We start from the raw sequence: 122,058 nt of genomic DNA, 5'->3' as shown, positions 1-122,058 counted from the left end.
GGCCCGGAGGCCCCTGGCTCTGCCCCGGCCAGCGCTGGTCACTGGCGCAGACGGGAGCCCGGCCCAAAGGCCCCTGGCTCTGCCCCGGCCGGCGCCGGTCACTGGCGCGGACGGAAGCCCGGCCCGGAGGCCCCTGGCTCTGACCTGGCTGGCGCCGATCACTGGCGCGGACGGGAGCCTGGCCCGGAGGCCCCTGGTGCTGACCCGGCCCGTTCCATGTCCCTGTTTCAGAGGCACAGTCTGACTCCGCCAGGAGCAAGATGCTGACGGGGGTCGGGGGCTTCGTGCTGGGGCTGATCTTCCTGGCACCCGGACTCCTCATCTACCTGAAGAATAAGAAAGGTGACTGGCTCCGGGCAGGGGCGGGGCACCAGGGTGTCTCTGGGGGGATGTGGGGCTGGGGGTGCTCAGGGGAATCTGGGGGCCGGAAGGGGCTGGGTTCCTAGTGAGGGGCTGGAGATCTGACCCCCAGGATCCGGCTCCCCCTGCCCAAGGCTCTGACCATGTTTCTCTTTGTTTTTCAGGGCGCCCCGTTCCCCAACCTGCAGGTAATTTCAATCCCCCTCCCCCATTAAACCCGCCTCCCCCCACACTGAGCACAGGCTGCGTGGGGCGCCCATGGGGCAGCTGCTTCTGCCCCTCGGCCCCTGACACCCGCCCGGCTCAGCCCCTGGGCAGCTGGGCAATGGGGCGCTGGCCCCGCGGAGGAGGAGTCTGCGGCTCCCTCGGTCCCCGTTCAGGCCGATCCCCGAGCTGCTCCCGGGGGCAGAGGGTCCTGGGTCCTGCCGAGCATCGCCCAGCCCTGCGGCTGCCGGGCAGAGTCACTGGGGGGCCCTGGGGCCTGGCAGAGAAAATCCCCCGTCCGTCCCGCTAGCCCCACGGCCAGGGGCTGATTTCTCTCCCCTTTCCCTGCAGGGCTCCTGAGTTAGATCCTGGGCGTCGGATCCCCCGGCCGGCAGGAGTTTCCCTCCGTCGCTCCCAGCACCTCACCCAGCCCAGAGAATGCAGAACCTGGGGCCGGTCCCGTCCTGTCCCCGTCTGCTCCCCGCGCTCTGCCCGGCTCCAGCCCCCGCTGCCCCCGCCTGGGGACCTGTCACAGCCCCTCAGTCCCAGCAGGGCCCTGGGGCGACCCTGTCACGCTGTCTGGAGTGGGTTACGAATGTGGGGACCAATCTCAGGGCACAGTTAGTACCCGGGGCACCAACCCCAAATTGGCTGAGTTCTGTACTGAGATTTCACCAAAGGATCGAGTGTGAACTCTGCAGGCCCTGTAACAACATAACCGCGGAGCCACAGAGAGTCGCCTTGGGCTCTCCGATCTGTCTGGGCACCCCAGCCAGCCTGCCCTTGTGATCGATCGATCGATCATCCCTTTCTCCACAAATCACAGCGATACTCGGGTCACTCCCTGTCCCAAAGGATCAGTTGCTTATCCCAGGGCAGTTGCACCTTCAATCTCACTCCCCAGACAATGCTTGTAGCCAATCCTGTAATAACCTCAGTAAAGATTCGTTACCTAAGACCAAGTACTGGCAGTTCTTGACAAGGTTACAGCAGGTCACACACAAACCAGGGAGTTACAGCCCTAGGTCACAGAAACTCCTGTCAGAAACGAGCGCTGTGTGTGCTGTGGGGCTGAGCCGGGCACAGCCAGGGGATCTGGTGCTTATCCCTGGTCATTCCTGCCCCTTCCCATCCAGGCAGCGTCCAGCGAGGGGTTTCTCCTGGACAGGGGTTTTCATGCCCTTCCTCCCACGTTTCAGCTGGTGGAACGAGCACTCCTGCACCTCTCCTCTTCATGGGTGTAGGCGGGGGGCCCATCAACAAAGTCCTGTGTCCTCTGAGGTCCCCCAAGGGCCCCCCTGGGGCGTGGGGCTTGTCTACACACCCAGCGCTGCTGCAGCATGTCTGGTGAAGACGCTTCGTGCCGATGGGCGGGAGATCTCCCCTTGGCCTGATAACCCATCTCTGCGCGGCAGGGGAGTGGGGGGGAGATGCTCTCCGCTGACAGCGCTGGGCACACGAGTGCTTGTGTCCGTGTCACTTATGTCACGCAGGGAGGTGGTTTATTCGCACGGGGCGTGCGTCAGGGGAGTCGAGCAGGGGACCCGCTCCCCCCTCCCCCAATCAGCGCAGGCACAGAACTGCCCCAGCCCCAGGCAGGAGATGACAGGTCCTCAAGCCCTGGAGCCGCGGGGGGGGATCCAGCTCCTCTGGCTGCCGGGGGAGGGGGCGGGAGCCAACTTCTCCAGGCACGGGGGGGGGGGGGGGGGGGGCACAGAAAGGACCCCTCCAAAAGCGGACACATTTGTATTCCTGTGCACACGCGTGCGACGCCCCGAGCGACGTCAATCACACTGACACACGCGCAGTGCAGACTGACCCTAGGGCGTCTGTCGCTGGGCCGGGTGGAGAGAACCCGGCCTGGGCACTCTGGTGTTTCACCCCTGGTGCCGCGTCTCTCCTGCCTGGGGTCACTGATTCAGAGCAAACCCCTCCCTGTCGCCGGACAGCCTGGGACACGCTGGTCTAGGTGAGACTGAGGCCGACAGCCATCGCCAGCATCTCACAGTCTGACCCCACTGGGATCCATCTAACCCCATTTTAACAGTGCGAACACACAGCCGAGCCAGGCTGGGCACAGGGCAGGGGCCGGATCTGATTCGGGGGAGGAGCCCACGGGGCAGCTCTGAGTGGGGGGTGATTCCGGGGGGAGGCTGCGGGCTTGTTCCCAGGCTGGATGGGCTCCTTGCCCAGGGGTGGGGCGAGTGGGGAGGGGCCCCCCCAAATCTCTTCCCCAGGGGAGAGGTAGCCGGAGAGATGCTCCTGTCCAGGGCTGCAGTGACCAGCCTGACACCCCCAGCCCCGGGGGCTCGGCAATGGAGCACAGGGCTGGGGAGCAGCTCAGGGGCAGCACACAGGGTGGGGGCAGTTATTACCCAGCATTCTAACCCCCCCGCCCCCAGGGAGTCACAGCCCCTCCCCCCCCGGGGCCCAGAGATTCACTCCCCAGCCACCCCGGAGCCCCGTCCCCAGCAAAGAGTCCCAGACCTGTCTCAGGGGGGTTGGCTCTGAGCTCCAGTGTTTGCCGGCAGTTACCAGGTGTGACGAGATGGGAATTTTCTGTGATGTTGTTATGAGGCCTGTGTGTGCCTCAGTTTCCCCCATATGCTGCAGTGTTACCCAGTGGGATGGGGAAGGACTGTCTGTCTGCTCTCAGGGCAGGCTAGGAGCCACAGGTGTGGGCATCACCCAGCTGCCGGGGCCGTAGCCCCCAGATCAGTGGAGCAGCTGAGCATGGCAGATCCAGTGGCCGGTACATTAACACACCGAGCGCCCAGCTCCCCAGAGGGAGACGGACTCCCCGCCTCTCCACAGGGGGGCTGAGCAGTGACCCCCAGCTGGAGAGCAAAGGGCTGGGAGGGGTGGGGGGGAGGAGCTGGCTGCTGGGAGGAGTCGAGGTTCCCACCTGGCGTCTGCCGGAGGAGGAGAGACAGACGGAGACTGAGCCCAGGGGGTCCCTGCAGCCGGGCTGGGCGCTGGGCTGACCATTGGCCAGGCTGTGACGCTCCGTCCTCTGGGCTCCCCTCAGGGATCCCCATGCTGGGGCCAGCTGGCGAATAAACCTGCCTGTTCTGACAGTGCCGTCTGAGTGTCCCTGCAAACGCTGGGCAGGGGCACTGATTCCCGAAGCGGCCAGGTCTCCCCCAGGGTAAGCCCCAGTGGGGCTCACAGAGTGGAGCTCACGGGGGAGCAGGGGGGCTGCAGGCCCAGACCTCCAGCCTAAGGAGGCGGTGAAGCCGTGGGGCTCCCCCTGGCGGCAGAGTGAGACCCCAGAGGTCTGGACCCCAGCCTGACAGGGCCTCCCAGAGCCTGATCCAAAGCTGGGCCGTAGCCCCAACCCTGTGTGCCTGGGACCAGTTCCCACCCGGCTCGTGCTCAGCAGAGACAGTGACTCTCAGGGGGAAAGCGTCACAGAGACACAGATAAAAACTAGTAACCAGGTGTGATCACGCCCTGAGCAGCAGGAATTGCCCGTCTCCCACACGGCCTGGGCTCTTCCCCGCCCGCCAGCCAGAATTGGGGCCCCCGGGACCAAAGCACCGTCTGTCACTGGATCCAAAGCAAGGCCCCAGCCTGTTAAACGCCGTTTCTCTAGCCCCAGTTCGTTTTGTGGCCCTCACCTCTCCTCTGGCCCAGCCCTGCCAGTCTGGGCGACCCGCCCCGGGCGGGGGGATGTCTCTGAGCCGGTCACAGTCCCAGGCACTGCGGTGATCACCCCCCGCTGCTGTTAGTGCCTGGGGAGCTGGGGTGACACCCCCCCCCCCCCCCGGAGCAGATCAATCCCTGCCCGCAGTGATCCATAAACCCTGCATGGACATAACCCAGCGTGGGCCCCACAGACACCGCCCGGGGCTGTGATATCACCTTCCTCATGAAGCAGTAATGGACCCAGGTGGCCCAACTGGCATCCTGGGGGAATCCGTGGCTCACGGCCTGGCCAGGCACCAGCTGGGAGAGCTGCATTCCCTGTCGCATGGATCATCCCACACCATTTGCTGGGGCTCCAGGCTCCATTAGTCCCCTGGCCTGAGCCCCTCTCACTGGCTGGGGGCCGGCGAGGGGTCAGTACAGACAGGGCTGTGGTTTGTGGAGGATCCAGCCCCAGGCCCGACGTTCATTGTCCATTGTCCCCTAGTTCGCTCCGGGAAGCAGTGTCTTGCTCAGATCTGCCCCCGGGGTGGAGGGTGTCTCTGCCCCATTCATGGCGTCGCAGCAGCGCAGCCTGTCAGAGGCGGCTGTGAAACCCACAACCGGTGTATCGCAGTTGCGGCTCCCCAGAGCGGGGTCAGTGCTCAGGGCTGCCCCCGTTCCCAGCCGGCCCGTGGGCCCCGTTAGACCAGACGCCCTTGTCTGGCTGCCCCGGCTCACACAGGCCGGTGTTGGGGTGGGCAGGTACCACAGCGAGGGACAATCTCTGGCAATCCCCTGCCAGCAGCTGACGGCCCGTACCTGCTCCCTTGGCTGGGATGGGCCAGGTCTCAGTCGCCTCCACCTTTGCAGGCTCTGGTTTCATGCATCCCCCTCCCCACTGCATGGCCGAGATCCCCTCCTCTGCCAGCCCCACCCTGCGCTGCTCCCCCTTCCCAGGCAGGGCTGGGGTCTGAATGTCACGCAGCCCCCGTCTGACACGGGTCACGGGCTCTGCCCAGGTCTGACTAACATACAAACACCCTCTAGCCACGCCAGGGGACACCCCCCAGCCCGCCCCACACCGGAGCTACCGGCCGCTGGAAGGGAGCCGGGGCCCCCCGCAGCCCAAACGGCAGGACCAGGAGCTGGAAGAGTCCCAGTGGGGGGGGGGGTAAATGCCGACTGGAGCCGGGTATCTGAGGCCAAGGCCTGTTAGTGAGTCTCTGCAACCCACCCAGGGTCTGATCGCCCCGAACTCCTCAGGTACCCACACAGCGGGGGCTGCCCATGGACGGTTGGATCCCCCCTCACTCCGGCCCGGCAGCGATTTCCTCCGCCGGGCTCCGGGCTGCCTCCCGGTGACCCTGAGGGGTGGGCTTGGTACTGGGGCCTGGTGGCAGCCAGCGAGGGGTGTCCCCCCTCCCTGGAAAACACCTGCTGATAACCCTGCCGCCCACGCTGATCCCTGCTCACTGGGCGGGGTTCAGTGACAAGGGAGGGCTGCGGAATCCGGGGAGGGGCCGGGGCTGGCTGGTGGGTGTTACGTTATGAGTGTGATATAATATCTCATTGAAACATGACAGGGCCAGAAAGAGTTAATTAACTCACAGACTGACTTGACCCATGGCCGAACTTTAGAGACTGGTTAGGAAGATATTTAAATGAATAGAGCTTTGAAATGCAAGTCTGCATTGTTAGAGATAGAAGGGGAGATGTTTGCTCAGGGCTTGTGATGTCAGCAAACAAGTCTTGTCTATTGCTAGAGCTTTGATTCAAAGATCAAAAAAGGAATATTAACATTTAGGAAGATACTTGAGGGAAATAGTATTATTGTCTCTATGTCTCTTTGAAGGTTGTGGTAACCTGTATCTGAACTGTTTAATGGATAAATTACCCTGTGCTAATTGCCAGGATGTTTGGAAGGAGAACAATAACCTATTGTTTTCTCAGGCTGAAAGGCTGCTGGAAATGTATAAGAACCCTGGGACATGATCCTACTTCATCTCAGATCGGCTTTGGGTTTCAAGAGGGGGAAACCTTAAGCCACAAGGATTGAGATCCCCAGTCATTGACTGGAGCCGCCCTGAATATGGACATTGGACTATAACCTATGGACTATTTCTAAAAGGACTTTTGGCAACTAAAAGCTCATCTCTACTATGTATCTGAACCTCAAGGATTGAATTCAAGTCTGTCTGTATATTGATCTTTTAACCAACTCTCTCTCTCTTTTCTTTTTTAATAAATTTTAGTTTAGTTAATAAGAATTGGCTATAGTGTGTAATTTGGGCAAGATCTAAGTTATAATTGAACCTGGGTATGTGGCTGATCCTTTGGGATTGGAAGAACCTTTTCTTTTATATGATGAGAGAAGATTTTCAGTAATCAACATCATATCTGACGTGTGTCTGGACGGAGGCCGGAGGCTGGGCACTTTAAGGGAACTGCGTTATTTGGACGTCTGAGTAACCAGTGAGGTACTATAGAAGCTGTTTTGGGCTGGTTGGCAAATCTAAGTATTGGAATAACCACCAGCTTTTGGGGTTTGTCTGCCCCGTTTTGTTTGCAGTTCACCCTAACTGAGTGACCTCAGCAGGCTCCTACGGGCAGCACGGTCACACTGGGACTCTGGGCAGAGTCCTGCTCTGCGGGGAGACACCCCCCAGGTGAGAGGCGCTCAGCTCCCTAGCCGGTGAGCACTAACGCCTAGAACACTAATAACCACGTACAGACACAGCTGTATTCACAGCGGCTGGAAAGAGAGGATGTGAAGGCAGCACCGGACACAGAGTATGGTGCCTCAGGCCAGGCAGCCGTGACGAGGCCCTGGCAAGCCGTTGGTCCAGGCCTGGTCTACACTACGAGTTTAGGTCGACTTTAGCAGCGTTACATCGAATTAAGCCTGGACACGTTCACACTGCTAAGTCCTTTATTTCGACTTTAAGGGACCTTTAAACCGGTTTCTTTACTCCACCTCCGACGAGGGGATTAGCGCTAAAATCGGCCTTAGCGGGTCGGAATTGGGGTAGTGTGGACGGAATTCGACCTTATTGGCCTCCGGGAGCTATCCCACAGTGCTTCATTGTGACCGCTCTGGACAGCACTCTCAACTCAGACGCACTGGCCAGGTAGACAGGAAAAGCCCCGCGAACTTTTGAATTTCATTTCCTGTTTGCCCAGCGTGGAGAGCACAGGTGGGTTGCAGAGCTCATCAGCACAGGTAACCGTGATGGAGTCCCAGGATCGCAAAAGAGCTCCAGCATGGACAGAACGGGAGGTACGGGATCTGCTCGCCATATGGGGAGATGAATCAGTGCTAGCTGAACTCCGTAGCAGTAAGCGAAATTGCAAAATATTAGAAAAGGTCTCAAAGGCCATGAAGGACAGAGGCCATAACAGGGACGCACAGCAGTGCCGCGTGAAAATTAAGGAGCTAAGGCAAGCCTACCACAAAGCCAGAGAGGCAAACGGAAGGTCCGGGGCAGAGCCGAAAACATGCCGCTACTACGCGGAGCTGCATGCCATGCTAGGGGGTGCAGCCACCACTACCCCAACCGTGTGCTATGACTCCATGAGTGGAGAAAGACACAGGGAAGATGGTTCGGAGAACGAGGGAGATGAGGATGGAGATAATGGAGAGAGCTCCCAGCAGCAAGGAAGCGGAGAAACCTGTTTCCCCAACAGCCAGGAACTGTTTGTCACCCTGGACCTGGAACCAGTAACCCCCGAACTTTCCCAAGGCATGCTCCCAGACCCTGAGGGCACAGAGGAGACCTCTGGTGAGTGTACCTTTGTAAATATTACACATTGTTTAAAATCAAGCGTGTTTAATGATTAATGATTAATTTGCCCTGGCAGTCGCGGCCAGTACAGCTAATGGAAAAGTCTGTTAACGTGTATGGGGATGGAGCGGAAATCCTCCAGGGACATCTCCAGAAAGCTCTCCTTCATGTACTCCCAAAGCCTTTGCAAAAGGTTTCTGGGGAGGGCTGCCTTATCCCGTCCGCCATGGTAGGACACTTTACCACGCCAAGCCAGTAGCACGTAGTCTGGAATCATTGCATAACAAAGCATGGCAGCGTATGGTCCCGGTGTTTGCTGGCATGCAGACAACATCCATTCCTTATCGCTCTTTGTTATCCTCAGGAGAGTGATATCATTCGCGGTCACGTGGTTGAAATGGGGTGATTTTATTAAGGGGACATTCAGAGGTGCCCCTTCCTGCTCTGCTGAACAGAAATGTTCCCCGCTGTTAGCCACGCGGTGGGGGGGGGGGAGGGGTGAGGTGATCATCCCAGAGACTTGGGTGTGTGTGTGTGGGGGGGGAGGGGTACTTGGGTTTGTGCTGCATGTTAACCCAGAAACCGCAGCCCCTCCTTTTACATTGCAAACCCATTTTAAATGGCCAACCCAATGGGTGCTTGGTATGGGAAATGAGGGCGCTACTGTTTGAAACCATTCCCACATGTTAAGATGGTTAAAAAAGCCAAAAGACTGTGGCTTACCATGGCTGCTGCCTGCAAGAAGAAATCTTTTGCCTGGCACTGCGTGAGTGATCTCTCACACCAAACCTGCAGGCCCTCAATATAAGAGGAAAAATGCGACCTTGTAACGAAAGCATATGTGCTGTGTAATGTGAACATCAAAATGTAACGTGAAAGAGTGTACCCATTGTTCTCTAAAATGTGTCTTTTTTAACCACCTCTCCCTTCTCCTCCACCAGCTGCAAATGTTTCTCCTTCACAGAGGCTAGCGAAGATTAGAAGGAGAAAACGGAAGACTAGGGATGATATGTTCTCGGAGCTCCAGATGTCCTCCCACGCTGACAGAGCACAGCAGAATGCGTGGAGGCAGTCAATGACTGATTACAGAAAAGCACAATATGAACGAGAGGAGAGGTGGCGGGATGAATCGCGGGATGAACAGAGCAAGTTGCGGACGGAAGATAATAGGTGGCGTCAGCTTGCAGACAGAAGGCAAGAGGCGATGCTCCGGCTGCTGGAGCATCAAACTGATATGCTCCAGCGTATGGTTGAGCTGCAGGAAAGTCAGCAGGAGCAGAGACCGCCGCTACAGACCCTGTGTAACCAACAGCCCTCCTCCCCAAGTCCCATTGCCTCCTCACCCAGACGCCCAAGAACATGGTGGGGGGGCATCCGGCCACCCAGTCACTCCACCCCCGATGATAGCACGAGCCTGCGAAGGCTGGCCTTCAATAAGTGCTAAAGTTTTAAAATGTAGTGTGTCCTTTTCCTTCCCTCCTCCCCCACCCATCCCGGGTACCCTGGCAATTATCCCCCTAGTTGTGTGATAAATTAATAAAGATTACATGAATGTGAAGTAACAATGACTTTATTGCCTCTGCAAGCGGTGCTCGAAGGGGGGAGGGGAGGGTGGGGTGGTTGTTTTACAGGGAAGTAGAGTGAACCGGGGGGGGGGGGGGAAGGTTTCATCAAGGAGAAACAAACAGAAGTTTCACACCGTATTCTGGCCAGTCACAAAACTGGTTTTCAAAGCTTCTCTGATGCGCACCGCGCCCTGCTGTGCTCTTCTAACCGCCCTGGTGTCTGGCTGCGCGTAATCAGCAGACAGGCGATTTGCCTCAACCTCCCACCCTGCCATAAATGTCTCCCCCTTACTCTCACAGATATTGTGGAGCGCACAGCAAGTAGCAATAACAATGGGGATATTCTTTTCGCTGAGGTCACAGAGAGTCAGTAAGCTGCGCCAGCGCGCTTTTAAACGGCCAAATGCACATTCCACCACCATTCGGCACTTGCTCAGCCTATAGTTGAACAGGTCCTGACTACTGTCCAGGCTGCCTGTGTACGGCTTCATGAGCTGTGGCATTAAAGGGTAGGCTGGGTCCCCAAGGATCACGATAGGCATTTCAACATCCCCAACGGTTATTTTCTGGTCCGGGAAGAAAGTCCCTTCCTCCAGTTTTCTAAACAGATCAGAGTGCCTGAAGACGCGAGCATCATGTACCTTTCCCGGCCATCCCACGTTGATGTTGGTGAAACGTCCCTTGTGATCCACCAAGGCTTGCAGCACCATTGAAAAGTATCCCTTGCAGTTTATGTACTCGGTGGCTTGGTGCTCCGGTGACAAGATAGGGATATGGGTTCCGTCTATCGCCCCACCACAGTTTGGGAATCCCATTGCAGCAAAGCCATCCACTATGGCTTGCACATTTCCCAGAGTCACTACCTTTGATATCACCAGGTCTCTCATTGCCCTGGCAACTTGCATCACAGCAGCCCCCACAGTAGATTTGCCCACTCCAAATTGATTCCCGACTGACCGGTAGCTGTCTGGCGTTGCAAGCTTCCACAGAGCTATCGCCACTTGCTTCTCAACTGTGAGGGCTGCTCTCATCCTGGTATTCTGGCGCTTCAGGGCAGGGGAAAGCAAGTCACAAAGTTCCATGAAAGTGCCCTTACGCATGCGAAAGTTTCGCAGCCACTGGGAATCGTCCCACACTTGCAAAACGATGCGGTCCCACCAGTCTGTGCTTGTTTCCTGGGCCCAGTATCGGCGTTCCACGGCATGAACCTGCCCCAGTAACACCATGATTTCCACATTGCTGGGGCCTGTGCCTTGTGAGAGGTCTATGTCCATGTCAATTTCCTCATAAATCTCGTCGCCGCGCTGAAATTCCCTCCTCGGCTGGTCCTGGTTTTGCTTTGGCCTGTCCCGGCTCTGCATATACTGCAGGACAATGCGCGTGGTGTTCATAGTGCTCAGAATTGCCGCGGTGATCTGAGCGGGCTCCATGATCCCAGTGCTATGGCGTCTGGTCTGAAAAAAGGCGCGAAAATTGTATCTGAGGGAGGGAGGGAGGTTCGAGTGACGACATGGCGTACAGGTACAGGGAATTCAAATCAACAAAGGTGGCTGTGCATCAGGGAGACACACAAACAACTGTCACACAGAATGGCCCCCCAAAGATTGAACTGAAAACCCTGGGTTTAGCAGGCCATTGATTTCACGGAGGGAGGGGGAAGCAAATGAATACAAATGTATTTTTTACATCTTTAGCTGGCGGACGACAGTGCAGCATGACTGATCGCCCTCGGCATCTTCTGGGTGCTTGGCAGCAAATACTGGGCGCTTGGCAGAAAATAGTGTACTAAGATTGATAGCCATCACCATCAAGGCGGTTCCATAGGACTGAGCATGTCTGCCCAGATGCCCCTGATCGATCCACAGTATGAAGATGATGGATATCAATCTTCATACAGCATCTACTGCCAAAAGGCAAGGGGCTGCTGCTGTGTAGCAATGCAGCCCCACGTCTGCCAGCCCCACGTCTGCCAGCACCCAGATCGCCATTGGCCTCTTCTGGGTGCTTAGCAGACAATACTGGGCAGCCCCACGTCTGCCAGCACCCAGATCGCCATCGGCCTCTTCTGGGTGCTTAGCAGACAATACTGGGCGCTTGGCAGAAAATGGCATACTAAGACTGATAGCCATCATCATCATCGTGAAGACAGCAGAATAGGGGAAGGGGGATTGGGGGACATACGGAGTTCCAGCCAGCTACTGCTGCAGTATGACGATGACAGATACCAGTCATAATAAGCCATATACGGCCAAAAGGCAGAAGGAAAAGGGCTGGTGCAATGCAGCCCTAAGGCTGCCAGCCCCACGGCTGCCAGCACCCAGATCGCCAATGAAGGCTACCAGTCATGCTGCACCGTCTACCGCCAAAAGGCAGTTAGCTGCTGCTGCTGTGTAGCAATGCAGTACCAGTCTGCCGGCACACAGATGACATATGGTGACGGTGAGCTGAGCTGAGCTGAGCGGGCTCCATGCTTGCCGTGGTATGCTGTCTGCACAGGTAACCCAGGTAAAAAGGCGCGAATCTATTGTCTGCCGTTGCTCTGACGGAGGGGGAGTGGCCTGACGACATCTACCCAGAACCCCCCGCGACACGGTTTTGCATCATTCCGGCATTGTGATCTCAACCCAGAATTCCAATGGGCGGCGGAGACTGCGGGAACTGTGGGATAGCTACCCATAGTGCAATGCGCCGGAAGTCGACGCTTGCCTCGGTACTGTGGACGCGGACCGCCGACTAGAGCACCTGGGAGCATTTTATGTGGGGACACACAGAATCGGCTGTATACAACCGATTTCTATAAAACCGGCTTCTATAAATTCGAACTACTCTCGTAGTGTAGACATACAGGGCCGCCCCGGAGATGCTCGGTTCAGAACACGAGGGGAGCGACTGCGCAGGCGCCGAGCAACGGACGCTGCTGGCTAGAACCCCTGGTCCCAGGCGCATGGAGCGTGGGCGACCCATGGGTGGGGACACAGGGACAGCATGCGAAGCAGAATGTCCAGATTTAGCATAAAGACTACAGCAAGCTGCCAATTAACATGGTTTAATGGTTACCAACTGTCGGAGAATAACAGAGTTCTCACTTTTTGTTTGGGTACAGCAAGTCAGATACTTTATTTTTTTGTATTTAATTTGTTGTGTTAATTTAATGGCAGCCCCCTTTGAACAATTTGGGTATGTAGAGGTGATTTGGAAACTGGATAAGGGTAATGAAAATTTAACAGTTCCTAGTGTAGTGTTAATTACAGTTTATTGATATTTTAATACATTTTTTTTTTGGTGTAGTACTATATTACATTTGTTGGCTGAACACCTTTATGTACTTCCGCGAGGCATTGATATTAATGGCATAAGAGGGGGTGTATTGCAATAAGGTACAGGTAACATTATTAGTCACTGGAATAATTTCTATGCAGGTAAAATTTCCAGTGGCAAAACAAACTCTTTGGGTATTCGTTTAATTGTTCACTAATTGGGTGACCAAATAACAATAAGGGCCTTTTTTATTTAACATAGTGCAAATTTTAGGAACAGCCATCATATCTATTTCACTACAGAACCCATTAATTGCAATTACAGATTTTTGGGGTTCACTTGTAGTGATATTATATATTTTTATTTTTATTGATGCATTTGTTTTTTATTTTTAAAAATAATTTGTTTTTTTTAAAATAATATTTAAAGAAATCACTAAAGTGTGAAGGCCTTGGCCATTGGTTTTATTAAATATATGGCATTGTCTGTATTTGGATGTGTTACAGGGGTAATAGTGTAATGGAGGAGATGGCAGGGACAATGGCAACAAGGTGCCTTTGGTATTTATTATTTAAAATTTAATTAGGGAGGGCAATACATGCTGAAGGACTTATTTAAAACACAGGGCGCAGCCTGTAAAATAAACCCTAAAATTTAATTAATACCATATTTTTAAGCATGGGTCCCACAAGTTTTTTTTTTGCCAGTGTATAATTTTTTGGTTTTTTACCAAGGTCAGTTTTTAATGTTTTTTGTAGTTAGGAATTCCTGGACTTTGGTGGTTTTAATGGAGCAAGTGTTTTTTGTTGTTGTTTTTTTTTGAAACAGTTATGGTTTAGCATCATACAGGGGAGAGGTTACTAGCACATTACCCTATAATGGTTTTGCATTTTTTAAAAAAATTCAAAGGCACAGTAAGTTTGTCAGTGGACAAGGGAGAGGTTACTAGCACTTTACCTTGTTTTGTTTGGGGTTTTTTTGCTGTCCAGAAGGCACAGCAGAGCTAGAAGGAGAAATAGGCTTATCAATCGGAGAGTCCTCCCGAGGTGGAGGGGTCTTTTTACAGTGAGAAGCATGGGTCCAGGCAGGTAGTCCTTGGCACTTCACAGCGGTGTTCGTGGTTAACAGGACTTGGAAAAGGCCTTTCCAGTGTGGAGACAAAGCAGTCTTTCGTTGATGGACTTTACGTAGACTCAGTCTCCTTGTTTCAATGAACGGCCGGGCTGCTAGGGTCTTTGGGTAGCACTTCTTTTATCTGTGAGAAAAGAAACCTAACACATTTCATTAATGCCTGGCAGTGTTTTGCAGATCTCATAGTTGCTTGGGCACATTCAGGCCCTCCTTTTCTTGGTTGTCAGCCAAGTCTTAGCTGTGAACAATGTCCTTGGATGGGGCCAGCGTCTTATCATTGGACTGAGCTTGCTAGCTATATTTTTTCCTCAGTTAACTCGTAGTCCTTTTTCCTTCTCCCCTTCTTGGCTTCTTTTAACCTACAAAGGAAACTTCCACTCTTCACTCATACACCTTTTCCCAACAATGAACACATACACATTGCCATTATACAGTACATTAGTCTTATTATTCAATGTATGCCATATACACCCTTCCAGTCAAATAACTTATATGCAGAGCTTTGGAGCAACAAACCAGGACAAGCACACCCACTTTTGAGGAGTCCACTCTGTACAACCTCTGGTGTCCAATAGCTTTCCTCCCTCCCCACCCTCTGGCTAGAAATCTGAGGTAGCCAGAAGGATCCCATGGGCAATCTGGGGAGTGGGTTAACCTTCCATGTCCTTGCTTCCAAAGACTGTTGGTATGCAAATGTTAACAACAATTTTTCTTCAATTAAAAAATCTGGCCAATGAAGTTTCTTTTTCTTACTTAAGCAAATGTATTAGACTTTAGTATATCACATTTTCCTGATTTATCCAAACACTTTGTATTCCAAGTTGAATAAAACAAGTATCTGCTTTTTGATTTAACCCTTCTATTTAATTTTGAACTAGACTGTCTTATGAAAATATTAAACACAACAATTCTGGCCACAAAACAAACACCACAAGACACCACAAGACAGGACAAAGAACACAAAAATAATTCCTATTGTACCAGTAAATGCATGGTACGTTGAATGCTGTTCAGCTGGCATCCGTTTTCTCTGATGATCTGAAAGACACAGAGAACAGAGGGAATTATGGCCTAATAGGATCCTATTACAGGAATTTCTACTAATACTGACCGCTACAGGGGACGGGACAGAAGGATCCCAATTCGACCTCAGAGCTTCATCGCACGCGATGGCTTCCACTCTGAGGAATTACGAATGAGAGGCTCAGTTCCGTCCACACACCTAACGCCCAAATGTATAAGACAGAAATTCATTTTACCAGAGACCCAAAACAGAACCAGACCAGAACCAGAACCAGATAGTGTCTCCTTATCCTTCCACTATGCCCTCAAAGTTTCCAACCTGTTTTCCAATCTCTCTATCTGTTGCCTGCCCACTTGGGCCCGATCCTGCTTTTCTCGCTGAACCGTCCCTATTATGGGCACGGCTTGTTTCACTACCAATTTAGCTAGGTGGATGGGCTTCTTAACTAGCCCCCACCCTTCCTGGTCTCTTCCCTTAAACATTTTTACTCACAAGGCTACCCGAGTCCTCCCTCGTGAGGCTTGCCACCTGGGCAAAACGCATGGCTTATTGGCGTTTAACTATTTAATTTTTTTTTGTGGCAAACACACTGCTGTTACAGCATATACTGAGCACAAATAATTAAATTCTGACAAGTCCCTGAAGGACCGGTACTTGCTTAGCCAGTGCTTCCTTTTCTGCCTGGAAGTTTTGTTTTAAGGCTTGCAACTTGCCCTGGGCATAGGGTTGAGCTGCTGCCTGGTTCATGATTTATGCTTTTAATTGCTTAATTTTAGTTATTAAGTACACAACTTTTTTTTTTAAAAAATTTTTATTGCCCAGTCCTGCTACGACTGGAGTAGATTCACGTGACACCCTTTCCGATCAACCGGGGTGGAGAGAGGAATGCTAAACCCCTCTCCGGTTCTTAGACTTACTGCGGCTGAGAGTAGGCACACTTTCATACTCACACACGTACGTCCAGACTGGCCACGTCTGTGTACAACGTTCAGAGAAGGCGCTGTGCAGTCTCCAACTTGCTTCCTCTTTTGGGAGGGCAGTTTTTTTACGCCTTGGGGTTTCCTGGGGCGTCTTTTCAGTGATTTCAGTTCAGGCCGGCTGCCTGTGGCTTTTTTAGCGTCCCCAAACCACGCCGGCTCCAGGGTCGCAAAGGCAGACTGCTGGATTTTACTGGACAGTTAAGCTTTGCAAATGTAATCTCAGCACTGTAACTTGTATTGCCTTTGGTTTGACTTTGTTTATATTTTTTTTACAGCCAGCTGGGTCCGAAAGCAGGTTTTTTTTGTACTTAGCCTGGTCTGCGTTGATTTTTGACCTTGAACGCAGATTAACTTTTTTTTTATTTTTGGACCAAGCTGAATTTCAAATTAACCCGTTTCTTTTTTTAATAGACAAATTGCTCCCATTGTGTGTCAGAGGCTTTTTGGTGATTAAAAGCTCCTCTGAGATGTATGATTTTATTTAGATTGAAGGTACCTTTTAGTGGGCATTGTTTAGATGAATTTTTTACGCGTGTAAATATTGCAATTGTCTAAATACCTGCAGGTTTTAGGACCATAATGTACGTACATGAAATAAGCTGGGGTACCCTTAGGGGGTGAGAGGGAAAACTTAGACTGTCCCCCACCCATTTTCCAATCACACACACAGGGAGGATGCTGTGATGATGCGGTTCTGGCGGGACCCAACTGAGAGTGCCAACTCAGGACAAATTGCTAAAACAGGGCAGTTACAGCCCAAGGCTGGGGGTTTTCCACCTCTAAGGCAAACCAAACCAGCCAGACTAAGAGGACTTCGGTCTCACCCCACTGGCTAACCGCAAGTCTCACAAGCAATCTCCTTAGACACTCCAGTTTCCCAGTATTACCACCAGTGCCACTCGTTATGGGGACAAATGGTTATGAAAACCAATATCCCAATATACACAAAAAGGGTTCTCTCGATCCCAAAGGACCAAGCCCCAGACCCAGGTCAATATACAAATCAGATCTTTCCCACAAATCACGCTGTTGCCAATCCTTTAGAATCTAAAATCTAAAGGTTTATTCATAAAAGGGAAAAAGATAGAGATGAGAGTTAGAATTGGTTAAATGGAATCAATTACATCCAGTAATGGCAAAGTTCTTGGTTCAGGCTTGCAGCAGCGATAGAATAAACTGCAGGTTCAAATCAAGTCTCTGGAACATCCCCAGCTGGGATGGGTCCTCAGTCCTTTGTTCAGAGCTTCAGCTTGTAGCAAAGTCCCTCCAGAGGTATGAAGCAGGATTGAAGACAAAATGGAGGAGAGGCATCAGCTTTATATAGTCTCTTCCAGGTGTAAGAACACCTCTTTGTCCTTACTGTGGAAAATTACAGCAAAATGGAGTCTGGAGTCACATGGGCCAGTTCCTGCACACTTTGCTGAGTTGCAAGGCGTATCTGCCTTCTCTCAATGGGTTCATTGTATAGCTGATGGTCCTTAATGGGCCATCAAGCAGGCTAGGCAGAGCTGATCCCAGCTTGTCTGGGATGTCACCCAGAAGCATAGCATAAATTTGCCATACAGACAGTATAGTGCCAAGATTCATAACTTCAACTACAAAACTGATACACACATATAGACAGCATAATCATAACCAGTAAACCATAACCTTGTCTTAGACACCCCATTTGACCCCTTTTATACAAGATTTAGGTGCCACTACAGGACCTTGGTTGCAACAATGATCTATATAGTCCCAGTTTATGTCAATAACGTCACACCCCCGACGCAAAATGGATGCAGGAAGGGATGACACAAACATCACTGACTGCATCCCAAGAGCTCCCCATCCTGGGTTCTGTCTCACTACAGCTAGTATTGGGTTAGAAGCCGTACCAGTGTATAACAGAAATGGTTTATCAAAGTCATGTTCCACAACATGACTGAACCTCTTTACAAACTCAAGGTAAAACTTAGTTAGAACAATAGTGGATTGGATCTGCTCTCGCAGCATGGTTCCTGTATGTCTCATGTGATCTTGCCAAGAGATAAAGAAAACAGCTACTTTATCCATACATGCTCGGGCAAATGTTTGGAACCCAATTAACATCAAATAAATGCAGATATTAATGTTCTTCATAGTACAGGAATCTTGGCATTTAGCCATGAAAGCAATATGGTAGTGTGCCTCAGTCTTCCTTTTCATACAGCACATTAGGTCTGGAATGTCTTTTCCCCTGTGAAAAGTTCCAATATTGTTTACAGGCATTAACTGTGAAACACCAGTATAACAAGGCCTTTTAACATAAAGTGTGTTCTCATTTATTCCTTTTAACATGTTCAAGGGATTCTCCAAAAGATTAGGCACATTGTACACTTTTACAGTTTGTGGCAAAATTGTACACATTTGTTACAAAAATTACCATTAGCAATAACAACAAATTCATTGCAAGTGTCCATTTACAATCATGTTTGTCATGCCCCACGTTTGGCTCAATACCATTGGAGTTTGGGCCTTCTAGGGTTAACCTGTGGCTTCCCTTTGCAAAATTTAGTTTTCTCTTTCCTCCTTGTCCTGCAGGATCAAACCCTGATTTCTCTTGCTTAAGCGAATTCACTGGCTGATGGGGTGGGCTCTCTGCTATTAGCAAATCCTTCCTCCCCCAGCCAGGCAAGTAATTTGCATTACCACAGACAGGAGCCAGTCCACCAGTTTTTATATTCGTAACTGCCATCATTCCCAAGGCCGGACTCTGTCTTAAAGAGATACCATACAAATCCATAGAGTCTGACGGGGAGAGTTTGCTTGCTTTCCCCTGCATCCTCAAGCCTTTAGCCATAAAACTGCTCTGATCTGTCACATCAGTAACCCAATCTGTCCTCAGACCCTGAAGCACAGACTGCTCACTTAACGAATTAGCATGGAGACATTCCTGTTCCAACACCATTGTCTCCCCAACAAGTTGGCTCCACACAGCCACTTGGTTATAGGGCTGCCTCAATTCCTTAACAACTTTTACTTCCTCTGAGACCTTCTCAAAGCTATCCACACTGGAGCTTTCAAAAGGAAAGTCAGTGGATCCATTCACAACAGACAATTTCTGGCTGCTAGGAACTGAAACTTCCTTGATTACATCACTCTCACACCCCTCAGTTGCAGGGAACTGCTTGCACAGATTACCATGAGGATTCCTTTCCCCAGGAGCTTTTCTAAGCAGCAATTCCCCCCTCACAGAAATTCTGCCCTTACTCTCTTCACCTAGGGCTTGCTCTAAAGGAACACTTCCCTGAGCAACAACAGACTCTGTCTGGGTCTTACTTACATCCAGGATCACCTTTGGCCCATCAGGCAGATTATTACACAATCCCCTTTCAGGCAAACCCATAGACTCACTAGATAAAAGGTCAGAAGCATTCTCCTTTCCTTTGCCACACGCAAGCTTAGGAATTTTTTCCTTTTTGCTGCAAGTTGTTAAACTGTCCGTAGGTACCACAACCAAATTACCTTTCTGCTCTCCTCGTGCCCTGGCTAGGGTATCACCCTGATTAGACAGAGCTGTTACACCCTTCTCCAACCACACATGAGCAACAGGCAAAATACAAGCACCAGAATTGTCTGGTCTCTGGGATTCTGCTAAGACAGTAACTGGATGCAACCTAGTTACAGTGCCATTCTCCCCAGCAGACACAGACTTAGGACCATTCCCTTCCTGGGCTTTAGTTGAATCCAGAACCAATTCTGAGACAACTGAATTACTCTCAACCATCACAGGCTGAAAGGTACCTTCTGTCTGCTCCACAGACAAAGAAGAGCTGGAGACACCTTCTCCTTTATCATACACACAGTTTGGGATTTCATTTCCCTCGTCCCAGCACACAGGGCTGTTCACAGACAACTGCTTGGAGACTGGGGTAGCTTCCTCCATAGGCAAGTCAATACCCCTGACAGATACAGGCACATTCCCTTCACTGTCACTATTCTCCACACAGGAAACAGGTAAGGGATAGGGACACTCATCTTCCGCTCTCCTTGCCTTCCCAAACTGCTGACTAGATAAAGCCATTAGCTCACAAGACTGCCTAGGCTTCTCCAAAATCTCCTTGTTCTTCTCTCCCTTCACTTGATCTAATTCCAGATTTACTTCTGAGACATTAGATAGACATTCAGAAACTTCATTCACAGCCAAACAGCTACTTCCTAAAGACAAACTTTTGGAGAAACCCTCCATAGACACAGCCTTGGGATCAAACCTCTCCTGTGCCTGGTTTGTGTTAACTTGACTGACCATAGCTTTAATATAATTTCCAATCATAATATCCTTAGGGAGTGTGTCTTTTACTCCCACAACCATGGTGCCCTCAAATCCCTCCCATTTCAGGTGGATTTTAGCCAAAGGCACCCTGACAAAATACTCAGAGAAGGCTACAACAGTCACATCTTCACCTGGCCAATAATCTTCCTTCCTGACAAGACTTGCTTTAACCAAAGTGATATCTGCTGCGGTGTCCCTCCATGCCATACACCTTACTCCATTCACTTCTGCACTGCTAATAAACTCTGCATTATTTCCCCCATATTTAGCTTTAATGTGAGTTTTAAGGTCAAATTCTTCAGAGACCACAGAAACAGCATTTGCATACAGGGCAATAGAGCTGGGCTCTGTGTAGCTTGCCTGTGAGTTTATAATAACAGGGTTAGCATTTGCCGTGGCATTTGAGGTTGCTAGTTTTGGGCTGCCCTTCAGTGTCGGGCAGTCTGGTCTCATGTGGCCCAGCCTACCACAGTGATAGCATGTAACCTGTTCCGTCCTGGGATGTGAGTTCCTACCCTCCGGGCCCCCTTGAACTCCTTTAGAAGAGTCAGGTTTACTTTTAAATCCTTCCCTCCTCTTGAACTGGGGAGAATGGGGATTAGTTTTCCCCGGGGGTTTACACCCTTCCCGAGCCCTGTTTTGGGTGTGGGCATCCACAATCTCTGCTGCCCGTAGGACCGACTCGGGGTCCCTGTCACACACAGCTGCTCTCACATGGTCAGGCACAATGTCTAAGAACTGTTCCAAAGTTATTAAATCCAGCAGTTTTTCAAAATTCCCATGTGCCTTGGCTCCCACAACCCACTTTTTAACAAAACCCATCAGCTTATGAGCACATTCTACAAAAGTACAATCATTAGACATCTTAAACTTTCTAAACTTAACTCTGTAAGATTCAGGAGTAACCCTGAACCGCCTTAACACAGAATCCTTAAACCGCTCATAATCCAAGGCTTCTTCTTCCCCCAATTCATTAAATACCTCCCTGGCTTTTCCAGTCAGTCTGGTCAGCAGGATAGGCATTCGCTGACCCTCGGGGATCTGGTAGAGACTGCAGAGGCGTTCAAAGGTAGACAAAAACTCCTCTATATCCTCAGTATCATTGTAAATGGGACACATCCTTTCCCAGTTTTTCTCATGGCGGGGGGGAAGTGGAGTACCAGGTGGGGATGACTTTCTCCACTCTTCCATTACTTGGAGCTGAAGTCTGGCCGTCTCCTGTTCCATCTTGCGGGTCTCCTGTTCAGCAGCAAGCAGCTCTAGATGCCCCTTATGAGCTCTCTCTTCTCTCTCATCCTTCTAATTCTGCTATTTTTTGCTTCTCCAGCAATCGAAGATCTGCTAGCTTCTGTTCATGCTCAAGTTGCAGTTTACTTGTTGCCTTTTGCACTCTAATTTTTTCTGCATCTTCTGTAGCCTCAGGTAAGGGCTGTGCTCTTGCCCCCTGATCACTGGCTATTAACAGATTTCTCAGTTCTTGATTTGTAGCTTTCTTTCTAAAGCTTATCCTCTTTTCTGAGCACAACTTTTCCAGGGCTTTTTTGCCAAGTCCCTCATATGCTCTTTGCTCAGCCATTGCAGCAGCTCTTTAACCCACAAAACTCTCAATCCCGAAATTCAAATTTGGATAGCGTGGGGTTCTGACCCAAAGCTTAATTGACCTGGTTCTGTGGATCCTGCCGACTACGCCACTGTGACGATGCGGTTCTGGCGGGACCCAACTGAGAGTGCCAACTCAGGACAAATTGCTAAAACAGGGCAGTTACAGCCCAAGGCTGGGGTTTCTCCACCTCTAAAGGCAAACCAAACCAGCCAGACTAAGAGGACTTCGGTCTCACCCCACTGGCTAACCACAAGTCTCACAAGCAATTTCCTTAGACACTCCAGTTTCCCAGTATCACCACCAGTGCCACTCGTTATGGGGACAAATGGTTATGAAAACCAATATCCCAATATACACAAAAAGGGTTCTCTCGATCCCAAAGGACCAAGCCCCAGATCCAGGTCAATATACAAATCAGATCTTTCCCACAAATCACACTGTTGCCAATCTTTTAGAATCTAAAATCTAAAGGTTTATTCATAAAAGGGAAAAAGATAGAGATGAGAGTTAGAATTGGTTAAATGGAATCAATGACACACAGTAATGGCAAAGTTCTTGGTTCAGGCTTGCAGCAGCGATGGAATAAACTGCAGGTTCAAATCAAGTCTCTGGAACATCCCCCGCTGGGATGGGTCCTCAGTCCTTTGTTCAAAGCTTCAGCTTGTAGCAAAGTTCCTCCAGAGGTATGAAGCAGGATTGAAGACAAAATGGAGGAGAGGCATCAGCCTTATATAGTCTCTTCCAGGTGTAAGAACACCTCTTTGTTCTCACTGTGGAAAATTACAGCAAAATGGAGTCTGGAGTCACATGGGCCAGTTCCTGCATACTTTGCTGAGTTACAAGGCGTATCTGCCTTCTCTCAATGGGTTCATTGTATAGCTGATGGTCCTTAATGGGCCATCAAGCAGGCTAGGCAGAGCTGATCCCAGCTTGTCTGGGATGTCACCCAGAAGCATAGCATAAATTTGCCATACAGACAGTATAGTGCCAAGCTTCATAACTTCAACTACAAAACTGATACACACATATAGACAGCATAATCATAACCAGTAAACCATAACCTTGTCTTAGACACCCCATTTGACCCCTTTTATACAAGATTTAGGTGCCACTACAGGACCTTGGTTGCAACAATGATCTATATGGTCCCAGATTATGTCAATAACGTCACAGATGCCCTGTCCACTCTAGCGGCACATAAACTAAGGATCTCTCCCTACAGGATACTCACACAGGAGAGACTAACGAGGATGGCCACGACCCTCCTACACCTCCCTTCAGCAAAGAGTGTCGGCTAGTCTCAGAGAGACGGCGCCACTTACTCTGTTGCATCCAGTGAGATGGTCCGACTGTCAGTGGCTCACACGGAGAGGAAAAGGGGAGGGAAGATGGGTTCACACACTCCTAGACCCAGGTAGCCTCCCCGCCGGACGCTGCCAGGCCGAGTTAGCGTACCGTGGGTCGGATCTCCTAAAAGATCCTCTAGTTACCGGGCTTGCGTTAGAGTAGTTCTGGTCACGAGCCAAAAGACTTCGCAGAGTACTCTGGGCGTCTTCCGGTAACACTCAATTCACACTGGTGTACACACACACACACACACACACACACACACACACACACACACACACACACACACACACACACACACACACACACACACACCGAGGCCTCTATTCCTGGCACTATTCCCAAGTACCACGATGCATCACTCGAGGCGGTAAAAACCCCTCCTGAGGCGGTAACAACCCCTCAGTCCGGACTCTATACTCGAGGCGGTAAAAACCCCTCCTGAGGCGGTAACAACCCCTCAACACAGGTGCAATCCTATGCACCTTGCATATGCATACAGGGGGCGGCAAACAATTCCCCTACGCCGCTCAGCATCTGACCTTGCTGCACAGTCAATAAGTTCGGATGGCGTGAGCCCAACAGGGACGGACGGCCCCATGGATACTCCTCCTCCGACACCCCAATAGAGAATTTAAAAGGTCTCCTACCTCTATTGTGGCGCCATGGGGTTCGAAGGGGAACGATCCGTAGCAGCTGCTGATGCCTCTGCGGGCGTTGCCATCCCGGACGAGCCCCCAAATTGTCGGAGAATAACAGAGTTCTCACTTTTTGTTTGGGTACAGCAAATTAGATACTTTTTTTTTTTATTATTCATTGCATAGAGGGAGAGAGCTAAACAGGTCTCTCAACAGGTAAACAATGACAGCAAGCATTTATACCTTTTGTTACAGACAATAATGAGCAACAGCTGCATTTTGTTTATACATAGGTCATCCTGATATCTTGTTTTGCTCACTTGTTTAGACTCTAGTCTACATACAATATTATCTACACAAGGTCGCAACAACTTCTCACACAGTTCTTTCCCACTCGCCTCACACAATCCTCGCTTCTACAAATCTCGCGTTATTAGGGTTACAGTTAGCCTGACTCTTGCTAACGAACTGTCATGCATTGCAATCCCCTTCCTGTCCGTTCTTTCTCTGCTTCCACACAACTAACAAGAAAAAACGGTTTCCTGCCTCTGGTAACTGTCGTCTTCGATTGTGCTGCTCACGTCCGTTCCGTGTCAGGTGCGCGCTGCGTGCACCGATTTGTCTCCCGGTGTATCCGTCGGGCTGGCTCTGGCGTCCCCGGAGTGCCGTGCTCATGCGTTGGTATATGAGGAGCTGCTGGCCCTGCGCCCGCTCGGTTCCTTCTTGCCAAGCTCTGCCAGCGGGGCAGGAGGGTGTGTTTGGACGTGAGCAACACATCTCGAGGAACAAGCTACGAGAGGCAGGGAACCGAGTGCTTGCTCGTGTCGATTCCATTCTCGGTGACTCACAAGCAGCATCCCCAGAGGTGGCTCAGAGCTCACGGACCTGCCGATAGCTACACAGCTCTCCTGAAGCTGGTGCCATCTCTGGCTTGCTGGCTGATGGCGTCATGGGATGTGAACATGTGGATCGAGGACCACATCGCAGCCCTGAAAATGTCCTGGATCGGAACTAGTGCCAGGAAGGCTGCGGAAGACCCTTGTGGTCTCATAAAATGGGGCTTTGCGATGGTTGGAGACAGGATCTTTGCCTGCTCGTAGCCAGTGGTGCAAGTAGAAATCATTTCTTGCTGGTACTGCACTCATGGGAGGGACACAAGGGGGGGGGCATATGACCTCCCCATGTGACCCTCCATGTGACTCCTCCCTGACCCCAGCCCAGGGCCCCCACGCTCTCGCCGTCCCCCCCCCGACACCTCCCTTTGTATATACAAACATCAACATGCTTAACTACTCACTTTCCCCCCACATATGTAGTATTTCAGTCTGTTTATATGGGAGTTAGGTGAGGAGCCATTTCAGCATATGTAGGACTTATTAAAAGACAAATTTTAAGTAGAACTTTATCCTAAACTGCTTTATGGTATTGTCAAACATTGCATTTCAATGGGAGATTCAAGTTTCTTTATAGGAACAGAACAGACTCCTGAAACTCTTACCAGCCCACAAAAGTGGTCCATATTCTTGCAAATAGTCCCATTGTCTTGAATGAGATTGATCAAATGATTGAGGGGTTACAGGATTAGGTTCCAAGTTTGTAAATTGTTCTGGATGAAACTGACAATGCCCGAGCTATCAGATAAGAAGGAGCTTCATGTGAATAAAGGTGGGCAGATGTGTGATAAGTCTTAGCTCCATTGCTAAGATGAGGAACATATTTTCATCAAAGTTCATGGCAGATTCCTGATGCAGCTGGTTTAAGGCCATCAGTGTCCGGCATTATAATTTTCACTCATAGTTCTCTCACCCACAAAGCTGGAAAATGAGGCATTTGTTTTCTTTGTTTTGCTGCTCCAGTTCCAGTTAACAAAATGCGTGTTGGACTAGTTTGGCTGCAAAGAAGAATTCGATGCACATTGGGGAAAACACCTGATTCCCGTCAGGCTGCAGAACTGGGCTGACATCAGACTCCAAACATCCTCTGGTCAGTGCAAGCAGAGGCCTTCCTCTAATGATCTGGACTTGCTGTGACGCAGTATGGATGTCATGGATAATTCAGACCAATGGGGAGTGTGGCAGGGCAGGGGTGAAACCCCTTGAATGCCCTGCTAAAATGCTGGCTAGGCCCTGCTTTCAGGCAGAAAGGCCAGGGGCAGAGGCTCAAAGCAGCCAGCAGGGAGCCCAGCTGCGGGCCCTAACGAGGGCTGGCTCACTGCAATAGACTGAGCTAAGCAGTGACAGCTGGGCTGAAGGCTGGGAGGGCTATAAAAGCCCCGAACAAAACTCAGTTAGGAGGCTAGCCTGGGAGAGGACAGGAGGCTACGGCTCTGTCTCCTCATCACAGGAAGGGAGCCTCAAGGGCCAAGAGACCCTAGAATGGGTTAGAAAAGGGATAACTGTTGGGGGATAAAGGGGACTGCACGGTGGCACTGTGAAATAAAGCACAAGGGTGAAACACCAGAAGAAGGCGTGAGAACTCTTCTTTTACCAGCCTGGGCACAGGGTGAGAAGGCAGAAACCTGTGCGGACCCTGTGACAGGGAGAAACAGAATAAAAAACGCTATTTAAACACCTTCTGTCCCCCCCAACCCTCCCCTCAAGGACTCCTGACCAACTTAACAGCACAAAACATATGCTAACAAACTTAAACAAAGCCTTTGTTTGTTAGCGTGTGTATTGTGCTGTTAAAGCCATATAAAGAATGAATGTCCTCCCTAGCCACATTCCGCTCCTTTAAGGAGCAGAGCACAGCCCCAACCCCCATCCGGAGTGGGGGGGCTAGCCCCAAGTCTTTCCGGTACCCCGTACCCGCTAAAAATCTTTTGCTGGTACTGCGTACTGGCGAGTACCACCCTACTTGCACCCCTGCTCGTAGCACACCCGGATGCAGGCCGTGATCCATGATGAGACCCTATGGGAGGGCACCGGGAGACCTTATATTCTATCCGCGACTGACACAGCTGTTTGTTGCAATCTCCGGAAGGGGCTAGTCCGGTCAACTTAAAGGCTAGGGCCCTTCTCACGTCCAGAGAGTGCAGGCGTCTTTCCGCCTCTGACTCATGAGGCTCCAGGAGGACCGGCTGAGAAATGTCTGGGTTGACATGGAACGGTGAGACCACCTCGGGTAGGAAGGCTCGGGGGAGGAGGGTGCAGCTGGACCTTGTCCTTAAAGAAACCGTATAGGGAGGTCCCAAGGTGAAGGTCTGAAGCTCTGAGACTCTCCTGGCTGGACTGATTGGCACCAGGAAAGTGACCTTCCATGGGAGGAGCAGCCAGGAGCAGGATGCCAAGGGCTCCAAAGGAGTCCTCGTGAGCCTAGAGAGGACCAGGCTTAGGGTCCAGGGTGGGATCGGGTCCAGGACCTGTGAGTAGAGCCTCTCCAACCCTTTAACGAACCTGCTTGTCATTTCCTGGGCGGAGACTAATCTGCCTCAGATTGGGGGATGGGACGCAGCGGTGGCCGCCAGGTGGACCCTGACTGAAGGCAGTGAATGGTCTTGCTGCCTCGGGTGCAGGAGATATTCCACGATGGACGGCGCCAGCGATGGGCACAGGCTCTGCTCGGCTGCACAGCAAACAAAGCATTTCCACTGGGCCAGGTCGGAGGCCCTAATAATCGGCTTTCTGCTACCTAGCAGAATTGGCTGGACCTGCTCAAAGCCTGCTCCCTCTCTAGTGGAATCGGAGGGAGAGCGTACGGCAGCCGCCTAACCGTGACCGTAGGAAAGCGCCTGAGAGCCCTTGCCGAGACCGAGCCTCGAGCAAAAGCGGTGACATTTCTTGTTCTGTGCGGTGGCCAACAGGTGCCCCTGGGGAGTCCCCACCTCTGGAAGACGGCGCTGGCGACCTGAGGGTGGAGAGACCCCTCATGGTGAGAGGAGAAGGACCTGCTGAGTCGATCTGCGACTACGTTCCGCTCCCCGGGGAGGTGCGACGCCCCCAGGTGGATGGAGTGTTTCACTCAGAACTCCCCCAGCCAGGGGGCTTCCTGACAGAGGGCTCTGCCGTGGGCTCCTCCCGCTCGCTGACAGAGAACATGGCTGCTGCGGTGTCTGTTAGCACGTGCATGTTCTTGCCGGAGGGACACCTCGCGGGCCAACTGTATCGCTCTGAGCTCCTTGACATTTGTCACATAGCAAATTGATACATAGCAGAGATGAGCTTGTAGTTGCCAAAAGTCCTTTTAGGAATAGTCCATAGGCTATAGTCCAATGTCCATATTCAGGGTGGCTCCAGTCAATGACTGGGGATCTCAATCCTTGTGGCTTAAGGTTTCCCCCTCTTGAAACCCAAAGCAGATCTGAGATGAAGTAGGATCGTGTCCCAGGGTTTTTATACATTTCCAGCAGCCGCTCGGCCTGAGAAAACAATAGGCTTAATTCTCCTTCTCCCAAACATCCTGGCAATTAGCACAGGGTAATTTATCCATTTAAACAGTTCAGATCCAGGTCACCACAACCTTCAAAGAGACCTAGAGACAATAATACTATTTCCCTCAAGTGTCATCATAAATGTTAATATTCCTGTTTTGATCTTTGAATCAAAGCTATAGCAATAGACAAGGCTTGTTTGCTGACATCACAAGCCCTGAGCAAACATCTCCCCTTCGATCTCTAACAATGCAGACTAGCATTTCACAGCTCTATTCATTTACAGATCTTCCTAGCCAGTCTCTTAAAGTTCGGCCCTGGGTCAGGTCAGTCTGGGAGTTAATTAACTCTTTCTGGCCCTGTCACCTTCCAATGAGATATTATATTACATTCATCACGTCACACCCAGGGTTCAAGAATTGTGTCTCCTCCCCCTTCCCCCGTGGCCTCCCCCATCAGCGCTGAACAGCAGTTCTGCCTCTGAAGCCCCGGGGAGGCTCCCAGCGCCGCCAAGTGCAGCCGGTGTCGCTAGCGTGACCAGACGTCCCGATTTTATCGGGACTGTCCCGATATTTGCTTGTTTGTCCCGCGTCCCGACCGATGTCTGTAGCTGGTCAGGCCGGTGTGAGGCCAAGCCATGTAAATAGCCTGTAACTAGTGGGAACTGGTGGTGGGAAACAGACACAAAATACAGAGCACGGGTGTTGCATCAGCTGGGAGCGCCCTGAGTCTTTAAGGAATGGGGCCGAGGGGCCAAACCAACGAGCTGCAGCGTGCACCTTGTTACATGCGGTTTTGGTGCAATTACATAAAAACCACAACTCTGCCCTGTATCCAGCCCTGCTCCCCTCTCTGCCCCCCCGCCCCCCACACCCCAGGCCAGGAACAAAAGGCCCAGGCCCAGCAGTGGCCATGGCCCAGGTTTCCCCCGGCATCCCTCAGCCCCTGCCCGGGCCGGGCTGCCAGGGGCTCAGTCCAGCACCACCAGCCCTTGGATGCGCCATGGACCATGGAAACAGCCCGGCTTGACCTGGCGTCGCTGCGCTGCCACCACGCGCTCCAGTCTGGCGTGGCCCCACTGTCATCGCGGCTCTGCTTGCCAGGGGAAGGGGGCACACGGCGCCAACTGGGCACAGACTGGACCCCGCTCCTGGCAGCACCCGAGGGCTGGCGGGGAGGGAAGCTGCAGCAACTACGAACAGTCGTGGGGTGTCTGTGAAGAGTTGTGGTTATCGCAGCCAAACTGCGGCCCAGGATGTTCTTACAGCCCTTCCCCTGGCGATGACTCTACAACAGGCCAGGAGTGACTTGGAGACACCCACAAGAGGGCAGCATGGGCTAGAGCAAGAGGGGGTGGGCTGGAAATCAGGACTCCTGGGTTCTATCCCCTGCTCTAAGAGAGAAGTGGGACCTAGGACTGGAGAATTGCTAAAATAGTACCCATTTTTAAGGATTTCCCCACATGACTCCTCCCCACCCCACCCCCAGCCCAGGCTCTCCCCATGATCCATCCCACATTACCTGTTGGAGGGGGGGGGGGGGGGCTCTGTCCTCCTCCCGCTGTGCTAGAGACTTCTGAACTGCAGGGCTCTCCGGAACCACCGCAGCGAAAGGAGCAGAACGTGGGGTCACTGGGCGACCCCTCACCGGCAGCTCCTCTGGTGCGGCTGAACCGCCCCCAGCCCTGTCCTCCGGCCGGGCTGCTGTACAGATCCCAGGCAGGAGACGCAGCTGTGTGGAAGGGGTGGGGGCGGTACAGCCGCGCTGGAGGATCTGCTGGCATGGGGCTGCCTGGCAGCCCCACATTCTGCTCCTCCTGTGTCTTTCCGGTACGACGTATTGGCTATAAATATCTTAATGGTACGGCATACCGCATCATACCGCTGTAATTGCATCACTGAGTAGAGCTCCTCTACCTGGATGTCAGTAAAGTATTTGATACAGTTCCACATGGGAAATTATTAGTTAAACTGGAGAATTTTGGGATTAATATGAGAATCGAATGGTGGCTAAGGAACTGGTTAAAGGGGAGACTACAACGGGTCATACTGAAAGGTGAACTGTCAGGCAGGAGGGAGGTTATTAGTGAGTTCCTCAGGGATCAGACTTGGGCTCAAACTTATTTAACATTTTTATTACTGACCTTGACACAAAAAGGTGGGCGTGTACTAATAACATTTGCGGATGACACAACGTGGGGAGGTAGGGCCAATATGGAGAAGAACCGGAATACCATACAAGAAGATCTGGATGGCCTTGTAAACTAGAATCAAAGGGGTAGCCGTTTTAGTCTGGATCTGTAAAAGCAGCAAAGAGTCCTGTGGCACCTTATAGACTAACAGACGTATAGGAGCATGAGCTTTCATGGGTGAATACCCACTTCTTCGGATGCATGCGTGGGTATTCACCCATGAAAGCTCATGCTCCTATACGTCTGTTAGTCTATAAGGTGCCACAGGACTCTTTGCTGCTTTTGTAAACTAGAGTAATAGAAATGGGATGATATTTAATAGTGCGAGGTTACAGTTAGGGACTAACAACAAGATTTTTTGCTCTATGATGGGGACGTATCAGTTGGAAGGGACCGAGGAGGAGAAATACCTGGCTGTACTGGTTGATCACAGGAGGACTATGCGCTGCCAACGTGATGCAGCTGTGAAAAGGCTCACACGGTCCTGGGGTGCATCAGGTGAGGTATTTCCAGTAGAGATAAGGAGGTGTTAGTACCATTATACAAGGCACTGGTGAGACCTCATCTGGAATATTGTGGGCAGTTCTGGTCTCCCATGTTTAAGAAGGATGAATTCAAACTGGAACAGAGAAGGGCTACTAGGATTATCCGAGGAATGGAAAACCTGTCTTACGAGAGGAGACTCAAAGGACTTGGCTTGTTTAGCCTAACCAAACGCAGGCTGAGGGGAGATATGATTGCTCTTTATAAATACCTCAGAGGGATAAATACCGGGGGGGTGCGGGGGGGAGAGGAGTTATTTAAGTTAAGCAACAATGTGACTCCAAAACAAATACATATAAACTGGCCATCATTGTGTTCAGGCTTGAAATTAGACGAAGGTTTCTAACCGTCAGAGGGGTGAAGTTCTGGAGCAGCCTCCCAAGGGGAGCAGTGGGAGCAAAACCCCGAACTGGCTTCAGGACTGAGCTTGGTGAGTTTATGGAGGGGATGGGATGATGGGACTGCCTGCACTGGCATGGAGCCGATCTGACAGCCTGTAGCAAAAATTCCCAATGGCCGGTGATGGGGCACTAGCTGGGGAGGGCTCTTGAGTTACTGCGGGGAATTCTCTCCCAGGTGTCTGGCTGCTGGGTCTCACCCACATGCTCAGGGTCTAACTGACCCCAGATTTGGGGTCGGGAAGAAATTTCCCCCTGAGTCAGATTGGCAGAGACCCTGGGGGGGTTTCACCTCCCTCTGCAGCATGGGACATGGGTCACTCGCTGGTTTAAACTCGTGTAAATCGTGGAGTCTCTGTCACTTGAAGTCTTTAAATCATGATTTGAGGCTGTCAGTGACTCAGTCAGAGGTTCGGGGTCTGTAACAGGAGTGGGTGGGTGAGGTTCTGTGGCCTGCGACGTGCAGCAGGTCAGAGTAGATTATCATGATGGTCCCTTCTGGCCTTAAAATCTATGCGTAGGGGGGCTGGGAGCTAGGACTCCTGGGTTCTATCCTGGATCTGGGAGGGGAGTGGGGGCTAGTGGTTAGAGCAGGGCTGGGGGCCAGGACTCCTGACCTAATGTCAGACACATCATCTGTGCTTTCTAACCCAGAGGAACGAGGCTCCAGGTTAGGTGGGAATTGGGGTGGTGGGGTACAGGGCCTCACCCCTCTAGGGGCACCAGCTCCAGTCCACCCCCTATGTGGGGAGATAGGCTGGTGAATGGGGAGCAGTAAGCTATGGGGCCTTTCCCCTCTATGGGGCACTGGCTCTGATACACCGGGGCTTGTCTGCTCCATCAGGGATGAGCGGGCCCTGCCAGCAGCTCATGCTCTGCGTGCCCTGGGCTCTGCGCTCCCCTTGCCCTGGGGATGGGTGACGCGGGGCCCTTCTCCTTCCCCACTGGCCCCGCCACGGGGCTGCCTGGCCCGGGGGAACCGCCCAGCCAGGGCCGCTCCCCCTCCGAGCCCTGGAACCCGCCAGCTTCTCCCTTTCACTTCCCCCAAGGCTGGACTCTGCCCAGCGCGGGGCTGCAGGGGAGGAACCGAAACCCCGGGCGTCTGCAGCGTCGCTCGGCCCCCGCGCGGGGACCCAGAGCTGAGACGCTGGACCCAGGGTCGGCCTCACGGTGCTGGGGGCTTCCCCCATGGAGAGCTGGCCTCATCCAGCCCCGGTCTCAGTCAGGGTCTGTGCAGTGCCTGGCACAGTGGAGGTGGGGCCTCAATTTCAGGGGAGGTATGTGCAGCACCCAGAACAAGAGGGACCCCAATCTGGGGCCTCTAGACACCACTGTCATGGAAATAATTTATACAAGAACAAGGGGCAGTCAGTGACATTGAAAGGTGGCCAGTTGAAAGCTGGCCAAAGGAAATAGGTGCTGTTGGTCTGTGGAACTCACTGCCACAAGATCTCACTGGGGCCGAGAGCTCAGCGGGATTCACACAAGAACTGGAGGTTTGTAAGGATGGTGGGTGTCTGCAGTGAGGGGTTAACAGGAGTTTGGGACAAGATCTACCCCCACCTGTGTCAGGACAGGACCGGAGTTCTAGATACTGGGGGGTTAAACGTCCCCTGGGGCAGGTTATCCCGTCCCTATGGGGTTCCTGCCCCCCTCCCGCAGGGGCAGTTGGGAGTGGTCTCCCCTCAGAGATGAAAGTCCACATTAGATGAGCCCCTGGGCTGAGCCGCTCTGGGGAGCCCTGCCCTTCTAAGGGGCTGTTTACATCAGATGCTTGCCCACCCCGACCCCAGAGTCCCCAGGCCCAAAGCTCAGCGCATGGGCTCGGACTCCGGGGCTGGGTCACAGGAAGGTTCTTGTCCAGGCGTCTCAGAGCTGGCAGAGCCGGCTGGGACGGCAAAACCCTTCAGGGCACCAAGTAGAGACCAGGCGGGAATTGTGGCTACGAACCGGCTGCCCTTGGTGGGGTTTGGTCTGACTGGGGCAGGCGGCCAAGGAGCCAAACCAGGCTGGATCGGAGTTGGTGCCCCTAGAGGGGACAGGCTCCATCACACCCTGATGCCAGCCAGTCCCCTGCCCTGAGGCAGGATTGGAGCCAGCACCCCTCAGAGGGGAAAGGTCCCATGTCTCGTCCCCGTTCCCCCTTAGCCAGCCAGGCCCCCCACCAAGATCAGGGCCGTGTTGTGCCGGGCGCTGCCCAGACCCACGGGCTCTGCCCTCGGGGGGTTACAGGCTAAGACGACAAGACAAAGGGGAGTCGCCAGCCCCACGTCACAGCTGGGAACGAAGCCCCAGTGCACACAGCACAGTAGTGCCAAAGGGGGGAACAGAACCCAGGAGTCCTGGCTCCCAGCCCCTCCCCCCTGTAACCCACCAGCCCCCAGAGGTGGGGGTAGAACCCAGGTGTCCTGGCTCCCAATCCCTATGTACGGGGGCCCACTGGCTGTCCTGGGGCGAGCTGGGCACTGGGGGAGGGCTGGGTTGGGGGGGGGGTCAGACATGGGAGTCAGGCCCGGGGGGGGGGCAGTTCAGTCTCTGGTGCACCCCCCCCCCCCCATCCTGATTTCAGTCTGTGCAAAAATCCCCTGGGCTCAGAGGGCGACTGAACTCAGCACCCTGCTGGAAGGGGGGGGGGCTGGACTGAGCCTGCGGGGGGGGTGAGCTGGGGGATCCGCTGCCTGCCCCCTATCCCCCGTCCCCGTCACCAGCCCAACCCGCCCGGCGGCTCCCAGCTCGTCAACGTGCCCCAGCGTAGCCCGGCCCGGTGGGAATCTGCCGGAGACTGATGACGCTGCCCGGAGCCGCGCGCTGATTGGCCGGGGGGGGGGGGGGTTTACTTGTGTTCAAGGTGAAGTGGAAGTTTCTGGGGAAAGCCCCGAGGGTGGGGAATGGGGGGAGGGGCAGGTGGGGATGCTGGGCGGGGGCGGGGGTTGAAGGGCAGCCTCTTGGTACCTTGGGAGCTCGTCCCTGTCGCCAGCAGAAACTGTCCAATCAAAGCGCTGTCCTCCCCTCCCCCACCCTGTCTCTCGGATCTCCTGGGACCCACCCGGCTGCAGGACACAGCAAAGCTCCGGTTGGGGCAGGGATCTGCAGTGACCCCTGGGCCCTGCTCTGGGTCGCGGCTTCCCAAGGCAGTCTCCAAACTGTCCAGTTGGCCTGCCTGGCACTGGCTGTATGCTGTGCGCCCCTTGGCCGGTTCCTTTAGCACTCTTGGGTGTAAATGATCCGGGACTGGTGATGTGAGTGTGATGAAGTGGGACTGTTCTTAATGTTTCCCCTGAATACTGTGTGGGTGCCTCAGTTTCCCCTGTGCATTTCTTAAGTATCCAGTGTGCATAAATGGCCGACACTCTGTGTCCTGGCAACAAATGGTCGGGCCCCTTCCCCCCAGCAAGGAAATAGCTAAAGGCGAACAAAGAGATCGGGTGACCTCCTGGCCCGGGAAAGAGACAAAGCCCAGAGAAGGAGGGGCTGGAGAGTTTCAGTTTGGAGCTGGCTGGGGACGGGAAGTGAGGGCAGACGGGGGTGTCTGGCTCGTTGGGCCCCAGAATGGACCCGGCTGAGGGGTCCCGTTCTCTGTATCTACAAGCTCTGTTTTAGACCATGTTCCTGTCATCTAATAAACCTCTGTTTTACTGGCTGGCTGAGAGTCACGTCTGACTGCGAAGTGGGGGGTGCAGGACCCTCTGGCTGCCCCAGGACCCCGCCTGGGCGGACTCGCTGTGGGAAGCGCACGGAGGAGCATATGCTGAATGCTCCAAGGAGAGACCCAGGAGGTGAAGCCGTCTGAGCTTCTTGCCCTGAAGACAGTCTGCTCCGAGGGAGAGGAGGCTCCCCAGAGTCCTGCCTGGCTTTGTGGGGAGCAGTTCCAGAGCATCGCCCGGGGACTCCGTGACAGTGAGAGTGTCTGATTTAAGCAGCTGCTGCCTCACCTCTTCCTTTGTTAGAGATGGGAAATGTTCTGGGCCATCCACAGCATCATCAAGGACGGACACAGCCTCCTGCCTCACTCCAGACACAGACAGAAATAGCTACGGGACATTTCTGCCTTTCCTGCTTCACTACTTAGAGTTTCACCATCTTCATCCAGCGCTGGACCTGTACCCGACCTAGGGCTGTTTGTTCCTGAAGTGTTTTTAATCTGTCTTCTTATTGTCCTTCACACAAATGGCCATTGAATCCTTTAGTTTCCCTTATCAGTTGCCTACATGTTTACTTGTAACTTATATTCTTTGCCATTTACTTCCTGTTTCCCAGCCTCTGTACTGACTGGGCTTTGATCTCCGTCTAGCATGGGATTTGCATGTTCCAGCCATTCACGCAGCGTTCTTAAAACACCTTTTTAACGCAAAGCCTCGACCCTGCCGGTGGCTGTCGGTGAGTGGACTCCTGCCCCCCGCAGAACTCAATGGGGCTCCCCCCACACACAGTCTGCTTGTGCAGATCTAGTCTCAGGGTCGTGGCTGTGTTTGGAGAGCAACGTGCTCCCCCCAGCTCAGACGTTGCAGTGGTTCGGGGCCCCCTGTGAAAAATGTGACCCTGGTTTCCACTCTGAGGGTATGTCTACACTACGAAATTAGGTCGAATTTATAGAAGCCAGTTTTATAGAAATCGGTTGTATACAGCCGATTGTGTGTGTCCCCACATAAAATGCTCTAAGTGCTCTAGTCGGCGGACCGCGTCCACAGTACCGAGGCAAGCGTCGACTTCCGGAGCGTTGCACTATGGGTAGCTATCCCACAGTTCCCGCAGTCTCCGCCGCCCATTGGAATTATGGGTTGAGATCGCAATGCCCGAATGATGCAAAACAGTGCCGCGGGGGGTTCTGGGTACATGACGTCAGGCCCCTCCCCCTCCGTCAGAGCAACGGCAGACAATAGATTCGCGCCTTTTTACCTGGGTTACCTGTGCAGACAACATACCACGCCAAGCATGGAGCCCGCTCAGCTCAGCTCACCGTCACCATATGTCATCTGGGTGCCGGCAGACGTGGTACTGCATTGCTACACAGCAGCAGCTATCTGCCTTTTGGCAGTAGACGGTGTAGCATGAGTGGTAGCCTTCATCGGTGATCTGGGTGCTGGTAGCTGTGGGGATGGTAGCCTTAGGGCTGCATTGCACCAGTCCCTTGCCTTCTGCCTTTTGGCAGCATATGGCTTATTACGACTGGTATCCGTTGTCATCATACAGCAGTGGCTGGAACTCCATATGTCCCCCATCCCCCCAGTCATATTCTGCTGTCTTCACAATGATGATGATGGCTATCAGTTGTAGTATGCCATTTTCTGCCAAGCACCCAGTATTTTCTGCTAAGCACCCAGAAGAGGCCGAGGGCGATCTGGGTGTTGGCAGACGTGGGGCTGGCAGACGTGGGGCTGCATTGCTACACAGCAGCAGCCCCTTGCCTTTTGGCAGTAGATGGTGTATTAAGATTGATATCCATCGTCGTCATACTGCGGTTTGATCAGAGGCACCTGGGCAGACATGCTCAGTCCTATTGAACCGTCTTGATGGTGATGGCTATCAATCTTAGTACACTATTTTCTGCCAAGCGCCCAGAAGATGCCGAGGGCTATCAGTCATGCTGCACTGTCGTCCGCCAGCTAAAGATGTAAAAAATAGATGTATTCATTTGCTTCCCCCTCCCTCCGTGAAATCAATGGCCTGCTAAACCCAGGGTTTTGAGTTCAATCTTTGGGGGGCCATTCTGTGTGACAGTTGTTTGTGTGTCTCCCTGATGCACAGCCACCTTTATTGATTTGAATTCCCTGTACCTGTACGCCATGTCGTCACTCGACCCTCCCTCCCTCAGATACTAGTTTCGTGTCTTTTTTCAGACCAGACGCCATAGCACTGGGATCATGGAGCCCACTCAGATCACCGCGGCAATTATGAGCACTATGAACACCACGCGCATTGTCCTGGAGTATATGCAGAGCCAGGACATGCCAAAGCAAAACCGGAACCAGCCGAGGAGGCGATTGCAGCGCAGTGACGAGAGTGATGAGGAAATTGACATGGACCTAGATCTCTCACAAGGCACAGGCCCCAGCAATGTGGAAATCATGGTGTTACTGGGGCAGGTTTATGCCATGGAACGCCGATTCTGGGCCCGGAAAACAAGCACAGACTGGTGGGACTGCATCGTGCTGCAGGTGTGGGACGATTCCCAGTGGCTGCGAAACTTTCGCATGCGTAAGGGCACTTTCATGGAACTTTGTGACTTGCTTTCCCCTGCCCTGAAGCACCAGAATACCAGGATGAGAGCAGCCCTCACAGTTGAGAAGCGAGTGGCGATAGCCCTGTGGAAGCTTGCAACGCCAGACAGCTACTGGTCAGTCGGGAATCAATTTGGAGTGGGCAAATCTACTGTGGGGGCTGCTGTGATCCAAGTTGCCAGGGCAATGAAAGACCTGGTGATATCAAGGGTAGTGACTCTGGGAAACGCGCAGGCCATAGTGGATGGCTTTGCTGCAATGGGATTCCCAAACTGTGGTGGGGCGATAGACGGAACCCATATCCCTATCTTGGCACCGGCGCACCAAGCCACCGAGTACATAAACCGCAAGGGGTACTTTTCAATGGTGCTGCAAGCCCTGGTGGATCACAAGGGACGTTTCACCAACATCAACGTGGGCTGGCCGGGAAAGGTACATGATGCTCGCGTCTTCAGGCACTCTGATCTGTTTCGAAAGCTGGAGGAAGGGACTTTCTTCCCGGACCAGAAAATAATCGTTGGGGATGTTGAAATGCCTATCGTGATCCTTGGGGACCCAGCCTACCCCTTAATGCCATGGCTTATGAAGCCGTACACAGGCAGCCTGGACAGTAGTCAGGACCTGTTCAACTACAGGCTGAGCAAGTGCCGAATGGTGGTGGAATGTGCATTTGGCCGTTTAAAAGCGCGCTGGCGCAGCTTACTGACTCGCTCAGACCTCAGCGAAAAGAATATCCCCATATTCTTGGGTTGTAGATCACTGATGATGCGTTGGAGAGGTTTAAGCTGAGGGCTGTAGGTGATGGCCAGTGGAGTTCTGTTGGTTTCTTTTTTGGGCCTGTCTTGTAGCAGGAGGCTTCTGGGTACTCGTCTGGCTCTGTTGATTTGTTCCTTTATTTCCTTGTGTGGGTATCGTAGTTTTGAGAATGCTTGGTGAAGATCTTGCAGGTGTTGGTCTCTGTCTGAGGGGTTGGAGCAGATGCGGTTGTACCTCAGTGCTTGGCTGTAGACGATGGATCGTGTGGTGTGTCCAGGGTGGAAGCTGGAGGCATGAAGGTAGGCATAGCGGTCGGTGGGTTTTCGGTATAGGGTGGTGTTAACGTGGCCATTGCTTATTTGTACTGTGGTGTCCAGGAAGTGGACCTCCCGTGTAGATTGGTCCAGGCTGAGGTTGATGGTGGGGTGGAAGCTGTTGAAATCATGGTGGAATTCTTCCAGGGTCTCCTTCCCATGGGTCCAGATGATGAAGATGTCATCAATGTAGCGTAGGTAGAGAAGGGGCGTGAGTGGACGAGAGCTGAGGAAGCGTTGTTCCAGGTCAGCCATAAAGATGTTGGCATATTGTGGGGCCATGCGGGTGCCCATAGCGGTGCCACTGGTCTGGAGGTATATATTGTCACCAAATTTGAAATAATTGTGCGTGAGGATAAAGTCACAGAGCTCAGCAATAAGTTGTGCTGTGTCATCATCAGGGATACTGTTCCTGACAGCTTGTATTCCATCTGTGTGTGGGATGTTTGTGTAGAGAGCCTCTACATCCATGGTGGCTAGGATGGTGTTTTCTGGGAGGTCACCAATGCATTGTAGTTTTCTCAGGAAATCTGTGGTGTCACGGAGATAGCTGGGAGTGCTGGTGGCGTACACCCTCCTGCCAGAACAGGCACCCCTCCCCTCCTGTCTTGCTAGGTTAGACACTCCAGTCAGCTTCAGCACAGACAGAGGTTGGGCCACACCCATATGCAGTTCACTGAAACTGAGATGCACTCAGCTCAGGGGCTTCTTAGTTAACAGAGACTTTCACAGTGCCCAGTGTTCAGTCTTTCTGGGCAATTTGCAACTTGTGTAGTTTTAGCTTCTTTTGATCTTCATTCTTACTTATTTTGCTTCCTTTTCTGTCCCTAATTCCCTTTCCCGAAATAAGCAAACAGAAAATAACAAACTAGTAACCACTTTGTCTGTTCTCCAGCCACCACACTTAAAACTCACTTAAAATCACTACCAGTATCTCAAAGCAATCAGCTGTGCACAGATTCTGCTCGACTACGCCACTGTGACGGGTTGGATCACAGAAACCCCCTTGGGAGCTGCCACCCAATGTGCAAAGACTACCCCTGCTTCTGTTTTCCCTGCCAGCTCAGGATTCCAGCACCCTGTCTTGCTGAGCCAGCCACTCCTGTCCGGCTCCAACACAGACCCAGGGTCTGAATCACTTGTCCCAAAGCTGCAAGTTTACCCAAAAACAGCTCACAGGGGTGTGCTTGTCTCTAGCACTCAGATGCCCAACTCCCAATGGGGTCTAAACCCAGATAAATCCGTTTTACCCTGCATAAAGCTTATGCAGGGCAAACTCATAAATTGTTCGCCCTCTATAACACTGATAGAGAGATATGCACAGTTGTTTGCTCCCCCAGGTATTAATACATACTCTGAGTAAATTACTAAATAAAAAGTGATGTTATTAAATACAGACAGTAGGATTTAAGTGGTTCCAAGTAGTAACAGACAGAACAAAAATAACAGGAGTACTTGTGGCACCTTAGAGACTAACAAATTTATTAGAGCATAAGCTTTCGTGGGCTACAACCCACTTCTTCGGATGCATATAGAGTGAAACAATATTGAGGAGATATATCTCCTCAATATTGTTTCACTCTATATGCATCCGAAGAAGTGGGTTGTAGCCCACGAAAGCTTATGCTCTAATAAATTTGTTAGTCTCTAAGGTGCCACAAGTACTCCTGTTATTTTTGCGGATACAGACTAACACGGCTGCTACTCTGAAACCAGACAGAACAAAGTAAGTCACAAGCAAAATAAAATAAAATGCGCAAATCTATGCCTAATTAAACTGAATACAGATAATCTCACCCTCAGAGATGCTTCAGTAAGTTTTTCTCAGACTGGACACCTTCCAGGCCTGGGCACAATTCTTTCCCCTGGTACAGCTCTTGTTGCAGCTCACGTGATAGCTAGGGGATTCTTCATGATGGCTCCTCTCCCTCTCTGTCCTCTTCCACCCCTTTATATATCCTTTGCATAAGGCGGGAACCCTTTGTCCCTCTGGGTTTCCACCCCCTCCCCTCACTGGAAAAGCACCAGGTTAAAGATGGATTCCAGTTCAGGTGACATGATCACATGTCACTGCAAGACTTCATTGCCCACTTGCCAGCACACACATATACAGGGAGACTCACAGGTAAACAGCCATCTGCAGACAATGGGAGTCATCAAGATTCCAAACCATCATTAATGGCCCACACTTTACATAATTACAATAGGCCCTCAGAGTTACATTTTATATTTCTAGTTTTAGATACAAGAGTGGTACATTTCTACAAATAGGATGATCACACTCAGTAGATTATGAGCTTTGTAATGATACCTTACAAGAGACCTTTTGCACAAAGGATATCCCATTTGCATTATAGTCACTCATTATCAAATTTTTTATAAAACTATCCCAGTTACATTATATTCACTTATTATCATGTTTTTATAAAACCATGTAGACTGCACAACGTCACACAAGCACCCATTGGGTTGGCCATTTAAAATGGGTTTGCAATGTAAAAGGAGGGGCTGCGGTTTCCGGGTTAACATGCAGCACAAACCCAACTACCCCCTCCCACACACACACACCCAAGTCTCTGGGGTGATCACTTCACCCCCCCCCCCCCCCCCACCGCGTGGCTAACAGCGGGGAACATTTCTGTTCAGCAGAGCAGGAACGGGCAACTCTGAATGTCCCCTTAATAAAATCACCCCATTTCAACCAGGTGACCGCGAATGATATCACTCTCCTGAGGATAACAAAGAGCGATAAGGAATGGATGTTGTCTGCATGCCAGCAAACACCGGGACCATACGCTGCCATGCTTTGTTATGCAATGATTCCAGACTACGTGCTACTGGCTTGGCGTGGTAAAGTGTCCTACCATGGCGGACGGGATAAGGCAGCCCTCCCCAGAAACCTTTTGCAAAGGCTTTGGGAGTACATGAAGGAGAGCTTTCTGGAGATGTCCCTGGAGGATTTCCGCTCCATCCCCATACACGTTAACAGACTTTTCCAGTAGCTGTACTGGCCGCGACTGCCAGGGCAAATTAATCATTAATCATTAAACACGCTTGATTTTTAAAAATGTGTAATATTTACAAAGGTACACTCACCAGAGGTCTCCTCTGTGCCCTCAGGGTCTGGGAGCATGCCTTGGGTGAGTTCGGGTGTTACTGGTTCCAGGTCCAGGGTGACAGATCCTGGCTGTTGGGGAAACAGGTTTCTCCGCTTCCTTGCTGCTGTGAGCTCTCTCCATTATCTTCATCCTCATCTTCCTCGTTCACCGAACCATCTTCCCTGTGTGTTTCTCCAGTGAGGGAGTCATAGCACACGGTTGGGGTAGTGGTGGCTGCACCCCCTAGGATGGCATGCAGCTCCGCGTAGAAGTGGCATGTTTTCGGCTCTGCCCCGGACCTTCCGTTTGCCTCTCTGGCTTTGTGGTAGGCTTGCCTTAGCTCCTTAATTTTCACGCGGCACTGCTGTGCGTCCCTGTTATGGCCTCTGTCCTTCATGGCCTTTGAGACCTTTTCTAATATTTTGCCATTTCGTTTACTACTCCGGAGTTCAGCTAGCACTGAGTCATCTCCCCATATGGCGAGCAGATCCCGTACCTCCCGTTCGGTCCATGCTGGAGCTCTTTTGCGATCCTGGGACTCCATCATGGTTACCTGTGCTGATGAGCTCTGCGTGGTCACCTGTGCTCTCCACGCTGGGCAAACAGGAAATGAAATTCAAAAGTTCGCGGGGCTTTTCCTGTCTACCTGGCCAGTGCATCTGAGTTGAGAGTGCTGTCCAGAGCGGTCACAATGAAGCACTGTGGGATAGCTCCCGGAGGCCAATAATGTCAAATTACGTCCTCACTACCTCAATTCCGACCCGCTAAGGCCGATTTTAGTGCTAATCCCCTCGTCGGAGGTGGAGTAAAGAAACCGGTTTAAAGGGCCCTTTAAGTCGAAAAAAAGGACTTAGCTGTGTGAACGTGTCCAGGCTAAATTCGATTTAATGCTCCTAAAGTCGACCTAAAGTCGTAGTGTAGACCAGGCCTGAGTCGTCTCACGTCAGCTCCCAGACGCTGGCTCCCATTCTGCTTTGTCTGGGAGACGGACGCGCCCCCTGCTCCCCAAAATTGGCTCCCCGGGTGGGTCCTTACAGACGGGAACAGGTCACCCCTGAGCTGTGCACAGAACAGTCTCCTTCCATCGCTCATGCATAGGCAGCTTCTCCAGACCTTGAGGCACCTTTGTGGCTCCTTCAGCCTCTCCGCAGGGCCAGCACCAGGGCTGTACACAGCAGCCAGTGACGCTCTCACCAGGGCCGTGTACAGAGGTGACACCATCTCCCTGCGCTGCCCAATATTCCCCTGTTCCTACAGCCCAGGGTCACGTCTGCCCCCTAAGCCACAGCATGGCCCTGGGAGCTCACGCTCAGTTGGGTTTTGCCTTGACCCCCACGTCCAGTTCAGAGTCCCTGCGTCCCAGGGTCCAGCCCACCCGACCCCATCACGTGGGACCCACATCCTCGGTTCCTCGCTGTCCAGCCTGGCCCCTGGCTGTGTGAAAACACGTGTGAATGGGCCCAGCTCCCCGCGTGCCCCAGCTCACTGCATGTAACTGACCCATCCCGGCATTTCCCCCCATTGCCCAGCCTCGGTGTCCCTGCAGACGCGCCCCATGGCGGGTTACATCGTCTCTCGGCTCACCCAGCTACTGACTAGCCCTGGCCCCAGGCCCAGGCCCTGCCAGGCCCCACTGGAAACAGCCCCCCCCCAGCCGCGCACCCAGCCCCCCCGGGCTCCCCCAGCTGGCAGCAGCCCAGGGCCTGTGTCTGGAGCTGCCTAAAGGGAACTGGGAACATTCCCCCCAGGGACAGCTGTAAGGCCACAGCCAATGGGAACGCACAGGAGGCTGGTCCAAGGCTCAGCGGCCAATGGGAGAGCTTGGTCGGTTGGTGGCGTTCTTGGCTGGTTGGAGCATCCAATCGCTGCTGGTGGGAGCCGGGGGTTGGGGGGGTCTCCCGCCATGTGCTAGGGGAGGGGTGCGAGGAAGCTGGGCTGGGTCTCGGTGCCATGTTCGGGGGGGGGAGGAGGGGGATCTGCCCTTCACATCACAGTGACCCCAGCCTGGGGGACGTCACCGCAGCCCCCAGACAGCCCAGCGTCTCTCTGCAGCCGCTCACCCTGCGGGGTTCAGTCCCGGGGAGCCTGGCCCATGAACCCTGCCCTGCTCCTGGGCTCCCGGCCATGGGATGAGCTCAAAGTGCTCCATGGACCATCCCTCTGCCCCAGAGCCCCCCCCCCGACCCAGGGGGAGAACAGCCACATTTCACACAAGGGGAAACTGAGGCAGAGGAAGATGATTTCACCAAGGGCTTGCAGTAAGTTAGAGTCAGCAATATGATAGAACCCCGGAGTCCTGACTCCCAACCCCGCCCCAGTCTAACCACTAGCCCCCACTCCCCTCCCAGAGCTGGGCTAGAACCCAGGAGTCCTGGCTCCTTCCTTAACCCTTCTACTAAGCTCCCTTAAGTCCTGGTGTAACCCGGTGCCCCTGGACAGACTGCGGCTGGGCTGGGATAACACAGGCTGCTGCGGGCACGGCTCAGACTGACCAGATTTTAAATCATGATAAAAAACATCACAAAACCCCACTTTATTGCTGTCAGCAAAGCTGCAGAGCGAGATCGGGGGCGCAGGGCTGTGGACACACACGGGGCACCGAGTGGGGGCTGTACAGGGACTGGGCCTGTCCCCCACAGACCCTGCGCTGGGCGCTGGGCTCAGCAGGGCTGGACCGCAGGGAAGCCACACACAGGCGTGATGGGGCCTTTAGCTGGGCGCTAGCACTGGGGCTGCTCAGAGTGGTCCGGCTCCCCGGTGAGTCTCTAGCGGGTTGAGTGCGACAGTTACGGGGTCGGGGGGCCCCGCCTGGGTACAGCAGCTGGCACTGATGTGAGCGGAGCAGGGATGCTGGGGGCAGAGCTGGGGGGTGCGAGTGGGTCTCACAAAGGCACCTGGGGGATTCGGGGGCCCCAGCTCCTCCCCGCGTTTATCTGAAAGGCAAAGAGGGTCAGTTACCAGGAGCCCTGGACCCCGACGCGAGGCTGGCAGGGATCAAAGCCACTCCCCAGCGCCCCCAGGGACTCTCCCATTGACACGGGGGGTGCTGGGTGGGCCCAGGGGCTGTAGCTGGCTGCGGGGGTGGCACAGCAGGTGGGGGATCTCCCCAGGGGGTGCTGGGTCGGGGAGGGGCTGTGGCTGGCTGAGATGGTGTGACGAAGTGGGGGAGATTCCTGGTTTCCTTTTTTCCTGCGGGTTTTTTTTTTCCTTGCTTTTCCTACGGTTTGCATGCAGAGGGTGTGGGACTCAGTTTCCCTGGGGGTTACCGGTTTAACAAGGTGACGGGAGAGGGAGTTTGTTGTTCCAGAGGACCGGTGAGGGAACGTGGGACCCCAGCCAATGACCTAGAGGCCCAACTCAGGAGTCACAGCCAGTTCTGGCTGGTGGGGAAACAATGGGCTGCGAGGATCCCCAGGGACCCGATCAACGAGGACCCTGTTTATGACCCTGTTTCCCTGGAGAAAAGACAATGGACAGAGGCGGGGCTTGGGGCCGGGCGTATCAGATGCCCAGCTGGGGAGCAGGGGGGTTCGGGGCTGGAGAGGGGGAGCAGGCAGAGCCCACCTGGATGCAGAGAGACTGGGATGTGCTGGGCTGAGGGAGGCCAGGCCTGAGGCCAGAGAGTTTCCTGTGCTGGGTTCAGATGCTCAATAAACCTCCTGTTTTATGCTGGCTGAGAGTCGCTCCGGGCTAGAGAACAGGGCGGGGGGAGGGGGGGGGAAATCAATCCCTTTGGGGGTGGAGGCCCAGGGGGTCCAGAGCGAGGGGACTCCCTGAGGGGGCCCACGGCAGAGACAGACGTGCTAAGGCTCCGAGAGGTGCGGCTCCAGGAGGTGGAGGGGCCTGACCCTGAAAAAGAGTGGACCCCCGAGAAGGGCTGTCTCACTGAAAGGGGCACCCCCCCACGGACCGCACGGGGCCAAGAGTGGGCACGATCTCTGAGTCCGTGACAACGTGGTGTCAGAAGTGGGATATGTCGTGGATGCACCCTGTAGACGTTGGCTGCGGGCGCAGGCGCTTTGCAGTGAGTGGCTGCCAGCAATAGAACGAGGGTATTGAACGGAACCAGCCTGGAAATGGCCTAGAACCAGCTCCGTAAGAGCGACCTGGCACGTCTCTGCAGGGAGAGGGCTGAGCGTGGGGCGGCTCACTAAGGAGCGGCTGATTGCTCAGCTTGTAGAGAATGACCCGTCTGAGGCGCAGGCTCCAGACCCCAGGGGGGCTCCCGGGGTGCCCGGAGAGCCAGGGAGTAGCTGGGGGGGCAGTCTGTGTAGCGACTGGGAGTGGGTCAGACCTGACTCCCCAGTCAGTACAGGGAGACCCCAGTCAGGTTCCTCCCTAGAGGAGCTGCGGAGATTGGAGCTGCAGCTGAAAGCAAAGGAGCTGGAGCTGGAGGATCGGAGGCTGGTGGACAGAGAGAGAGAACGAGCGGACCGTGTAGAACAGTGGAAGCACGAGTTGGAGTTGGACGAGCAGCGGGGCAAGAGGGCCTGCCGCGGGGTAAGTGGGGAAGGGCCCCGAGACGCCAGTGGTGTGGGGAATCTAGACACCAAACTGCTGCCCCAGTTCGAGGACGGGGGGGGGGGGGGGGGGGGATATTGATGCCTACCTCACAGCCTTTGAGAAGGCTTGTGAACTGAACCAGATTGACCCTGCAGACAGGCTTCGCTGTCTGACCCCCCAGCTTGGTCCCAAAGCCATACAGGCGTTCAGCCAAATGGATGGTGTTGAGATGGGGGACTACGACCTGTTCAAACAGGCTTTGCTGCTGAAGTTTGAACTGACCCCCGAGGCGTATAGGAAACGATTCCGGGGTGTGCGCAAGACCCCAGGTGTCTCTTACAAGGAGGTCACCAACTTGCTGGGGGAATATCTCCGCAAGGGGGGGAAGGGCGCAGGGGCCACTACCGCAGAGGACGTGTATAACCTGGTGGGGTTGGAGCAGCTGTATGACATCTGCCCTCCGGACCTTAAGATGTGGCTAGTGGACCGGAAGCCCAAAGATCTGCGCCGTGCAGGGGCGCTGGCAGATGAGTTCGTGGACAGTAGATCGGGGGCAGGGGGGAGACCCACATCAGGGACTCATAAGGGGAGTCACCCAGAGACCTCTCAAAGGTGGGACTCCAGGAAGCCCAACTCAGGGGTGCCCGGGACTGCCGGGGCGGGGCGACCCCCCTCGTGGGACTTGAGGGACCTGAAATGTAATTACTGTGGCCAAAAGGGGCACAAGGTGGCCCAGTGCCTGAAGATGAAGGAAATGGCAGCCAAGCAGAACCCGCGGGGTGTTAACTGGGTGGAAGCCCCCGAGAGGGGGCACCGCCGGGCCCGGGGGCCGCAGGTGAAAGGGGCTAATGGCAAGCCGCTGAGTCTTCTCCTCCTGGGTTATGACATGGAGGTGGTCCATGTGAGGGGAAGTGCCAATGTTATAGCGGATGCTTTATCACAGAGCCGAGGCCCTGAACTTCCCCAGGTCACTGGCTAAGTGACCCTGCTCCGTTCAGACTCGAAGGGGGAAGAGATGTGACGAAGTGGGGGAGATTCCTGGTTTCCTTGTTTCCTAGGTTTTTTTTTATCCTTGCTTTTCCTATGGTTTGCATGCAGAGGGAGTGGACTCAGTTTCCCTGGGGGTTACCGGTTTAACAAGGTGACGGGAGAGGGAGTTTGTTGTTCCAGAGGACCGGCGAGGGAACGTGGGACCCCAGCCAATGACCTGGTGACCCGGAGGCCCAACTCAGGAGTCACAGCCAGTTCTGGCTGGTGGGGAAACAATGGGCTGCGAGGACCCCCGGGGACCCGATGAACCGATGAACCGGTTCCAGCCAGAGGACAGAAGCGAGGAGAGGAGGCCCCGGTTTACGACCGTTTACCTGGAGAGAAGACAATGGACAGAGGCAGGGCCTGGGGCCGGTCATCTCAGATGCCCAGCTGGGAGCAGGGGGGCTCGGGGCTGGAGACAGGGAGCAGGCAGAGCCCACCTGGATGCAGAGAGACTGGGATGTGCTGGGCTGAGGGAGGCCAGGCCTGAGGCCCTGAGAGTTTCCTGTGCTGGGTTCAACTCTCAATAAATCCTCCTGTTTCATGCTGGCTGAGAGTCACTCCGGTCTAGAGAACAGGGTTGCATCAACCCCTTCGGGGTGGAGGCCCTGGGGAGTACCAAGCGAGGGGACTCCCTGAGGGGGCCCACAGCAGAGACATACGTGCAAAGGCTCAGAGAGGTGCAGCTCCAGGAGGTGGAGGGGCCTGACCCCAAGAGAGAGTGGACGCCCGGGGAAAAGGGCTGTCTCACTGAAAGGGGCACCCCCCACGGACTGCACGGGTCCAAGAGCGGGCACGATCTGTGAGTCCGTGACAGATGGCAAAGCAGGTGGGTGGGTCTCCCCAGGGGGTGCTGGGTGGGCCCAGGGGCTGCGGGTGCAGTGGGTGCCCCCCACGGGCAGCGGCTACTCACAAGGGGCCCCGCGGGTTGCGGGCGGCGTTCATCTTCATGCCCTTGATGATGAGGATGGTGCCCGCGATGATGCCGATGATGCCCACGGCCAGGCCCAGGGCGCACACCAGGGTCTCTGTGGTCTCGGGGACGGGGGTGGGCACCTGGGCTTCTGCAGAGAGGGGGAGAGGGACAGGGTGTGGAGTGAGAGGGGCTGTTCCCACCCTTCCCTCCCAGAGCTGCGATAGAACCCAGGTGTCCTGGTTCCCAGACCCCCCTGCTCTAACCCACTAGACTCCCCTCCCCTCCCAGAGCCAGGATAGAACCCAGGCGTCCTGGCTCCCAACCCTGTGCCCAGCGGGGTCCCCGGGCACCCCGGCCTCACCCCAGTGCTTCGTGAAGGGCTCGGGCAGCCCCCCGTGCTCCACCCGGCAGTCGTAGAAGTCGCCCTGGCTGGGGAGGAAGGGCAGGTAGGAGAACTTGCGGAAGGAGTTGTCCTGGCGCGGGTAGAAGTCGGTCTCATAGACGCCCCCCGTCACCTCCTGCCCATTCTTCAGCCACGTCACGCTGAGCACCGGTGGGAAGAACTTGTCCACGAAGCAGATCAAGATGTTGGGCTCGCCCAGCTCCACGTGGCCTTTGGAGAACACGGTCACCTCAGGGGGCACTGAGGAGACAGGGGTTAATGGGTCCCATTGCCTGTCCCTGAGCCAGCCAGTCCCTGTCCTGGGGCCGGATCGAAGGCAGCCCTGTGCCCCATTCCCCACCCCCCTGAGCCAGCCAGTCCCTGGTGCTCACGCTCCAGCTCAGGGTCTCTCCCCAGGACTGTGGGGGCATCACCGGGACTGTCCCAGCTCCCTGCCCTGACTGCTCATGGGGCACCAGGGGCAGGGTAGAGAATCCCTTAGGGGCAGGGCCTGGCACCGGGCAGGGGCCACGAACAGCCCTTGGCAAAGGAGCTGCTCTGGGCCACCAGTCTGAAGGGTGTGAACTGCCCGGACCCCCTGCAGAGCCCTGGCCCGGCTGACTGGCTCCCCGGAGCCCTCCAGGGGCTGGGAGGTGAGTGGGGATGCGCAGTCTTTCAGGTGCCTGGTACTGGGTTCACGTGGGGAGGGGAGGGTCCCCCGGTGAGCAAGGTGGGGAAAGGGCCCCTGGTGGGATGCCTGGCAGGGAAGGTGCCACCCCCCCCCCATGCCGTACCGTTCTGGGCCCGCGTGTGGTTGGACCTCTTGATCAGGGTCTCCAGGTTCTGCTTGATCACAGCTATGGTGCCCAGTGCGCTCTGCGCCTCGAAGCTGGTAAACTTGCTGAATTCAGGCAGGCGCCAGACGGTCTCCTTCCTCTCCAGGTCCACGTGGAAGGTCTCGTCCTGGTCAAAGTCCTGCATGAACTCACCAGACTCCTGCTGGGATCGGTCCGTGCGCTGGTAGAAATCCACCTCAGAGATCATGTGTTCCACTGCGGGGAGACGGGCGTCAGCAGCGGCCCCAACACCAGCCCCTCCCCCGGGGGACAGGTTCTCTGAGCGCTTCCCCTCAGGCCACAGCCCCCGGCTGTGACACTGGCATTAGGGTTCGGTGGTGTGAGGGGAAAGCAGCCGCAGGGAGGACAGGGATCCCTGGTATTGTGCTGGGGCAATGGGGTCAGCGCTGCCTGGGGGGGGGGGGGGGGGGGAGACAGCGCCCCCTACTGTGCCCCCCCCGCTCATTTGTTCTTACAGGTCTCCCATCCAAGTAGTGGCCAGGCCTCTGCCCACTTAGCCTGTGACAGGGGGACACAATCCCCACCCAAAGCGGCTCCTGGAGGGAGTTGGGGGCTGTGGCTGCAGGACATTCCATTCTCCCGTCTGTGCGCGGGGCTGGTTCCGTGTCCCGGTGTCGCCAGGACCTGGTTCTCGCGGCGATTTCAGTCCCTGGCCCCCGACACTCACCCGCCAGGGCCGGTCACTGGGAGACCCGGGAACTCCCCGGCCAGAGACATGAAAGCTGCGCTGGGGGGTCGACACACTCCGGGGGGGAGTCCCCAGGGCCCAGAGGAGTTGGGCACCTACATCCTAGGGCAATGGTGTGCAAACGGGGGGGCACAACAATTTTTGGGGGGGAAGGGGGGAGTGCGAAGAAACTTCCACATTTCACCCTTTTAAAAACCAAACACAAATCAAAGCCCAGGCTGGCTATTTTCAACATTTGCTAAGTTTATAACTCCACTAGGCCTGCTGTGCCTTTAAAGTTAATTTTGATTCTCGTTAATGTTAAAAGTCATTTAATGATTAATAATTGATTTTAAAATATATAAACCGGTAACATATAATAACATCTGAGAGCCCGGGACCCTTTCTTGAGTGGGTCAGACGCTCTAACACTAAACCAAAGGATCGAACAGACTCATCTCTGTTTCCCCTCCACTTGCTGGCGTGAAATAGTTTCAGATCACAAGTAATTGGGGGTGGGGGAGGGAGGACACACAAACTGTGTGAACAATAAGGGCAGGTGCACAACTGGAAACGTTTGCACACCATTGTCCTAGTGAGTCATTCAATGATCCCAGCCTTGCCGGGTATGGCGCCCGCTGGGAGGGGTCAGCCTCCGAGTCCCTGTAGGGAAGGGGGGCTGCACCCCTAGGGCAGGACTGTGTCGTATCCAAACCACATCGACTTCCCCACGATCCCTCTGCTGCCCCCGTGCCAGCCTCCCCCCCGCCCCCCAGGAGTGAGACCCTCTTCCCTGCAGCCCCCACCCCATCCAGATCAGCCCTCCCAACTCCTCCCTGCCCACCCCATCCCCCCTCTATGGGGTGAGACACTCCCCCGGCAACCCCCACCCCAATCCGTCCCCTGTGCCCCTCCCTGTCCCATCAGCCCCCCATTGTCCCCTCCCTAAGGGGGAGCCGGGCATTCTGGGGGTGAAGCCATCTTGTCGTCCCCCCCACCTCCAGGCCCAGGTGTCCCAGCCCCCGCCCCACCCGTACCTGTCACTGCCCCAGCGCCCGGCAGGGCCAGCAGGGTGAGCAGGGCCAGCTGGGCCATGGGGACGCCCCGTCCTGCGCCCATCTCCTCTCCCCAGGCACTGGGCTGGGCGCGGGACCGGCAGCACTAAGGGGCCGGGGGGGGCACATGTCACACCCCGGGGGGGGGGGGGCAGGGCTCGGGGACAGGGCCCGGCATTGGCCAGGGGAGCCCGGCCTAGAGGCCTGCGCCCAATGGCAGAAATCCCTGCGCCGACCAGGCTGTTACCGGGCAGAGCAGCAGCGCTGAGCCTCGCCGAGAGGAGATGGAGACATTCAGGGTTCCCGGCTCTCAGGATTGTGTCACGAGTCTCAGGATAATTCTTGTGTTTTCCTAAAGCCCCAGCTCCGGGAGTCACATAGGTCTGGGATGATTCCAGCCTCAATCTTAGAGACCAAGGGAGTGTCCAGCCCTCGGGGCTGTGGGGAAAGCGTTAACCTGTGACCCGGGCACCCGAAGGGCTCAAAGAGCAGAAGGCAAATAAACCCCACAGCTGGGATTTCATGGTACATAATCTTGTGATTTTAAAGCCAATCTCATGATTTTTGGTGAGCCTGACTCATGATTTCTGAACGTTTGGGGTTGGCAATACTGAAAATTCACAGCCAGACGCCTGCTCCCTGGCCTGGGCCTGCACAACGGGGATCAGAGCGGTGTGGCTCCACCCAGCCCAGTGCGAACATAACGCCGCCAGGAGACGTTTGCCCCCAGATTGGGGACAGCCCCTCCCCGCACTGCGCTGCCGAGAGGGGCTGGAACTAGGGGTTTGGGGAGGGCTGCTACATCCCCTGGCTTGAAGTGGTTTTGTCCAATGGCTCTCAGCATCCCGGGGCCCTCACCCCATCCACAGACACCCTGTTCTGCAGCCGGCCCAGCTCTGCACTGGGGGTGGGGGGGGGTCACACCCCTGACCCAAAGAGTTCTGCCCGGATAAGCGTTAAATGCAGATCAGGGCACGGATGGGGTTCAGGGGATCATTAATGGGAGACTGGGACATGGGGACTTGCCTCTCTAGAAGCTGCGAGCTCTGATCTGCTGTTAGTGACCAAACTCCCTCCCCCCAGGGTCTGTTCTGGGCCCCGTGTGTGGGGCATTGGTCCCTGTCCCCTGCCCAAACCTGCCCCCTCCCATGGCACCAGCTCGCCCCCCCAGCTCTGGGCCTCCCTCCCCAGCTGTATCATGGGGACAATGGCCCAGCCTTGCCCCACAGGGTGGGGGGTGAATGCAGCAGAGAGGGGGAGGGGCTCAGAGACTGGGGGGGGGGGGGGCAGAGAAGACCCTTAGGGAAATCGATGGTGGGAGCAGCCGGGAGGCTGAGCTGTGCCTGACGCATGGAGACTGAGCCCCCCCCTCTCTCTGGTGGGGTCCGGGGGGGCAGTGCTCAGGCCTAGTGAGATGGGGGAGGGGGAGCTCAGAACTTCTGCGTGTGGGGCCAGCCCCAAACCTTCCCCTGAAACTAAATTTACCCCCAACAAACCAAAGACACACCCCCCACACACGCCCGTCCTGCCCCAGCTGGCAGCAGAGGGTCGAGGCACCAGGGGAAGGAGGGTCCCAGTCCCGTTGCTGGGGGCCCTGCTCTGGTGGGGGCTGGTCCCTGGGCTGGCCCCGCTCTCCAGCTGCCCCGGGGCCATGGCAGGCGCCGGGCGAGTCCTGCAGCCCGACCCCAGGCCCTGCTCTGCCCCCTACGAGGGAGAAGTCTGGAACCGAGCCCTGCTGGGCCGGCTCTGCCTGGCGACTGATGACACTGCCCAGCCCCGATGCTGACTGGCCCCTGGGCTGGGGGTGCCCAATCCCCAGGGCCGTGGGCAGCGTCCCGGGGGCTGGTGCTCGGAGCTGGACAGAGAAGGTCTCAGGCTGGGGGTCCCGACAACTTTCCAGGTCTCTCCCTCCTGAGCAGCGATGGGGGCGGGTCGGATCCTGGGGGCCGGGAGCCGCTGGGCTGGGGCTCTGCTAGTGACACTGGCGGTGCTGAGAACCCACCTGGCTCATTGCACGGAGCCCCCAGGTGAGCAGAGACCCCAGCGCCCCGGGGAGCCCCGTCTTTGGCAGGTGCTGGGTGTATCCGGGGGGGTCAGAGCCGACATGTCCTGGGGAGCCCCGGCCTGCCTGTGTCTGTGCCCCCCCGCCCCGCCCCGCGCCCGCGGCTGTTCTCAGTGTCATTCCCCTTCCTCCACCCGCCCCTGCCCGCCCGGGAGACCCAGGGGTTGGCGGGTGGCTCGTCGGTCCCGGGGGTCCGGCTGTTCCCCCGCTGGGCTCCGAGCCCGGGGGCAGGCGGCGGGTCCCTGAGCCCGGCCCGTCTCCCCCCGCAGGGCGGTTCGTGTACCAGTTCAAGGGTGAGTGTCACTTCACCAACGGCACCGAGCGGGTCCGGTTCCTGGGCAGGTGGATCTACAACCAGCAGCAGTACGTGCACTTCGACAGCGACGTGGGGCTGTGCGTGGCGGACACGGAGCTGGGCCGGCCCGACGCCGAGCTCTGGAACAGCCAGCCCGAGACACTGGCGGTCATGCGGGGTGATGTGGACCGGTTCTGCCGGAACAACTACGGGGCGTGGGAGCCTTTCACCATCGACCGGAGAGGTCAGTGCGGGGGGGGGGGGGGGTTCGGACGCTCTGCCCCTCCGCCCGTTATCTCCATGGTCCCGACCTGGGCCGGGGGGGGCTGAGCTCGTGCGCTGGGGGGAGCAGGTACAGAGGGGGCGGGGCCGGGGCCGGGGCACAGAGAGCAGGACGGGGCGGGGTCACACCAGGGTGGGGCGGTGTCTCCTCCCCTCCCCCCGCTCCGCCATGGGTCATAGAATCATATGATTCAATGCGCTGCGGCGCCCCCTGGCTGCAGGGCGCAGAGCCCCACACCCGGGTCAGTCTCGGGCGGGGGGTGACTAACCCTCCCTCGCTCCCAGCCCCCGCCCCCTGAGGGGTTCAGCCCCCAAAGCCCCCCACACACACTCAGACCCTCCGGGGCACGCAGCTGCTGTACCTCCAAACCCCCTTCCTGGCCCAGGCAGGGCCGGGCGATGGGGCAGAACTTTCCACCCCCCACCCCGCCCCTCCCCCCTCGGGGTGCCCCTGGCTGGGGGGTGGGGGCAGCCCCTGGTCCCTGGGCTGAGACCCCGTCTCCCTGGGCCCCAGCATCAGACAGTCCCTGGCTTTGTCCCCATGGGGGTGACGGGACACGACTCCCCTCAGGCCCTTTCTGCCACAGCCTGCCCAGGGCAATGGGAGGCAGGAGAGAACCAGTCCAGGGGGGCTAGATGGGGGACTGGGGCCTTTCCCTGGGGCAGGGGAGCACCTCTTCTTCCTGAGCACCCTTCCGTCTCCTGCCCCTTTCCCAGCCCCCCCCTCTCTCTCTCCCACCAGTTCAGCCCGAGGTGACAGTTTCCCCCACGAAATCGGGGTCCCTGCCCCACCCCAACCTGCTGGTTTGCTCGGTGACGGGGTTTTACCCTGGGGGGATCGAGATCAAGTGGCTGAAGAACGGGCAGGAGCAGACGGCCGGGGTGGTGTCCACGGAGCTGCTCCAGAACGGAGACTGGACCTTCCAGATCCTGGTGATGCTGGAGATGAGCCCCCGGCGCGGGGACGTCTACACCTGCCAGGTGGAGCACATCAGCCTGCGGGGCCCCCTCACCGTGCACTGGGGTAAGAGCCGCTGGGTGTGGGGCAGCCCCTGAGCCCGCAGGGGCAGCCCTCGGGGGATGGGCCTGGGGCGGAGCGTTCATAGGAGCCCTGATAACCCAAATCTATCGACCAGCGCTGGGAGCTCACATGCACAGCTCCACAATGCAGTGTAGACACACCCTGAGTGGGGCAGTGACGGGGCGGGGAGAGGAGAAAAGTCTCCATGATAATGACTGGTCTGGAGAAGGGAGATCGGGAGCGTCTGTTCTCCCTGTCTCACAGCACAAGGACAAGGGGACACTCAGTGGAATGGAATGGAAACTTGCTAAAAGGAAGGACGTTTCCCACACACTATGTAATTAGCCTGTGGAACTCACTGCCACAGGATATGACTGAGCCGAAGAACAGAGCAAGGTTCACACAGAGACTGGCTATTTCTGTGTCTCACACACTATCCAGGGCTAGACTCAGAGCCGTCCCTTGGGTAGGGCGAATGGGAGCAACTGCTCCGGGCCCCGCGGGCCAATACGATTGGCCAGCACGGTCAGTCCTGGAAGAGACGAATCCGTCACTTCCACCCCAGGCCCCTCACCCACCTGAAAATGGGCAGGGATATCTGACCTCGCACTGGAGGGCCTGAGCTGATCTCTGAGGATCACAGATTAGGACGAGCCCTGATGTGGGGCAGATTGTCCCATAGCTGCTCCTGCGGGCTCTGCCCCTCGCTCTGCCCCGGCCGGCGCTGGTCACTGGCGCAGACGGGAGCCCGGCCTGGAGGCCCCTGGCTCTGACCCGGCCTGCGCTGGTCACTGGCGCAGACGGGAGCCCGGCCTGGAGGCCCCTGGCTCTGACCTGGCTGGCGCCGATCACTGGCGCGGACGGGAGCCTGGCCCGGAGGCCCCTGGCTCTGCCCCGGCCGGTGCTGGTCACTGGCGCAGATGGGAGCCCGGCCCGGAGGCCCCTGGCTCTGCCCCGGCCGGTGCTGGTCACTGGCGCGGACGGGAGCCCGGCCCGGAGGCCCCTGGCTCTGACCCGGCCGGCGCTGGTCACTGGCCCAGACGGGAGCCCAGCCCGGAGGCCCCTGGCTCTGACCCGGCCCGTTCCATGTCCCTGTTTCAGAGGCGCAGTCTGACTCCGCCAGGAGCAAGATGCTGACGGGGGTCGGGGGCTTCGTGCTGGGGCTGATCTTCCTGGCGCCCGGACTCCTCATCTACCTGAAGAATAAGAAAGGTGACTGGCTCCGGGCGGGGGTGGGGCACCAGGGGGTCTCTGGGGGGATGTGGGGCTGGGGGGGCTCAGGGGAATCGGCCTGGCTGGAGGCTCCCCCCTCCCACCCCCAGCAGGGGCTGCTCAGAGTCTGGCAGGGGCCTCCCGGCTTCTCCTCCTGGGGCCGGGGCCGGGACTGGGTCAGATCCTCCCCCCTCCTAGGGCAGGGACAGAGCAGGGGCCATGGGGAGATCTCAGTGCGGGGCCCTGGGGCCAGGCTGGGAGCTCCCACTCTCCCCTCCCCCGGCCGAGGCCCCGGGGTGGGACAGACCCCGACCCCTCGCAGTGCAGGGAGCTGCCCCTGCCCCGGGGCTCAGAGCGTTTCCATCCCCTCCGCCGCGGCAGGGATCCTGGGTCAAGGATTTACAGTAATAACGGGGCAGGGGGGTAACCCCAGGTCTGGGGGCCGGAGGGGGGCTGGGTTCCTAGTGAGAGGTGTTCCATGCTGTGGGGCAGGGGCTGGAGGAGCTCTGACCCCCAGGAACTGGCTCCCCCTGCCCAGGGCTCTGACCATGTTTCTCTTTGTTTTTCAGGGCGCCCCGTTCCCCAACCTGCAGGTAATTTCAATCCCCCTCCCCCGTTAAACTCGTCTCCCCCCACACTGACCACAGGCTGCCTGGGGTGCCCGGGGGTGGCTGCTTCTGCCCCTCAGCCCCTGACACCCGCCCGGCTCAGCACCTGGGCAGCTGGGCAATGGGGCGCTGGCCCCACGGAGGAGGAGTCTGCGGCTCCCTCGGTCCCCGTTCAGGCCGATCCCCGAGCTGCTCCCGGGAGCAGAGGGTCCTGGATCCTGCCGAGCATCGCCCAGCCCTGCGGCTGCCGGGCAGAGTCCCTGGGGCGCCCTGGGGCCTGGCAGAGAAAATCCCCCGTCCGTCCCGCTAGCCCCACGGCCAGGGGCTGATTTCTCTCCCCTCTCCCTGCAGGGCTCCTGCGTTAGATCCTAGGCGTCGGATCCCCCGGCCGGCAGGAGTTTCCGTCCGTCTGTCCCAGCACCTCGCCCAGCCCGGAGAATGCAGAACCTGGGGCCGGTCCCTTCCTGTCCCCGTCTGCTCCCCGCGCTCTGCTCGGCTCCAGCCCGCGCTGCCCCCGCCTGGGGACCCGTCCCTGCCCCTCAGTCCCCGCAGGGCCCTGGGGCGACCCTGTCACGTTGTCGAGTGGCTCAGGAGTGTGGGGACCAATCTCAGGGTACAGTTAGTACACGGGGCACCAGCTGAGTTCTGTACTGAGATTTCACCAAAGGATCGAGTGTGAACTCCGCAGGCCCTGTAACAACGTAACTGTGGAGCCACAGACAGTCCCCTTGGGCTCTCCGATCTGTCTGGCCACCCCAGCCAGCCTGCCCTTGTGATCGATCGATCGTCCCTTCCACCACTAATCACAGCAATATTCGGGTCGGTCCCTGTCCCACACGACCAGTCGCTTATCCCAAGGCAGTGGCACCTTTGATCTCCCTCCACAGACGACGCTTGTAGCCAAACCTGTAATAACCTCAGTAAAGATTTGTTACCTACGACCAAGCACTGGGAGTTCTTGACAAGGTTACAGCAGGTCACACACACGCACCAGGGAGTTACAGCCCTGGGGGCCCAAAGGTCACAGAAACTCCTGTCAGAAGCAAGCGCTGTGTGTGCCGTGGGGCTGGCCCGGGCACAGCCAGGGGATCTGGTGCCTATGCCTGGTCATTCCTGCCCCTTCCCATCCACGCAGCGTCCAGCGAGGGGTTTCTCCTGACGGGGGTTTTCATGCCCTTCCTGCCCACGTTCCAGCTGGTGGGACGAGCGCTCCTGCACCTCTCCTCTTCATGGGGGGGGGGGGGGGGGGCTTGGGCCCCTCAACAAAGTCTTGTGTCCTCTGAGGTCCCCGAGGGCCCCCCTGGGGTATGGGGCTTGTCCACATGCCCAGCGCTGCTGCAGCATGTCTGGTGAAGACGCTTCGTGCCGATGGGCGGGAGATCTCCCCTTGGCCTGATAACCCATCTCTGCGCGGCAGGGGAGTGGGGGGGGGGGGGGAGAGACGCTCTCTGCTGCCAGCGCTGGGCACACGAGTGCTCGTGTCCGTGTCACTCACGTCACGCAGGGAGGTGGTTTATTCACACAGGGGCATGCACCAGGGGGTCGAGTAGGGGCAGTCCCTCCCCCCCCCATCAGCGCAGGCACAGAACTGCCCCAGCCCCACGGGGGAGACGACAGGACCTCAAGCTCCAGGAGCCGGGAGTGGGATCCAGCTCCTCTGGCTGCCGGGGGGGCGGAGCCAACTCCTCCAGGCACGGGGAGGGGGGCACATGTTGTACAGACAAACTCGTACAGGATCGTTTTAGGGGTCAAGGCAAAGATGCCACATTTATTATGATAATTTGATTTATGACCAATAACTAATATCTAATATCTTAATCCTTATACACACACATTATACCTAATACCTTTACACACACACATTCACACACATTCACACACACACTCACACACACACACACACACACACACACACACACACACACACACATCCATCAGATGTTCTGCAGCTCCTGCATAGTTACCAGTCCTGCTTGAGTCTGTGGCTTGAGTTTGCAGCTTGGGGCGGCTAACTGGCCAGGAAAGCCGGGCACAAGGACGAGCTGGGTCTCTGTTGGGCATGCACCGATGCCCTTCCATGTTGGCAGCAGAATGTTACCCTTCTTCAAAGTTTTCCATCTCACCCATCCTTTTTGTAGGCTTTAGTTTGAATCCAGAGTCTATAGGTCTTGCTGTGTCACGCTGCCTCTGGGTTTGGTGATTGATCACCTGTCAATTGCAGACATGACTTTCAGCCTCCGACCGGGCTTTGATTTTCCTTCTATTGTACCTTTTCTTTTTAGGGTGGATTCTTCTTACTTTGTTAGGGCTCTTGTCTGCATCTTCAGCCTTTGGTGTTTGAACTCTATTTAATCAGGACAGGCTGGGGCTGGAGGTTGATTCCATAGAATCATAGAATATCAGGGTTGGAAGGGACCTCAGGAGATCATCTAGTCCAACCCCCTGCTCAAAGCAGGACCAATCCCCAGCCAGATTTTTACCCCAGTTCCCTAAATGGCCCCCTCAAGGATTGAACTCATAACCCTGGGTTTAGCAGGCCAATGCTCAAACCACTGAGCTATACCTCATTCAAACATTTAAACTAAACTAATAAGATTACAGCAGGGTTTGCAAAAATGAAGGTTGCAGCAAGCCCTTACAAAATGGAGTAAGCGTTTTAAAATGGGGTTTGAATTACAATATGGCAAATAGTGAACAGAAGTTACAATATAGACAAGTGTAGTGGATGGCAAACAGTGAACAGAAGTTACACTGTAGGCAAGTGTAATCAATGGTGAACAGAAGTTACAATACTGAAACAGTGCAAGTCTCAGTGATTTAAGCAGGAATTGGATTGAGAGTGAAACTTACAGAGGCAGCTGACTGAACAGCTATGGCTCTTAACAGGCATCTTAATTGTTATTTAGCCAGTTATTGGGGTAACCGGTTTTATGAATGAATATTGTTTCATTCATAAAACTTTACTTATGAAGTTGCATTAATAAAGTGAACAATTAAAAACAATTTCATTCATCAGTCCTACACACAGAAAGGGCCCCTCCAAAAGCGGCCACATTTGTATTCCTGTGAACGGCCCTGCGACACCCCAAGCGACGTCAATCACACTGACACACGCGCAGTGCAGACTGACCCTAGGGCCTCTGTCGCTGGGCCGGGTGGAGAGAACCGGGCCTCGGCACGATGGTGTTTCACACCCGGTGACGCGTCACCTGCCTGGGGTCACTGATTCAGAGCAAACCCCTCCCTGTCACCGGACAGCCTGGGACACGCTGGTCTAGGTGAGACTGAAGCAGCCAGCCATTGCCAGCATCTCACAGTCTGATCCCACTGGGATCCATCTAACCCCATTTTAACCGTGCGAACACACAGCTGGGCCCGGCTGGGCACAGGGCAGGTGCCGGATCTGATTGGGGGCAGGAGCCCACGGGGCGGCTCTGAGTGGGTGGTGATTTCAGGGGGAGGCTGCGGGTTTGTTCTCAGGCTGGACGGGCTCCCTGCCCAGGGGTGGGGAGAGCAGGGAGAGAGCATCGGGAGCCCTGGGGAGGGGGCCCCCCAAATCTCTTCCCCAGAGGAGAGGCATCTGGAGAGATGCTCCTGTCCCAAGCTCGGGCTGCAGGGACCAGCCCGACCCCCCCAGCCCCGGGGGCTCGGCAATGGGGCACAGGGCTGGGGAGCAGCTCAGGGGCAGCACACGGGGGGGGGGGCAGTTATTACCCAGCATTCCAACCCCCCCACCCCGTCCCCCAGGGAGTCACAGCCCCTCACCCCCGTGGCCCAGTGATTCTCTCCCCAGCCACCCCGGAGCCCCGTCCCCAGCAGAGTCCCAGACCTGTCTCCGGGGGGTTGGCTCTGAGCTCCAGTGTTTGCCGGCAGTTAACAAGGTGTGACGAGATGGGAATTTTCTGTGATGTTGTTATGAGGCCTGTGTGTGCCTCAGTTTCCCCATATGCTGCACTGTTACCCAGTGGGGTGGAGAAGGACTGTCTGCTCTCAGGGCAGGCTGGGAGCCACAGGTGTGGGTTTCACCCAGCTGCCTGGGCCGAAGACCCCATATCAGTGGAGCAGCTGAGAATGGCAGATCCAGTGGCCGGTACATTGATACACCGAGCACCCAGCTCCCCAGGGGTCAGTTGGACTCCCCCCCTCTCCACAGGGGCTGAGCAGTGACCCCCAGCTGGAGAGCAACGGGCTGGGAGGAGTGGAGGGGAGGAGCTGGCTGCTGGGAAGTGTCGGGGGGCTCCAACCTGGCGTCTGCCGGAGGAGGAGAGACAGATGGAGCCTGAGCCCAGGGGGTCCCTGCAGCCGGGCTGGGAACTGGGCTGGCCATGGGCTGGGCTGTGACCCTCCTGCCTCTGGGCTCCCCTCACGGCTCCCTGTATTGGGGTCAGCTGGCGAATAAACCCCCTGTTCTGAGAGCGCCGTGTGTGTCCCTGCAAATTCTGGGCTGGGGCACTGATCCCCGAAGCATGGCCAGGTCTCCCCCAGGGTCTGCAGAGACAGCGACTCTCGGGGGAAAGCATCACAGAGACACAGATAAAAACCGATAACCGGATGTAACCGCGCCCTGTGCAGCAGGAATCGCCCATCTCCCACATGGGGTGTCAGGTGGTGTCTTCCCCGCCCGCCAGCCAGAATTGGGGCCCCAGGACCAAAGCCCCGTCTGTCGCTGGATCCAAAGCAAGGCCCCAGCCTGTTAAACGCCGTCTCTCTATCCCCAGTTCATTTTGTGGCCCTCACCTCTCCTCTGGCCCAGCCCTGCCAGTCTGGGCGACCCGACCCGGGCGGGGGGATGTCTCTGAGCCGGTCACAGGCTCAGGCACTGCGGTGATCACCCCCCGCTGCTGTTAGTGCCTGGGGAGCTGGGTGACCCCCCCACACATACACACACAGGGCCAACGAGGGGGGGGGAAGCTGGTACAAATTACCGGGGCCTGGCAGTCTGGAAGGGGGCCCAGCTTCGCCCCCCCCATTCGGCCCTGTTTAGCTGGTCCGCCCTTGCTGGGGGGGCAGAAAAAAAATTTTCACCAGGGCCCGAACTTGCTCTCGGTGGCCCTCCCTGCCCACAGTGATCCATAAACCCTTCATGGACATAACCCAGCGTGGGCCCCACAGACGCCCGCCCGGGGCTGTGATATCACCTTCCTCATGAAGCAGTAATGGACCCAGTTTGCCCAGCTGGCATCCTAGGGGAATCCAGGGCCAGGTAGGCAGGCAGAGCTTCAGAGTCTCAATGCGTGGAGGAGACGATGGTGTAGAGAGGAGGGGTTCACGTTCATTAGGAACTGGGGAAACTTTTGGGATGGGGGGAGCCTATACAGGAGAGATGGGCTCCACCTAAACCAAAGTGGAACCAGACTGCTGGCACTAAACATTAAAAAGGTTGTAGAGCAGTTTTTAAACTAGGAGATGGGGGAAAGCCGACTGCTGCAGAGGAGCGTGTGGATCGGACACAGACTTCTCTTAGGGGAGAGTCTGATGATAGAGAATCTCCAGGTTATAGTCAGGAGCAGAGGACTGAAAAGTATAATGTAAGGGCCGGATCAGATGATAAACAGCCACATAAAAAAGAATCCGACACATCAGAAAAGGGCAGACAAATAAACAGTGACAAGTTTTTAAAGTGCTTGTACACAAATGCTAGAAGTCTAAATAATAAGATGGGTGAACTAGAGTGCCTTGTGATAAAGGAGGATATAGATATAATAGGCATCACAGAAACCTGGTGGACTGAGAGCAATCAATGGGACACAATCATTCCGGGGTACAAAATATATCGGAAGGACAGAACAGGCCATGCAGGGGGAGGAGTGGCACTATATGTGAAAGAAAATGTGCAATCAAATGAAGTAAAAATCTTAAGCAAATCCGCATGTTCCATAGAATCTCTGTGGATAGAAATTTCATGCTCTAATAGGAATATAACATTGGGGATCTATTACCGACCACCTGACCAGGACAGTAATAGTGATGATGAAATGCTAAGGGAAATTAGAGAGGCTATCAAAATTAAGAACCCAATAATAGTGGGGGATTTCAATTATCCCCATATTGACTGGGAACATTTCACTTCAGGACGAAATGCAGAGATAAAATTTCTCGATACTTTAAATGACTGCTTCTTGGAGCAGCTGGTACGGGAACCCACAAGGGGAGAGGCAACTCTCGATTTAGTCCTGAGTGGAGCGCAGGAGCTGGTCCAAGAGGTAACTATAACAAGACCGCTTGGAAATAGTGACCATAATACAATAGCATTCAACATCCCTGTGGTGGGAAGAACATCTCAACAGCCCAACACTGTGGTATTTAATTTCAAAAGGGGGAACTATGCAAAAATGAGGGGGTTAGTTAAACAGAAGTTAAAAGATACAGTGACTAAAGTGAAATCCCTGCAAGCTGCATGGGCGCTTTTTAAAGATACCATAATAGAGGCCCTACTTCAATGTATACCAATGTGATATATGCCATCATGTGCCAGCAATGCCCCTCTGCCATGTACATTGGCCAAACCGGACAGTCTCTACGCAAAAGAATTAATGGACACAAATCTGACATCAGGAATCATAATACTCAAAAACCAGTGGGAGAACACTTTAACCTGTCTGGCCATTCTTTGACAGACCTGCGGGTGGCTATCTTAAAACAGAAAAACTTCAAAAACAGACTCCAACGAGAGACTGCTGAGCTGGAATTGATATGCAAACTAGACACAATCAACTCAGGGCTAAATAGGGATTGGGAATGGCTGAGCCATTACAAACATTGAATCTATCTCCCCTTGTAAGTATTCTCACACTTGCTTCTTATCAAACTGTCTGTACTGGGCTATCTTGATTATCACTTCAAAAGTTTTTTTTCTCTTTTTTTTCTCTTACTTAATTGGCCTCTCAGACTTGGTAAGACAACTCCCACCTGTTCATGCTCTCTGTATGTGTGTATATATATCTCCTCAATATATGTTTCACTCTATATGCATCCGAAGAAGTGGGTTGTAGCCCACGAAAGCTTATGCTCTAATAAATTTGTTAGTCTCTAAGGTGCCACAAGTACTCCTGTTATTACTGCCAAATTAAGTGCAAGAATGTAATAAGAAAAGCCAAAGAGGAGTTTGAAGAACGGCTAGCCAAAAACTCCAAAGGTAATAACAAAATGTTTTTTAAGTACATCAGAAGCAGGAAGCCTGCTAAACAACCAGTGGGGCCCCTTGATGCTCGAGATATAAAAGGAGCGCTTAAAGACAATAAAGTCATTGCGGAGAAACTAAATGGATTTTTTGCTTCAGTCTTCACGGCTGAGGATGTTAGGGAGATTCCCAAACCTGAGCCGTCCTTTGTAGGTGACAAATCTGAGGAATTGTCACAGACTGAAGTGTCACGAGAGGAGGTTTTGGAATTAATTGATAAATGTAACATTAACAAGTCACCGGGACCAGATGGCATTCACCCAAGAGTTCTGAAAGAACTCAAATGTGAAGTTGCGGAACTATCAGGGCTGGCTCCAGGCACCAGCTTAACAAGCAGGTGTTTGGGGCGGGCAAGGAAGAGGGGCGGCACCTGCGGCAATTCGGGGGCGGCAGGTCCCTCACTCCCTCTAGGAGCGAAGGACCTGCTGCTGAACTGCCGCCACCGATCGTGGGGTTTTTTTTTGCTTGGGACGGCAGAAATGCTGGAGCCGGCCCTGGGAACTATTAACTAGGGTTTGTAACCTGTCCTTTAAATCGGCTTCGGTACCCAATGACTGGAAGTTAGCTAATGTAACACCAATATTTAAAAAGGGCTCTAGAGGTGATCCCGGCAATTACAGACCGGTAAGTCTAATGTCGGTACCGGGCAAATTAGTTGAAACAATAGTAAAGAATAAAATTGTCTGACACATAGAAAAACATAAACTGTTGAGCAATAGTCAACATGGTTTCTGTAAAGGGAAATCGTGTCTTACTAATCTATTAGAGTTCTTTGAAGGGGTCAACAAACATGTGGACAAGGGGGATCCAGTGGACATAGTGTACTTAGATTTCCAGAAAGCCTTTGACAAGGTCCCTCACCAAAGGCTCTTACGTAAATTAAGCTGTCATGGGATAAAAGGGAAGGTGCTTTCATGGATTGAGAACTGGTTAAAAGACAGGGAACAAAGGGTAGGAATTAATGGTAAATTCTCAGAATGGAGAGGGGTAACTAGTGGTGTTCTCCAAGGGTCAGTCCTCGGACTGATCCTATGCAACTTATTCATAAATGATCTGGAGAAAGGGGTAAACAGGGAGGTGGCAAAGTTTGCAGATGATACTAAACTGCTCAAGATAGTTAAGACCAAAGCAGACTGTGAAGAACTTCAAAAAGATCTCACAAAACTAAGTGATTGGGCAACAAAATGGCAAATGAAATTTAATGTAGGTAAATGTAAAGTAATGCACATTGGAAAAAATAACCCCAACTATACATACAATATGTTGGGGGCTAATTTAGCTACAACAAGTCAGGAAAAAGATCTTGGAGTCATTGTGGATAGTTCTCTGAAGATGTCCACGCAGTGTGCAGAGGCGGTCAAAAAAGCAAACAGGATGTTAGGAATCATTAAAAAGAGGATAGAGAATAAGACTGAGAATATATTATTGCCCCTATACAAGTCGATGGTACGCCCACATCTCGAATACTGCGTACAGATGTGGTCTCCTCATCTCAAAAAAGATATACTGGCACTAGAAAAGGTTCAGAGAAGGGCAACTAAAATGATTAGGGGTTTGGAACGGGTCCCATATGAGGAGAGATTAAAGAGGCTAGGACTCTTCAGCTTGGAAAAGAGGAGACTAAGGGGGGACATGATAGAGGTATATAAAATCATGAGTGATGTGGAGAAAGTGGATAAGGAAAAGTTATTTACTTATTCCCATAATACAAGAACTAGGGGTCACCAAATGAAATTAATAGGCAGCAGGTTTAAAACAAATAAAAGGAAGTTCTTCTTCACACAGCGCACAGTCAATTTGTGGAACTCCTTGCCTGAGGAGGTTGTGAAGGCTAGGACTATAACAGGGTTTAAAAGAGAACTGGATAAATTCATGGAGGTTAAGTCCATTAATGGCTATTAGCCAGGATGGGTAAGAATGGTGTCCCTAGCCTCTGTTTGTCAGAGGGTGGAGCTGGATGGCAGGAGAGAGATCACTTGATCATTGCCTGTTAGGTTCACTCCCTCTGGGGCACCTGGCATTGGCCACTGTCGGTAGACAGATACTGGGCTAGATGGACCTTTGGTCTGACCCAGTACGGCCTTTCTTATGTTCTTATGTTCTTATCCATGGCTCATGGCCTGGCCAGGCACCAGCTGGGAAAGCTGCATTCCCTGTTGCATGGACCATCCCCACACCATTTGCTGGGGCACCAGGCTCCATTAGTCCCCTGGCCTTAGACCCTCTCACTGGCTGGGGGCCGGCGAGGGGTCAGTACAGACAGAGCTGTAGTTTGCAGAGGGCCTGGCCCCAGGCCCGATGTTGTGTGTGTGTGTGTGTGTGTGTGTGTGTGTGTGTCCCTGTTCATGGCTTCACAGCAGCGCAGCCTGTCAGAGGCGGCTGTGAAACCCACAACCGGTTTGTCACATTCGCGGCTCCCCAGAGCTGGGTCTGTGCTCAGGGCTGCCCCTGTTCCCAGCCAGCCCCTGGCCCCGTTAGACCAGACGCCCTTGTCTGGCTGCCCCGGCTCACACAGGCCCGTGACGGGGCGGGCGGGTACCACAGCGAGGGACAATCTCTGGCAATCCCCTGCCAGCAGCTGACGGCCGGTACCTGCTCCCTTGGCTGGGATGGGCCCAGGTCTCAGTCGCCTCCACTATTGCAGGCTCTGGTTTCATGCAGCCCCTTCCCACTGCATGGCCGAGATCCCCTCCTCTGCCAGCCCCACCCTGCCCGGTTCCCCCTTCCCAGGCAGGGCTGGGGTCTGGATGCCGCCAGCCTCCGCCTGACACGGGTCACGGGCTCTGCCCAGGTCTGACTAACATACAAACACCCTCTAGCCACGCCAGGGACACTCCCCAGCCCGTCCCACACCGGAGCTACCGGCCGCTGGAAGGGAGCTGGGGCCCCCCGCAGTCCAAACGGCAGGACCAGGAGCTGGAAGAGCCCCAGTGGGGCGGGGGGGAAATGCCGACTGGAGCCGGGTATCTGAGGCCAAGGCCCCTGCCAATGCCCGTTAGTGAGGTCAGCCGTGATCAGGAACTCACCTGTCCTAGGCACGGGGCAGGTGTCAGACACGGGGATCGCACAGAGCTCTCTGCAACCCACCCAGGGTCTGATCGCCCCGAACTCCTCAGGTACCCGCACAGCGGGGGCTGCCCATGGACCGTCGGATCCCCCCTCACTCCGGCCCAGCAGCAATTTCCTCCGCCGGGCTCCGGGCTGCCTCCCGGTGACCCTGAGGGGTGGGCTCGTTACTGGGGCCTGGTGGCAGCCAGCGAGGGGCGTCCCCCCTCCCTGGAAAACACCTGCTGATAACCCTGCCGCCCGCGCTGATCCCTGCTTGCTGGGTGGGGTCAGTGACAAAGCCGGGCTGGGGAGTCTGGGGAGGGGCTGGCTGGTGGGTCTCGCCCACATGCTCAGGGTCTAACTGATAGACACATATTGGGTGGGGAAGGAATTTCCCCAGGTCAGATTAGTGGAGACCCTGGGGGTGGGGGGGCGGGGGTTCATCTTCCTCTGCAGCATGGGGCATGGGGCACGGGCAGGTTTAAACTAGTGTCATGTGACATCTTTAACCCATTATTTGAGGGTGTCAGTGACTCAGCCAGAGCTCGGGGTCTGTTACAGGAGCGGGTGGGTGAGGGGCTGTGGCCTGCGATGTGCAGGGGGTCAGACTAGATGATCACAGTGGTCCCTTCTGGCCTTAGATTCTATGAGCAGGAGGACAGGGAGCCAGGACTCCTGGGTTCTCTCCCAGCTCTGGGAGGGGAGTGGGGTCTAATGGATAGAGCATGGGCTGGGGGCCAGGACTCCTGGTCTAATCTCAGACACATCATCTGTGCTTTCTAACGCAGAGGCCTGAGGCCTGAGTGACCAAATGGCTCCAGGCTGGAGGGGAATTGGGGGGCTGGTTGGTATGGGGGTGTGTGGGTACAGGGCCTCTCCCCTCTAGGGGCGCCAGCTCCAGTCCATCCCCAGCGTGGGGAGACAGGCCGGGGGGGGAGGGGCAGTGAGCTATGGGGCCGTTCCCCATAGGGGGCGCTGGCTCTGATGCCGGGGCCTGTCTGTTGCAATGGCTGTTTGCGTCAGCAGGGACGAGGGGCCCCGCCAGCAGCCCGAGCTCTGCGTGCCCTGGGCTCTGCATTCTCCTTGCCCTGGGGACAGGTGACGCGGGGCCCTTCTCCCACCCCACTGGCCCCGCCACGGGGCTGCCTGGCCCGGGGGAACCGCCCAGCTAGGGCCGCTTCCCCTCCGAGCCCTGGAACCCGCCAGCTTCTCCCTTTCACTTCCCCCCAGGCTGGACTCTGCCCAGCGCGGGGCTGCAGGGGAGGAACCGAAACCCCGGGCGTCTGCAGCGTCGCTCGGCCCCCGCGCGGGGACCCAGTGCTGAGACGCTGGACCCAGGGTCGGCCTCACGGTGCTGGGGGCTTCCCCCATGGAGAGCTGGCCCCATCCAGCCCCGGTCTCAGTCGGGGTCTGTGCAGCGCCGGGCACAGTGGGTCCCTGATCTCTGCTGAGGGAGTGTGGGTGGTGCCGGGCACCGGGGCGAGGCTGAAGTCTTGGTCTGAGGGTGTACGTGCAGCACCCGGCACAACAGGGAGTCTGGGGCCTCTAGACCAGTGGCTCTCAAACTTTTGTACTGGTGACCCCTTTCACATCGCAAGCCTCTGAGTGCGACCCCCCCGCCCAATAAATTAAACACACTTTTTTATACAAAAAGAACAGGAGTACTTGTGGCACTTTTTTATATATTTAACCCCATTATAAATGCTGGAGGCAAGCAAGGTTTCGGGTGGAGGCTGACAGCTCGCGACCCCCATGTAATGACCTCGCGACCCCGAGGGGTCCCGACCCCCAGTTTGAGAACCCCTGCTCTAGACAGCACTGTATTAGAAATAATTAATAGAAGAACAAGGGGACAGTCCGTGAAATTGAATCGTGGCCAATGTAAAGGTGGCAAAAGGAAAGATGCACCTCTGGCCTGTGGAACTCACTGCCACAAGATCTCATTGGGGCCGGGAGCTCAGTGGGATTCACAGAAGAACTGGAGGTGTATATGGACCGTGAGGGTATCCAGTAAGGGTTAAGAAGGGATTGGGTTGGGAGAAAACACCAGCTGCGGTGGGACAGCAGCTGAATTCTAGCTATGGCAGGTTAAACTTCTCCCAGGGTAGGTTATCCCATCCCTGTGGGGTTCCTCCCCCCGGAGCAGCTTGGACTGGCCTCTGTCAGAGATGGGAGACCAGGTTAGAGGCCCCCTGGCCAGGCTGAGCCGCTCGGGGATTCCTGCCCCACACCCCTGCCTGACCCGACCCCAAACTCCCCAGGACCAAAGCTCGGTGTGTGGGCCCAGCGTCTGCATCCGGCACCTCCTGCTGCCCGGAGCCGGCTGTGCAGGGAAACCCTGGAGGGCACCAGTCACTGCTGGGGCTGGGACTCTGGACAGTACGAACCGGCTGCACTTGGCCCAGGGGTGGGTTTGGAGAGACTGGAGCAGGCAGCTGAAGAGGCAGACCTGGGGCTGGATCAGAGCCAGCGGCACCTAGATGGGAAAGGGCCCGTGTCCCATTCCCTGCCCCGTGAGCCAGCCAGTCTCTGCCGAGGGGCTGCACAGACCCCAGCTGGGATCCTGGCCGTGTTGTGCCGGGCTGTGACGAAGTGGGACTGTTCTTAATGTTTTCCTCAGTTTCCCCTATGCAGTTCTTAAGTGTCTAGGTGGTGGGATAAGGGTGTATGGTTGCTGCAGAGCAAAGGGCCAGTGTACATAAATGCCCGACACTCTGTCTCCTAGCAACTGATGGCCTGGGCCCCTCCTCTGCAAAGGTGCCAGCTGAAGGTGTTGAAGACAAAGAGATCAGGTGACTTCCTGGCCCCGGAAAGAGACAAAGCCAGAGAAGGAGGGGATGGACGGGGGTTGGAGTTTGGAGCTAGCTGGGGACTGGAAGGGAGGGCAGACGGGGGTCTGCCTCGCTGGGCCCCAGAATGGACCCGGCCGAGGGGTCCCGTTCGCTGGACCTACAAGCTCTGTTTTAGACCGTGTTCCTGTCGTCTAATAAACCTCTGTGTTACTGGCTGGCCGAGAGTCACGTCTGACTGCGAAGTTGGGGTGCAGGACCCTCTGGCTTCCCCAGGACCCCACCTGGGCGGACTCGCTGTCGGAAGTACACGGAGGGGCATATGCTGAATGCTCCCAGGAGAGACCCAAGAGGTGAAGCCGTGTGAGCTTCTTGCCCTGAAGGCAGTCTGCTCCGAGGGAGAGGAGGCTCCCCAAAGTCCTGACTGGCTTTGTGGGGAGCAGTTCCAGAGCATCGCCCGGGGACTCCGTGACAACTGGTGGCAGCGGTGGGATGTACGGCACCCCGTGAATGGTGCTTCTTGCAGTAAGTGACTGGGGAGCAGTAAAACAGAGGGGGGATAACGCGGACCAGGCGTGCTGAAGGCTCAGAGAGGGATGGTTTCGGGGGCGATTAACCTCTGGGAGTGTGTGACCAGCGAGAAGGACTGTTGGAGTAACGGGGTCCCCCTGAGCACTGCAGCGAGCAGTCTCAGGGGCGGAGGAGCTTGCCGCTCGACCCTGGGAGAGAGAAGGACTTTTGCAGTAACAGGGTTCCCCTGGGGATTGCAGCGAGCGGTCCCAGGGGCGGAGGAGTCTGAAGCTCGACCCTGGCAAAGAGGTGGTGACCACGAGAAGGGCTGGCACACTAGGGGTTCTTCCTGGCAGGGCCGTAGCAACAAAGAACGTGGCCCCCTCCGAACATATGTCCGGGCGGGGCCCCTTACAATGCAGAAACTGGAATGCGGTATTTATTTTATACAATATACAGGGTTCATATTATGTATACATAGGCCTACAGTGTACATGTATTCCGTATTTACGCAAAGCGCTTCTTTCGAGCCTTGTTCTCCGCAAATTGGTTAATCAATGTGTCATAGTCCAGAGATCTGGCAATCTTGTTTTCGATTGAGATAAGTGCAAGCGCAGAAAGCCTGTCATCTGTCATGGTTGAGCGCAGGATATTCTTGATCAGTTTCATTCTGCTGAAGCGCCTTTCAGCACCGGCGACAGTAACTGGTGTGGTCAGAAGAATTCTGATGCAAATGCAAAGATTCGGATATATCTCCTGAAGGCTGTTCTTGTATATGTACGTTAAAAAATTGTTTGCCGTGACAAGTCCTCTCTCTTTCTCAATGACATAAATAAAACGATTCAATTCCATTATGAGTTCGTTGGCATCAATGTCTCCCATTTTTCTTTCAAAATTTTTGCTGTGATTCTCCAGTTCATTTTCTCTGTGACACTGCTTCAGGCTGTTAGCGTTGTACAGAAATCCAAACAACTTATACCACTCCACGAGTTGGTCAAATCGCGACGAAACAGAAGATATGGCCTGATCAGTGAAAACAAGAAAGAACTGCGATTTGAATTTTTCTTCGGCAGAAAGACGACTCGAATCATCAGCACATTCGTAATCAAACATTCTCTTCTTACTTCGCACCCTGGTTTCTGGAAACACCTGCTCAATACCCATATGCTCTGCTATTTCACGTGCATTTGTGACCACAGAGTTATATCCTGTATTTCGATAGTCTTCCGAAAACTTCTTTGTAGCACCGACTTCTGCCTGCAGTACGTCAATTGACATATCTGGTGACTGAATTAATTTGCTGGTTTTATTGACGTGAAATAGTATATCGTACCACGTGTACACAGTCAGAACAAAAGGCCACGTAGTAACATGGTCTAAAAGCGCACCGGCTTCTGTTGCTGTATTGCCATCTTTCTTTTCGAGCGCATATTCTCGCAAAGATGACAAAGCATTGCACAATTCTTCAAGGTGATAACGCAATGGCTTCACAGCATCAATTCTCAACTCCCAACAAGTGTCCGATAATCCTTTAACAGATATTGGCATATGTTCTTGAAGTATATCCCAACGTGAAGGTGAAGAAGAAAAGATAACGTATATTCTGTTAATCAGACCGAAAAAATCAACGGCATATTTTGATGACTTTGCCGCGTCTGAGATCACAAGATTCCAAGTGTGAGCTCCACATGGTACATACAAGGCACGGTCATTTATTTCTAGCATGCGGGCTTGAACTCCTTTATTCTTTCCTCTCATATTTGCGCCGTTATCATAAGCTTGGCCTCTCATGTCAGCAATGTCTATTCCTAAGTTGTTTGCCTTTTCAAGAAACGCTTCCAATAAGCCCTCGCCAGTTGTATCATGAACATGAAGAAAACCAACAAACGCTTCACGAATATTGACACCATCTTCACCGTTGCATTCAACAAAGCGTAACACCACAGACATCTGTTCTTCGTGTGACACGTCGGGAGTACAGTCCAAAATAACTGAATAATATTTTGCTTTTTTAAGCTGCGCTATGTTGGCCTCTTGAATGTTACTGGCAACAAGTTGAATCAGCTCGTTTTGGATCTGTGGACTGAGGTACTGAACATGTGTCTCTGCCTTCTTAATCCTCTGTAAAAGTTCGCTGAGGACAGTATCATACTTTGCAAGCAATTCAAACAGTCCCAAAAAGTTGCCATTCGAAGGATCGCCGAGCTTTTCATTACTTCCTCGAAATGCTAAGTTTCTTTCGGACAATTAAATAACGACATCAACCATGTGTTTGACAACATTTCTCCAGAAATCTCTTTCTTTCAGAAAAGCCTGCAATTCGAGTTGGTCAATAGATGTACGGTTTACTATGCCTGACCGAAGGTCAAACCATTTCACCAAACAGTCTTGATGACCTTTGCCTGTTTCATGCTGCTGAAGTCTTTTTGACAGTGCTTTCCAAGCAGATGTTCCACGACGTAGCGGTATGTCGCCAGTGCCAAATAATTTACAACAAAAACAAAAAATGGCATCTTTCTGAACTGAGTACATTAACCACGAACGTCTTATTTTCTCGCCATTTGCCATGGTTCGATATAAATGAGTACTTGTGAACCTCCGTCTTTCCTCGTTAAATGGAAATTCGTAACTTTCATTCTGCTGCGGTGGGCCACGTGCAACAATGTCACACACTTGCCTGTCCGATATTATAGACGGCCAATCTCCTGGATCATCAGTCAGTGGTTCAGATTCAGATACTTCTTTCCCGGCAGCAGCTGGAATATCTGTCACAGTTTGTTTGGTAGAACAACTGGCTTCACCTTCGACCTCACTTGAAGCACTTCTGGATACTTCTGGATACGATTCGTCGCTGCTAGCGCTGTCCGTTTCATGTGCCTGTACCTGTACGTTGGATTGCAGCGCAGAATACGTTGACAACTTTGGAATTTTCTCAAGTTCCTTCTCGGCATCTTTTGCTGCCTTTCGTTTACTAGCTCCGCTCTTATACGTTCTCTTAGACATCACAAAGCACGCTTCTGCGTTGGAAACGAATCGTTTCAAACGATAAAAAATTAAACAACTAAATTAATAACATTTATCCGCCGACCGCCATTATGAACGCAAATACACATTCTTTGAATGGGTCCAACTAAAATTTGAAACTGACCGACAGACAACTGATGTAGCCAATAGCATTATGATGTATCATAATGACTTCACGGTTTTGTCAGTAAAACCGACATGGATTGTGCAATAGCGTCAATAAATGTCACTTACCTAGTTATACCTTACATGTTTTTTGCCACTTTTAGGGGCCCCCTTCCTTGCGGGGCCCCCTCCGGTCGGAGGGTACGGCGGGCGCTCGCTACGCCTCTGCTTCCTGGAAACCGTGGGGGAGCTGAGAGCACACGGGCCTGTGAGTCCAAAGCAACTTGGGAACAGCGGAGTGATGGCCTGTCATAACTATAAAGGGAAGGGTGACAGCTCTCTGTGTACAGTACTAAAATCCCTCCTGTTTAGAGACTCCAAAATCCTTTTACCTGTAAAGGGTTAAGAAGCTCGGGTAACCTGGCTGACACCTGACCCAGAGGACCAATGAGGGGACAAGATACTTTCAAATCTTGGGGGGGGAAAGGCTTTTGTGTGTGTCCTTTGTTTAAGGGGTTGTTCGCTCTTGGGACTGAGAGGGACCAGACATCAATCCAGGTTCTCCCCATCTTTCTAAACAAGTCTCTCTTATTTCAAAATTGTAAGTAAAAGCCAGGCAAGGCGTCTTAGATTTACTTTGTTTTCTCAACTTGTAAATGTACCTTTTACCAGAGTGCTTATCTTGTTTGCTATACTTTGAACCTAAGACAGAGGGGATTCCTCTGAGCTCTTTAAGTTTGATTACCCTGTAAAGTTATTTTCCATACTGATTTTACAGAGATGATTTTTACCTTTTTCTTTAATTAAAAGCCTTCTTTTTAAGAACCTGATTGATTTCTCCTTGTTTTAAGATTCAAAGGGGGTTTGGATCTGTATTCACCAGGAGTTGGTGAAAGAAAGGAGGGGGGAAGGGTCAATTTCTCCTTGTTTAAGATCCAAGCAGTTTGGATCTGTATTCACCAGGGAATTGGTGAAAGGTTTCTCAAGGCTTCCCAGGGAGGGAATTCTTAAGATGGTGGCAGCGGACCAGAGCTAAGCTGGTAGATAAGCTTAGCAGTTTTCATGCAGGCCCCTACATTTGTACCCTAAAGTTCAAAGTAGGGATACAGCCTTGACATGGTGGCACAGCGGTGGGATCGTTTTAAACCCAAAAGCCAGTAAGATTTTTTTTTCCTTCTAGCTGCTTGGAAAGCAGAGCTGAAGGTAGATGCATATCTTATCTCTCCTTGCCTGAAGGCAGAGGTGTTAAGTTTTTTTTAACAAGGTCCTTTGTTAAGAGAACGGTTCAATCAGTGAGCAAACTTTGATCTAGTAAAGGTAATTTACAAGGTGAATTGTTTTTTTTTTCTTTTTACATCCTCAGGAGTAGCTAGTTAGAAACTCTCTGTTAACTCAGCAGCACTCAGCAGGAGCCTGAGCTAAGTACATCCCAGTTTCAGTCAACTGCAGAGGGGTGTGACCCAGCACAAGAAAACCAGGAAAATGACTACCAAAGAAGAAAAAGCTAAAGAGGAGGCCCACAAGAGAGCTATGGAGCTGAAAGAAAAAGAGATAGAGCTGAGAGACAGAGAAGAGAAAGCCAAAGAGGGGGCCCACAAGAGAGAGATGGAGCTGAGAGACAGAGAAGAGAAAGCCAAAGAGGAGGCCCACAAGAAAGAGATGGAGCTGGAAAAAGCCAAACAGGAGGCCCATAAAAGAGAGATGGAGCTGAGAGAAAGAGAAGAAAAAGCCAAACAGGAGGCCCATAAAAGAGAGATGGAGCTGAAAGAAAAAGAGATGGAACTGGAAGCAGCAAGGACTAGGCAGGGTGCATCAGACCATCCTAACAACTCCTCTCCAGGTACCACTTCCCATCCCAGGAAATTCCCCACCTACAAGGCAGGCGATGATACTGAGGCCTTCTTAGAAAATTTTGAAAGGGCCTGCCTTGGATACGACATCCCTCCAACCCAGTACATGGTAGAGCTGAGGCCGCAGCTCAGTGGACCCTTAGCAGAGGTGGCGGCTGAAATGCCTAAGGAACACATGAACAGTTATGAACTTTTTAAAAACAAGGCCAGAATCAGAATGGGGCTAACACCTGAGCATGCCCGTCGGCGGTTCAGAGCCCTAAGGTGGAAACCTGATGTGTCATTTACCCGACATGCCTACCACATTGGGAAAAATTGGGATGCCTGGATATCAGGAGCAAATGTTAAATCTACGGAAGAGTTGCCCTTCCTATTGCAAATGGAGCAGTTTTTAGAGGGTGTTCCTAAGGAAATAGAAAGGTACATCCTAGATGGGAAGCCCAAAACTGTAACCGAGGCGGGGGAGATTGGAGCCAAATGGGTGGAGGTGACAGAAAAGAAAAAAGCTAGTAGCAGTTGGAGCGAATATCAGAAGGGGCAAGCCGAAACAAAACCTTATCACCGGGGACAACCCAAGGCCCCACCCACATCCCAAGGTAAACCCCAGACGCCTTCTCACCCCACCACACCAGTCTCCATCAACCAACATCGCCCCGGTGATACCTTAGCAGGGCGATGTTTTAAATGTAATGAACTGGGGCATATAAAGGCTCACTGCCCCAAGAACCCCAACCGATTACAGTTCATTACACCCCAATCACACCAGAGAACCCCAGACCCAGATGCCTCTCTCATACCCTCGGAGCGAAGGGAAACCTTGAGAGTGGGCGGAAAGAAGGTTATCGCTTGGAGGGACACTGGGGCACAAGTGTCAACTATCCACCAATCCCTAGTGGACCCCAAACTCATCAACCCTGAGGCTACAGTGACAATTCAACCCTTCGTGTCACGGTCTGTAACCTTGCCTACAGCCAAGTTGCATGTCCAGTACAAGGGCTGGTCAGGAATGTGGACTTTTGCAGTCTATGACAATTATCCCATTCCCATGCTGCTGGGGGAAGACTTGGCCAACCACGTGAAGCTAGCCAAGAGGGTGGGAATAGTCACCCGCAGCCAGGCTAAGCAAGCTTTCACCCCCATCCCTGTTCCTGAGCCGTCCACCAGGGCCCCGTCTGTGTTACCGGAGACCCAAACACAGGTGGTGGAACCGGATCCCCTGCCAACGACTGCAACAGCCGTAGTGGATCCAATCCCAGAGACCCAGCCAAAGCCAGTCCCGGAACCGGAACTGGCAACGCACCCAGCACCAGAACCATTGCCAGCACTGAGTCCAGCGCTTGCAAGCCCGTCTACAACTCCAATGCCAGAGGGCACCAGCGAGTCTGAACTGGTGAAAGCAGCAGATAACCCTACCCAAGAGGCTCAGCCAGAGCCTGAAATACCACATAGTGCACCAGCGGACAGCGGTTCACAGTCAATGGAAACAGCCCCAGCACCTGCATCGCTTCCAGAGGGACCAAGCCTCAGTCCACAGTCCAAGGAGGAACTGATGTCTCCAGCATCAAGGGAACAGTTCCAGGCCGAGCAGGAAGCAGATGACAGCCTTCAAAAAGCTTGGGCGGCGGCACGGAGCACCCCACCGCCTCTCAGCTCTTCTAACCGATCCCGGTTTGTTGTAGAAAAAGGACTTTTATACAAGGAGACTCTTTCTGGTGGGCACCAGGAAGACTGGCATCCTCAAAGACAGTTGGTAGTTCCCACTAAGTATCGGGTAAAGCTCTTGAGCTTAGCCCATGATCATCCCAGTGGCCATTCTGGGGTGAACAGAACCAAAGACCGGTTGGGGAAGTCCTTCCACTGGGAGGGAATGGGCAAGGACGTTGCTAATTATGTCCGGTCTTGTGAGGTGTGCCAACGAGTGGGAAAGCCCCAAGATCAGGTTAAAGCCCCTCTCCAGCCACTACCCATAATTGAGGTCCCATTTCAGCGAGTAGCTGTGGATATTCTGGGTCCTTTCCCAAAGAAGACACCCAGAGGAAAGCAGTACGTACTGACTTTCATGGATTTTGCTACCCGATGGCCGGAAGCTGTACCCTTAAGCAACACCAAGGCTAAAAGTGTGTGCCAGGCATTAGCAGACATTTTTGCCAGGGTAGGGTGGCCCTCCGACATACTTACAGATTCGGGAACTAATTTCCTGGCAGGGAACATGAAAAACCTGTGGAAAGCTCATGGGGTGAATCACTTGGTTGCCACCCCTCATCACCATCAAACCAATGGTCTGGTGGAGAGGTTTAATGGAACTTTGGGGGCCATGATACGTAAATTCGTAAATGAACACTCCAATGATTGGGACCTAGTGTTGCAGCAGTTGCTTTTTGCCTACAGGGCTGTACCACATCCCAGTTTAGGGTTTTCACCATTTGAACTTGTGTATGGCCGCGAGGTTAAGGGGCCATTACAGTTGGTGAAGCAGCAATGGGAGGGGTTTACGCCTTCTCCAGGAACTAACATTCTAGACTTTGTAAGCAACCTACAAAACACCCTCCGACACTCTTTAGCCCTTGCTAAAGAAAACCTAAAGGATGCTCAGGAAGAGCAAAAGGCCTGGTATGATAAACATTCCAGAGAACGGTCCTTCAAAGTAGGAGACCAAGTCATGGTCTTAAAGGCGCTCCAGGCCCATAAAATGGAAGCGTCGTGGGAAGGACCATTCACGGTCCAGGAGCGCCTAGGAGCTGTTAACTATCTCATAGCCTCCCCCACCTCCAACATAAAGCCTAAGGTATACCATGTTAATTCTCTTAAGCCCTTTTATTCTAGAGAATTAAACGTTTGCCAGTTTACAGCCCAGGAAACTGATGACGCGGAGTGGCCTGCAGGTGTCTACTATGAAGGAAAAAGGAATGGTGGCGTGGAAGAGGTGAACCTCTCCACGACCCTGGGACGTCTGCAGCGACAGCAGATAAAGGAGCTGTGCACAAGCTTTGCACCGATTTTCTCAGCCACTCCAGGACGGACCGAACGGGCATACCACTCCATTGACACAGGTAATGCTCACCCAATTAGAACCCCACCCTACCGGGAGTCACCTCATGCCCAAGCGGCTATACAAAGGGAGATCCAGGACATGCTACAGATGGGTATAATCCGCCCCTCTACCAGTGCATGGGCATCTCCAGTGGTTCTAGTTCCCAAACCAGATGGGGAAATACACTTTTGCGTGGACTACCGTAAGCTAAATGCTGTAACTCGTCCTGACAACTATCCAATGCCACGCACAGATGAGCTATTGGAAAAATTGGGACATGCCCAATTCATCTCTACTTTAGACTTAACCAAAGGGTACTGGCAAGTACCACTAGATGAACCCGCTAAGGAAAGGTCAGCCTTCGTCACCCAGGCAGGGGTGTATGAATTCAATGTACTCCCTTTCGGGTTGCGAAATGCACCCGCCACCTTCCAAAGACTTGTAGATGGTCTCCTAGCAGGATTGGGAGAATCTGCAGTTGCCTACCTCGATGATGTGGCCATTTTTTCTGATTCATGGACAGAACACCTGGAGCACCTGAAAAAAGTCTTCGAGCGCATCCGGCAGGCAGGACTAACTGTTAAGGCTAAAAAGTGTCAAATAGGCCAAAACAGAGTGACGTACCTGGGGCACCAGGTGGGTCAAGGAACTATAAATCCCCTACAGGCCAAAGTGGATGCTATCCAAAAGTGGCCGGTTCCAAAGTCAAAGAAACAGGTCCAATCCTTCTTAGGCTTGGCCGGATATTATAGGCGATTTGTACCACACTACAGCCAAATCGCCGCCCCGCTGACAGACCTAACCAGAAAGAAACAGCCAAATGCAGTTCAGTGGACTGATAAGTGTCAAAAGGCCTTTAACCAGCTTAAGGCAACACTCATGTCTGACCCTGTGCTAAGGGCCCCAGACTTTGACGAACCGTTCCTAGTAACCACAGATGCGTCCGAGCGAGGCGTGGGAGCAGTTTTAATGCAGGAAGGACCGGATCAAGAATTCCATCCTGTCGTGTTTCTCAGCAAGAAACTGTCTAAGAGGGAAAGCCACTGGTCAATCAGCGAAAAGGAATGCTACGCCATTGTGTACGCGCTGGAAAAGCTACGCCCATATGTTTGGGGACGGCGGTTCCAACTACAAACAGACCATGCTGCGCTACAGTGGCTTCATACCGCCAAGGGAAATAACAAAAAACTTCTTCGGTGGAGTTTAGCTCTCCAAGATTTTGATTTTGAAATACAACACATTTCGGGAGCTTCTAACAAAGTGGCTGATGCACTCTCCCGGGAAAGTTTCCCAGAGTTAACTGGTTAACAATTGTTCTTGTAATAAAACATATTGTTAGTTTTTATATAATCAGTAGTATGTCTAAAGGTACATGTGTCTTATTAACTCTGTTTTCTCCTAGAGCTCCAGGAAAGAAATCACAGCCAGTGTGGAACCAAACGTCCAACACTATCTGTGATTTGGGGGGCGTGTCATAACTATAAAGGGAAGGGTGACAGCTCTCTGTGTACAGTACTAAAATCCCTCCTGTTCAGAGACTCCAAAATCCTTTTACCTGTAAAGGGTTAAGAAGCTCGGGTAACCTGGCTGACACCTGACCCAGAGGACCAATGAGGGGACAAGATACTTTCAAATCTTGGGGGGGGAAAGGCTTTTGTGTGTGTCCTTTGTTTAAGGGGTTGTTCGCTCTTGGGACTGAGAGGGACCAGACATCAATCCAGGTTCTCCCCATCTTTCTAAACAAGTCTCTCTTATTTCAAAATTGTAAGTAAAAGCCAGGCAAGGCGTCTTAGATTTACTTTGTTTTCTCAACTTGTAAATGTACCTTTTACCAGAGTGCTTATCTTGTTTGCTATACTTTGAACCTAAGACAGAGGGGATTCCTCTGAGCTCTTTAAGTTTGATTACCCTGTAAAGTTATTTTCCATACTGATTTTACAGAGATGATTTTTACCTTTTTCTTTAATTAAAAGCCTTCTTTTTAAGAACCTGATTGATTTCTCCTTGTTTTAAGATCCAAAGGGGGTTTGGATCTGTATTCACCAGGAGTTGGTGAAAGAAAGGAGGGGGGAAGGGTCAATTTCTCCTTGTTTAAGATCCAAGCAGTTTGGATCTGTATTCACCAGGGAATTGGTGAAAGGTTTCTCAAGGCTTCCCAGGGAGGGAATTCTTAAGATGGTGGCAGCGGACCAGAGCTAAGCTGGTAGATAAGCTTAGCAGTTTTCATGCAGGCCCCTACATTTGTACCCTAAAGTTCAAAGTAGGGATACAGCCTTGACATGGCCTATCACCATCTCCTCAAGAAGGACATTGTAATCCTGTGCAGAAAGAGAGGGTTACGCATTGGGAAGTTCACCAAGGCCCAGTTCATCGTGCAGCTGGAGGACGAGGCCCGCTCTAAGGAGCAGATTCCTGACCCAGACGGGGCTACAAGAGGATCTGGGAGCAGCTGGAGTGGTAGCCAGGCATCCCCAAGAGTCTGGTCCCCAACCAGATGGGGGTCTTCACGATCGGGTTCCCCATCAGGGGGTCGGAGACGGATGGGATTGGAGCTGAGTCCGAGAGAGCGAGAGGACCGTGAGAGAGAGCAAGAGCCCGAGGAAAAGCGGCAGGAGAAGCAGCGGCAGCATGGACTGGCGCTGGTGGAGTGGAGAAGCATAGGGGGCTCCCCAGGGGTGAGTGGGGATAGACCCCGGGCTGCCAGTTCCACAGGGAGCCTCGACACTAAATTGCTACCCCTGGTTAAGGAGGGGGGGGATGTGGATGCCCACCACACGGCCTTCACGCAGGCTGGTGATTTGAACCAGGGGGACCCTGCGGAAAAGCCCCGGTATCTAGCTCCCTTGCCGGGTCCCAAGGCCATAGACGCTGTCAGCCAGATGGGTGGGGTGGTGGACAGGCTCCCACTCCTGGCCCCGGCCTATATGTCTGCGTGGAGTCTCCTGGGCTCAGGCCCCTCGGACCCCCAGTGGGAGCGGAAGGTGGTGGTCAATGGGGGGACATGCCTGGGGTGGCGAGACCCTGGGACAGAGAGAACTGTTGTCAGGCCCCGGGTGGTGCAGCCGCAGAGGCTGAGGGGCTGTGTGACCTGGGTGAAGGTCCCCGGGATGAAGCCCCTCGCCCTGCCTATGGCCCGGATCCCTGTGCAGCCCCAGGAGGGGTCGGGCTGGCTGGTCGTTGGGGCTCTCCAGGATATCGGCTGTGAGGTCCTGTTGCGGGGTGACTGTGTCTCTTTGGGACAGGATCCAGGGAACCAATTGGCTAAGAGGGAAATGGTCAGTGAAAATGCAAATGACCTGGCTGGCAGGAGGGAGGGGCTGCTGGGCTCAGGATACCTGCCTACCTGTAACCAGACCCCTGGGGCTGAGTGGGACAGAGAGATGCTCCCCGCCCCCCTGCACACCGGAGAGGGGGCTCACGCTGGCTCTGATACTGTGACCAGAGCAGAGAGCTCGCTGCCTGCCCCCACTGGGACAGCCAGGGCAGCGCTGAGCACGGTGGGAGCTGAGACCCCAGCTGAGTGGGGGAACACCCAGGCAGCGCAGGTCGGCTGCCAACCAGGTTTGCCTGGTCCAGACGGGCTGCTGGGAAGTGATTACACAGCAGGGAGGAAGCTACCAGGGACAGGGCTCAGGGGGCTGTGACCCCAGACCCAGCCAGCGAGAGGGAGCAGGTCCCACTCCCTTCCCCAGCAGCTGAATTCCAGACCGAGCTGCAGAGGGATCCCTCCTTGGAGAAGCTGAGGGAACTTGCTGGCCACAGTGCTGCAAACCCCCTTGGGGAAGGCTGCAGGGACAGAGTCCTGTGGGAGAGGGGATTCCTGTACCGGGAATGGGCTCCCCAAGGGGAAGTAGAACTGTGGGGAATCGGGAGGCAGCTGGTGGTGCCCCAGGAATCCACAGGTTTCTTCCTGTTCGAGCTGCTGTATGGGAGGAAAGTGAGGGGACCCCTGGACCTGAAAAGGGAGGATTGGGAGGAGAAGGGGGAAGACCCCCTGGTGGATCTCTTCCCTGAGGTGGAAGCCAATCTCCCCATCAGGTGTTCCCCATTCAGAGTCACTGGGAAAGTAGCCCAGAACCTGGAGAGAGAGGTCAAGGACATGCTGGCTTTAGATGTGATCCAGCCGTTCAACAGCCCATGGGCCTCACCCGTGGGGCTGGTCCCCAAGGAAGACGGGATGATCTGGTTCTGCAGGGACTATTGGAAGCTTAAAGCCATCACCATGTCCGATGCCTACCCCACGCCTAGGCCTGGGGAGATTCTAGACAAGCTGAGGGGGATGGAGAACTTGGCCCTGGCGTACATCGATGACGTGTGTGTCTTTAGGCAGACCTGGGAGGGACATGTGTCCCAGGTGAAGAGGGTGCTGGGCTGCCTCAAGGAGGTGGGACTGATGGTAAAAGCTGGAAAGTGTAAGGTGGGGACGACAGAGGTGTTGTATCTGGGCCACAAGGTGGGGAGCGGCTGCCCAAGCCCAGAGCTGGCTGCCCAAGCCCAGAGCTGGCTGCCCAAGCCCAGAGCTGGCCAAGGTCAAGATAGGGGCTCTTAAGCAAGAGAGCCCAAATCGCAGCCCTCCAGACCAAAGTGCTGGGAGAAGACCCAGTCCCAGTTTGAACCCCAGGGGTATTGGGCTGGCAAAAGGGCACGGGCCACATAAACCTTCCCACATGCGGCCTGCGAGTGCCATCGAGCGCACTCGAACTAAGGGAGGGCACGAAACTGGAAGGGCCTGGTGTAACTCCCACCAAGGAATGGGAGAGATGCGGGGGCATCCATGGGAACGTTGGTGGGTTCGAACTTCCCCAGGTCACTGGCTGCAGTGACCCCGCTCAGTTCCTCAGTTTCCCCTATGCAGTTCTTAAGTATCTAGATGGTGGGATAAGGGTGTATGGTTGCTACAGAGCAAAGGGCCAGTGCACATAAATGCCCGACACTCTGTCTCCTAGCAACTGATGGCCTGGGCCCAGGGACGGCTCTAGGCACCAGCAAAGCAAGCAGGTGCTTGGGGCGGCAGATTTGCAGGGGCGCAAGAATCCAGCCTGGGAGCTGAGAACCAACAGGGGGCCCTGGGAGCTGTAGTTCCTTGGTTAGCTCCCTGCCTATAGAGCCAGCCCTGGAGCAGGGAAGGAACTACATTTCCCAGCATTCCCTCGGCCGCTATCAACAGGAAAGGGAGGGGGAAGGAGTGTAGAACTGAAATCTGCAGCTTGCTGTGAATGGTAGGAACAGAGCCAGCTCTAGGGTTTTTGCCGCCCCCCCCGCACCCCTGTATTGCCCCAGCCCTGGACTCTCCCCCGCCCACACCCCAGCTCTGGCCCCCACCTGCACCCTCCTGCTGCCCCAGTCCTGGGCTCTCCCCCGCCCACACCCCCTGCCGCCTCAGCTCTGGCCCCCACCTGCACTCCCCTGCTGCCCCAGTCCTGGGCTCTTCCCCCCTCCCCGCACCCCTGCCTCCCCAGTCCTGGGCTCTTCCCCCCCCCACACACCCCCTGCCGCCCCAGCCCTGGGCTCTCCCCCAAAGAAGGAATTGGGGGGACTAAATGGACGGTGCACCTCTCTATCTGAAGCCTAGCAAGGGAGGTACATGGATCTCACTAGAATTTAAAATGAAAAGTAAGGGAGGGGAGGCTCTGGACCTGATACAGTACCAGGCACGTAGGAGGATTTCCACTTCTGAGCCATGGAAGCAGAAATTGACTTTTCCTTTCCAGATTTAGCTAATATTCAGAAAGGGAATCCAGCACCTGCCTTCCAGATTTGAACACCCTCAAAATTCAGGAGTGCTCAAGCTCAGTTTGGGCAGCTGTTACTTCATTTCTCCCAAATCAAATCTACTGATCCACTGTAACTTGCTGTAGAAAAAGTAGAATAAATTGAGCAAGAAATGCTTCCCAGTGGTTATTAGGACTGGAATTGCTATTTTCAACAGCCATTGCCTTTTTTTTTTTTTTTAAGTTTTAGTTTTATTTGTGTAAAAGGAAGACAGTGATATTGCATTGGCAAATTCCCCATAGAAAGAAAGAATGGAACAAAAGAATAATAAAGGCACCTCAACTTTTCCTCATTTATGTAGGACAGTCTTATAATATGCATCCAGATCTCCTCCAGTCACTCAAGCTGAAAATTGTTCCACTTTACTGCAGTTCTGTACCCGTATGGGAACCAATCCTGTCTGTGTTCTGTGCACATCCAAAATTCCTGCTGAATGACCCGCCCTGGGAGCGAGTTACCAGTGACCCGGGGCTGGGGCGGCAGGAGGGTGCAGTTGGGGGGGGGGGGGAAAGAGCCCAGGGCTGGGGTGAGGGGCAGCCAAAAAACCTAGAGCCGACCCTGCCTGGGCCCCTCCTCTGCAAAGGTGCCAGCTGAAGGTGTTGGAGACAAAGGGATCAGGTGACCTCCTGGCCCCGGAAAGAGACAAAGCCCAGAGAAGGAGGGGCTGGACGGGGGTTGGAGTTTGGAGCTGGCTGGGGACTGGAAGGGAGGGCAGACGGGGGTCTGCCTCGCTGGGCCCCAGAATGGACCCGGCAGAGGGGTCCCGTTCACTGGACCTACAAGCTCTGTTTTAGACCATGTTCCTGTCATCTAATAAACCTCTGTGTTACTGGCTGGCCGAGAGTCACGTCTGACTGCGAAGTGGGGGTGCGTGCAGGACCTCTGGCTTCCCCAGGACCCCGCCTGGGCGGACTCGCTGTGGGAAGCGCACGGAGGGGCATATGCTGAATGCTCCCAGGAGGTGAAGCCGTGTGAGCTTCTTGCCCTGAAGACGGTCTGCTCCGAGGGAGAGGAGGCTCCCCAGAGTCCTGACTGGCTTTGTGGGGAGCAGTTCCAGAGCGTCGCCCGGGGACTCCGTGACACGGGCGCTGCCCAGACCCACGGGCTCTGCCCTCGGGGGGTTACAGGCTGAGACAGCAAGACACGGGGGGGTCGCCAGCCCCACGTCTGGGGAACGGAGCCCCAGATGGGGGAGATTTACCCCAGTGCACACAGCACGTTAGTGGTGAAGGTGGGAACTGAACCCAGGAGTCCTGGCTCCCAGCCCCCACTGCTCTAATAATCAGGTCGGCTGAACTCAGCTCCTTGCCGGGGGGGCTGGACTGTGCCTGAGGGGGGAGGGACCTCGGAGATCCGCTGCCCCCTATCCCCAGCCCCACCCGCCCGGCTGCTCCAGGCCGTCAGCCCGCCCCAGCGCAGCCCGGCCCGGCCGGGATCTGCCGGAGACCGATGATGCTGCCCAGAGCCGCGCGCTGATTGGCCGGTGGGGGGTTACTTGAGTTCAAGGTGAAGTGGAAGCTTCTGGGGAAAGCCCCGAGGGCGGGGCGGGACGGGACTGGGGGCGGATGAGGGGGACATTGGGCCCCGGGGGGGATGGGACCGACGGTCGCACCAGCCCTGCCATGGACACGGACCCCCGTCCCCCCGTGTGGAGAGGCACCGAGAGCCATGGGGGGGCTAACCAGGGAGGGGGTGTTAGCCTGGTGGGGGAGCTGGGATGTGGGACCCACCTGCCCTGGGGCCCTTGGGGGTCGGGGACAGAGGGGCCGGGCTGGGGCCAGCTGCCAGCACGGGTGTGACAGGTTGGATTGGGGGGCCGAGTTGAAGTAGGGGGCAGGGCTGGGGGCTAGCGCTGGGGGAGGGCGAAGGTCGGGGTCCCCCTCACCCCAATGAGTCCCAGCCCCCGAACACACTGTGCACGGCCCAGCCTTCGGGGCACCGCCCAGCCGGGTGAATCGGGGCCGGACTCCCCCGCAGCGGGTGCTGGGCCGGAAGTGACACCCACCAGGAGCGGGCCCCCAGCACGTCTCCATAGAGAGCCAGGCCAGCAGGGACCATCGGATCGTCTGGCCTGTGCCCCTGCAGCCCAGCCCAGGCCAGAGATCCGCGGCCAATCCCCGGTGCCTGGTTGGACCAAAGCATTCCAGCCCTTGGGGACCGAGCTGATGTGGCCCCAGCCAGAGCCCAGGAGGGACCGAGGGGCCCCCAGGGCTGACATCCCTGCGATGGCAGGGACCCAATCCGCTGAGCCCAGGCGGTGATCCACACCCCGTGCTGCAGGGGAATGGGAAACCCCCCGAGGGCCCTGCCTGTCTGTCCTGGGGGAGATTCCTTCCCTGCTCCAGTCTGGGGACCCCCAGCATGAGAGCCAGACAGAGTCTCTGGAGCTGCTCAGAGTATCCCCCCCTCTCCCGTGCGGTGCCCCATCTCCAGCTGGGCCGAGCCCTGACGCTTCAGAGGAAAAGCCCCAGAGACATTTGGCCAACTGCGTCTCAGGGAGCAAATCCCTTCCTGACCCCGCAGGTGACTGGCTGAAGCCCTGAAGCCTGAGGTTGGATGAGAGCCGTTGTCTGAGTGTTACAGCATGCTGAGAGCAATGCAGGTGGCCCTGTTCTCCCCTGGGCTGTGAAGGGAGGGGACGACCGGGGGAACCCCAGATTCACAGACTCCAAGGCCAGAAGGGACCTACCCAGCCCGACCCCTCCCCATTACACGGGCTGTAGGGAGGCTGGATTAAAGCAAATTTTTTACGCAGAGATCCCATCTCATTTCAAAAAGTAACAGAGGGTCCTGTGGCACCTTTAAGACTAACAGAAGTATTGGGAGCATAAGCTTTCGTGGGTAAGAACCTCACTTCTTCAGATGCAAGTCTTGCATCTGAAGAAGTGAGGTTCTTACCCACGAAAGCTTATGCTCCCAATACTTCTGTTAGTCTTAAAGGTGCCACAGGACCCTCTGTTACTTTTTACAGATTCAGACTAACACGGCTACCCCTCTGATACTTTACATCTCATTTCAATGACTCCACGAGGGTGTGAGTCGCCACCCACCTCCCCTGGAGCTGTTCCAGTGTCAGTCGCCACCCTCTGCTAGGACACTGCACCTTATTTCAAACTGAGTTCTGTCTAACTTCAGCTTCCAGCCATTGGCTCTTGTTCTGCCTTCGCTGCCCCACTCTCAGATCTGTCTGGGGGCCAGGGCCTAGCCCCAGTGACCAGTCCCCTCTCAGCCTTTAGCCTCATCACCTAGGGGTTGTTACCCAGCCCGTGGACATGGAGCGTTTTTCTGGCCCTCCTTTGAACTCGCTCCAGCATTTCCACATCCCTCTTCAAGTGCGGACCCCAGAGCTGGACCCAGCAATCTCTGGTGGTCTCACCAATGCACCGTACAGGGGCAGGGTCACGTCCCTACTTTTACTCGATATTCCCCTGCTTATACAGCCAAGGGTCTGCTCAGCCCGCCTTGCCACAGCCCTGCACTGAAAACTCATGGTGAGGCAGGTATCTGCCCTGACCCCTGAGCCCGTCTCTGAGTCACGGCTTTCCAAGGCAGTCCCCATCCTGCAGGTAAAACCTGCGTCCTTGCTGCCCAGATGGGCTGCCTGGCCTTGGGCTGTATTTAACCTCAAAGCTCCCTTCATCTAGTTCCTTTGAGACTCTTGGGTGTAAATGATCCAGGACAGTTGATTTGAAAGTGTCTGAGTTTAGCAGATGCTGCCTCACCTCATCCTTTGCTAGAGATGGGAAATGTTCTGTTCCCATCACAGCATCATCTGGGATGGACCAGCCTCCTGCGTCACTCCAAACACAGTCAGGAATAGCCGTGGGACATTTCTGCATCTTTAATGTTTTACCATCTGCATCTAGTGATGGACCTATACCTGACTGAGGGTTATTTTTGTTCCTAATGTGTTTTAAAATGTCTTTATATTGTCCTTAACCCTGATGGCCATTGATTCCTTTAGCTTCCCTTATCCATCGCCTGTATTTGTTGACTTGTAACATATTAGTTGCCATTTACTTCCCCTTTTCCCATCCTTTGTATATTGATTGTTTAATGTTTGATCGTTGTTCCCACATCTCCTTTCAAGCAGGATGGCTTCTTGCTGAGCACAACTTTTTCCATGTCTGTGGAATCGTGGCTTGTGAGGGGTCTGTGAGCTGTCAGGGGAGCCCTGAGACTGGGGGCTCTGTGAGCTGGGGGATCCTTTCCCCAAGGGAAGGTTCGGGAGCCCCTAGGTTGGGTGGGTGTGAGATGAGGGGATCCCTCTCTCTGAGGGGAGGGGGAGTCCAGGCAGGATTTTCTGAGCTGGCCCAGCCGCCCTATCTGGCTTAGCTCCCGCATGGCGTCTCTAGGCTGGGCTGCTCCCCACTCCATGATGCACTGGGAGCTGCTCCCCATCCTCCACGTTGGGCCGGCGCCAGGGACTCTCCCAGGCTCGGTTCCCTGGCACGTGCTCCCGGGACCCAGGGCTTTGCCAGGGACTTTCCATGCACCGGGTGCGGATCCAGAAGCACCAATCGCAGGCCCTGAGGCTGCTGGGTCACCGGTTGCCAGGTGAAACTTCTGCAGCAAGAGCCGGGTCCAGGCTCTGTATGAGTTGTGTCTGCTCCATCCCCGGCCAGGGGACAGGGCGCGCCCCGAGCTGGAGAAAGAGCCCAGCTGGCTGGAGGGACAGCAGCCTCCCTGCGCCCTGGCATAGGGCAACCGGTGCCCTGCAGCCCTGTGACCCCTGACCTGCCGGACCCTCCTGAATCCCAGACCCTCCCTCAGCCCTACGCACTGCCCTGGGTAACCCCTGACCCTGCCAGACCCTGTCCTGTGTGTTCCCTGATCCCCCCATTCCTACCCCTCCCCCAGCCCTACATCCCCCCAGGTAACCCCTGACCCTGCCAAACCCTATTCTGTGAGCTTTCTGAGCCCCCCAATCCCAGCTCCTCCCTCAGCCCCTCACCCCCAGTCAAGGTAACCCATAACCCCTCCAGACCCTGTCCTGTGTGCTCCCTTAACCCCCCAATCCCAGCTCCTTCATCAGTCCCAGGCCCCACCACAGATAACCCCTCTAGACTCTGTCCTGTGGGCCAACCCCTATCCCTAGCCCCAAGCCCCACACCCGACTCTGGGTAACCCCAGAACCTCACATCCTGGTCCCTTCCTGAGCCCAGACCCTGCTACACCCTGTCCAGACCCACCCCCACCACCCCACACCCTGGGCAGTGCCCTGAGCCCTAGACCCGGCCAACCTCTGTCTCTGGGACCCTCCCCAGACCCTGCTGGCACCGTGCCCTGCCCTCCCCACCACTGTTCAGTCTGCAATTCTCCCCACTGCCACCCGTCCCTACCCCCAGTGCTGCCCTGCAGCTCACGGTCCAGCCCCCCCCCCTTGGCATTTCCAGGGCTCTCTCCCTGGTGCTGTTAGTTCTGTTACCCCAGCCGGGGCCCAGGAGCGAGCATTGCAGGGCAGTAATTGCCAGGAGCGCTCTCCTGGCCTCTCCTGAAGGGCAGCATCACATCCCTGGGGCCCTCACCCCACATCCCAGTCCTGGAGCCAGAGCTGTCAAGGCCAGAGGGACTGTTCGGAGCACCTGGTCTGAGCTCCTGCATGGCCTAGGCCAGAGAATCACACCCAGGGATCCCAGCATCCAGCCCATATCTGGTAGTCGAGCTAGAGTGGGTCTGTTAGAAAGAGACATCCTAGCCTGATGTAGAGACGCCAAGTGCTGGCGAATCCACCGTGTCCCTGGGTCGGCTGATCCAATGGTTAGTGCCCCTCCCGGTTAAACGTGCATCCCTTATTTCTCGTCTGAATTTGTCTCACTTCAGCTGCCAGCCACTGGCTCTTGTTCTGCTTTGTCTGTGCGATTAACGAGCCCCCTGCTCCCAGACATCTCCTCTCCAGGAACCATCTCTTGGATGAGCTGCACAGCCTGAGCTCCTTCCATCTCACTCAAAGGCAGGTTTCTCCAGCCCTTGACATCTTTGTGGCTCCTCTCTGAACCCCACCAACATTTCAGCCTCCTTTCTGCAGGGCAGACCCCAGAACGGGACACGGCAGCCAGTGATGGTCTCACTGGTGCTGTATATAGAGGTGTCACCATCTCCCTGCACCTGCCTGATATTCCCGTTCATACAGCCCAGGGACACATTCATCCTCTTCGGTACGTCTACATTGCACTGCACACACGTGGCTGGTCCGTGCCAGCGGACTCGGGCTCCGGCTGCAGGGCTGTTTCATTGCAGTATAGACGTCCAGGCTTGGGCTGGAGCCCAGGGTCTAAATCCACATGAGATGGGAGGATCCCAGAGCCCTGGCTCCAGCCCCAGCCTGGAAGTGGACACTAATGAAATAGTTGCACAGCCAGAGCCTCATGAGCTCACGTCAGTTGGCCCAGGCCAGCCAGGGTGTCTGGTGGCAGGGCAGACATACCCCAGCCTCAGCAATGCACGGGGAGCTCGTGTTCAATTGGGTTCTGCCATGACCCCCAAGTCCAGTCCAGTCGCTGCTTCCCAGGGTACAGCCCCACCCGCTCCTCCTGTGGGGCCCAGGGCCTTGGTCCCAGATGTACAGCCTGCCTAGAGTATTTGTAAATGATCCCCAGGCCAGAAGGGACCATGTGACCATCTCATCTGACCCCTGGTCCAGCACAGGCCAGAGACCTGCCCCACGATAACTCCTAGAGAAGATCTCAGAGAAAAACAGCCAATTGTGATCCATATATTGCCAGGGGTGGAGAATCCACCACAGTCCTTGGGAAACGGCTCCAGTGGTTCGTTCCCCGCACTGGTAAAAATTGTGCCTTAGTTCCAGCCTGAGCGTGGCTGGCTTCAACTTCCAGCCGTCAGATTGTGTTCGACCTCCCGCTGCTGGGCTGAAGAGCCCATTAGTAAACATTTATTCCCCAGGTATCTGGCCCCTGGCTGTGTGAAAATGTTATACCAATAGAATAAAAACCAGCAGGATCTTATTAAGAGGGATAAGGCAAAGATGCCACATTTATTGTAAATATAATACTATAAAAGATAACAGTAAACAACGTTGTTTGGCTACTTATTCCTATTACTACTTATTTCTTATACACACACATTATACCTAATACCTATAAACACACACACACATTCACACACACACACATCCATCAGATGTTCTGCAGCTGCTGCATAGTTACCAGTCCTGCTTGAGTCTGTGGCTTGAGTTTGCAGCTTGGGTTCGTAGCTTGTGGCGGTAACTGGCCAGGAAAGCCGGGCACAAGGACGAGCTGGGTCTCTGTTGGGAATGCACCGATGCCCTTCCATGTTGGCAGCAGAATGTTACCCTTCTCCCAAAGTTTTCCATCTCATCCATCCTTTTTGTAGGCTTTAGTTTGAATCCAGAGTCTATAGGTCTTGCTGTGTCACGCTGCCTCTGGGTTTGGTGATTGATCACCCGTCAATTGCAGACATGACTTTCAGCCTCGGACCGGGCTTTGATCTTCCTTCTATTGTACCTTTTCTTTTTAGGGTGGATTCTTCTTACTTTGTTAGGGCTCTTGTCTGCATCTTCAGCCCTTGGTGTTTGAACTCTATTTAATCAGGACAGGCTGGGGCTGGAGGTTGATTCCATCATCCATACATACCTCATTCACACATTTAAACTAAACTAATAAGATTACAGCAGGGTTTGCAAAAATGAAGGTTGCAGCAAGCCCTTACAAAATGGAGTAAGCGTTTTAAAATGGGGTTTGAATTACAATATGGCAAATAGTGAACAGAAGTTACAATCTAGACAAGTGTAGTGGATGGCAAACAGTTAACAGAAGTTACACTGTAGGCAAGTGTAAGAAATGGTGAACAGAAGTTACAATACTGAAACAGTGCAAGTCTCAGTGATTTAAGCAGGAATTGGATTGAGAGTGAAACTTACAGAGGCAGCTGACTGAACAGCTCTGGCTCTTAACAGGCATCTTAATTGTTATTTAGCCAGTTATTGGGGTAACCAGTTTTATGAATGAATATTGTTTCATTCATAAAACTTTACTTATGAAGTTGCATTAATAAAGTGAACAATTAAAAACAATTTCATTCATCAGTCCTAAAAAAACACGTGTGAATGAGCCCAGCTCCCCGCGTGCCCCAGGTCGCTGTGTGTAACTGGCCTGGCCTGGCATCACCCCCCAGCCTGGGTGTCCCTGCAGACGCGCCCCATGGCGGGTTACATCGTCTCTCGGCTCACCCAGCTACTGACTCGCCCTGGCCCCAGCCCCACCAAACCCCACTGGAAACAGCCCCCCCAGCCGCATGCCCAGCCCCCACCCCCAGGGCCTCCCCAGCCGGCAGCAGCCCAGGGTCAGTGTCTGGAGCTGCCTAAAGGGACCTGGGAACATTCCCCCCAGGGACAGCTGTATGGCGGCAGCCAATGGGAACGCACAGGAGGCTGGTCCAAGGCTCAGTGGCCAATGGGAGAGCTTGGTCGGTTGGTGGTGTTATTGGTTGGTTGGAGCATCCAATCACTACTGGTGGAAGCCGGGGGTGGGGCGGGGTCTCCCAGCATGTGCCAGGGAAGGGGTGCGAGGAAGTGCTCAGTTGGGGGGCTTGGTGCCATGTTCGGGAGGGGGGGGTGGTATCGGCCCTTCGCGTCACAGTGACCCCAGCCTGGGGGACGTCACTGCAGCCCCCAGACAGGCCAGCGTCTCTCTGCAGCCGCTCGCCCTGTGGGGTTCAGTCCCGGGGGAGCCTGGCCCATGAACCCTGCCCTGCTCCTGGGCTCCCGGCCATGGGACAATCTCAAAGCGTTTCATGGACCATCCCTCAGCCCCAGAGCTCCCACCACCGCCCCAGGAGGAGAACGGCCACATTTCACACAAGGGGAAACCGGGGCACAGAAAGACTCACAGCTTGCAGAAAGTCAGTGTCAGCAATGGGAATAGAACCCAGGAATCCTGGCTCTCTGCCTTAGCCCTCATACCAAACTCCATTAACTCCCGGTATAACCCGGTGCCCCTGGATAGACTGCAGAGGTGCTGTTGGGTATGTCACAGTTTGACCAGAGACTTTAAATAATGATAAAAATGTCCCCCAAAACCCCACTTTATTGCTGTTAGCAAAGCTGCAAAGCGAGACCCAAGGCTGCAGGGCTACGGACACACATGGGGTCTCACGAAGGCACCTGGGGGATTTGGGGGCGCTGGCTCCTCCCCGCGTTTATCTGAAAGACAAAGAGGGTCTGTTACCAGGACCACTGGGCCCCAACACAAGGCCTGGCAGGGATCAGGGCTGTTCCAAGCACCCCCAGGGAGTCTCCCATTGACACAGGGTGGGGCTGGAGGGGTCCCAGGGGCTGTGGCTGGGGGGGCACAGAGGTGGGGGGGTTTCCCAGGGGGTGCTGGGTGGGCTCAGAGGGTGTGGGTGGCAGGGAGGGGCACAGCGGGGTGTGCTCTCCCCAGTGGGTGCTGGGTGGGGGAGGGGCTGTTGCTGGCAGGGAGGGGCACAGCGGGTGGGGGACTCTTCCCAGGGGGTGCTGGGTGGGCCCAGGGGCTGCGGGTGCAGTGGGTGCCTCCCCGGGCAGCGGCTACTCACAAGGGTCCCCGCGGGTTGCAGGCAACATTCATCTTCATCCCCTTGATGGATGAGGATGGTGCCCGTGATGATGCCCACGGCCAGGCCCAGGGCACACACCAGGGTCTCTGTGGTCTTGGGGAAGGGGGTGGGCACCTGGACTTCTGGAGAGACGGGGAGAGGGACAGGGCATGGAGTGGGGGGGGGCTGTTCCCTCCCTCCCTCCCAGCCCGCCCCAGAGCTGGGATAGAACCCAGGTGTCCTGGCTCCCAGCCCTGTGCCCAGCGGGGTCCCCAGGTGCCCCGGCCTTACCCCAGTGCTTTGTGAAAGTCTTGGCCAGCCCCCAGTGCTCCACCCGGCAGTCATAGAAGTCGTCCTGACTGGGGAGGAAGGGCAGGTAGGAGAACTTGCGGAAGGAGTTGTCCAGGCAGGGGTAGAAGTCGGTCTCGGAGACGCCCTCGGTCACCTCCTGCCCATTCTTCAGCCACGTGACGCTGAGCGCAGGCGGGAAGAAGTTGTCCACGAAGCAGATCAGGATGTTGGGCTCGCCCAGCTCCACAGGGTCTTCAGGGAACATGGTCACCTCAGGGGGCACTGGGGAGACAGGGTTCAGTGGGTCCCATTGCCTGCCCCTGAGCCAGCCAGTCCCTAGTGCTCATGCTCCAGCTCAGGGTCTCTCCCCAGCACTGTGGGGGCGTCACTGGGGCCGTCCCAGCTTTCTGCACGGACGGCTCAGGGGGCAGGGGAGAGAATCACTCAGGGGCAGGGCCACAAACAGCCCTCGGCAAAGGAGCTGCCCTGGGCCACCAGCCTGGAGGCTGTGAACTGCCCGGGCCGCCTGCCCTGGCTGACTGGCTCCCCGAAGCCCTCCGGGGGTTGGGGGGGAGCTGAGTGGGGGTTCTCAGTCTCTGGTGAGGGCTGGTACTGGGCCTGCGTGGGGGAGGGTCCACTGGTGAGCAGGACTAGGAAGGGGTGCCTGGCAGAGAAGGTGCCCTCCTTTCTGTGCCGTACCAATCTGGACCCGCCTGCGGTTGGACCTCTGGATCATGATCTCCATGTTCTTCTTCTTCAGCATGGCAATGTTGCCCAGGGCGCCCTGCGCCTCGAAGCTGGTGAACTTGCTGAATTCAGGCAGGCGCCAGACGGTCTCCTTCCTCTCCAGGTCCACGTGGAAGATCTCGTCCTGGTCGAACTCGAACATGAACTCCCCGGCCTCCCGCTGGGCCGGGTCCGTGCGCTGGTAGAAGGCCACCTGGGAGAGCATGTTCTCCGCTGCGGGGAGACGGGCGTCAGCACCGGCACCAACCCCCTGGGCACAGGGTCTCTGAGTACTTCCCCTAATGCCACAGCTCCCCAGCTCCCAGGCCTTGACATTGGCCCTAGGACTTCCTGGTGTGAGGGGAAAGCGGGTGCAGGGAACCCAGGGAGCCCTGGTATCGTGCTGGGGCATTGGGGTCAGCTCTGCCTGCAGGGAACAGCGGTCCCTACTGTGCTCCCCCTTCTGCTCATTTGTTCACTCCAGGTCTCCCATCCAAGTAGTGACCAGGCCTCTACCCACTTAGCTTGTGAAGGGGGACACGACCCCTGTCCTAAGTGGCTCCTGGAGGGAGTTGGGGGCTACGGCTGCAGGACATTTCATTCTCCCGTCTGTGTGTGGGACTGGTTCCGTGTCCCGGTGTCGCCATGACCTGGTTCTCGGGGCAATTTCAGTCCCTGGCCCCCGACACTCACACCCCTACAGTCCTCAGCTTAAACCCCTCGAACGCATCATCAGTGATCTACAACCCATCCTGGACAACGATCCCTCGCTTTCACAGACCTTGGGAGGCAGGCCAGTCCTCGCCCACAGACAACCTGCCAACCTTAAGCATATTCTCACCAGCAACCACACACCGCACCATAACAACTCTAACTCAGGAACCAATCCATGCAACAAACCTCGATGCCAACTCTGCCCACATATCTACACCAGCAACACCATCACAGGACTTAACCAGATCAGCTACACATCACCGGTTCATTCACCTGCACGTCCACCAATGTTATATATGCCATCATGTGCCAGCAATGCCCCTGTGCTATGTACATTGGCCAAACTGGACAGTCTCTACGCAAGAGAATAAATGGACACAAGTCAGATATCAGGAATGGCAATATACAAAAACCTGTAGGAGAACACTTCAACCTTCCTGGCCATACAATAGCAGATGTAAAGGTAGCCATCTTACAGCAAAAAAACTTCAGGACCAGACTCCAAAGAGAAACTTCTGAGCTCCAGTTCATTTGCAAATTTGACACCATCAGATCAGGATTAAACAAAGACTGTGAATGGCTATCCAACTACAGAAGCAGTTTCTCCTCCCTTGGTGTTCACACCTCAACTGCTAGCAGAGCACCTCACCCTCCCTGATTGAACTAACCACGTTATAATAATAATTAATTAAGATATCCTATCTCATAGATCTGGAAGGGACCTTGAAAGGTCATCAAGCCCAGCCCCCTGCCTTCACTAGCAGGACCAAGTACTGATTTTGCCCCAGATCCCCAAGTGGTCCCATTAAGGATTGAACTCACAACACTGGGTTTAGGAGGCCAATGCTCAAACCACTGAGCTATCCCTCACCCCCATACTGATGCTTGCCTGCATATTTATACCTGCCCCTGGAAATTTCCATTACATGCGTCTGACGTAGTGGGTATTCACCCACGAAAGCTTAAGCTCCAATACGTCTGTTAGTCTTAAAGGTGCCACAGGACCCTCTGTTGCTTAATACTGAAACAGTGCAAGTCAGTGATTTAAGCAGGAATTGGATTGACAGTGCAACTTACAAAGGCAGCTGACTGAACAGCTATGGCTCTTAAGCATCTTAATTGTCAATTAGCCAGTTATTGGGATAACCAGTTTTTATGAATGAATGTTGTTTCATTCATAAAAACTTTACTCGTGAAGTTACATTAATAAAGTGAACAAGTAAAAACAATTTCATTCATAAGTTTTATATTTAGGGGGGCTCAGACTCAGGACCAAGGTCAGGTGGGGGGGGCAGCTCGGGCTCTGGTGCCCCCCCACCCCGATCCTGATTTCAGGTTTTGCGCAAAAATGCCCTGTGGTCAGAGGGCACCTGAGCTGGAGTGTGAGCACCAGGGACTGGCTGGCTCAGGGGGGCAGGGCTGGAATGAGCCTGGGGGGGGGGGAGGGGAGGGAGCCGCTGCCCCCTATCCCCAGCCCCCCTCCCCTCAGTAGCACCGCTCAACTCCACCAGCCCCAGCGCAGCCCGGCCCGGCCGGAATCTGCCGGAGACCGATGACGCTACCCGGAGTCGCGCGTTGATTGGCCGGGGTTGGTGGGTTACTTGAGTTCAAGGTGAAGTGGAAGCTTTTGGGAAAAGTCCCGAGGGCTGGGCTGGGGGGGAGGGGACCGACGCTCGCAGCAGCCCTGCCCAGGGACACGGGACACATACACACCACCCATGTGGCGATGCACTGAGAGCCATGGGGGGGTTAATCCACAGGGGTGAGGCTGGGTTGTGGAACCACCTGCCCCGGGGAACACGGGGGCAGAGGAGCTGGGATGGGGCCAGCTGCCAGCACGGGTGTGACAGGGTTCGGAGTCGGGTTGAATTAGGATTTTTAAATGTTGTTTTATTGTCCTAAATCCTGTTGGCCATTGAATCATTTAGCTTCCCTTATCCATCGCCTGTATTTGTTTATTTGCAACTTATATTTGTTGCCATTTACTTCCCCTTTTCCCATCCCTTGTATATTGATTTTTTTAATGTTTGATCATTGTTTCCACATCTCCTTTAAACCAGGATGGCTTCTTGCCTGGCGCAACTTTTTCTGTGTCTGTGGAATTGTGGCTTGTGACTTGTGAGGGGTCTGTGAGCTGTCAGGGGGAGCTCTGGGAGTGGAGCGCCTGTGAGCCAGGGGATTCTTTCCCCAAGGGAAGGGCCAGTAGCCCTTGGGGTGGGGTGTGAGCTGAAGGGATCCCTCTCTCTGAGGGGAGGGGAGGATCCAGGCAGGATTTTCTGAGCTGACCCAGCTCCCCTATGGCTTAGCTGCCCTCACAGCGTCTCTAGGCTGGTCCGCTCCCCGTTCCGTGATGCACTGGGAGCTGCTCCCCATCCCCCGCGCTGGGCCAGCGCCAGGGACTCTCCCAGGATCGGTTCCCTGGCATGTGCTCCCAGGACCCAGGGCTTTGCCAGGGACTTCCCGGGCACCGGGTGCGGATCCAGCAGCACCAATCGCAGGCCCTGGGGCCGCCGGTTACCGGGTGAAACTGCTACAGTGAGAGCTGGGCTCTGCATGAGCCGTGTCTGCTCCATCCCCCACCCCAGGGGACAGGCTGCGCCCCGAGCTGGAGAGACACCCTGGCCGGAGGGGCAGCAGCCTCCATGTGCCCTGCTAGAGAGCAACCAGCGCCCCGCAGCCCTGTGACCCCTGACCTGCCAGACTCTCCTGAATCCCAGCCCCTCAGCCCTATGCCCTGCCGCAGGGTAACCCCGACCCATTAATCCCAACCCCTCCAGACCCTGTCCTGTGTGCCAACCCCTAGCCCCAAACTCCACTCTGGGTAACCCCAGAACCTCACATCCTGGTCCCTGCCTGAACCCAGCCCCTGCTTGTGACGAACTGGGACTGTTCATACTGTGGTCTTTGAATGCTGAGAAGGGATCGTGGCTAGGATGGTCTGCATTGGGGGATGGGAGACTGGCCGAGGGAGAATACCTGAGCATGTACCCCAATGAGACCCTGCCCCACGTCCTGTGCAGCTGCAAACCCCACTCCAGAGCCTGGCAGCTGCGCCACAACGCCATCCAGAACCGCCTGGTGAAAGCCATCGCGCCACGCCTGGGGGAGATCTCCGTGAACTGCACCATCCCTGGTACCGACAGCCAGCTACGACCTGACGTGGTCGTCACCGACAAGGCCCAGAAAAAGATCATCCTCTTTGACGTCACGGTCTCCTTTGAGAACAGGACTCCGGCATTTTGCGAAGCCCGAGCTCATAAGCTGGAAAAGTACACCGCGCCCCCCCCGGCTGACACCCTGAGAGCGAAGGGCTATGAGGTGCAGATGGACGCCCTGATTGTCGGAGCCCTAGGCGCCTGGGACCCCTGCAACGAGCGTGTGCTGCGGACCTGCGGGATCGGTCGTCGCTACACACGTCTCATGCGGCGCCTCATGGTCTCAGACGCCATCTGATGGTCCAGGGACATCTACATCGAGCACATCACCGGCCACCGACAGTACCAGGAGGCGTGAGCCGGAGCGACATCGTTCTCCCACTACGAGAAAGGGACCAAGTGACCTTCTCCGTTGGATCATATGAACTGGAATCAAACTCCCTAAACATTAAATCTCACCAAATGAGGGTCAATCCATCCTCATCATCATATCCACTCATTATACTCCACACCCGAACATAGCCACTCTATGAACTTCATACCCTCCTATCTCAATGCCTGTACTTTGACCCATCAACCTTTTACCCCCAATCGGGGATATTGCAGATTATGTATTCCTCATGCCACCCGATCTTAAGCCAAACTTTGCACCCTCGATAATCTGTACGTTATTCCCTGATAACCAGAAACTTCTATGCTCAAACTCTGTTCACTATTTTTTTTTTAACATCACATGAGAACCCAGGAAGGGGTTAGAGGCCAGGTGACACCTTTGCCTGGGAAACTGAACAAAGGCTGGGGAGAGAGTTCAGAGTTGGCTGGTGGAATGGCTGGGAGGCAGACGGGGCTCTGACCCCCCAAGGGGGCTGTGGGGCTCTGGGACCCCAAGATGGACCTAACTGGGGGGGATCCTGTTGTCTGTGCCTGCAAGACCCTGTCTTGGACTGTGTTCCTGTCGTCTAAATAAACCTGCTTTACTGGCTGGCTGAGAGTCATAGTTGCAGGAAGGCGGGGGTGCAGGGCCTTGTTTCCCCCCCACACTCCATGACACTGCTACACCCCATCCTGTGTGCCCCTGAGACCCACCCCCACCCCCCAGGCAGTGCCCTGAGCCCCAGATCCTGCAGACCTCTGTCTCTAAATCCCCCCCCAACCTGGCTGGCACCATGCCCAGCCCACCCCACCACTGCTCAGTCTGCAGTTCTACCCATTAGTGTCTCCCTTCGGCCACTCACCCCCTGGCAGGGCAGTAATCGCCAGGAGCGCTGTGCTGGCCTCTCCTGAAGGTCATCACCCCGTCCCTGGGGCCCTCTTCCCACACCCCTGTCACGAAGCCAGAGCTGCCAAGGCCAGAAGGGACCATTCTGAGCATCTGGTCTGAGCACCTGCAAACACAGGCCAGAGAAATGCACCCAGGGATCCTGGCATCCAGCCCATATCTGGTAGTCGAGCTAGAGTGGGTCTGTTCGAAAGAGATGTCCCAGCCTGATGTACAGACTCCAAGCGCTGGCGAATCCACCGTGTCCCTGAGTCGGCTGTTCCAATGGTTAGTGCCCCTCCCGGTTAAAAACGTCTCTCTTATTTCTTGTCTGAATTTGTCTCACTTCAACTGCCAGCCACTGGCTCTTGTTCTGCTTTGTCTGTGCGATTAAAGAGGCCCCTGCTCCCAGATATCTCCTCTCCAGAAACCTTCCCTTGGATAAACAACAGAGCTGGAATAGAACCCAGGAGTCCTGGCTCCTTCCTTAGCTCTCATACCAAACTCCCTGAACTACCGGTATAACCCGGTGCCCCTGGACAGACTACGGCTGCGCTGGGATAACACAGGCTGCCGCAGGCACGGCGAAGACTGACCAGATTTTAAATCAGGATCAAAAACTCAGAAACGTCCCAAACCCACTTTATTGCTGTTAGCAAAGCTGCAGAGCGAGATCGGGGGCGCAGGGCTGTGACACACATGGGGCACAGGGTGGGGGCGGGAGGGGCAGGGCTGTGACACACCCGGGGCGCAGGGCGGGGGGGGCAGGGCTGTGACACACCCAGGTCCTAGGGCGGGGGCTATACAGGGACTGGGCCCTTCCAACACAGACCCTGTGCTGGGCTCAGCAGGGCTGGATCCCGGGGGGAGCCGCACATGGGTGCGATGGGGCCTTTAGCCGGGAGCTGGGGCTGCTCCACCCCCAGCCATGGGCCCGATCCTGCACCATGGGACCCCTATTGACCGGGAATGGCCGAATCTGGCCCAAAGCCTTCTGGGTAATGGCTGGAGGGGCTTTACCTGGGGTGACTGACAGCAGCCTCTGGCCAATAGGGGCCGGGCTCGGGGCCCAATCCAGCGCCCACTGGAGTCAAGAGAAACCTTCCCCATGACGGCAATGGGGTTTGGATCAGCCCTGTGGGCCCTGCTGCCCCCGACGAGGGGCGACCCCCATTCCCAGCCCCATGGGCAGCAGCCCTCTCCCCTGCTGCCCCCTGACGAGGGGCAACCCCCATTCCAAGCCCCATGGGCAGCAGCCCCCTCCCTGGATAGGTGCCCCCTCCCAAGCCCAGCAGGGGGTGAGTGAGGGAAATCCGAGGGGCTGCCTCCCCAGTGAGTCTCTAGCGGGTTGGGTGTCACGGTTACGGGGCCGGAGGGCTCCCGCCTGGGTACAGCAGCTGGCACTGATGTGAGCGGAGCAGGGACGCTGGAGGCAGAGCTGGGGGCGGAGCAGTGCATTGGGTCTCAGGAAGGCACCTGGGGGATTCGGGGCCCCCGGCTCCTCCTCACGTTTATCTGAAAGGCAAAGAGGGTCAGTTACCAGGAGCCCTGGGCCCCGACGCGAGGCTGGCAGGGATCGGGCTGTTCCCCAGTGCTCCCATGGAGCCTCCCATTGATGCAGGGGGGGCTAGGTGGGGTCTGGGCTGGGAGGGGCACAGCGGGTGGGGGTCTCCTGATAGAAGTTAGCTCTGTGTTCTTGGGGAACCAGGGCGCAGTATCCAGCCTGACTCATGAAGGACACACACACCCCTGCCTCTGCTTGAACCAAAACTGATCAGAGGAAAGACTTGCAGAGAGCAGTGAAGGGTGGTGGGAGACACACCTAGACCCCTCCTGACAAGCGTGACAAGATTAAGGCAACTCCCCTAGCCTCATCTGCATCAAAGATGGGACAGGGAGACATCCCCATAAGCACACAGAATGGAGAACAGAGATTCCAAGGCAAGAACCGCACTGAACTCTGGGACCAGAAAAGCAGGGACGCACTGCATGATGGGGGATCTCTGCTCCAGATGTTAATGAACCTGCCTGCACCCACCCAGCTCAGCAATTATCAGACCAATTCTAGTAATGAATCCTTAATTGAGATCCAAATACTGAAGCAGCCTACAAAAACAACAAGGAGTCTGGTGGCACCTTAAAGACTAACGGATTTATTTGAGCATAAGCTTTCGTGGGTAAAAACCTCACTTCTTCGGATGCATAGAGTGAAAGTTACAGATGCAGGCACTATATACTGACACATGGAGAGCAGGGAGTTACTTCGCAAGTGGAGAACCAGTGTTGACAGGGCCAATTCAATCAGGGTGGATATGCATCCGAAGAAGTGGGTTGTAGCCCACGAAAGCTTATGCTCTAATAAATTTGTTAGTCTCTAAGGTGCCACAAGTACTCCTGTTCTTTTTGCGGATACAGACTAACACGGCTACTACTCTGAAACCTATCAGGGTGGATGTGGTCCACTCCCAATAATAGATGAGGAGGTGTCAATTCCAGGGGAGGAAAAGCGGCTTCTGTAATGAGCCAGCCACTCCCAGTCCCTATTCAAGCCCAGAATAGGACCCACGGAAAGGAGGCCCTTGAAGAATTCCACCTGGACTTCAACCATTTCCACCCCACCATCAACCTCAGCCTGGACCAGTCCACACAAGAGCAAATTCGGTTGTATCTTAGGGCTTGGCTGTAGACAATGGATCGTGTGATGTGTCTTAGATGGAAGCTGGAGGCATGTAGGTAAGTATAGCGGTCAGTAGGTTTCTGGTATAGGGTGGTGTTTATGTGACCATCACTTATTTGCACTGTAGTGTCCAGGAGTTTGATCAGGTCTAGTTTTCCTTATATGAGTTTTGTAACCTTTGATAATGTAACTGTTATGTTGGTTTCGGCTCCTTGTGTAGTGATCACTATTATTCAATAAAGAACCTGTATGGTTAAGCTGGTTGCTTCTCTCTCTCTTGCTGAACTTGACTCTTTTGTGTTTTTAGCTTCCCCCATTCACTCTACAGCAAAGCTTCTTTTACCTAAGCTACAGATCCCCAAATCCTGTGGGCGGCAGCTTGGAAGTGCTGCTTGGTGTGTGTGTGTGTGTGTGTGTGTGTGTGTGTGTGTGTGTGTGTGTGTGTGTGTGTGTGTGTGTGTGTGTGTGTGTGTGTGTGTGTGTGTGTGTGTGTGTGAGAGAGAGAGAGAGAGAGAGAGAGAGAGAGAGATTCTGGGGTGGGAGTAACCCAGCCCTAGGGAACCTAGGTCCTGCAGGATGGCTCCATTGGGAGGGGACTTGCCGAAGGGAGAAGTAGCGCTCCGTATGAAAACACAAGTGACACAAGCAGTACATTGACAGGATTACAGAACCCCCTTCCCCAGAAGAATAACCCAAATAAATGAGCATACCCCAAAGTAATGGGCACATCTGGTAACACTCCCCAGTGGGTGTTGGGTGAGCCTAGGGGCTGCGGCTACTCACAAGGGGCCCCGTGGGTTGCGGGCGGCGTTCATCTTCATCCCCTTGATGATGAGGATGGTGCCCGCGATGATGCCGATGATGCCCACGGCCAGGCCCAGGGCGCACACCAGGGTCTCTGTGGTCTCAGGGACGGGGGTGGGCACCTGGACTTCTGGAGAGAGGGGGAGAGGGACAGGGCATGGAGTGTGTGGGGGGGGGGCTGTTCCCAACCTTCCCTCCCTCCCTCCCAGAGCTGGGATAGAACCCAGGAGTCCTGGCTCCCAGCCCGCCCCAGAGCTGGGATAGAACCCAGGCATCCTAGCTCCCAGCCCTGTGCCCAGCAGGGTCCCCGGGCGCCCAGGCCTCACCCCAGTGCTTCATGAAGGGCTCGGGCAGCCCCCAATGCTCCACCCGGCAGTCGTAGAAGTCGCCCTGGCTGGGGAGGAATGGCAGGTAGGAGAACTTGCGGAAGGAGTTGTCCGGGCGGGGATAGAAGTCGGTCTCGGAGACACCCTCGGTCACCTCCTGCCCATTCTTCAGCCATGTCATGCGGAGCACCGGTGGGGAGAACTTGTCCACAAAGCAGATCAGGACGTTGGGCTCCCCCAGCTCCACGGGATCTTCGGGGAACACAGTCACCTCAGGGGGCACTGGGGAGACAGGGGTTAGTGGGTCCCATTCCCTGTCCCCCATAGCCAGCCAGTCCCTGGTGCTCACGCTCCAGCTCAGGGGTCTCTCCCCAGGACTCTGGGGGCGTCACCGGGGGCGTCCCAGCTCCCTGCCCTGATGGCTCATGGGGCACAAGGGGCAGGGGACAGAATCCCTCAGGGACTGGGAGGGGAGCTGAGTGCAGATGCACAGTCTCTGGTGGGGTCTGGTATTGGGCTGGGTGGGTGTGTGAGCAGGGGACGGTGGGGCAAAGACAGGAGGGGTCTCTGTATAGAAAGGTGGTGGGAGGGCTCAGGTCCCGGGGGGGGGAGGGGTAGGCTCCCTGGCAGGGAAGGTGCCCCCCACCATGTTGAGGCATACCGTACCGTTTGGGGCCCGCGTGCGGTTGGACCTCTGGATTATGATCTCCATGTTCTTCTTCAGCACGGCAATGTTGCCCAGGGCGCCCTGCGCCTCGAAGCTGGTGAACTTGCTGAAGTCGGGCAGGCGCCAGACGGTCTCCTTCCTCTCCAGGTCCACATAGAAGATCTCATCCTGGTCGAACTCAAACATGAACTCCCCGGCCTCCCGCTGGGCCGGGTCTGTGCGCTGGTAGAAGGCCACCTGGGAGAGCATGTTCTCCGCTGCGGGGAGACGGGCATCAGTACCGGCCACCCAGGGGGGCTGATCCCCACCCCGGGGGAGGGGGTCTCAGCGCTTCCCCCAGCAGTGCCGCTCCCGGCTCCCGGGCTGTGACATTCACACTAGGGCTCCCCGGTGTCAGGGGAAGGCAGGTGCATGGAGCACGGTGCCCCCCAGCATCGCGGAGGGGCCCTGGGGCCAGCACTGACTGCCAGGGGAGAGTGCCCCTGCCCCTCCCCCCAGCACATAAGAACATAAGAACGGCTGCACCGTGTCAGACCAAAGGTCCATCCAGCCCGGTATCCTGTCTACTGACAGTGGCCAATGCCAGGTGCCCCAGAGGGAGTGAACCTAACAGGTAATGATCAAGTGATCTCTCTCCTGCCATCCATCTCCACCTCTGACAGACAGAGGCTAGGGACACCATTCCTTACCCATCCTGGCTAATAGCCATTAATGGACTTAACCACCATGAATTTATCCAGTTCTCTTTTAAACACTGTTATAGTCCTAGCCTTCACAACCTCCTCAGGCAAGGAGTTCCACAAGTAGACTGTGCGCTGCGTGAAGAAGAACTTCCTTTTATTTGTTTTAAACCTGCTGCCTATTAATTTCATTTGATGTTCTTGTATTATGGGAATAAGTAAATAACTTTTCCTTATCCACTTTCTCCACACCACTCATGATTTTATATACCTCTATCATATCCCCCTTTAGTCTCCTCTTTTCCAAGCTGAAGAGTCCTAGCCTCTTTAATCTCTCCTCATATGGGACCCGTTCCAAACCCTTAATCATTTTAGTTGCCCTTCTCTGAACCTTTTCTAGTGCCAGTATATATTTTTTGAGATGAGGAGACCACATCTGTACGCAGTATTCGAGATGAGGGCGTACCAACGATTTATATAAAGGCAATAATATATTCTCAGTCTTATTCTCTATCCCCTTTTTAATTATTCCTAACATCCTGTTTGCTGTTTTGACCGCCTCTGCACACTGCGTGGACATCTTCAGAGAACTATCCACGATGACTCCAAGATCTTTTTCCTGACTTGTAGCTAAATTAGCCCCCATCATATTGTATGTATAGTTGGGGTTATTTTTTCCCAGTGTGCATTACTTTACATTTATCCACATTAAATTTCATTTGCCATTTTGTTGTCCAATCACTTAGTTTTGTGGGATCTTTCTGAAGTTCTTCACAGTCTGCTTTGGTCTTAACTATCTTGAGCAGTTTAGTACCCCCTAGGGCTGCCCTGGTGCAAGGACTGGGAGAGCAGAGACCCCCCTGCTCAGTTCCCTGGTTTCTATTCACGTGGGGATTCAGGGGGGGGAGGGGTCTGGCTCAGGGCTGAGGCTGGGATCCCCCGGGGCACAAGGGAGTTCAGCACCTAAATCCCAGGGCCTAGAAATCCAAGCTCACCTGGCAGCATCTCACTGAGCGATTGTAAAGGAGGGAACCTGCCATCACTAGCCAAGGAGAGAGTCTGCCCTGCAGAGGGCCCCCCCCCCCCCCGTGGGTCTGAGTCCTGGGGAGGCAATGGGGCCAGGCCGGGGAGCAGGGCCAGGGGCTCCCTGCTCTGCACAGACGCACTCACTGCTCAGCAGGGTCTGGCCCTGGCGTGGCAATTTGGGGAACGTTCCCCCATCCCCCCCCATGCCTGGCAACCCCCTGAGAGGGGTCAGACCCCGAGTCCCTGTGGGGAAGGGGGGCTGCACCCCTAGGGCAGGGCTGTGTCGCACCCAAACCACAGCAACTTCCCCACAATCCCTCTGCTGCCCCCGCGCCAGCCTCCCTTCCCCCCTCCCTGCCACGGGGGTGAGACCCTCCTCCCTCCACCCCATCCAGATCAGCCCCTACCTGCCCACCCCCTCCCCTGCGTGCCATGGGGTGGGCAGGAACCCTCCTCCCTGCAGCTCCTCCCAAATCTGGCTCACCCTGGTGCCCCATCAGCCCCCCCATTGTCCCTCCCTGGGGGTGGGGAGCCAGGCACTATGGGGGTGAAGCCACCCCCCCCCAGGCCCAGGTGTCCCAACCCTCGCCCCACCCGTACCTGTCACTGCCCCAGCGCCTGGCAGGGCCAGCAGGGCGATCAGGACCAGCTGGGCCATGGGGACGCCCCGTCCTGCGCCCATCTCCTCTCCCCAGCACTGGGCTGGGCGCGGGGCCGGCAGCACTAGGGGGCCGGGGGGGGCACATGTCACACCCAGGGGGGCAGGGCCCGGCATTGGCCAGGGGAGCCCGGCCCAGGGGCCTGCACCCAATGGCAGAAATCCCTGCGCCGACCAGGCTGTTACCGGGCAGAGCAGCAGCGCTGAGCCTCGCCCAGAGGAGATGGAGAAATTCAGGGTTCCCGGCTCTCAGGATAATTCTTGTGTTTTCCTAAAGCCCCAGCTCCGGGAGTCACGTGGGTCTGGGTCTCCCCCTCGGGGCTGTGGGGAGAGCTTCAACCTGTGACCCCCGGGCACCCTAAGGGGTCAAAGAGCAGAAGGTAAATAACCCCACAGCTGGGATTTGTACGTCACCGCAGGGTTTTTGGTGAGCCTGACTCAGGATTTTTTGTGGGGGTCACACCATAGGCATAGTTTGACTTTTATATTTGGGGGGGCAGCTCCAGTCAGGACAACGGGGCCATGCATCGGGGGTGGGGAGCAAATTCTGTGCCTGTCCAATGTTTTCAGTTTGGGGGGGCAATGGCCCCCCTGCTCCCTCAAATTACACCCCTATGACCCATACAGTTCTGCGCTGGGGGTGTCACACCTCTGACCCCAAGGCACCCTGATGGCTCAAAGAGCAGAAGGCAAATAAAAAGAACCTCACAGCTGGGATTGTTCCACAAACTCAGGATTTTACAGCCAATCTCATAATTTTGGAGCATTTGGGGTTGGCAGTACTGCAAATTCCCAGCCAGACGCCAGTTCCTGTGGGCTCTCTGTGCACAACGGGGCCCAGAGCAGTGCGGATGTGGCAGCGCCGCCGAGGGGGGGGGGGGGGGGGGTTGTCCCCGGTGTGGACATGGTGCCTGGGGACAGAGAAGCCCCTATGGGAGATCGATGGTGGGAGCAGCTGGGAGGCCGAGCTGTGCCTGACCCATGGACACTGAGCCCCCTGCTCTGGTGGGGTCCCTGGGGGGCAGGGCTCAGGCCCATGGAAGTGGAGAAGGGGGAAGCTCAGAACTTCTGCCTGTGGGGCCAGCCCCAAACCTTCCACTGGGACTAAATTTACCCAAACCAGAGACCCCCCCACACACACACCTGTCCTGCCCCAGCTGGCAGCAGAGGGTCGAGGCACCAGGGGAAGGAGGGTCCCAGGCCCGTTGCTGGGGGCCCTGCTCTGGTGGGGGCTGGCCCCGCTCTCCAGCTGCCCCGGGGCCATGGCAGGCCCCGGGCGAGTCCTGCAGCCCGACCCCAGGCCCTGCTCTGCCCCCTACGAGGGAGAAGTAGGGAACCGAGCTCTGCTGGGGCCGGCTCTGCCTGGCGACTGATGACACTGCCCAGACCCGGTGCTGACTGGCCCCTGAGCTGGGGGTGCCCAATCCCCGGGGCCGTGGGCAGCGTCCCGGGGCTGGTGCTCGGAGCTGGACAGAGAAGGTCTCAGTCTGGGGGTCCCGACAACTTTCCAGGTCTCTCCCTCCTGAGCAGCGATGGGGGCGGGTCGGATCCTGGGGGCCGGGAGCCACTGGGCTGGGGCTCTGCTAGTGACACTGACGGTGCTGAGAACCCACACGGCTCATTGCACGGAGTCCCCAGGTGAGCAGAGACCCCAGCACCCCGGGGAGCCCCGTCCTGGGCAGGTGCTGGGTGTATCTGGGGGAATCAGACCCCAGCGCCTCGGGGAGCCCCGTCTTTGGCAGGTGCTGGGTGTATCTGGGGGTGGGGGGTGATCAGACCCACACGCCCCAGGGAGCTCCATTCTGGGCAGGCACCGGGTGTATCAGGGAGGGAATTGGACCCCACACACAGCCAGGAGCCCTGTTCTGGGCAGGTGCCAGATGTATCTGGGGGGGATCAGACCCCATAGGCCCTGTGGATCATGTCCCAGGTGGGTGCTGGGTGTATCTGTGAGGTTCAGGTTGGATTGGACCCCACACGCCCCAGGGAGCCGCATGCCAGGCGGGCGCTGGGTGTATCAAGGGGATCAGACCCCACATGCCCTGGGGAGCCCCATCCTGGTCACGGGTGTATTGGGGGAATCAGACCCTACTCACCCCAGGGTGCCCTGTGCCAGGCAGCAACCAAGTGTATCGGGGGAATTGGACCCAGGGCCGGCTCCAGGCACCAGTGAAGGAAGCAGGTGCTTGGGGCGTCCAGGTCTCCGGCGGCAATTTGGTGGCGGGTCTCTCAGTCCCTCTCTTCCTCTTTGAGCTGCGGCCGAAGTGGAAGAGAGAGACTGAGGGACCCGCCGCCAAATTGCTGCAGAAGAATTGGCTTTTTTGGGGGGCGGCACACACCCCGGGGAGCCCTGTCCTGGGCAGGCACTGGGTATATTGGGGAGGATCAGCCCCATATGCCCTGGGAAGACCCATCCAGGCAGACAGCAGGTGTATGGGGGGGATTGGACCCCACGCACTCCGGGGAGCCCTGTCCTGGGCAGGCACTGGGTGTGTTGGTCTGTGTCTTTCCGCCATGAGCTCTGGCTCCCGCTGTGGTGTTTGAGGGGTGTTCCTGGGTGGGCAGGGGGAGTGACGTGCGGGGGACCAGACCCCTCCCACGAGGGTGAGACACAATGCACAGAATCGTTCCCTTTTACACTGCCCCCCCCCCCCGGAACCTGGGGTGAAACCATATTAACAGGCTGCTCCAGAGCCAGACTCCTGCCCCACAGCGACTGGCCCCCGTGTCAGTACCCCTGGCCTGGCTCCCAGCTCCCCTGTGCCGTGCCCCCCTGACTCAGTGTCTGCACACCCCGTGTGTGCCCCACCCTGCCCCCCATTTCTCTGCTGTTCCTCCTGCCCCCCCGCTCAGTGTCCCGCAGCCCCTCCCCCACGTCTCCCCATGTTACTGTCATTGCCCCCCCCCCGCCCTGGGGGTTTCCGTCGGCGCCCAGTGGATCCAGGGCGGTGCCGGGGGGGGGGGGGGGTGTCCGGGGCTCCGGCTGTTCCCCCCGCTGGGCTCCGAGCGCCGGAGCAGGGGGCGCGTCCCTGAGCCCGGCCCGTCTCCTCCCGCAGAGCATTTCCTGTACCAGGGGAAGGCTGAGTGTCAGTTCACCAACGGCACCGAGCGGGTCCGGTTCCTGCAGCGGTACATCTGGGGCCAGCAGCAATACGTGCACTTCGACAGCGACCTGGGGCTGTTCGTGGGGGACACGGAGCTGGGCCGGGCCACCGCCGAGCACTGGAACCAGGACCCGGCGATCCTGGCGCGCGCGCGGGCTGCGGCGGACACGTTCTGCCGGTACAACTACGGGGTGGCGCAGGCGGGGAAGGTGGTCGGCCGCAGAGGTGAGCGGGGGGCGGGGCTCTGGGGGGCGGGGCCCGGAGAGGTGAGTGCGGGGGGGGAGAGACAGCGACCTGGGGGTGCACGTGGGGGAGACGGAGCTGGGGCGGCCCCAGGCCGAGGACTAGAACCAGGACAAGGCGATCCTGGCGGACACGCGGGCTGCGGCGGACCGGTTCTGCCGGTACAACTACGGGGTGGCGCAGGCGGGGAAGGTGGTCGGCCGCAGAGGTGAGCGGGGGGCGGGGCTCTGGGGGGCGGGGCCCGGAGCGGGGAGCGCGGGGGCGGGGCCGCAGCAGGACACGCCCTGCCCAGCGCCCTCCCCCCTCTATGGGCCCGGTCCGCCAGCTGGGCTCGCGGGGGGGTCACAGAACACCTTGTACTATGGGGCAGCAGGCGCTGGGGCGGGGTCACCGGGGGGACGGACTCTCCCCCCCCACTCGCCGTTCCCGGTCTGGCTGCAGAGAGCAGAGCCCCAGACCCGGGTCAGTCGGGGGGGGGGCTGATCCCTTCCCAGCCCCACCCCTACCCCTCTGAGGGGTTCATCCCCCAGCGCCCCCTACTCAGACTCCCCCGGGGCACAGGGCTGTGGCAACTCCTACCCCCCTTCCTGCGCTGGGGGGGCCGGGCGGTGGGGCAGAACTTTCCCCTCCCCTCCCCCCAACTCCGCCCCTCCCCCCTCGCGGTCCCCCCTGGGTGGGGGGTGGGAGCAGCCCCTGGTCCCTGGGCTGAGACCCCGTCTCCCTGGGCCCCAGCGTCAGACAGTCCCCGCCTCTGTCTCCATGGGGGTGACGGGACACGACTCCCCTCGGGCCCTTTCTGCTGGAGCCTGCCCAGGGCAACAAGGGCAGGAGAGAACCAGCCCCACCCCGGGGCAGTGAGGGGGCAATGGGGTGGCTGGGGAATCGGACCCCACACACCATGGGGAGCCCTGTCTGTCCTGGGCATGTACTGGGGAACGGGACCCTACACATCCAGGGTGCCCTGCCCCGGACAGCTGCCAGGTGTATCAGGGGGTTGGATGCCCTGCCCTGGAAAGGCGCCGTGTGTATGGTTGGGGGGGATTGGACTCCACACACCCTGGGGAGCATCACCTTAGGCAGGTGCTAGGCATATGGGGGAGATAGTTCCCTGGGGGGCCACCTGTTCTCTCTGAGCTCCCCTCCGTCTCCAGAACCGTTCCCAGCTCTCTCTCTCTCTCTCTTCCCCCCACCCCAGTTCAGCCCAAGGTGAAAGTTTCCCCCACAAAATCGGGGTCCCAGCTCCACCCCGACCTGCTGGTTTGCTCGGTGACGGGGTTTTACCCCTCGGGGATCGAGATCAAGTGGCTGAAGAACGGGCAGGAGCAGACGGCCGGGGTGGTGTCCACGGAGCTGCTCCAGAATGGAGACTGGACCTTCCAGATCCTGGTGATGCTGGAGATGAGCCCCCGGCGCGGGGACGTCTACACCTGCCAGGTGGAGCACATCAGCCTGCTGGAACCCCTCGCCGTGCACTGGGGTAAGAGTGCCGGGTCACCCAGCCCCCACAAATACCAGCCCAAGCCAAGTCTTTAAAGTGCTGTCTACTGTAGCCTTTTATTCTATTTAATGTTACTTATACTCCAGTGGGTTCAGCTCTGGGCTACAGTCTCAAGTTCAACAACGTTATCTCTGTTTGTTCTGGATTTAGAGCCCATAGGAACACATGCAACCATAGGCACCTCACACACACAAGAGCGTCTGTCTTTTAGCAGTTTTATTAAGGTTACCAACAAAGTTATAAATGTCCCAGCACATACAACCCCTAAAGATAAGTACCACATACTAAAAAATAACAGGAGTACTTGTGGCACCTTAGAGACTAACAAATTTATTAGAGCATAAGCTTTCGTGGGCTACAACCCACTTCTTCGGATGCATATAGAGTGAACCATATATTGAGGAGATATATATACACACATACAGAGAGCATGAACAGGTGGGAGTTGTCTTACCAAGTCTGAGAGGCCAATTAAGTAAGAGAAAAAAAACTTTTGAAGTGATAATCAAGATAGCCCAGTACAGACAGTTTGATAAGAAGCAAGTGTGAGAATACTTACAAGGGGAGATAGATTCAATGTTTGTAATGGCTCAGCCATTCCCAATCCCTATTTAGCCCTGAGTTGATTGTGTCTAGTTTGCATATCAATTCCAGCTCAGCAGTCTCTCGTTGGAGTCTGTTTTTGAAGTTTTTCTGTTGTAAGATAGCCACCCGCAGGTCTGTCAAAGAATGGCCAGACAGGTTAAAGTGTTCTCCCACTGGTTTTTGAGTATTATGATTCCTGATGTCAGATTTGTGTCCATTAATTCTTTTGCGTAGAGACTGTCCGGTTTGGCCAATGTACATGGCAGAGGGGCATTGCTGGCACATGATGGCATATATCACATTGGTAGATGTGCAGGTGAACGAGCCCCTGATGGTATGGCTGATGTGATTAGGCCCTATGATGGTGTCACTTGAATAGATATGTGGACAGAGTTGGCATCGGGCTTTGTTACAAGGATAGGTTCCTGGGTCAGTGTTTTTGTTCAGTGATGTGTGGTTGCTGGTGAGTATTTGCTTTAGGTTGGGGGGTTGTCTGTAAGCGAGGACAGGTCTGTCTCCCAAGATCTGTGAGAGTAAAGGATCATCTTTCAGGATAGGTTGTAGATCTCTGATGATGCGCTGGAGAGGTTTTAGTTGGGGGCTGAAGGTGACAGCTAGTGGCGTTCTGTTATTTTCTTTGTTGGGCCTGTCTTGTAGGAGGTGACTTCTGGGTACTCGTCTGGCTCTGTCAATCTGTTTACTACACATACTAGTTACACCTACACCTAGTACCACGTACTAGTCACATCCTCCTAGACACGGTGTTAGAGTCTGTTGCCCTCTCATGGATTGGCCATCAATATACGGGAGTGGTTCCTGCTGGAGTTTTCCATAGGAAGTTCGATTTCCCTGCTCTGAGCACTTTGAAGTATTTATTGAAAACTTTGGTTTTATTTAAAACTTTAGTTTCACTTCCTGGTTTTTATACTCCGTGTGCGGAGTTGAAATCCAGGGTGCTGGTTTAGTTGCTACTGCAATGGGTTGAGGGGGGGTGTGCTGACTGTTCAATATCATGGAATTCATTTGCTGCTGTGCTTCTTACATTTCAACGCTCGTGAGAATTTAGGTTCGGGGTAAAGTACTGATGCATGTCCACCCTGGGAGCACTCTTCCAGAAGTGCTGAACTCATTATCTAAAGCGTATAGTTATATTCAAACCCAACAGGTGCTAACGGTAGAAAATCAGTTTGCTTTGGGATTTACAGATTAATTAGATTAGGCATTTTGGAAACAACAGCTGTAACAGCTGGAGACACTTCATTTAATTTTTGATAATCAGTACATGCATCTGAAGAAGTGGGTTTTTTATGCACAAAAGCTTATGCCCAAATAAATCGGTTAGTCTTTAAGGTGCCACCAGACTCCTTGTTGTTTTTGTGGATACAGACTAACACGGCTCCCCCCTGATAAGATGCCATGATCGATCTGGGCTTTGTACTGGCCAGAGTGGAGAATTGCACATGGAAGTACACGCACGAATGATTTCCTGTTGCAGCAGAGATTCAATGCCTTTAGCAGTATAAGGTTTGACCAGATTTGGAAAAGGACACTGCTTTTGTGGGGGGAATTTTTCTTCTACAATTTTAACAGTTACATCCATGTTTTTACATTTATGCTTGTGTTCAGCAAAAGCATCAACCCTACTCTCAATTTTTAGAGCACTTGTATGAGCCCTGCTAACCCAAATCTATTGACCTGGGCTGGGAGCGTCTGTTCTCCCTGTCTCACAGCACAAGGACAAGGGGACACTCAGTGGGATGAAAAGGGGCAAATTCACACCTGGCAAAAGGAAGGACGTTTTCCACACACTGTGTAGTTACCCTGTGGAATTCACTGCCACAGGAAATAATGGATCCAGGAGCTTAGCAAGGTTCACAAAGGGATTGGACATTTCTGTGGCTCACAGACTACCCAGGGCTGGACCAGTTCATGCTGACAATGGGCAGGGATCTCAAACCTCGCGCTGCAGGTCCTGAGCCGTTCTCTCACGATCCCAGACCAGGAGGAGCCCTGACGTGGGGCAGATTGTCCCACAGCTACTCATGCGGGCCCTGGCTCTGACCCGGCCGGCGCTGGTCACTGGCACGGACGGGAGCCCGGCCCGGAGGCCCCTGGCTCTACCCCGGCCAGCGCCGGTCACTGGGCAGACGGGAGCCCAGCCCGGAGGCCCCTGGCGCTGACCCGGCCGACGCTGGTCACTGGCGCGGACGGGAGCCTGGCCCGGAGGCCCCTGGCTCTGCCCCGGCCGGCGCCGGTCACTGGCGCGGACGGGAGCCTGGCCCGGAGGCCCCTGGCTCTGCCCCGGCCGGCGCTGGTCACTGGCGCAGACGGGAGCCTGGCCCGGAGACCCCTGGCTCTGCCCCGGCTGGCGCTGGTCACTGGTGCGGACGGGAGCCTGGCCGAGAGGCCCCTGGCTCTGCCCCGGCCGGCGCCGGTCACTGGTGCAGACGGGAGCCTGGCCCAGAGGCCCCTGGCACTGACCCGGCCTGTTCCATGTCCCTGTTTCAGAGGCGCAGTCTGACTCCGCCAGGAGCAAGATGCTGACGGGGGTCGGGGGCTTCGTGCTGGGGCTGATCTTCCTGGCGCCCGGACTCGTCATTTACCTGAAGAATAAGAAAGGTGAATGGCTCCGGGTGGGGGCGGGGCACCAGGGTGTCTCTGGGGGGATGTAGGGCTGGGGGGGCTCAGGGGAATCTGGGGGCCGGAGGGGGCTGGGTTCCTAGTGGGGGGCGTTCCATGCCGTGGGGCAGGGGCTGGAGCTCTGACCCCCCAGGAACCGGCTCCCCCTGCCCAGGGCTCTGACCATGTTTCTCTTTGTTTTTCAGGGCGCCCTGTTCCCCAACCTGCAGGTAATTTCAATCCCTCTCCCCCTGTTAATTCCCCCTCCCCCCACACTGACCACCGGCTGCCTGGGGCGCCCGTGGGGCAGCTGCTTCTGCCCCTCGGCCTCTGACACCCGCCCGGCTCAGACCCTGGGCAGCTGGGCAATGGGGCGCTGGCCCCGCGGAGGAGGAGTCTGCGGCTCCCTCGGTCCCCGTTCAGGCCGATCCCCGAGCTGCTCCCGGGGGCAGAGGCTCCTGGGTCCTGCCGAGCATCGCCCAGCCCTGCGGCTGCCGGGCAGAGTCCCTGGGGCGCCCTGGGGCCTGGCAGAGAAAATCCCCCGTCCGTCCCGCTAGCCCCACGGCCAGGGGCTGATTTCTCTCCCTCTCCCTGCAGGGCTCCTGCATTAGATCCTGGGCGTCGGATCCCCCGGCCGGCAGGAGTTTCCGTCCGTCTCCCCCAGCCCCTCGCCCAGCCCGGAGAATGGAGAACCTGGGGCCGGTCCCTTCCTGTCCCCGTCTGCTCCCTGCGCTCTGCCCGGCTCCAGCCCGCGCTGCCCCCGCCTGGGGACCCGTCCCTGCCCCTCAGTCCCAGCAGGGCCCTGGGGCGACCCCTCCTGCGTTAACCCTTTCCCTGCCCCAGCCCAGCCCCACGTTCCCCCTCGCTGACCCCGCTGCCCTCGGGGAACCTTTGGGGGACGCTGCTCCGCAGCCTGGGGGGTGCTGGACCGAGGCCGGGCGCTGTTATAACTGCTGCACCCTAATAAACCATCCCCAGCCCCCCACCGGCTCCGTGCTTACTGCTCCCCCGGTGCCGGGACAGGGCTGGGGGCACTGGCCCCTCTGGGCTCTGGATGGGGGGATGGGACGCATGGCACAGAGCAGCTGCCCTGGGGAGGGGACTCCCCAGACACATCATGGGGCCATTCAGCGGCTGGAGAGATCAGGGTTGTTGTGCTGGGCAGGGGCCTGGGCAGGGCAGGATCTGACTGGAGATCCGGGGGCAGGACTCCAGAGGGGGAGTCTGGGGGTGGGGGTGACTCCTGGGGGGGGGGCTGTGGGTTCCCAGTCCCAGTGCAGACCGGTTCCTTCCCCAGGGGTGGGGGCAGCAGGGAGGAGGCCGTGGGGAGCGGGACCCCCAAGCCCTTTCCCAGAGGAGAGGCAGCTGCAGGGTGGAGATGCTCCCGCCCCCTGGAGAGCCCAGGCTGCAGCCCCACAGCATGGACACCCCAGCCTGGGGGGCAGCGACAGGGCCGGGCTGTCAGTGAGCTGGGCTATAGGGCAGGGGAGCAGCTCAGGGATGGGGCAGGACAGGGCAGTTGTTATCCAGGGGTCCAACCCCCCCAGGGAGTCACAGCCCTGTCCCCCCAGGGGCCCAGAGACTCACCAGCGACACCAGAGCCCCATCCCAGTGAGAGTCCCACATCTCACTTGGGGGGTTGATGTGGGGTCCCAGCTATCGGGGACCCCACAACCTCTGGGGCGATGTGTGGGCTGGGTGCTCACATTCCCCCCCCCCCCCCCCCCAGCCCAGCCCTGCTCTATCACTGTCACCCTGCCCCAGGGCTGCAGGGGAGACGCCAGGCCCAGCCCCGGACCTGCCGTGGCTTAACGCTCCCTTGGTCCTTCCCCCTGCTGCTCCCACTGGCTACTTCCTGTCCCAAAGTGACATGTGCTGTTTCCCAGCTGCCAGGCCCCACCCCAGAGGTGGCTGCATTTCTGTGGGGGGAATTGGCCCCAGTGCCATTGGGTGCAACGAGCTCTGGGATCCTGGGGGGGAGCATCCCGCAGAGTGGGGAGACGAGGCCGTGGGGACGTCCCTGTCAGCTGCTCCCATGGGCTGTCCCCGCGGGAGGGGGAAGGATAGCTCCGTGGTTTGAGCATTGGCCTGCTAAACCCAGGGTTGTGAGTTCAATCCTTGAGGGGGCCACTTAGGGATCTGGGGCAAAATCAGTACTTGGTCCTGCTAGTGAAGGCAGGGGGCTGGACTTGATGACCTTTCAAGGTCCCTTCCAGTTCTAGGAGATAGGATAGGATAGGACGAGGGCGTGAATCTGTGTGAGTCACTCAGAGGCTGGCTGGCTGGCTGCTCCTACTGCTGGCCAAGCCCCCCCCCCGCCCCGCCATGGAGTCTCCTCTCCCCAGCGCCCCACACAGACCATCCCGGCCCTGCTCCTGCCCCACCCCCGCCATGGAGTCTCCTCTCCCCAGCGCCCCACACGGACCATCCGGCCCTGCTCCTGCCCCCCCACCACACACCCCAGGCTATTCACCATCCTGCCGCTGTGCTAACCAAAGGCTGTGTCACAACTTAACTATCATGTAGCTACAGCAGCCCCATGGTGTCAGGACTCCTGGGTTCCAGCCCAGCTCTGAGTACGAGCTCTGCTGACTCCAGCCCTTGAGTGCGGCCCCCTCGGCTTTCCCTGCGCAGGCTCCGTCTGGGGGGCAAGTGGACGGGGCTGCGCTGACGGGCCGGGGTGGGGGGAGGGACTAGCTGGGTCGGGGATGGGACATGGGGCCTCTGCCCTTTGGGGGCTGGGGGCTCTGATCCAGTCTCAGGGCAGGGGACTGGCTGGCTCAGGGGGCCGGGGCCAGGACATGGGGCCTTGGCAGTCCAGGGCCGTCAATCTGGGGTCAGCGTGAAAGTCCCCGTGCAATTGCCCACAGCCCCGTGGAGACATTTCTCCGGCCCCGCAACCCAGAAAGCGTTAATGCTCTACATCGTTTCACACCCCGTCCGCCTGTGGGTGGACAGACGGACAGACTGACGTCTGCTTTCCCCTCACCTGGTTTCACTTCCTTCCCCCCCTCCCCCCCAGGATGGTTCTGAGCCCTCCCAGCCCCCGGCCCAGCAGCATCCAGCACACCCTGCTCCCAGCCCGACTCTGCCCAGCGCCCGGTGATGCCGGGTCGGCGCCGCGCTGCCATTGGCCGAGCCCCGGAGGCGCTAACTCCGGCCCAGCATTGCTGCCTGTTTGTGCGTCAGTGAGACATCAGGTCCCATGGGCGGGCGTCATTTCGGTGCCAGGGACTTTCCACCCAAAACCCCCCGGGCCTGCAGCCTGGCTGGCACCCGGGGGCCTGGCCCAGCCCCACACCTGCACTGGAGAGGAGTAAACTGCGAGTGAAATGCAGCCCCGGTCGGTGTCCTCACCCCACGGTACAGAGGGGGACACTGAGAGCAACAGACTTGTCAGACGCCACTGAGCCCCCCAGTCCCCCCTGCTCTAACCCACCAGCCCCCACTCTCCTCCCAGAGCCAGGGAGAGAACCCAGGAGTCCTGGCTCCCAGCCCCCCTGCTCTAACCCACCAGCCCCCGCTCCCCTCCCAGAGCTGGGGAAAGAACCAAGGGGTCCTGGATTCCTAGCTCTAACCGTTACACCCCACTCCCTTCGCAGAGCTTGGAATAGGACCCAGGAGTCCTGCCTCCCAGTCCCCCCGCACTAGACCCCACTCCCCTCCCAGAGCCAGGATAGAACCCAGGAGTCCTGGCCCCCAGCCCCCCCTGCTCTGATCCACTAGACCCCACTCCCCTCCCAGAGCTGGGGATAGAACCAGTGGCGTAGCCAGCTTCTAAGAGGAGGGGGAGCAAACATAAAAAAGGCTCCCCCCCTTGGCTCCTCCTCTGGTCACGCCCCCCTTGACTGGCTCCTCCTCTAGCCGCTCCACGCCCCCTCCCCCTTGGCTGGCTCCTCCGGCCGCACCGCCGCTCCCCCCCCCATGGCTCCTCCGGCCCTGCGGTACCAGCCCTGCGGCCCCCCCGCTCCTCTGGCTGTGGCTGCCGGCCGCCAGCCTGCGCCCCCCACCCTGCTTCTCTGCCCACGGCAGCCAGCCGCGCTGCGGGCCACATGCTGCGCCCCCCCCCACTCCTCCGGCTGCGCCCCCCCCCGCTCCTCCGGCCTTGGCTTCGGGCCGCATGCCGCACCCCACCCCCCACGCTCCTCCGGCCGCGCGCTCGCCACCTCCCCATGGCTACCGGCCGTGCTGCAGGCATCCAGCCTGCGCCCCCCCCCCCCCCCCCCCCCGCTCCTCCGGCCGTGCGCCCGCCGCCCCCCGCCATGGCTACTGGCAGCTGCTTCCCCTGCACCCCGCTAGCTACGCTACTGGATAGAACCCAGGAGTCCTGGCTCCCAGGCCCCCTCCCCCGCGTGCTAGAGACAAGCATGGGTCTGTCCATCTTGGGTGCTCAGTCAGAGGAATGGGGCTGGCGCGGAATGAGGGGTCCAGGCTGAGGATGGGGGTTTGGGGGTGCTCAGGATCAGGGTGCAGATGGAGGGACAGGCTGCGGGTCACAGATACAAACCACCCTGCCCAAGCGGGACCCTGTGTGGCCGGCTTTCCTGCAGGCGGGTTCTGGGGGTGTGGGGCGGGTGTGGGTGTGGGGGGGGGGGTCTGTGGGACACGTCCCCTACCTCATGGGTGAGGCACTTCCCAAGAAATCCGGCCTATCCTGCACTTCCCCTGCTGGATTCCCCCCCCCCCCCAAGTTCCTGCTCCCCACCCCCCAGCAATATGGAGCGGGTGCTGCTGCGGGTGTGAACGGCGCCCCCTAGTGGCGCTCTCAGAGACAGACATGGGTCACGCCCTGGCCCCACGGCGTCAGCAAATGCTGCTCCCTGCAGGGACCCCAGTCCAAGGGATCCCCTGCCCCGTCCCACCTGGCACAGACCCATAGCGAATCCCATCCCAGAGCCGACAGCCTGCCCTACGGGGCTCCAGAGAGCAGGACAGGGGGTGAGCAGCTGTGGGGTGAATCCAGGGGCTCTGCAAAGACCAGCTGCTCCCCCTGGGGCTCTCTCCCCCCTGCCCCACCCAGCTCGCACCCACCCAGCAACAGGGGGCTCTGGTGGGGGCAGGCTGAGCAGGGGGCAGGCCGGGTCCCAGGGCAGTGCCGGGCAGCTGTAGGGCCTGGCTATGGAGGGCCGGGTCCCCAGCCGGGGTCATTCGGCACTGAACTCAGGCAGAACCCCCCCCCCAAGTTTCCATGGGATGAGACCAGCTACGGGACGGGGTGGGGGGTACGACATTCTCCCCAGATGATTGGTCGAACCCAGGGCAGGGGTCTCCACAGCTTTACCAGCTCCTGTCTGGCTCTGGGGCTGTCTCCGGCTCAGCGTGGGGGACCCTCCCCTGCCCCATGGGGACCAACCAGCCCCAATTCCCTGACCTCTCCCCCCGCAATCCCCACACCGGCCTGTGGATGGGGGGACGCCAGCCGGGCCCCTCCTGGCACCACAGAGCCGGCTGAGACCCCAGCAGAGCCTAGCGATGGGGGGGCCAGGCAGCGCCCCGTTCGAGGGGCTGGGCCGTCACGTGGACATCAGGACTCCTCAGGACGTTCTAGGGGGTGAGGTTGTTGCAGAGCAAAGAGCCAGTGCACATAAATGGCCGACAGTCTGTCTCCTAGCAACTAATGGCCAGGCCCTTCCCCTCTGCAAGGGGATGCTAAAGGTGTTGGAGACAAAGGGATCAGGTGACCTGGCCCGGGAAAGAGACAAAGCCCAGAGGAGGGGCTGGACGGGAGTTTGGAGCTGGCTGGGGACGGGGAGTGAGGGCAGAAAGGGGTGTCTGGCTCGCTGGGCCCCAGAATGGACCCGGCTGAGGGGTCCCATTCGCTGTACCTACAAGCTCTGTTTTAGACCCTGTTCCTGTCATCTAATAAACCTCTGTTTTACTGTCTGGCTGAGAGTGACGTCTGACTGCGGAGTTGGGGGGCAGGACCCTCTGGCTGCCCCAGGACCCTGCCGGGGGGGACTCGCTGTGGGAAGCGCACAGAGAGGCATATGCTGAATGCTCTCAGGAGAGACCCAGGAGGTGAAGCCGTGTGAGCTTCTTGCCCTGAAGACGGTCTGCTCCGAGGGAGAGGGGGCTCCCCAGAGTCCTGACTGGCTTTGTGGGGAGCAGTTCCAGAGCATCACCCGGGGACTCCGTGACACCCCCACACCCAACACCCCCCGACTCCCTATGGCCAGAGCTCCCCCAGACCCACCCACAAATGCCCAGCACCCTGCACAACACCACCCTGCCCACAGCCCCACCACAACTGCCCAGCACCCCCTACAGAACCCCCACTCCCTAGTGCCCCAACACAAACACCTTCCCTGCCCCCTCGCAGCCCAGCAGCCCCCCAGACTCCCCACAGACCCATTGCCCCAAGCCCTGCCTCCCGGCCACACTCACCAGCCCTGCTGGGAGGTGACTGTGGGGCGGGTGGAGCCGGCAGCGCAGCCAGGGCTGGTCCCAGGGCCGGGAATTGCTCCGGCCCCTTGGGAGCAGCGCGATCAGCCAGGCCAGGGCCTGCCCCAGCCAGGCTCCTTCAGGACCCACTTGCCTGGAGGAACCCAGCCAAGCCGCCCCCCCCCCCCCCCCGTCCCGTCCCGTCCCGTCCCCCCGCAACTGGCTGAGACTAGCCAGGCTTCTGCACCAGTCCCAGGCAGCGCAGCTCCTGGGAGACAGGTGGGACCCCACAGGTGGTGGGAAGCAGAGACTGCCCGGAGCCAGAGATGCACTGGGGTCCGGCCAGGGGGCAGAGAGGAGCCAGCAGGTGGGGCCAGGGGGTGAAGAGGAGCCGAGAGGAGCAAGTGGTGGGCGGGGGGAGCCAGCAGGGTCTCGGGGCGCAGTGCAAGCAGACCAGGCCGGGGCCCCTTCTGCGCATGGGCCCGGCTCCATGGGGCCACTGGTGCTATTGTAAACCTGGCACTGCCCCCCCCCCCGGCAGCTGTTCCCCCCCCAGCCTGCGCCCCCTTGCACCCCCCAGGGGATTACCAGGGTCCTGCCGCAGCTGCCTGGCTCTGACTGAGGCCAGGCTGAGGGTGGACCCCTCTGGGGCAGCTCCTCCCCGGGTGCAAACCAGCATTGCCGTCAGGGGGGTGTTGCTGATTTACACCGCTGAGTAGCTGGGACCGATTCACCCTCCTGTGGCCATTTCCACGCGTCCCTGTCACCGGGAGGGACGACGTCTCCTGGACCCCTGCGCCAGGCCCCCGACGGGCGCGTCCCGGCCGCAGACGTGGGCTCTGGCTCCACACTCAGGAACGTCTCTGCCCCGCTCTGCGCCGGCGGGCAGCTGCGCCAGCCCCTCCCTCCACTGGGGGCTGGAAACGGGCTACGTGCCGGCCTCAGCCTGCTCCTGGCCGGGTCCCCCCACTGGTTCTCGGGCCTTGGCCTATAACTGCGGCAGCTCGTCCCCCCACCAGGCGTTTACCCCCCTTGGCTACAGAGCGATGGGAGCCCCTGGCAGCCGAGCTCCTCCGGCCCCCTCTAGGTCAGCTCTCCAGCCCCCGCGCGGCCCAGCAGTCCTTTGGGGCTCATCGCTCGGCCCTGGGGGACCAGAACCTAGGGTTACGATATTGCAATACTGCAAAAAG

General features: G+C 56.0%; 5 protein-coding genes and 1 pseudogene across 8 annotated transcripts in view; 3 read left to right on the top strand and 3 right to left on the bottom strand.

The window, feature by feature from the left end:
- The window catches only part of LOC135887755 (H-2 class II histocompatibility antigen, E-S beta chain-like), a 4,174-nt gene extending 2,652 nt beyond the window's left edge, over window positions 1-1,522 (top strand). The window contains exons 4-6 of the mRNA XM_065415500.1: window positions 232-342; window positions 525-548; window positions 916-1,522. Coding sequence (XP_065271572.1) covers window positions 232-342; window positions 525-548; window positions 916-929 — 149 coding nt within the window. The 3' untranslated portion in view covers window positions 930-1,522. The remainder of the gene's footprint in view (window positions 1-231; window positions 343-524; window positions 549-915) is intronic.
- A 42,699-nt stretch (window positions 1,523-44,221) lies between these two features.
- Window positions 44,222-51,191, bottom strand: LOC135887756 (HLA class II histocompatibility antigen, DR alpha chain-like). Of its 2 annotated transcripts, XM_065415503.1 has the most exons (5): window positions 51,098-51,191; window positions 49,331-49,588; window positions 48,516-48,797; window positions 48,152-48,302; window positions 44,222-44,636 (listed from the first exon to the last, which is right to left on the bottom strand). In XM_065415503.1, the coding sequence occupies exons 1-5, from the start codon at window positions 51,177-51,179 to the stop codon at window positions 44,633-44,635; spliced, it is 777 nt and encodes a 258-aa protein (XP_065271575.1). In that variant the 5' UTR covers window positions 51,180-51,191; the 3' UTR covers window positions 44,222-44,632. The 2 variants fall into 2 exon arrangements, with proteins under 2 accessions (XP_065271575.1, XP_065271576.1); XM_065415504.1 differs by lacking the exon at window positions 44,222-44,636 and having other exon boundaries at window positions 48,148-48,302.
- Window positions 51,192-52,982: 1,791 nt separating this feature from the next.
- LOC135887754 (DLA class II histocompatibility antigen, DR-1 beta chain-like) lies at window positions 52,983-115,464 on the top strand. 2 transcript variants are annotated; one of them, XM_065415499.1, is made up of 6 exons: window positions 52,983-53,142; window positions 53,447-53,716; window positions 54,497-54,778; window positions 55,877-55,987; window positions 56,557-56,580; window positions 115,085-115,464. In XM_065415499.1, the coding sequence occupies exons 1-6, from the start codon at window positions 53,037-53,039 to the stop codon at window positions 115,096-115,098; spliced, it is 807 nt and encodes a 268-aa protein (XP_065271571.1). In that variant the 5' UTR covers window positions 52,983-53,036; the 3' UTR covers window positions 115,099-115,464. The 2 variants fall into 2 exon arrangements, with proteins under 2 accessions (XP_065271571.1, XP_065271570.1); XM_065415498.1 differs by lacking the exon at window positions 115,085-115,464 and adding an exon at window positions 56,947-57,540.
- On the bottom strand, window positions 93,453-94,704 carry LOC135887763 (HLA class II histocompatibility antigen, DR alpha chain-like; annotated as a pseudogene).
- LOC135887757 (HLA class II histocompatibility antigen, DR alpha chain-like) lies at window positions 100,956-106,480 on the bottom strand. Of its 2 annotated transcripts, XM_065415506.1 has the most exons (5): window positions 106,381-106,480; window positions 104,074-104,331; window positions 103,408-103,689; window positions 103,061-103,211; window positions 100,956-101,115 (listed from the first exon to the last, which is right to left on the bottom strand). In XM_065415506.1, the coding sequence occupies exons 1-5, from the start codon at window positions 106,460-106,462 to the stop codon at window positions 101,112-101,114; spliced, it is 777 nt and encodes a 258-aa protein (XP_065271578.1). In that variant the 5' UTR covers window positions 106,463-106,480; the 3' UTR covers window positions 100,956-101,111. The 2 variants fall into 2 exon arrangements, with proteins under 2 accessions (XP_065271578.1, XP_065271577.1); XM_065415505.1 differs by lacking the exon at window positions 100,956-101,115 and having other exon boundaries at window positions 103,057-103,211; window positions 106,381-106,473.
- LOC135887782 (uncharacterized) lies at window positions 107,943-115,044 on the top strand. The gene is made up of 6 exons (XM_065415539.1): window positions 107,943-108,076; window positions 109,495-109,767; window positions 110,981-111,262; window positions 113,905-114,309; window positions 114,377-114,501; window positions 114,694-115,044. Exons 1-6 carry the CDS (start codon window positions 107,971-107,973, stop codon window positions 115,042-115,044), a joined length of 1,542 nt encoding a protein of 513 aa, XP_065271611.1. The 5' UTR covers window positions 107,943-107,970.
- Window positions 115,465-122,058: the final 6,594 nt, after the last annotated feature.

Source organism: Emys orbicularis, chromosome 13 (assembly GCF_028017835.1).
Source record: "Emys orbicularis isolate rEmyOrb1 chromosome 13, rEmyOrb1.hap1, whole genome shotgun sequence".
In the NCBI taxonomy this organism is placed as follows: Eukaryota; Metazoa; Chordata; order Testudines; family Emydidae; genus Emys; species Emys orbicularis.
This window is presented reverse-complemented; position numbering and strand designations above follow the sequence as displayed.

What these genes read in the sequence shown, in the direction of transcription:
- LOC135887754 (XM_065415499.1), top strand. Translation starts at nt 53,037, where the DNA reads ATGGGGGCGGGTCGGATCCTGGGGGCCGGGAGCCGCTGGGCTGGGGCT. An exon ending in TTTCACCATCGACCGGAGAG is followed by an intron (nt 53,717 to 54,496) that starts GTCAGTGCGGGG and finishes CTCTCCCACCAG; the next exon opens with TTCAGCCCGAGGTGACAGTT. An exon ending in CCCCCTCACCGTGCACTGGG is followed by an intron (nt 54,779 to 55,876) that starts GTAAGAGCCGCT and finishes TCCCTGTTTCAG; the next exon opens with AGGCGCAGTCTGACTCCGCC.
- LOC135887757 (XM_065415506.1), bottom strand. Translation starts at nt 106,462, where the DNA reads ATGGGCGCAGGACGGGGCGTCCCCATGGCCCAGCTGGTCCTGATCGCC. An exon ending in AGGCGCTGGGGCAGTGACAG is followed by an intron (nt 104,332 to 106,380) that starts GTACGGGTGGGG and finishes GTCTCCCCGCAG; the next exon opens with CGGAGAACATGCTCTCCCAG. An exon ending in CCGCACGCGGGCCCCAAACG is followed by an intron (nt 103,690 to 104,073) that starts GTACGGTATGCC and finishes CTGTCTCCCCAG; the next exon opens with TGCCCCCTGAGGTGACTGTG.
- LOC135887782 (XM_065415539.1), top strand. Translation starts at nt 107,971, where the DNA reads ATGGGGGCGGGTCGGATCCTGGGGGCCGGGAGCCACTGGGCTGGGGCT. An exon ending in TCATTGCACGGAGTCCCCAG is followed by an intron (nt 108,077 to 109,494) that starts GTGAGCAGAGAC and finishes CTCCTCCCGCAG; the next exon opens with AGCATTTCCTGTACCAGGGG. An exon ending in GAAGGTGGTCGGCCGCAGAG is followed by an intron (nt 109,768 to 110,980) that starts GTGAGCGGGGGG and finishes CCCCCACCCCAG; the next exon opens with TTCAGCCCAAGGTGAAAGTT.
- LOC135887756 (XM_065415503.1), bottom strand. Translation starts at nt 51,179, where the DNA reads ATGGGCGCAGGACGGGGCGTCCCCATGGCCCAGCTGGCCCTGCTCACC. An exon ending in GGGCGCTGGGGCAGTGACAG is followed by an intron (nt 49,589 to 51,097) that starts GTACGGGTGGGG and finishes GTCTCCCCGCAG; the next exon opens with TGGAACACATGATCTCTGAG. An exon ending in GCCCTTCACGAAGCACTGGG is followed by an intron (nt 48,303 to 48,515) that starts GTGAGGCCGGGG and finishes CCCTCTCTGCAG; the next exon opens with AAGCCCAGGTGCCCACCCCC.